Source organism: Typopeltis vanoorti, chromosome 6 (assembly GCF_054136105.1).
Source record: "Typopeltis vanoorti isolate ZY-2024b chromosome 6, IOZ_Tvanoo_1.0, whole genome shotgun sequence".
NCBI lineage: Eukaryota > Metazoa > Arthropoda > Arachnida > Uropygi > Thelyphonidae > Typopeltis > Typopeltis vanoorti.
In genome coordinates, this window is record NC_143554.1 from 20,751,126 (window position 1) to 20,895,304 (window position 144,179).

At 35.4% G+C, this 144,179-nt stretch overlaps 2 protein-coding genes across 2 annotated transcripts in view; both read left to right on the forward strand.

Moving 5' to 3' along the window:
- Positions 1 to 5,891: 5,891 nt before the first annotated feature.
- Positions 5,892 to 71,699, forward strand: LOC150105324 (7SK snRNA methylphosphate capping enzyme-like). The gene is made up of 4 exons (XM_090394703.1): positions 5,892 to 7,705; positions 40,720 to 40,938; positions 69,165 to 69,291; positions 71,108 to 71,699. The coding sequence occupies exons 1-4, from the start codon at positions 6,404 to 6,406 to the stop codon at positions 71,464 to 71,466; spliced, it is 2,007 nt and encodes a 668-aa protein (XP_090250829.1). The 5' UTR covers positions 5,892 to 6,403; the 3' UTR covers positions 71,467 to 71,699.
- Positions 71,700 to 90,338: 18,639 nt separating this feature from the next.
- LOC150105325 (serine/threonine-protein kinase unc-51-like) overlaps positions 90,339 to 144,179 on the forward strand; it is a 55,380-nt gene continuing 1,539 nt past the window's right edge. The window contains exons 1-6 of the mRNA XM_090393929.1: positions 90,339 to 90,557; positions 112,578 to 112,689; positions 115,818 to 115,861; positions 128,679 to 128,749; positions 139,854 to 139,903; positions 143,467 to 144,179. The exon at positions 143,467 to 144,179 is cut by the window's right edge and continues 1,539 nt beyond it. Of these exons, the coding sequence (XP_090250055.1) occupies positions 90,456 to 90,557; positions 112,578 to 112,689; positions 115,818 to 115,861; positions 128,679 to 128,749; positions 139,854 to 139,903; positions 143,467 to 144,179 (1,092 nt within the window). The 5' untranslated portion in view covers positions 90,339 to 90,455. The remainder of the gene's footprint in view (positions 90,558 to 112,577; positions 112,690 to 115,817; positions 115,862 to 128,678; positions 128,750 to 139,853; positions 139,904 to 143,466) is intronic.

Below are 144,179 nucleotides of genomic sequence, written 5' to 3' on the forward strand. Positions count from 1 at the left end.
ATCTGAAAATAAACCCCAACTCATCATCACCAGAGTTAAAGATCGGTACTATCAACGTAAGAAACCTGAATGGCAAAGAAATGGGGCTAGCTGAGAAATTAGATAAGTACCAGATCGACATAATAGGGGTGACAGAAACAAAAAAGACCAAAACTGGTGAGATCTTTCTGAGCAATAAATACAAAATGTTATATTCAGGCAATGACAATCAAGGAAAAGAAGGAGTAGCCATAGTATTCAACACAAAATACGAGGCTAATCTTCTTGAATGGCAGTCAGTCTCAAGTAGAGTAATGTGGGCAAATATGAGAATAAGGAACTGGACAATGAGACTTATTTGTGCCTATGGTCCCACAGAAGGTTCTACTAAGGTAGAAGTGGAGGAATTTTTTGATGCTTTAGAAAAAGCAACTGACACAATGAAAAATGAAAAGTTGGTCCTTGTTGGGGATCTAAATAGCAGAGTAGGAAATGATTGTGAGACATACAAAAATATTTTTGTGAAAATTTGGAGAAAAGAGCAAAGCTAATAATAATGGCAAATATCTGATGGATTTCTGCTCAGGACATGGAATGGTTATTACTAACACCATGTTCCAACATAAAAATGTGCACAAATTCACACGGAGAGAAGAGACTAGGAATAAGAAAAGTCTCATTGACTATGTTATTGTTGATAGTGATGTTTTCTCCCTGGTGCAGGACACCAGAGTGTACAGAGGATTTGAAATTGGAAGTGATCACTATTTAGTCTTGAGCAGGATAAAATTGAATTTCATATTGGAAAGAAGAACATGTAAGAAAGTTTTAAAGCGAATAAAAGTTGAGCAGCTCTCAGATGTAAACTGTAGGCTAAAATACAGAAAGATTATTGAAGAAAAAATGAAAGAGTTTGAGAACAGGAATCAATCCTTGGAGATTCAGTGGCAAACTCTGAAGAAAACATTGATTGATTCTGCCAGAGAGGCATGTGGTGAGGTTATCTGTAAGGATAAAAAAATCAGAACTCCCTGGTGGACACAGGAAGTTAAAGAGGCAGTGAAGGAAAAGAAGAAAGCATACCAAAAGTTCCTGCCAAATAAGTCAGCTTGTGCTCTTAGAGAATATAGAGACAAATGCAAGAATGCTAAACACTGTGTAAAACTAGCTAAACAAAAGTCATGGGAGCACTTTGGCAAGAATATAGAAAATAAATATCAAGAAGGGGGCAAAATATTCTGGAGGTTGTTGAAGAAGCTTAAGAATGGAGGAAAGAGTGCTGTAAAAGGAATTAGAGATGATAAAGGTGACATGAAAACGGGAGAAAAATATATCCTAGAAGTATGGAGTAATTACTTTGAAAAACTGCTAAATGAAACAAGCAGTGATGACAGCACAGTGGTAAAAAACACTGACCAGGCATGCAGTCAGAAATACATATCCATACTAGAAGTAGAAAAAGCCATCAAAGGCTTGAAATGTGGAAAGGCAGCAGGAGTAGATGATATTCGACCAGAAATGCTGAAGTATGGTGGTATAAGAGTCTTACAGTGGCTGCACTGCATAGTTCAGAAAGCCTGGACAGAGGGACGAATTCCCGATGACTGGAGTAGAGCCCTCATAGTTCCCATATATAAAAAGGGAAATAAAACTGCATGTGAGAATTATAGAGGTATTTCCCTACTGAGTGTTCCTGGCAAGATCTATGCAAGTATACTTGAGAAACGGTTGAGAAGAATTGTGGAAGAAAAGCTTGGTGAAGAACAAGCTGGATTCAGGCCAAATAGAGGCTGTCAGGATCAGATCTTCACTTTACGACAAATAGTCGAGAAAGCATGGGAATATAACAAAGATCTGTATTTAAGTTTTGTCGATCTGGAAAAGGCATATGACCAGGTGCCAAGAGAGAAGCTATTCAATACGCTGCAGTTATATGGTGTCAATGGGGCATTATATCAAGCAATACTTAGTCTTTATTTGAGTTGTAAGTCAGCAGTTAGAATTGAAGGAAGTACAGGAAGATCATTTAAAGTTAAATCTGGTGTGAGACAAGGATGTACATTATCCCCTCTGTTATTCATTATCTATATGGATCATATTATGAAGGAAAGTGGTATTAACCATGATATCAAAATTGGAGATGTTAATGTCAGCTCTTTGCTTTATGCGGATGATGTTATACTTCTGAATAAATCCGCTACAAGTCTGCAAGATTCTCTGACTAAATTGAATAGCTGTTGTAATAGATATGGTATGAAGGTCAGCAATAAAAAGACAAAGACTATGAAAATAGGCAGAATCATTGAAAATGTCAATTATGTTGTGAATGGAGAACCTGTGGAACAAGTAAAACATTTCAGCTACTTAGGCACGATTTTTACTGAAGATGGTAAATTAAATATAGAAATAGACAACAGAATCAGCAAAGCTGGTATGGTGGAAAGTCAATTGAATAAATTCATATGGAATAAGAGAGAAATTAGTCAGAACACTAAATTAGCTGTATACAAGACAGTGTTCAAACCAGTTTTAACTTATGGATCTGAGAGCTGGGTCAGAAGTAAAACACTTGACCAAAAACTAGAGACCGCAGATATGAGAGTCCTGAGAAAGATTATAGGCGTGAAGAGATGGTATCAATGGCAATATCATATTAAAATCGAGGATATTAGGAAAGAACTTGACATTGTCAGCATCCAGGAATGCATTAGTAGAGCTCATCTCAGGTGGTATGGTCACTTGAACAGAATGGGCAAGGAAAGATTTGCAAAACCAGTGTTCTCTGTCAGGTTGGCAGCAAAACGACCCAGAGGAAGACCACGATATAGGTGGATTGATGTGGTACAAAGTGCCTTAGACGATAGAAATATAAGATCTGATAATGTTGGAGTCTTGACAAGTAACAGACTGATTTGGAGGAAAATTGTAGATAGGAAATTAATAATGATGTAATTTTTTCATGTAGTACTATCATATCCTGTACACCCCTTGAGGGTACATGGTAGGAATTTGATGATGATGATAGAAATACTTCAGTACCACTGCTTTTACTTTCATGTTGGCAATCTGTAGCAAAAAGTGGAAAAAAATGCATTAGATTTCATGCCTTAGCAAATTACATCTTTGGGATGCGAAAAATCACATATATGGATAAGAAATGTATGCCATTACTTGTCTTGTTATGTTGGGTAGATATATTTTCCAAAGAAATTCTCAAAATCTTCATGGGAGTAATTTATAGTTAGTGTGTTATAAGCAATATTAATATTTATTATTATTATTATTATATGACACCTCCAGGGAGTCCAAAGACTCATCTAGGGAGGGCACCTGTTCTAAAACACTGTCTCAACCACTCAATCCACCAACTGACCGCAACTACACCAACGCCATCTACCGTGACTAGTATTTTCACAGACAACACAAACAACCATGCCCATGGCAGGATTCGAACCCGCAGCCTTTTGGCTGGAGAGCGAATATTATGTCGTATTCTCTCCTTAGAGACTGATCCATGATTTCAAATTGGACTCTGGATAAAGAACTTCGAATTCAAAAGGGTCCATAAAGTGAAAATATTAGCTATGACTTATATTTCTAAAGTAAAAGGCAAATCGGTCATGTGAACACATGCTAGTGGTAAATAGCCTTTCGGCTCATTATCACACTAGTGGTGTTGGTATGCGGTAAATGGCGCTGTGTGTTGATTGTAGTCGTGTACTTAAAGGATTATATAAGGGAGACTGTGAGTTATAGATGAGTAGTGTGCCCTTCCACGATGAGTCCTTGGATGTGTCACGTGATAATAATAATAAATATTTCTGGACTGAGAGTCGGAACTACCAACAGTTATCGTAAAAAAATAAAATATCGAAGAGTAGTCCAACGGGCTTCATTTAGGCGATCATAAATTGATAGAAATAGGGGATATTATAAATCTCTCTCTATTTCATAGCCGAACGATTAGAAATATAGAAAATTTCGAAAATGGACGCCTGGGCTGCACCAGTCAGTTTTAAATAATGCAAGCTAAGCCAACTCTAATGCCGAGTATTGCATTCTTACAAGCCTCTCTGGTCAATCTTCGAGACTTTCTTTTAGGTTTCTATGCATTCAGCTATAAAATAAGAACAAGTTTATAATATCTTCTCTTTCTATTAAAATAAAATCAACCCACTAACGCTTTTTATTTCTCAAAGGAAGTGGTGAGACCATTTAACTATAACTTTTTAAGAACAATAACTGATCGACCACTATTAGCGATTTTAATTGACGCACGGGGAAGAGAGAGCCGTGAACAACTACTGTATCCATCAAACCCCAACTCTAACACATTATCATTCCAGACAATAATATATAAATATTATTGTCTGAATGTTGGATGTTTAATGGATTTTTTACAACACTCAGAAAGGATTAAAAAGAATTTCATACTTCCTATATTTCGTCCTAGTCACTAGGACATCTACGGGATTACAAAAATAACTAATGTAACATAGGAAGTATTAAATTCTTTTTAATCCTTTCTGAGTGTTGTAAAAAATCCATTAAACCTCCAACATTATGTCTTCACAGCATTTAAGCCTCTATACACGAATTATTGTCTGAAATGATATTTCTTACATGGTGGAGTATCTTGAGTTTACGAATGAAAAACCCGCGTTTCGGGTATCAAAAACTTACCTTACCCATGCCAGGGATCATCTAGAGAAATGTTTAGAAAAAGTTATTCTAGTCGGCGACTAGAATCAAACTTAGAACAGTCTTTTTTGGTGGGCTAGCACAATTGGCGCCAATGCCATTTCCACTGTGTCACAGACCTCTTAACAGCTGTCGCTAAAAAGATAAATATCCACTAAAGCTCTTAATTTCTGAAAGGAAGTAGGTGTTTAGCCTTAACTTTTAAACACCGGAGGGGAAGACACTCTCTATCCCTAGATAGCTGGCCCAAGGCTATTGATTTCAACAGGCAACTGCCACCATCTTGTCGTTAATACTTGTCTGTCAAGGCTATGCATTATTATCTGAAACTTAAAGTATGTATTATTTGCTAAAATCGTGTGAGTTCTACAGTCAATTTTCTTAAGGTGCTTGTCGCTTGTGTATCCTTGTGGTAATTTCTGGTTCTATTAGAGACATTCAAAAGACAGTCTTTTATAGGTTCTATTCTACCGCCAATTATCGAAACTTTTTAAACGGTGTTTTTATTATTATTTATTTATTTTTTACAGCCATTACCTAGTCGTTGATACAGACAAGTAGGGTTTCCCTCTGAGAAAATCTGATTTTTATTTCGACGTCTAAGAAGAATTGACTCAAGAATTCTCACTATTTCATTCTGTTTGTGTACTTATTCTCTTCTTGAAGTTTGCAAAAAAATCATCTGTAGCTATGAATGTAATTATTCGTGAAAACCAAGATGTTTTTTTTTTTTGGTGTGGATAAACCAGTCATTACTCATTGTACTGTTTCCAGTATTACTACTATCCATGCTTGTGTTATTGTATTTATGATCATATTATATGACCATACACATAATGAATGTGTATTTATGGTGGTGTAATGAGTGTTACCTTTGTTTATTTTTTGTATATTTATGTTAAAATCTTTAATTATTTCATATTTGAAATGTACACTTTCTTAAATATAGTTCCAATTTTTGCATTATAAATTATAAATAAATTTGATATTGTTCTTTATTTAATGCAGTATATATGTATTTATCTATTTTAAAATGAATCCTAATTATTGTTAGTAATAAAATCCTGAAAATGTTAAAAATTAGTTAATCCGTTTACTGTCATGACTACTTGAATGAATCACATTTTCCTAGATCGCAGTGCTTCCCTATAAAAGGGTACTCCCAGTAACATTCGTTGAGTGGATTTGTGTGACGTTGTTGTATGGATTTTCTGGTTGGTTTTTGCTTCTTTGACTATTTTTCGAGCTATCAAGCTTAAGGTAGGTTGTTGATTCGTATTATAAGCTTTGAAACGGCATTTTCTTGCACAGGCTGCCGTTAGTTTAATTTCGTAATTCAACTTGGAATTGAAAACTATTGCTTCTAGCGCGGGAGGGTTAGAAGCTCAGGGTTAGCCATTGTTGGCACTGCATAACCTGGGACTAAATCACTTTTATAAGATACTCTCGTCAGGTGTACCCGTATGGTAAACAAATACACGTGTGTTACACATGGATGAATTAAATTGCTAGTGACTTGCTGAAAAACATAAAATAAATATTGAAATTGAAACTGAACGGTATAAGAAGTATTCCAAAAATATAATTGTTGTATTGTGAGAGTAAAAACTGTTGAAATGAATTTCTTGCGTCTTTCGGACAGATATAATTTATTTATACTATGCGTATATATGTTTCAGTACGACAAAAATAATCGTGTTTCTGTTTTAATGCTTTAAAAAAAATGTCATCTAGCACATCTCTCGAAACTCCTCCAATCAGAGTTGACACTGATAGTGCTTATCACTGTCGTTCGAAATTGTCGTTGGACATAAGTAATGAAAATAGGGTATGTGATGAAAGTAAAAATAAAAATACAAAAAATAATGGAAATCGTAAGACCTCAGCCTTATCACGTAGGTGTTTTCAGAAACAGGAAAGCATACCATATGGTCACTTTCATAAAGGACATCCCGGAAAGAGAAGACATACGTTTAGCAGTTCACAAGACTATAAAATACCATTTAAAAGACGACGGCGGGAAAATGCAACAGTGTTACCTACAAGATTTCTTCTTGGCGGCAATATAAATGATCCTCTGAATTTGGAAAGTTTAGCTGATGAAGAGATTAATAGGAGACTAAATGAAATAACACCAAAATCATCTCCTGTGCCCACGCCAAAGCACCATACCCAAGTTCAAGTATTAATCCCAACAAACATAAATGATCCTTTAAATTTAAACACTGGGGAAGATATTGAATTTAGTGTGATATCCTTGAGAACTAGAAAACGCAAACGTTCTCGCATTCGAAAAAGGGACAAGCAAGATGGTAGCAAAACTGAGGATGAAGAAGAGTCTGTAATTGCTGGTTTATTTACTACAGAAGAAAGAGGGGAGAAAAGAGTAGACTCTCCACTGAAGATAGACATAGATGAGATTAAATCCCAGCAGACTTCAACACCAGTAGCTGACAAAATAGTATCTCCAGTTGTGCCACAGGGTTCCCCATCAAAATTTCATCGAAGGTTTCATTCTAAGAGTGTATCTAGAGATACGTTAGATGTAGATAAATTAAACACTACAAACAAATGTCATCTAAGAAAACGCTTTAAGAAAAACAAAAGAGGACCTCATAACCTAGAAGATATCAGGTTCAGAACAAAGGATGCACAATTTAGATATGGTAACTGCAATGTTTATTTTGGCAAACACAATCAAATTACTGATGATCAACGGCTTCATTGCTTAAAGAAAGAATGGTTTTATGATAAATATGTCTTGGATATTGGTTGTAATGCTGGGCATGTTACATTATCCATTGGTAAAAATTTTGGTCCTCAAAAAATTATTGGCATGGATATAGATGGGAAATTGATTAAAATGGCTTGCCAAAATGTTGGCAGATATCGAAGTATAGATATGGCCAAAAATAAGGACTTTCCTATGTCTCTTTCAATGTGTTATGGACCTCTTGCAGCATTTTCAATGCCTTTTAAAGAAGATGATGTTACCAACTTTCCAAACAATGTGGAATTCATACAGGTATGTTTTCTTTATATCATCATGGAAAATTTTGTGGTATTTTGAAGCTAAAATATAATTACATTTTTTTTTTAATTCTTTTTTTCTTCTTTTTTTGCACCATTCTTTCACATATGGTGATCATTTTAATTGGCCTTAGATTTTTTTGTTTTGTTGTTGCCTTTTGTTAACTACAAGAATAATCCATGTGCCCTAGTAAGTAGCTGCATCATCTCAGGTTATGAGTTATGGCATATTTTTATGGATATTTTCATATTCTATATTAGATGTGAAAACTGTGGGATGCACCCTAGAAGGGATGGTGAATGTAATACTTCAGTTCAGAGGAGAGGGGAAGAAACATTTGTTTTACTGTTAATTTTTTTTTCTCTTAAAATAAGATACTCCCATGAATGATCCCAGTCATAATCACAATTATCAATTGTTGCCAGCTGGAAATAAGGTTGCCAAATTAGTGTTCTGTTAAGAGTGAAATGATATTTTCACATTATTATTATCATTTGGTCACCTGCTTAGGTCTTTGCAGAAACAACTCAACACTAACCCACATAAACATAGTAATTTTTTCCCTTACCTTCATTACTGATGATACACTTATGTCCTTTGGAACCATTTTCACTTATTCACAACTCACCAACAAAAAATACATTGAACATTCTTGATAACAAAACTAGACATATCCGCAAGGAGATGTGTTTTGCATTATGGGAGATACTGAGTTAGGAGTGTTGGTAGCTTGCTCCACCTTTGCAAGGAGTTGACCTGGTGTTGTACCACCTCACCCCAAAACTCTTGCTTGTTTTCCAGGAATGATGCCTTGTTTTTTAGTGTTAAGAGTTCATTACCTTGTGTTTAAATTTTATTCTGCATTTCTTCAACAAAATCCTCTTAATCTGGTTTCCTAAAAATCCCTTTATAATCTGTTTTCAGCAGGGAACATTCAGGGCTGTTACCACCCTATTAACCTGTCACTGAGTTTTCACACACTTTCTCATTCCCATGAAACAGGTGACCAAATTTAAATGGTCAGTACATCTTTATCAGTAGTTCAGATAATATATTCAAGGCCTTATAAAGAGGAATGGCAACTTCCCATAACTACCTAAGCATTGGTTCTCCCACAGGTGTGCCAGGGCTATAAAAGAAGAGCCTTACCGCAACTGGCTTGTATACAAAACTCTGTCTTCCTACACAGTCTACAAAGCCCAGAATAGCCACAAGGAAATTATCACCATATTGAAAGCTGATTCTGAGAGAACTAAAAGCAGGAAACTTGCATTCTGCCCAAATGACAGCCATGCTTTCTGGGCTCTTGCCAAAGCTATTGGCTGTAACTTCTGCCCAACACTACTTCCATCACTGTTACACCAAGATGGTACTATTGCATTATCACCCACAGAAAAAGCCCATCTCCTGGCTTCTCTAATTCTTGCATAGCTGATCATAGTAAATGTCTCCCAGCCATTCCAAACACTCAATGTCACGTTTGACTTTCTCCAGAAAGAGACGAGAAAAATTTTGCTCAAACTGGATACCAAAAACTTTCCCTACCTGCATCTCTCCAGTTGTTCTAAAGGTCTATGCCCCAGAAATGACTCTCACTTTATACTGCTTATTTGCACTTTTTTATCCCACTGGTATGTATCCTGCAGTCTGGAAACCAGTCCATATACAACCTATTCCTAAATAGAGTGACAAATCTTTTACCTTCAAACTATCATCCAGTTTCTCTCACCTCAGTTTTTTCTAAAATAACAGAAAGAATTATAAACAGCCAGCCTCTATGCTATCATGAAGAATCTCATGAAATAAATGATCGACAGTATGGATTCTGTCTGTCGATTAACAGGCCATCTACTAACTAATGTCACTCACCTCTGGACAAACACCATGGAAAAGTTTGCCAAATCTCAAGTAGTTGCTCTTGATATGTCCAAGGATTTTGATTGAGTTTGGCAAACAAAGGTCTATTAAGAAAACTCCCATCATTCAGTCTGCCCCTGACTTATGCATTTGTGTAACCAACTTTCTGGCTGGATGCTCACATTCATTCATTGTGGATCACTCTGTATCTATAAAAACTAATGTTGGGGTCTCACAAGGCTCTATTCTTTCGCCAACCATCTTCCTTCTATTCCTAACGATCTACACCAGCTGAGTAGATCATTTCAGTACGGTTTTGAAAATGACAGCACATTGCATGCCTCCTTTTTATTATTTTATTATTCATCATCAATCATCAAGTCTCTCTGTGCCTACTGGCACATAAGGCTGCATTTTATTATTATTTATACAGATATTCCATGGAGTCAAAAGCCTCATCGTGGGAGACCCACACTATCGATTAATACAATACCTATCATACGAGGGAGAAGGGTCTGGAAAGTTCTGATAAACACCTAGACAAAAATGATATTAAAACAACTGATATAACTGCAGAAAAGAATATACTAGTAGTAGACTTATGAAGATAACTTATGTTCTTATATCCTCATGTGTTCTTACTTGTGGTTATGTCAGTTGCTTTAATATAATTTTTGTTCTTGGTGTTTATCAGAACTTTCCAGACCCCCCCCCTCATCTCATACAACTTATTCATTGTTTGGTCACTCACAACCAACTCTGGCAATCCATTCACTCATTCATTCATCATTCCCCAAGTAAAGAACCTAGCTGCACACCCTTACTAACCACACTCTTGTGTGATCCCCTTGTTTTCCTCCTACTCCCCATGTATCAAAAAATTTCTTTTGTCAATCTTATAGAATCCCTTTAGTAGCTTATAAGTTTCTATCATATCCTCTCTCTTCTGCCTGTCAGCTAAACTCTGCAACCCACATACACACCTTCAATCTATCCTGGTTGGGAACATTACAGATCTGTCATGAGTTGGTCACTCGTCTCTGAATCCCATCCACCACCTCAATTTCTGCATAGTAGTAGTCAACATGTGATTGAATCATAGCCCCATAAAGAGGAATAATAACCTTCCTATCGTTACTTGTCAATGTGTTCTTCAACATACAAGTAATCCTTTGAGCTATTTTGCCACCTCTTGCGATATGTCCTCTGAATTTTAAATCTTTATCCACCATCACTCCCAGATTCCTAGCCTCATCAATTTCCTGTAAATTAGTTCCATCAATATGATATGAAGTATATAATCTTTACATCTTGAAGTGCATTCACTTACATTTTACAACATTAAATTGACAACCATTGTCCTTTGCCACACTGCCAATTTATTTAAATCATCTTGTAAGATATCTACATCACCTTTATCAAGTATTGCCCTCCCTAGTTTTGCATCACCAGCAAACAACTGAATATCCCCCTCAAATCTTCTGCTATATCATTTATGTATGAATTAAAGAGCAGTGGTTCCAGTACAGAGCTCTGGAGCACCCCATTAATCATCCTTATTTGCCTTGATTCCATTCCACCATACACCAACCTCAGATATCTATCAGCCACTCTGCTATCCATACCTCCAGCCTGATATCCATTCCCATTTACTCCAACTTTTTTAATAGTTTTCCATGTGGTACTCTGTCAGATGCCTTTTTGCAGAGCCCAGCAGTTTTCTGGTGTAGCAATTTCTTTTATCCAATTCTGCCATCACCTTATTATATGAAATGTGAATAAATTACTAAGACAAGACCTCCCTTTTACAAAGCCATGCTGACCCCTATAGAGTATCATATTCCTATCCACCCATTTTACTTTTACCAACATTTTCAATACTTTAACCACCACTCCAGAGATACTAATTGGTCTATAATTTGCTGCTTCTGTCTTGAAGCCACCTTTATGTAATGGAACTATCTTATCCTCTTTCTATTCCCTTGGAACCTTGCCAGAGCTGAAACTTAGATTAAACAACTTTGTCAGAGGTACTGCCAGTTCACTGTCTCCTCTCTCAACAGCTCCTAACCCTATACAACCATTGAATACTGCCCTCATATCTGGGGTAATGTCTCTAAAATCTCCCTGAAATTATTGGATTCCATATAGAAAAGAGCAGTTAGATTGATTGACAACCTCTCTTTCACTAACACATTCCACTCACTTTCGCTTGGGCATTCAGTCTCTGCAGCCTGCATTTTCTGAAAATACTTCTGTGGCCACTGTTTATCAGAAATAGTATCAGTAATTCCTCCCTTTGCAAATCCATCCAAATGTGTGTGTGGCAGCTAAATAACACTATCTTGCACTTCAATTCATAACCATAGAACAAATTTCTCCTCTTCTTCATTTATCCCTTCCACTTCTGCCCTTTGGAACAGCCTTCCACTACATGTGTTTCTGAAAGGATACAACCCACACCACAGCTTTTCAAGTCAAATGTGAACAAGTTCTTTATTGCCCATCCATGGTACTAGCGTAACTATAGGTTGACTAACATCTTGTGGATGTGGTCTTCCATAATGATAATACTTAAAAAAACTTCCTTATTCCATCTATTATTGAGTTTTTTGAAATGTTTGTGAACATATTTAGGAGGGAGATGAATTTCAATGCCCTGTGTAAAAATGTTCCACTTTAAAAGGCCAAATACCACTTTGTGGTATTTGGCCTTTTTTTTTTTCCTCTCCCAGTACATCCTGTTAATTTCTGCTCCCTGCTTGCTATCACTCAGATCACTGACATTATTAATTTCTTGCAGTGCAATGTTATTGGTATAATACACAGTATCTCTTTATTGTATAATGTATACTTTGCACCATTGAACTAGTACCCATTATCCTTTACCCATAATGTCATATTGTTCAAATCTTCCTGTGAGATTTCTTCATCTGTTTTTATTTACTTTTGTCTTTCCCAGCAGCATCATCAGCATTCCCATTATTATTAATATAATAACTAAATTCATCCAACTTCTGGTGGAACTAGTGAATGGAGAGCAGCAGGATTTATTATATATCTCAATATTAAGCATGAAAGCTTGCAAATCCATAGTACAATAGTGTGTGTGTGTGGAGACATGGTTAAGAAGAAACCCATGTTAATTGAACAGCTGAAGGGTTGTAGTCTTTGATGAAAACAGTATGAGGAGTGCTGTTCCAAAAAATAAAGTTGGAATGAAAGAGGTGGATGTGAAAATAGTTCTGTAAGTTTGAAGCTGGATGGTGAATGTATGTTAATTAGCATTTGTTACTTTTTTTTTTTAAACTCACTTAAGAATGTGGAGGAATGATGGTGGATATTTGGTAGAATTGCCATTGGAAATGCCTATAGAAAAGTCATAAGCATAAACAGAAAGTCTATGAAAAAGTAATCAGAGTGAATGTGTGTGAGAGTTGAGTCATTCCACGAAAGGTTATAAACCTGTCATATGTTAGTACCATGGGTGGATTATGGGTTATTATTATTATTACATCACCCCCTCAGGGAGTCCAAAGACTCATCGAGGGAGGGCATCTACTCTACAACTCCTCATATCACTACTCCACCAACCTTCATCATCTAACACCAATGCCATGTACCGCTGACTACCACCACTAGTACTTTCACAGACAATCGCAAACATCCATGCCTACAGTGGGATTCGAACCCGCAGCCTTTTGGCTGAAGAGCAGATACGCTAACCACTCGGCCAACCAGGGTTAGATAATCCAGAAATGTTACTCTAGAGCCCATACATGGAACTTTTCAGCAATTAAAGCCTGCAGACAGCAAGGTCATGGTGATTTTTACACAGGGCACTGAAATTCATCTCCCTCCTAAATATGTTCACAAACATTCCTGCTTATAGTAGGATTTAAACCCACATCCTATTGTTGAAGAGCAGAAGTACTCTGCTTGGCTAACAAGGCCAGTATCTGCTAAGTCGACTGCCCTCTTCTGGATAGTATCAAACATTTTCAGAAAGATTTCTGATGCATCACCTGAAAATGTTAACAGTACTCCAATACTGGCTATATTTGGAATTTATATAATGCTAGTAGTTCTATAGGTGAGGGCTAGTTGTGAACTGAAGTTGACAATTTTTTGGAGTCTGAAGGAACTGTGGATCTGATGTTTGTACCAGAAAAGGCCAGAGATCTAAGTGAGCCAAGAACAGAAATCTGATCTTCATGAGATAATCCAGAAATTTTAAATTTAATCCATACTAAGATATCCAAGATAAGAAGTGATGTGAGCTCTTCCTTATGAGAAATATGATGGACTGTTCCAAATATCACAAGTACCAAAACAGTCACTAGTGATATTTGGCAAATTGTCATTTCTACACTGGAGAATGTCAAAAAAATAAGTTTAAGATATTGGTTATGAAAGATCTTGAAGATTGAATCATTTGAAAATTAAAAGGTTTTCAAACAAACAAGAAGAACAGACTATACCATTATCAGCAAAAACTACATTGCATTTAAAGTTCACAAACATCCCTGCCTATAGTAGGATTTAAACCCACATCCTGTTGGTTGAAGAGCAGAAGTACTCTACTTGGCTAAACCAGGCCAGTATCTGTTTGTCTTCGTTTCCTGATATATCTACTCAGAATCAACTAAGCAAGAGAAGGTCATTAATGTGTAGAAGGAAGAGCATGGTGACTTTTACAAAGTCTCCAAGGTAGATGACCTCAATAGTAGAAAATTTAGCTTTAAAGGTAAGTAGTCAGAAAGTTTCAGAATTTGTTAAACAGTAAAGAAAACAAAGTGGGCAAGAAAGTTTTGAGCCAAATTTCAATTTTGGTTTATCACTTCTGTATTTCTTTAGTTGTGTGTCCAAACATGCCACAGATCAATGTTAGATAGCTTTTGCTCAATAAAGAAAAAAAAAAAAAACTAAAATGATTAACGCAGAATAATAAAATAAAGTGAAAGAATTATTTGCAAAAATACCCGAGTGAAAGTGGTAACTGTTTAACTGTTAAAGCTTTGCATTTACTGGAAAGAATGCACAGTTCAAATGTTATGTTTATAAATCATCATCATCAAATTCCTGCCATGTACCCTCAAGGGGTGTTCAGGATATGATTGTACTACATGAAAAATTTACATCATTACTAGCTTCCTATCTACAATTTTCCTCCAAATCAGTCTATTACTTGTCAAGACTCCAACATTATCAGATCTTATATTTCTGTCATCTAAGGCACTTTGTACAGTATCAATTCACCTATATCTTTGTCTTCCTCTGGGTCGTTTTCCTGGCAGAGAACACGTGTTTTGTTAATCTTTCCTCGCCCATTCTGTTTAAGTGACCATACCACCTGAGATTAGCTCTGCTAACACATTCCTGGATGCCGACAATGTCAAATTTTCCCTAATATCCTCATTTTTAATATGATATTACCATTGATGCCATCTGTTCATGTCTCTAATCTTTCTCAGGACTCTCATATCTGTGGTCGCTAGTCTTTGGTCAAGTGTTTTACTTCTGACCCAGCTCTCAGATCCATAAGTTAAAACTGGTTTGAACACTCTTTTGTATACAGCTAATTTAGTGTTTTGACTAATTTCTCTCTTATTCCATATGAATTTATTCAATTGACTTCTTACCATACCAGCTTTGTTGATTCTGTTGTCTATTTCTATATTTAATTTACCATCTTCACTAAAAATCGTGCTTAAGTAGCTGAAATGTTTTACTTGTTCCATTCTTCGTTCACAACCCAGTTGACATTTTCAATGATTCTGCCTATTTTCATTGTCGTTGTCTTTTTATTGCTGACCTTTATACCATATCTATTATAACTGACATTAACATCTCCAATTTTGATATCATGTTTAATACCACTTTCCTTCATAATGTGATTCATATAGATAATGAATAACAGAGGGGGATAATGTACATCCTTGTCTGACACCAGATTTAACATTAAACTATCTTCCTGTACTTCCTTCAATTTTAACTACTGACTTACAAATCAAATAAAGACTAAGTATTGCTTGATATAATGCCCCATTGACACCGTATAACTGTAGTGTATTGAATAGCTTCTCTCCTGACACCTTGTCATATGCCTTTTCTAGATCGACAAAACTTAAATACAGAATCTTTGTTATATTCCCATGATTTCTCAACTATTTGTTGTAAAGTGAAGATCTGATCCTGACAGCCTCTATTTGGTCTGAATCCAGCTTGTTCTTCACCAAGCATTTCTTCCACAATTCTTCTCAACCGTTTCTCAAGTATACTTACATAAATCTTACCAGGAATACTCAGTAGGAAAATACCTTGTAATTCTCACATTCAGTTTTATTTCCATTTTCATATATGGGTACTATGAGAGCTCTACTCCAATCATCAGGAATTCGTCCCTCTGTTCAGTCCTTCTGAACTATGCAGTGCAGCCACCGTAAGACTTTTATACCACCATACTTAAGCATTTCTGGTCGAATATCATCTACTCTTGCTGCCTTTCCACATTTCAAGAATTTGATGGCTTTTTTCTACCTTCAAGTATGGATATGTATTCCTGATTGTATGACTGCTGAGTGTTTTTTACCACTGTGCTATCAGCGCTTGTTTCATTTAGCAATTTTTCGAAGTAATTAATCCATCCATCAAGGATATCTTTTTCTCCTATTTTCATGTCTCCTTTATCATCTCTAACTCCTTTTACAGCACTCTTTCCTCCATTTCTAAGCTTCTTCAACCAGAATATTTTGTCACCTTTATATTTATTTTCTATGTTCATGCCAAAGTCCTCCCATGAGTTTTGTTTAGCTAGATTTACACAGTATTCAGCTTTCTTACATCTGTCTCTGTATTCTGTAAGAGCACAAGCTGACTTATTTGCTAGGAACTTTTGATATGCTTTCTTCTTTTCCTTCACTGCCTCTTTAACTTCCTGTGTCCACCATGGAGTTCTGATTTTTCTATCCTTACAGACAATATCACCACATGCTTGTCTGACTGAATCAATCAGGGTTTTCTTCAAGCTTGCCACTGAATCTCCTCAGTTTTGTTCCTGTTCTCAAATTGTTTCATTTTTTCTTCAATAATCTTTGTGTATTTTAGTCTACAGTTCACATCTGAGAGCTGCTCAACTTTTATTCGCTTTAAAACTTTATTACATGTTATTCTTTTCAATATGAAACTCAATTTTATCCTACTCAAGACTAAATAGTGATCACTTCCAATTTCAAATCCTCTATACACTCTGGTGTCCTGCACCAGAGAGAAAACATCACTATCGACAATAACATAGTCAATGAGACGTTTCTTATTCCTTGCCTCTTGACGTGAATTTGTGCACAATTTTATGTTGGTACATGGTGTTAGTAATAACCAGTTCATATCCTGAGCAGAAATCCAACAGGTACAAGCCATTATTATTAGCTTTGCTCTTTTCTCCAAATTTTTCCAAAGTATTTTTGTATGTCTGACAATCATTTACTATTTAGATTCCCAACAAGGACCAACTTTTCCTTTCTCATTGTGTCAGTTGCTTTCTCTAAAGCCTCAAAAAATTCCTCTACTTCTATCTTAATAGAACCTTCTGTGGGACTATAATCACAAATAAGTCTAATTGTCCAGTTTCCCATTTTGATATTTACCCACGTCACTCTACTTGAGACTGCCTGCCATTGAAGAAGATTAGCGTCGTATTTAGTGTTGAATACTATGGCTTACTAATAATACTACTTTGACTCTTTCTTTTCCTTGATTGTCATTGCCTGAATATAGCATTTTGTATTTATTGCTCAGAAAGATCTCACCAATTTTTGTCTTTTTTGTTTCAGTCAACGCTATTATGCCGATCTGGTACTTATCTAATTCTTCAGCTAGCTCCATTTCTTTGCCATTCAGAATTCTTATGTTGATAATACTGATCTTTAACTCTGGTGATGTTGAGTTGGGGTGTGTTTTCAGATTTGTTCCAGTAGCTGAATTTTCGCTGTTCACCCTGGTTCCCTAGCAAAAACAATGTGTGCCTTGTTTAACCGGGCGACACCCCAGCCGGCATGAAATTTTGCTGTTGTACCATCATTTTGTATTTTGTTTTAAGCCAATAAGAATATAATTTGGTCGGCTAAATCCCAAATTGCTAGCCCATCCTGGTTTGTTCAGTATACAGGTAGATACCCAACAGGGTGCACCACGAGAAGGTGAAGATTGGACATTAGGTCAAAAGCCCTGGTCGATTCTCAGCATTCCTTTAAAGGCTATGTGGAGGTCTCCTTTCAGTTATACAGCTTTGACCCTTAAGCACCTCTGGATCAAATATATAAATATTTATTCCAAAAAAAAAAAACTTAAAATTTAAAAACATGAACCAAACATTAGAGATGTAGTGACAAACTTCAAAGAAAATGTTGATTAATTCAGCTGGGGAGGTCTGTAGTGAAGTTGTCTAATCGAAAGTTCAGAATTGAAGAAAAGAGTATCATAAAAGAAACCAGTGATGTAAAAGTGACAAACATCAAACATATTCCAGATGTTTGGCATGATTACTTTGAAAGATTGTTAACTAAACAATCAGTGATAAAACAGTGGCACAAAATTTTCAAGAGAAAGACTTTCAGCAGTCTGCATATCAATACTTGGGGTAAAAAAGTCATCAGAAATCCGAAATATGGAAAGTCAGCTGGAGTAGATAATATTCATCAGAAATCATCAAATACAAAACATGAAAGTTTTTCATTGGCTATACTGCATAATTCGGAGGGAATGGTCAATATCCAGATGATTAAAGTAGAGCTCTCATTTCCAGATCAAGCTATAAAAAGGTAAATAAAATTGAATGTGAGAATTAGAAGACTTTTCCTGTTAAGTGGTCTAGATAAGATTCTGCAAGCATATTTAAGAAGAGGCTAAGAAAAATTATGGAAGAGAAACATGAAGAAGAAGAACAAACTATGTTCAGACCAAAATAAGAGCAGTCAAGATCAGATTTTCCCTTTAACACAAATAGTTGAGAAATGGGAATATAACAAGGATCCTAAATTTTTGCAGATCTGGAAAAGCATAAGAAGGTGCAAAAAATTATATAAAGTAAACAGAAGTTTAATTCTTTTTTTTAAATTAATAGTGGAAGATTCCAATGAGAATATCACTACTTATCTTCCACTTCTAAGCCCTTTTTGTATCCATTTTTCGTTTAAGCCTCACCTTATTTACTACTACTTATGATGTTAGAGGCTGGCCTAGTTGGCAGAGTGGTTAACGTATTCGCCCTCCAGCCAAGAAGCTGTGGGTTCAAATCCCACCTAAGGCATGGATGTTTGTGATTGTCTTTCTCCCTCATACATTCTTCCAGAAAAATATGTATGCACTTTTCCAAGATGAAGTGGTTTAACATGGGAGAAGTAGGCCCAACCATCCCACAATGGGAAAAACCTTCCCATCAGATGGGAAGTTACATGCTGTTTTCATTCATTCATTCATGATGTTAGAATAAAATCGATTAATAAATCCACAGGCATAGTAAAGAATACCCTTTGAAAGCTTTATTATATGAATCTCTTCAAATTTTTACTTAACTATAAACAGTGGTGAGCTGTGGAAATTTTAACAAAGGCCTTGCATCGTCGAGCAAAAAAAAGCAGTATTTCACACAAAAACTTTTATTAATACAGCTTGTGTACAAATGCCAATCAAAATGTTTGAGGGTACAATCAACCTGTAAAGGCTATAATTTTTAAACAAATATTTCATGATCTAAACATGAAATATTTGCACACAATCATCTGTGTTAATTTATATTACATAAGAAAAACGTTATTTAACTGTCAAAATATAATAAGAATAAAATCTATTATAATCGCACATAGTCTGCATTTTTTATAAACAAAATAAATGTCTTTTGTTTGCGATAGAAGTTTTTATGACAAACAACCTATAAAGAATAAATAAATATTATCTAAACACAATAATATTGAAGTATGTTATATTTCTCTTTTGTTTTTATACTTCAAGTGATAATCAACATACCAATCAAGGGGCATTATTTTATAGTACTATTTATTTATATGCGATTACCAAAAGCCCAAAGCGAATTCTTATTTGTAAAATGGTGGTAACAGTAACTATAATATTTTATTTAATAAAATCACTTTGTTAGGTCGTATGAGTTTGTCGCTTAATATATTTCAAAAAATTATGTTGTTTTTTTTTTTGAAAAAATAAAAAAGTAAACAAGAAGAACAAGGGGCTTGCAAATTTGAGAAATATTAACAAAGGGCTCAGGCGAGCCCCTTATAGCTCACCACTGACTATAAGTATAATTATAAGAATAAAAATATTAAGAATATAACTTATTTTTAATGCTTAATAATATTAGCATGAGAGTAAAGTCATAAAAAATTTCACTGGTGTTTACCTTGTAATCCAGCATATATTAAATGACCATAACCAGGTATGTGGTAAACACCACCAAGTCTATTATCTTTCTCTTCTGTATCACACCTGAAAAGAAACCAGTTCATATCTGATAATGTTAAATGGGGTACAACAGATTCAAAATCGTGCCTTGATGCTGAAGAAGGCTTCCACTGTAAGATCGCATACGATAACCAAACTGTGCAACACATGAACGAAGCCAAAGGATAGCAGCTCTAGCAGAAGAATTGAGCGTATTGGTAAAAATTAAAGATGACAACTGCCAACAGCTAAGCTGTTCAGTATATCATTTTATGATTCTTGGCATTAAAGTAGGAATTCAAATACAAGCTTGGAAGTTACAGGGGATTAAGCTGCACTTGCACTTTAGATTGCTAATAAAAGAGATTTTCATTAATCAAATTGGTTATTTTTACTATGACAAATATGTGAGAAAAGGACAAGGAGCAAATGCATTCCCAGGGTCTGATATCTTGGATGAATATCCCTAAGTTAAGATAGAGATAATTGTTTGAGATGGATATGACCATTTACTACTATTTCAAAACCGGTTACATGTCATCACCATACACACATTCACTGTACAGATATTGTGAATACAGATAAAGAATACTATCTGTATTCACAAGGAAATCTTTTGAGATAAATAGATAATAACATAATCAGTAGTATTCTTTATGGAAACATTTATAGTAGTATTTATATATATCCCTTGCATTAGTTTTGTGATTACTGTATGCAGTTTTAAATTTATACCAAGTAGAACAATTGGATACATCATATAGGCTGGAAGAAATAATTGGCAGTTATTCGATTATTATTATAACAAATCGACAAATGTGGAATCTACAAACTCATAGGAAGCCTCATTCACTTAGCAACATAGCCTTTATTTTGAACCTTAAACTTATTTGCCTTCCTAGTATTCACAGGTATTCTGGCAACACATTCCATTCTCCATATAAAAATCCTTGTTACTTCTGTTCTCTATATAACTTCTACTAATGTAATTGTCTCTACCCATTTGGTAAACTCAGAAATTTATATTCCTTTACTTTGTTCATCTTTTCTGTTCTCACTACTATTTGTCAGGCATTGCATTCCACTCAATCACTCTGTGTCAATCTTCATGTTATGAAAAATCAGGTAACAACCCCACTCAGTATATTATTATTATTATTATTATTATTATTATTATTAAAACAAGACCTCATGGAGTCAAAGACTCATCTAGGAGGTCCTTTTATCTCACACACATCTCATCATACCGGGTCTTAAACACATTCAAACTCCCTGCAGACACCACACTCTCAGGCAAGGCATTCCAATCATTCACAACTCTGCACGAAAAAAACCTGCCTCTCACTCCCCTACTCACACCCTCTTTATACAGTTTCCAGGTATGACCTCTGGTTCTCCCCTGATCTCCCACTATTCTATGTAGAACTTCTCCACCATTGATCCTATAACAACCCCTCACCAACTTGTAGGTCTCTATCATATCTCCCCTCTTCCTTCTTTCCACTAGACTCTGCAAATTACATCTTTTCAATCTTTCCTCATACTCGACATTCCAGAGGTCAGAAACTACCTTAGTCAGTCGCCTTTGCACCCTTTCCAACATCTCTTCATCCTTCTGAAAACCAGGTGACCAAATCTGGGCACAATAGTCCATGTGTGGCCTAATCAAAGCCTTATACAATGGAACAAGAATCTCCCTACTTCTACACGTCAGTGTCTTCTTCATCATTCCCAGAAGTCTTTGTGTTGTCTTCACAATTTTGGCGATGTGTCCCCTAAATTTTAGATCCTTATCCACTATCACTCCCAGATCTCTTATTTCCTCTACTTCCAACAATATATTCTCACCAAGCATAAATTCTGCATCCCATCTTTGTTTTCCAAATTTTAAAACCTTACGTTTTGCAACATTGAACTCGCATCCCCATTTGCTTGCCCAATCACTCAATTTATTCAAGTCTTCTTGCAAGGCCACAACATCTTCACTACTCTTTATGGTTCGTCCCAACTTTGCATCATCTGCAAACAACTAAATATCTCCATCCAAATCTTCGCCAATATCATTAATATACAAGTTAAATAGTAATGGCCCTAAAACAGATCCCTGAGGCACTCCACTAGTGACTTTCCTTTTCCTGGATATTGCACCCCCATACACAACTTGTTGATACCTATCAGATAGCCAGTCTCCAATCCAATGCACTAATCTAATATCCAACCCCATCTGCTCTAGTTTGACTGTCAACTTATCATGAGGTACTCTATCAAAAGCTTTTGCAAAATCCAAGTATATTACTGTGTATCCTTCTCCTCTGTCCAAGGAAGCAGTCACTTTATTGTAATAAGTAAGTAGATTACTAAAACACGACCTCCCTTTAGCAAATCCATGCTGTCCATCAAAGATTATACCATTGTTGTCAACCCAACTCTGGATCCTAGTTCTCACAAGCTTCTCCAACAACTTAACCACAACACCTGACACACAGATAGGCCTATAGTTTGATGCTTGAGTTCGATCACCTCCTTTATGAAGTGGCACAATCTTGCCCTCCTTCCACTCTTTAGGGACTTGACCAAGTGCAAGACTCATATTAAAAAAATATGTCAAGGCAGGTGTCAACACTCTGGCACATTCCTTCAGAATACACGGTGATATATTATCAAGTCCCACAGCCTTATTTACATCTAGTTTACTCAACTCCCCAAACACCTCTTGCTCACTTACAGTCAGTCTCTCCTCCCCATCATCAACTGCTCTTAATCTCTCCATGAAGTCACATTCACAAGATTGAAAGATCTTTATGAACTGCTCATTAAGTATCTCCACCACACATTCTGCAACAGCTGTCTTTATACCATTTCCTCCAATCAATGTCATCCTTCCATAATCATTCTTTCTTTTGCTGGCTACATATCGAAAGAACTCCCTAGGATTCTTTTTAGCTTCATTAGCTAACTGCTCTTCATACCTCTCTTTAGCTACTCTCACCAACCAAGTCACTCTCCTTGCCTGGTCTTTGTAGAACTCATGAAATTGGTTACTTCCACTTCTCTCTTATGCTGCCTCCACAATGCCCTTTTTCTCTGTATTGCATGCTTAATCTCTTTATTCATCCATCTCACACCTAACTTATTTAACCTTCTCACCCGTGGTATACATTTAGACATTGCATCCACTAAATATTTTTTGAAAATCCCCCAAGCTGCATTGATCTCTTTTCCAGCTAACTCCTCATTCCATGCTACACCTGCAAGCTGTCTCCTGAGCTCTTCATAATCACCCCCCTTGTAGTTCCACATATACCCTTTTTTCACAGGGGTCCTTGCACTGCTGGCAACCACCCAGGTAATCACCTCATGGTCACTTTCACCAACTGCTGGATGATTTGACACCTCATTGATAATTACATCCTCCGATGAGATGACCAAATCCAAGACCCTTAATCCTCGTGTGCCCTCTGTTACATACTGTCTGAGGTAGTTATCCCTCAAAAACTCGAGAAACTCATTTTCTTTACTTCCAGTTGCTATCTCTTCATTCCAGTCTATATTGCCATAATTAAAATCACCCATAATGATCACCCTTTTCTTATTTGCTTGGCTTATTTGACTATACATTTCACTATCACCACCATCCACATTACCAGGTCTATAACAACATCCCACCAAGTATTTGATTCTATTCACCTCTATCTCACACCATACTGCCTCAAAACCACTGGCCCCATTTCCCTCTTGCATCTCTACCTTGTATGGACATAACTCTTTCTCTATCATCAATAGCACTCCCCCTCCCTTTTTACCCCTTCTATCCTCACGAAACACATCATACCTTTCCATCTCTATTCCTGTCAGGATGTCATCCCATTATGTTTGTTATATTCACTCCTATTGTTCCCATGGCTCTGCAGATAATATTCTTTCAAATCTGTCATATTCCAGAGACCTAGCACATGTCAATCTTTGGACTTCCTTCAAGACATTAAGGCCTTATAGAGTGGAACCATAACCTCTTTGCTTTTTCATGTCAAGGCCCTCATCATTATTGCTGTAATGTGTTGTGACGGTCTTCATAATTTTAGCATTATGATTTCTGAACTTCAGGTCCCTATCACTATTACTCTCAGATCTTTCATCTCTTCCATCCTCATTCAGAATTTCTCCACTATACTGTATATCTGATCCTTACCTACCAAATTTCAAAACATTTACAACATTGAACTGGTAGATCCACTCACCTACTCGGTCTATTCATATCTTCTTATAATGCTCTATTGCTCATAGTTCTCAACTTTGCATCATCTGCCAATAGTTGCATATCTTTAGTTAGACCTATCCCAGTATCATTAACATACGAGTTAAACAATAATGGTCACAAAGCACATCCATGTGGCATAACACCAGTGACTTTACTTTTTTGGGACACCACTCTCTTATATACAACCTGATGATACCTGTCTTGCTGTACTTTAATTTAATCCGTTGAAAGAACTCGAGGATTTTTCTTGGCTTGATTGACTAATTTCTTCTCATGCTGCCATTTATCCGTTCTTGCTGAGTTACCTTCCTGGCTAGCTCATGTACTCATTAGATTGCTTAATCTAAGGCCAAAAAATTGAACTGAGCGAAGAGATTAATTTTCACTCAGTTCAATTTTTTGGCCTTTGGGAATACATTCAGATGCTAAAATAGCTTTGATCTGTGCTTAAGCAGAATTTATCTTCTCCTTCTCATTCCATGCTATAGCCTCCAAGCTGTTTCTGTATAGTTCTTCGTCCATCCTTCTCTCTAAGAAGTCTATATTGCTGGCTGCCACTACAGGGGGATCATCTCATGGGTGCACTTCTCTACTTGAGAAGATTCAACATCCCATTCACTTCAATGTCTACTTCACACCTTACTACCTCATACTGTCGCTATTTTCCCCTGATGCATGTGCACAATTCCTCTGCCATCATCACTACCCTCTCTTCTTGCCCTTTCTGTCCTCGTAAAAATCATCCTTCCACTTCTGTTCCCCATATTTAAAACGATGCTTCAGTCATTTCAACAATTTTTGGGTGAATAAACTCGAACAATGCAACCATTTCATTTCTCTTTGTTTCTGATACTCCTAGTATTTGTAAATATAAGCACAACAGTTTTCATTTTTGGGTTCATATCCAGCCCTTCTTGTGTATCCTCTTAGCTGTGACCTTTCCACTCACTTCTGCCTGCTTGTTTTCATTTCCTCATCTTACCTGATATATCTACCCAGAATCAACGACCTCTCTTGCATCCTGGGCCATCCCGTTCATATGCTGACCATCATCTAAACAAGTTTGCTACTTTCACCATCCACTCTTCTTATACTGTGTTTCACCTTTCATTCGGACTCCTCCTGTCTTGCTTTCTATTCATATTTTCTCATTTCTCACATCATAAATACCTCTTACTGTATTGTATTCCACTCTTCTACTTTTTCCTGTGATCTCTTTTTCACATCACTCAATTCCATTCATCCTTTAAATGCATTCTGCACATTAACAAACTGTCATCCTTTCTCCTCTACCAACATATCATTTGTTTTTTTTTTAACTTGTGATACCAGGGCAATATACTGGTAAACTACTCTTCCTATCATGCTCTTTTCACTCTCCCAAATAACTTCTGATGTCCATCATTGCATTATTTTTCTGTTGAACCAAATCTATCACTAAATCTCACATTGATTGTCTTTTCATATTTTAAGGCCTAACATCCTGTTCATTCTTCATCTTGAAGAACAGATTCTCTACACTCTTTCATCCATCACAAGTTTAATAATGGAATCTCTATACAACACTACTACTCTTTCTCTATTGTCTTTCATTCTATTCTTTTGCACTCTTTCATTGATATCTACCTGATGTCTTATCTCATTTTACAGGTGCTCATTTTGATCATTTCATTCTTCAAGTCTTGCATTCCAGCAGACATATTCTTTTGTATCTATAATTGCACTTTTGTGCTCCTGTTGTTCATGCTCACACTTTTCTCCCTCTCACTCATCCTTCTGACTAATACCACTTGCAGTTTTACACTCCTTATTGTGCTCTTCTTTGTTTCTGACATTGCTTTCATTCCTTATTCATGTACTCCCAATTAATGCTTTGCCATCCATCAGATTATCACACTTTCTGCAAATACATATCCTCTCACTTCTCTTTAGTCTGTCCACAGACATGCATCATTCACTTTCTTCAGTGTATGTACAACACTCCTGACAATGAACTGTCTTTTAGAAATCTCTACTGTTCACATTTGATTTTGAATGCAGTTCATCATAACCTTGTTCTCACCGTCACTCTACTTTTTTTCACTGTAAGCTGAGTAAATAAATAAAATCTTAGGTATGAGTAAACAAAGTAAAAAAAGAAGTTTAGCACCTCAGTATGTGGATAAAATATTAATTCAGATAGATGGATAAAAATTGATGTAGTTTGATGATCTAGCATAAATCTTGACAAGTAGCTGCTTGTGTTCTTAGTTACATGAAAGAAGAGGAAAGCAGAGGAATGGTGATGGCTAGTTTGAGTCACCCATGAAGGTACTTTTTTTTTTTTAAAAAGCACAATGTAGAGTGCATCTGTGAGAAAGTGACTGCCTGGAGTCTTTGTGTGTGGGGGGGAGTCACCTGTTAAGCAGATTGCCCTCTTCTGTATATATCAAAAATTCTTAGAGGGTTTTGTTGTGAGATCACTATTTTTGGTCATATTTAGGGATTCTTCTGGTTCCCATCTGCCATACGGCCGCGGGAGGGTAGCTATATGCTACCATTCTAGGGAGAGATGATTATGAGCAAGGTGGTTTCCCGTTGCCTTCCTTGCCGTAAGTATTTATGACTGTAACCTGTGTGTTCACGGGGCCGGTTTGCCTGCTTGCGGGATGAAAAACCCCAGATAAACTGGCGGAAAAAACCCTGCTGCCCACGCCCAAGACCGGCTAACTTGGCTATGACTGAGGAAGATCCTTAGGCTCCTCACGTCGTGGACGGGAATCGAACTTAGGACACTCCTTCCCCAGGCATATGGTTGCGAAGCGCAAAGCCACTAGGCTAACCGCACGGAAAATTTAGGGATTATGAAATGTTAATTGAGCAGGAAGAGTTAGAATTATGATCTATAAAAGATGGTAAAATAACATTGTTTAATTTAAACTGGTCTCCAAGAGAATTATAACTCTTAAATGAATAATCAATTTAAAGTATAATATAAATGTATGCACCTACAACTAGTCATTCAGATGAAGAACGTGACAATTTCTTTGAAGATCTCTCCAACGGAGATAGTACATGTCACTGGGAAATTGCTATAGACGACTTTAATTATAAAGTATACAAGAACAACATGGGAAAAGCATTTTAGGTCTGTGCCAAAGTAATGTGAAAGGACAAAGACTTGTTGAATTTGCAGAGAGTCAGGGATTGTATATAGGAAATACTTTCTTAAACAAATGAAGTAAACAAAAATGGACCTGAAGGTCATAAAATTCAGAGAAGTTTTTAATGAAATTAATTATATTATGTGAAGAAAATGGAAATTTTAGCTGTCTGCTGCCTCTGAATTATCGCTTTTAAGCTTCAGTTCTCTTTTCTCTTGCACCAATTTTAGGGTTTCCTGAGTTATCCATTTCTTGTTGATCTTTCCTCTTTCAGGAATTACTTCATCTACTGCTTTTTTTAGCACTGTAGTAAGTCGTTCTGCTCTTGTATTTATATTTTGTTTTTCACTTGGGGTCTTAAGCTTAGTTTCCAGTATGTTCTGATATGCTGTTCTTAGACTGTCTTCATTTAGTTTTGAGATGTCTCTAGCTTTTTGGAACTTTCCTTTGTACTTCTGTTTCAGTTTTAGTCTTATATTCGCAATCACTAAGCTGTGGCCCGAATCAATATCAGCTCCTTGGAATGATCTGCACTGTTGAATTGAGGTTCTCCATTTCTGGTCTATTAATATCAGGTTGATCATATTCCTGTGTTTGCCATCGAAGGAGCGCCACATCCATTTACGACAAACTTTTTGTTGGAATTTGGTATTGCAAATGATCGTGTTGTTATCCATGGTAAATTCCAGAAGCATCTCTCCACGTTCATTTCTTTCTCCATAACCTTCTCCCATCCTGTGTTATTTTTGCCAATCTTTACATTCCAGTCTCCTCCAATGATGAATATATCCTGCTTCGGTACCTCATCGATTGCTAATTATAGATCCCTATAAAATCTCTCAATGTTTTCATCTGCACTCTCTGCAGTGGGTGCATATATTTGAATGGTTGGGCACTGAATCTCAACCATTATTCTTTCATTAACTGGTTTGTATCCTATCATTGCCTGGCAGGTCTTGTTACTTAGCAGGAAACCTACGCCTGCTTCATGCTTACTTTCATTTCCTGACTAGAGAAAACTCTTCCACCATTTAATTCTCTTGACAATGTCCATCTCATTTCTGAAATACCCAATACATCACATCTGTATTTCTTTTTGAAGCAACTGCAATTTTCCCATTGCCCAGAGTGTACGGACATTCCATGTGCCAATTAATATTCCATCGGCCTGAGTTTGATTTTTTTTGTCTTTGTTTTCAGTAACTGATTTTTCGATCCAACCTTGATTACTTGATTGGGGATGCCGACCTTGTTTGACTGGGCGACGTCCGAGCCGGCATGAGTCTTTTTTTCTTGTACTTTGGCATCAGATTTCAATTGTGTTTTCTTTTTATTGTCAGCACATTGACACTTATCTGACAAATCCTTAGTCTTCCTTGAAGATCTTGGGAGAGAATGGAGGAAATAGCTTCAGTAAAAAAAATTTAAGAAAATCATTACTAGAAAATAGAACTAAACAATAGAAAACCAAAATTCTTTGAAAAACTACTGATAAATTGATATCACATTGAACTAAAATTAGCAAGTAATTCTATTGAAACTGCAGAGGACTATCTTTACCTTGGTCAGTTAATTTTAAGGAAAAAGGAAAAACAAGATAAAAAAAATAGAAGACTCATACATGAAAGCAAAGTATTTTGGTTATATAAAGATTATCTATCTATTAAGAACAGCATAAAAAGAAAGCTATTTAATGTATTTCAGTGTTTATCTATGAAAGTGAAGCATTGGCAATGACAAAAAAAAAAAATGAAGATGGTGTGTGTGTGTGTGTGCTCCAGACAGCTTTAAATAGAAGAATGCGCTGTGTAACCAAAATAGATAGAATTAGAGAGAGAGATGAGTGAAGTAGAGGATATTGTGAAGTACTGTAAAGCATGTAAATGGAGATTGGCTAGTCATATTTAATAGATTGACCAACAAAAGTGGGCAAAGTTAAGCACTGGGTGGATGCCAAAAGAAGGAAGGGCCACTAATGAACAAGATGGAGGAATGATCTATAAAGGTTTGGCAGGAGATAGTGGACATTGCTTAAAGACAGAAAGAATTGGAAAGTTAGGGTGAGGCCTTTATCTAGCACATTGGATGCAAAAAAGGTTAAAGAAGTTGAGCAGGAGAGAAGTAGTGTCTTTAGTCAAAAGAATACTCAGTTTTTTGGAGGATGTACAGACTATGGATGTGATATTTTTATACCAGGATAAGCTATGAAAATCGGGCCAAGAACAGGAGACTGATTTTGGCTGTAAATCAGAACATTATTAGAAGTAGGTAGGCAGGAGAAAAATAGGATCTTTCTTTTTAGTAATAAGACAGGACTGTATTTATTAGGATTGAAATTCAGTGGATTATTTTCAATATAAGCCAATTGGAAAGAGAAGGCAGGGTAGACCTCAAAAAATGATATTGGATGTATAATGAGAGCCGAACAGACCAATATGGTCTATACCTGTAATTAGCGTTATGATAATGGATTATTTTCACCATACTTCAGAATGGTGAGGAGATCATTGCTTAACACTTCAGTTGTGGAAGATGTTAAAGTTTGAATCTGAATACTGCAAGGTTTCTTGAATGAAAAAGAGGAATGGAAAGTACTGTCATCAACAAAACTATGGATGGAATTTAAAGAGAGAGAAGACATGGGCAAGAGTACAGCAGCTTGGAGCATTCCAGCATTGGGTAGTGTCAGATGAGTATGGCATCTTGTATAGGTGATGGAGAATGAGTGTTAATTATCAAAATGTTGTTCTCAAATTTTTAGCACAACTGAAGGGATACCATCCAGACCAAGATAGACTAATGATGATTTTTCTGATGTCCTTCTGATGAAAAATCAGCAGAGTTATGCTATGGGTAGTTTATGGAATAGTGGCAGGAGATTTGTTGTGATCATCTAGACAAAAATTGGAGGAAAGGACTGATGCTAAGAGGTCTGCCTTATTATTATTACCCCAAGACCTCATGGAGTCAAAGACTCATCTGGGAGGTCCTTTTATCACTCACTCACTCACTCTCACACACACACACACACACACACACACACACACACACACACACACACACACACACACACACACACACAGCTCCCATGTCTTAAACACACTCAAACTTTCAGACACCACGCTCTCAGGCAAGGCATTCTAATCCTTTACAACTCTGGACAAAAAAAACCTGCCTTTCACACCCTCTTTATACAGTTTCCAGGGATGACCTCTGGTTCTCCCCTGATCTCCTGCTATTTTCTGTAGAACTTCTCCAGTATTGATCCTATAACAACGCCTTACCAACTTGTAGGTCTCTATCATGTCTCCCCCTCTTCCTCCTGCCCACCAGACTCTGCAAATTATATCTTCTCAATCTTTCCTTATACTTGACATTCCAGAGGTCAGAAACTACCTTAGTCAATTGCCTTTGGACCCTTTCCAACATCTCTTCATCCTTCTGAAAAAAAAAACCAGGTGACCAAATCTGAGCACAATAGTCCATGTGTGGCCTAATTAAAGCCTTATACAACGGAACAAGAATCTCCCTACTTCTACACATCAGTGTCCTCCGCATCATTCCCAGAAACCTTTGTGTTGTCTTCACAATTTTGGCTATGTGTCCCCTAAATTTTAGATCCTTATCCACTATCACTCCCAGATCTCTTATCTCCTCCACTTCCAACAATATATCCTCACCAAGCATAAATTCTGCATCCCATCTTTGTTTTCCAAATTGTAAAACCTTACGTTTTGCAACATTGAACTCGCATTCCCATTTCCATGCCCAATCACTCAATTTATTCAAGTCTTCTTGTAAGGCCACAACATCTTCACTACTCTTCATGGTTCATCCCAACTTTGCGTCATCTGCAAACAACTGAATATCTCCATCCAAATCTTCACGAATATCATTAATATACAAGTTAAACAGTAATGGCCCTAAAACGGACCCCTGAGGCACTCCACTAGTGACTTTCCTTTTCCTGGATATCGCTCCCCCCATACACAACTTGTTGATACCTATCAGATAGCCAGTCTCCAATCCAATGCACTAATCTAATATCCAACCCCCATCTGCTCTAGTTTGACTGTCAACTTATCATGAGATACTCTCAAAAGCCTTTGCAAAATCCAAGTATATCTGTGTATTCTTCTCCTCTGTCCAAGGAAGTAGTCACTTTATTGTAATAAGTAAGTAGATTACTAAAACATGACCTCCCTTTAGCAAATCTATGCTATCCATCAAAGATAATACCATTGTTGTCAATCAACCGAACTCTGGATCCTAGTTCTCACAAGCTTCTCCAACAACTTAACCACAACACCTGACACACAGATAGGCCTATAGTTTGATGCTCGAGTTTGTTCACCTCATTTATGAAGTGGCACAATCTTTCCCACCTTCCATTCCTTAGGAACTTGACCGAGTGCAAGACTCGTATTTAAAAAATATGTCAAGGCAGGTGTCAACTCCCTGGCACATCCCTTCAGAATACGTGGTGATATATTATCAAGTCCCACAGCCTTATTAACATCTAGTTTACTCAACATCCCATACACCTCTTGCTCACTTACAGTCAGTCTCCTCCCTATCATCAACTGCTCTCAATCTCTCCATGAAGTCACATTCACAAGATTGAAAGACCTTCATGAACTGCTCGTTAAGTATCTCCACCAGACATTCTGCAACAGCTGTCATTATACCATTTTCTCCAATCAGTGTCATTCTTCCATAATCATTCTTTCTTTTGCTGGCTACATATCAAAAGAACTCCTTAGGATTCTTTTTGGCTTCGTTAGTTAACTGCTGTTCATACCTCTCTTTAGCTACCCTCATCAACCAAGTGACCCTCCTTGCCTGGTCTTTGTAGACCTCATGGAATTGGTTATTTTCACTTCTCTTATGCTGCCTCCTCAATGCCCTTTTTCTCTGTATCACATGCTTAATCTCTTTATTCATCCATCCATTTCACACCTACCTTATTTAACCTTCTTACTCTTTGAATGCATTTAGACACTGCATCTACCAGACAGTTTTTGAAAATCCTCCAAGCTGCATTGATCTCTTTTCCAGCTAACTCCTCATCCCATGCTACACCCACATGCTGTCTCTTGAGCTCTTCATAATCACCCCCCCCTTGTAGTTCCACATATATTCTTTTCTCACAGAGGTTCTCACAGTGCTGACAATGCTTATCTTCAGCAGATGTTACTTGTTTCATCAGGATGAGAGGGAGTGGTGAAAAACATGTTGGAGTAGAAGGACCAGAAGGCTCTATTACCATTTGAGCAAGAGATAAGCATAGTGCATTTAACCCCCTTACAAAGTCTGCTTTGAATTTTTTTATTTTTATAACTTGAGCCATTGAAGGTAAGCTTTATTTTTGTCTTCGACTGCTTGGCACATTTGGAGAATTAGAGTTTGGATAGGGATCAAGAGTTTTGAGTTGAATGGTGAACAAAGTACTCCTGGCAAGAGTAATTTCAGTTATTTGATTAGAATGCGTGGATCAGAAGAGAAGAAACTAATCAGATGAAATCAAATTATGAAAAAGAGGCATAGAAATTTTGAAAGTTATTTTAGTTGGCATTGTTGTAGTGCCATGAGATACGAAACTGAGATTGGCTGGTAGAAGGGATGATCTGTAGAAAAAGGAATGGATAGGGTTAAGGTCTGAGTTTTTGAGAGAAAAGTAACATCAGCAGTGCATTTGGAGAGAGAGAGAGAAAGGATGAAGTCCAGGTTGTTGGGAGAATGAGGATTATCTTCTAGGTATTCTTCTAGTTTAGGGCATGATTTGTGTTAGATTATTACTGAGAACAAACAGCTGTGCTTCTCTTCCAGCTTGGTCTGTGAATTTAGAAATGCAGCCGTTGTGAATTACAGTAATTGAAATAACCAAGGATGATTATCTCTCTGTTTGGGCAAATACTCTGTGATCAACGTATTCAGAGATAACCAAAAAAAAGGGGGGGAAAAAAGGTCATTAGAATCAGGAGAATGGTGAATGTAGCAGATGAAGGCAACAGAATGAGACAAGAAAATCTTAAGCCAAAGCAGATCATAAAGTGATTCCAGATTAGATAACCTTTAGCATGGGATATCAGATTTGACAAAAGCATATACAGTAGTCTGCCTTTCTCTGAGACTTATGGAATGGTGGTGAAATCTGAAGTCATAGAGAATGATAGCCAATGTAAAGTTCTTTTTACATAGAATTTTGTTGTTTTGCCAGTTTTTTTAATATATTTTTGTTGTTTTTTTTACAGTTTGTCTACATTTTTAATACTTTTTGTGTTGCTTTTGTAGGAGATTTATTTTAACTGCAGTGAGTCTATAATTTTTATGTTAATTTTCATAGTAGTGAAATATTGGGAAAATCTATATTGCGGAGTTGTGCATCAGGGATGAAGGCTTGTGGACATGACTTCCACATAGGGAGTTGCCAATCTCCAAGCATGGCCTCATTTTCACCCACAGGCTGCTGTACTCAGACCTCCAGGCATGTTCTGGCAGAGTAAGCATCAATGGGATGATTTGTCAGCTAATTAGAAGACTGGATTTGGGTGAAGAATGAATTTTTTGTGTACATGGTTTTTTCCTGCTGAATATTTAACCTGCAGCTGTGTTGCCATGATGTTAGACAATCAATTGCTTGTTTGCAATTGCCTTTCAAGGATCCTCATGTTACCTGAATGACAGTTGTAAAGTTATCAGCATAATGAAGAATGTTTACAGCAGGAGAAAGTTGTTTTATTATTAAATTATTATCCTTGACATCTAAAAGTTAAGACTTAACAAACTTAAGACACAGTTTTAGAGTACCCTGTTCTTGGCAGTACATCTTTGCCATACTGCCAAAAACAGCGTAGTATAGCAAAGACAATGTGATTCCCACTTGAATTTGGAAATTTCTTTCAAGCTAGAAAGAAATTTTAATAAAAAGAAGGTGCTCTCTCAAACAGATATCGTCTTTTTTTTTATATATATTTTTTTTAATGTTTCCAAGTTTTTGCATATGCTTTTTCTGTGTCAAAAACATGGAAAGAACTTATGCTGCATTTCAGGAATATCATTGATATCTGAGTTAATTATGTAATCTAATGTTGATTTCCCCCTATGCAGAATCCAATTGAGTTTTTCTTTTTTTTTAAAGAGAAAAAAAAAAAGGATATTGCTCATTAGGTGTCACAGATTATGAGCATTGAACAGTTTTTCCAAGATCATAGAACACTGTGATGATAATTGTTTGCAAATTTTTATTCTTTCCTGGCTTTGGAAAGGCACTAACAATTGCATTTTGTCACATAAAGAAACTGCGTACTTGCAATCGCAAACTCACACTAAAGAAGAAAAAAAAAAGGGAAAACTTTAATAAAGATAATCCATAAAGCAGCCTCTGAAGTACTTGGAAATAGAAATAAAATATTAAAAAGAAAAACATTAAAAATCTGGAACACAGAGAGAGAAAATGCAATAAAAGAAAAACAAATGGCATACAAATCATGCCTTCAAAGGAAACAGAAGAAATATACAAAAACAAAAGAAATATAGCTAAAACCTTGTTACAGAAAGCTCGCCAAGATTCTTGAGACAGATTTATTAATAAAATAGAAGAAGACATACATGGAAGACAAGATAGCCTACAAAATATTAAGGAAAATAAATAAAGGAAGCCTTTTAGTTTAACTGCTGAACACAAATTATAAGACTGGGCATAGCATATCAATGAAATATATAATGAAATATAATGAAAGGAAGGAATAAGTGTGGGTAGAAATACTTTCATTAATGACAAACAAATTATTAATAATTACAATTTGTGATATGTGTATCCCATAAGCTGCTGGGTAGAGCGAATAGCATGTAATCCCATATAGTCTAGACTTGAATAAGTGAATTTATGATAGCATAATTAAAAAAAAAAAAAGGATGAGGAGAGAAAAATAAATTTGTTTTGCAAAGTATAAATAACTAACAAATAATAAACAGCCACTAATACGTTTAGAAGTTCAGTTAAAAACTACAGGGAGAGAGGCTAATCTGATAAATTAATAATGTTGATCCGGTGATTCATTTAGGCATGGCAGGAATACATGTGGTTTTGATGGAGCAGCACATCACCTTGTAAAATTTGTTGTGCATGTTATGTGTATTTCTCTGGTTTCTGTATATTTCCTCAGTTTTCTAAGAATTTTCTTTTGTTTAATGAGACTCAATATACATTTTATGCACTAATAGAATACATAATATCCAATCATTATAATTATCCACGCTTTCAGGAATCCTACATTCATTAGTTTTTTTTTTTTTTTTTTTTTTTGTAGTGTCAGCAGCTCTTCTGTCTTATCAATATCACATATGCTGGTATTTTGTCCTAGATCAACAACTTTTTATAATACACAGAAGTATTCATTTTTATTCAGGAATAGATAAATTTTTACTGCCGGTTGTTTCTGAAGACTAGAATAAAAATGTCCCTGTACCGTTAAAAAAAACTTTACAACTTCAACAGATGCTATACTGCACAAACAAGAAAAACAATTAGCTTTTTTTTGTCACTAAATACAGTAAAGAGATATTTAACATCTGTGTACTATATTTAGGAACAATTATTGTAAGACAACTCAAACAACACACTCAATGGAGAAACACTCTGCTCCTGCAGACTATACTGCATGCATGCAAACAGAACAGATTTATCGTAGCACTAAACATAACACTTAACCACCTTTGTCCTAACATCCGCTTTCAAATTTTCAGTTCCAGAAAATATGTGTAATAGCTGTTTGTAATACAGCCATTGGATACAGAAAGTGCTCAATTTATGAAAAGCAAAATGAATATACCGTATTTTTCTGTGTATAAAAAGAACCCAAAATTAAGAAATCAAATCAATACACTCAATGGGAGGAGGTCCAAACTGTCTTTCTGAAGCTTTATTTCCATGACTTCTAACTTGAATTTTGAAGAATATGACAATCGTTTTTTATTTTTGGATATTTTTATTGGCTAGTGCTCAAAATATTGTTAATGTATTAACAATATTTTGAGCATTCATACTGCAACTCGTTTGCATTTATACTTCTGCAAACGAGTTGCAGAAGTATGAATGCTTTCAGAGTTTTGATTGGTTTATTCAGAATCAGCCATTAATGACATCAATCAACAGAGTTTACAAAGACTGGTGATTGGCAGAAGCCTGTTTGTGGTGACAGGGTACCAGTAGTTTTGCTACAGCAACTGTAGGTCTCCCAACCGGTAACCCCCTATGTATAAGATGACCTCCAATTTTTGTGCTAAAAATTTTAGAAAAAAAATATCGTCTTATACACGGAAAAATACGGTATATAACTTGAAATCAGTTTGAATTGCATTTGAGATATTTGATATCATCCATGATAACATAATAAATGTTAATTTTAGAAATAAAATTCTACCATGGTAGTTAGACTAACATGCCATATAAGCTTTGTAAAAATGCAAGTGCTTGATGCAGACGTGGCATACATACATTAAAAGCTAGTACCTATCAGGAATAAAGGAATGACAGATGCCCAGGTGCGAATGTGACAATATGTTAATATAATTTTAAATATGGAAAGGATAAAGGTCAAATGAACAATTGCTATGCTTCATGTGTCCTGTTTTTCTGAGAAACAAAGGGTTTACGCTTCTTGGTGAGGTTAGATTATCATTGGCAAATACTAGAGTGAGGCACGGATAATTTGAATTTTTAAACGATTTTTAAATACGTTTAAATCGACAATTTATGAAATATATATAATTCACACAAATCAGAAAAAGTAATCACTTTTAAAATAATCATTTTGAATCAAAGAAAGTTCTATCCTGAAATAACTCGTTTTACTTACTTTATTTATACACAAATTCCAATCTTCTGTTTTTCTTTAGGAATTGTGTTAGCACATCTTCATAAAATGAAGGTTTTTTTCCTTCAGTTCCATCATCAATGTCTTTTCAATAGTGAATAAGCTTAGGCCGCACAGCCTTTCCTGTGTTTGTGTTCCTCTATAACACATGTTCCTTCTTAGTTGAAAAAGAATGCTCCACTGTAGCAGTGCAGCTCGGAATCGACATGATAAGTTCTGCTAACTTATAAATTTCCTTGAATGTAACCTGAAGTTTATTTTTTTGCATGAATTTTAATAGTTGATGCACTGGTTTCCGTGCAAATTCTTCAGAAGAAAATAGTACTTTCGTTTCATTTTTCAAGCAAATGTTGACTACATTCGCTTGAAAAATTGGGCCATAGAAATCCTTTAAGTTTTCTAAAATACCATCAGAAAACATCTTCACGTACTGACCATATCTTTCACTACAAAGGAGTTGAAAAAAAATTCAGGTTTCAAAAGTGAAGAGTATCTTTCTTCCATCTCTAGGCACATGCAGTCAACTACTCCCTGGTATAATCTAAGGCACATGCTTTTCTCCATCTCTCCTGGTCCTTTTTGTCTCTTAGGTCTCGACTCATCAACTGCATGCTTCTCCTTTGATACAGAAACTGAAATATCATCAAATCCATATTTCCTGTCATTCCTAAGCTGCTTCATAGTGTCATGTACTTTTTTACAACAGTACAATATATCATAGGACGAAGTTTGCAGTATATTATTCAAGACATCAGTATAGCCAAATAAAAAACAGAAAAAATTTCTAGCAACAAAATTTTTTGAAAATCTTGCAAGAAATTCCAAAAGCCACTAGCTTTGATTACAGCATCCATGTTCGATTCCTCATAATTCTGTAGTGTGTGTTCAAAAAATTCAATGAATTATGACATTTTACTGTGCTGGTTAAACGGGAAGTAAAGAGTCATCTGCTTGGTGTTATGGATGATAATTTTTTAGCAACAAAATCTTGCAAAACATTTATTCTTTTTGATGATTTAGAAAAATATGTTGCCAGTGCACTGATAATTTGTAAAAACAATCTTGGATGTAAATATATATATGTGTAGAAAGTTTTTTGCTTTGGGTTTATTATATGTTAAAGATACCCAGAAATTTTATACTTGGTTTTAATCCTTATCCCAAGGAAGCAAAACAATGTTTTGTGCATGAAATATATTCACATCTGAGCTACTTGTATATAGAGGTTAATGACTTCATATCACTTGCTTAGTACGTATCCCATAATGCAAAGCATACCCCCCCCCCCTTTCAGACGTGTATAATGAAATGCATAATGCGAAGGGCCACTACCCAGACCGGTTTCGACTTTCAACTTTGGTATCTCTCCTGGGTCTGGCTCCCACTGACCTCAATAAAAGTCGAAACTAGTCTGGATAATGGCATTATACGTGCCTGAAAGGGAGTGTGCTTTGCATTATGGGATACATACTAAGGCAAGTGATATGAAGTCATTAGCCTCTGTAGTTCAGATGTGAATATATTTTACACACAAAACATTGCTTTGCTTCCTTGGGATAAGGATTAAAACCAAGTATAAAATTTCTTGGTATCTTTATATATATATGTATAAGGTATTTTACCTTGAGTAGAATAAATGTTAAAAATACCAAGCAATTTTAAACCCGGTTTTACTCCATTTCCCAAGTAAGCAAACAGACAAATAAGTCAAGTTTGCGCCTGCAAGTGATGCAAGTCTAGCTGATCCTACAGGTAGTGCAAGACCAAGGCAACTCGTGGTAAAGGTGGCATTATTTGTCTGTTTGCTTACTTGGGAAATGGAGTAAAACCAGGTTTAAAATTGCTTGGTATTTTTAACACATATATATAAAAGGCTATTACAGGCCAAAACTAGTAGTGTTTTTATATTAAAACCTTTTTACTTAAATCTCGGTTCTAGTCATTCAATTCTTCATAAAAAAATATATATATTTATTATTATTATTACGTGACTCATCCAAGGAGTCCAAAGACTCATCTAGGGAGGTTACCTACTCTACAACTCTGTCTACTCTATAGCTCATTCTAACTGCAACTACACCAATGCCGTCTAACACCCACCACCACTACTAGTATTTTCACAGACAATCACAAACATCCATGCCCACAGCAGGATTCAAACCTGCAGCCTTTTGGCCTGGAGAGCAGATACACTAACCACTCAGCCATGCCAGCATAAACTTAAGCATTACATTACATCTCTTTGAAGCTAGAGCAAGAAAAAAAAGTAGCTAAAATGCTTCTACAGGCAACCAGTATAGCTGTGCAGAAGCATTTACTATAGCAAAATAATACCACTTTACTATAGCAAAGTGATGTGTAAACTTTGATTTTTCGTGTGTGTGTGTGGGGGGGGGGGAAGTAACTTAACACAGACATGATAGTCAAGTCATTAATGTAGTTCGAAAATAAACCATTGAAAGACCACTCTATTAATTTTGTGAGAGTGTCAAAAAGGCTTTCCTTACCTCATCTAGCAATACTAAGAAATCATCAGTAGCACAGTTGAGACCATTTTTAGAAAGTATTTTACATGCATCTGTGAGGTTACAAATAGGATTGTGTTCAGCATTATATATCTAACTGAAGATTTGATTTGTGTGAAAAATGCCGACCTTTCCATTGAGGACAACTATCGGCAGAAAAACTAAGCAGAACTAAAGTACCAGTTATAACACCAAATATTTTATATTAGAAATCATACTCATGTTCAATGTGTGGTTATCCCAATCAATAATACTATGCATAAAACAATATTTGGCATCAAGATTATGTTGATGTTTTGTGTTTCATGCACTCTACTAATAACTGCAACTGCTTGAATTATGTTTTAGTAAAATGTATCACATAAAAAGCATGAAGATCATTCCAGTAAGTCTTATTTAGTCATTGATATTTATATGAAACATTATTGTAATCTCCTTTTAAGTAAAACTTCCCTCACCTTTTAGTATGACATCAGGTTAGTGGAGAAAAAGCAGGTTCTATCTCTCAAGATCATCTTGCTCATGGCACTATAGCTAGATTTTTATTTACATCCAAGTTAACTAATTCTCTCTCCCTTATCGTTAAAAAGCAAAATATCTTCTAAGATGTTATAATCCTTTTAGGTTTTTAATTGGATATATTATATTCAGTCATCTAACATTGAGAAATACTTTATCCAAAGCGCAGTAATGATTTGTGACTATTTTCAGGGTTAACCTAGATTAAATACTTAAGGTTATGCATGCTTATTTACTATGAGTGTATGTGTGCCTACAAAAGTAAACATGTACATGTTTTCATATTTTTCATGGCTGTGGAAAACATGATTGTATGAAAATATTCTATTAAAGAGTATTAATCATAACATTAAAAAGTTACTTCTAATTTTTTTAGGGTAATTATGTGTTAGAGTTTGACGAACTTTTGATAAACCAAAAACCAAAGTTTGACACCATTTTGTGTTTAAGTCTTACTAAGTGGGTGCATCTGAATTATGGAGATGATGGTCTGAAGAGGGTATTTAAACGAATGTATGCACAACTAAAGCCTGGTGGTAGACTTATTTTAGAAACACAACCCTGGCCGTCTTACTCCTGTAAAAAAAAGTTAACTGTAAGTATATTCTTTGTTTTTAATAAATATAGAGGTAAAATCCAGTGCTATAAATATAGGACTATCTGTTAATTAAGAACAAGTTTTTGCATTAGTTTAGTATTTTCTTAATTTGCAAATAATAAATTTAATTTTCACTTATATTTGATATTTAAAGGTATAATTGTAACACCATAAATGCAAAGTTATTAGACTTGCTAGATTTCAAACTGACATGTTAAGCACATTAATAAACATTTCATATAATACTTAACAAAACACATAGTGGAATTTCAGCATTGAAAACAGAACAGCTCAAATGTTAATAGTCACCCTCTGAGTCTTGATTCATGTGTGGTCTAGACCAGCCTTTCTCAAAGTGTGGTCATTATTATTACAGGCAACTCCAAGGAGTCCTTAGACTCATCGAGAGAGGCCATAAACATCATGTCAAGAACTATCCAACATTTGCGTAGTATCTATCAAACTTTGCTTTGAACTCATTCACAGTCCTGGCACCTTCAACAGACTCTGGCAACTTATTCCACTCTTCACTACTCTCCAAACAAAAAAACCTAGTTCTAACACCCTTGCTAACTACAATTTTATGCACTTTCCATTGATGACCCCTAGTTCTCCCACCACTGCACCTGTTCTGGAAAATTTCATCTGAATTAATCTTGTAAAAACTCCTCGGTAATTTGAATGTTTCAATCATATCACTCCTTTTCTGTTTTATCAACCAGTTTCTGTAACCCAACCCACAAATCTTCAACCTGTTCATTCCATAGACTTGCTACCATCTTGGTCACTTGCCTCTGGATCCTCTCCACCTCCTCCTCCTCTTTGCCACGAAACCCTCGCTCCCAGATCTGCACACAGAAGTCAAGATGGGATCTTATCAAGGCTCAATAAAGAGGAACAATAACTGTTTCTGCTTCAAAGTATTCTTCACTAACCAAGTAATCTGATGAGCTGCTTTAGCCACTTATGCTGTGTGTCCCCTAAACTTCAACTCCCTATCCACTAACACTCCCAAGTCTCAGGCTTTATCAATTTCCTGGGGTACAGTTCCACCAATGTGGTATACAGCTGGTAATCTTTTCATCCCAAAATGCATAACCGTACACTTTCCCACATTAAACTGACATCCATTCGCCATTGTCCAGTCTGCCAATCTGTCCAAATCATCCTGCAAAATTTTGACATCATCTGTATTAACTATTGCTTTTCCCAACTTTGCATAATTGGCACACAACTGAATAGTTCCTCTCAGATCTTTTCCTATAGCATTAATATACAAATTAAACAGTAGCAGACTAAGAACCGAGCCCTGTGGCACATCACTAATGGTGTATTCCTGATTGCTTCCTGTTCAGTGTTTTTTACCACTGTGTTGTCACTGATTGTTTCATTTAGCAGTTTTTCGAAGTACTTACTCTATACATCAAGGATATCTTTTTATCCAGTTTTCATGTCACCTTTATCATCTCTAATTCCTTTTACAACACTCTTTCCTCCATTTCTGAGCTTTTTCAACAACCTCTACAATATCTTTGCCACCTTGATGGTAAAACATGACAGTTATGCCTCTTAGACAAGTAATATCAATTATTTTTCCACTGATTAAACACCTGAGATATTTCACCTTTTGAGAAACCAGCCAGTCAGCTCTGCTGTTTTCAAAATCATGGCTCCAGAAAAATAAAGGATCTGAAAGATCCTTTATTTTTCCCATTGTGATTAACACTATTGATGATTACTGATCAGCAACATTCTTAAACAGTTGGCTAGAACACGTGGTGATGCACTAAGTATTTTTGCATATACGCTGCATAAGTGAAATTTACATCCATCTGCATAAAGGTTTCTAATTCAGTGGCTAGCAACATACACACTGGTATGTGTATGTTGCTAGTTAGTGTTTTGACTATTTCTCTCTTATTTCTTCTTCTTTGAGTGCCATCTCCTATCGGAGGTCGGCGACCACCTTGGCAAATTTTGAGCGATTCTCAGCTATTCTGGGCAGTCTCTCAGAGTTCATACCAGTCCACTGTCCGATATCTGCCAGCCAAGATTTTCTTCGTCTTCCTTGTCCTCTTCTTCCATTTATCTTCCCTTTTATAATCAATTGAAGTATCTTATATTTTTCATTACGAAGTAGGTGACCAAGATATGCAGTTTTCCTTCTTTTTATGGTATCTAAAAGTTCACGTGATTTCCCCATTTGTTCCAGGACGTTTGGACGTTTTTGCTGTCCATGGGATTTTTAACATTTGTCTGTATAACCACATCTCAAAGGCTTCAAGTCTTTTTATTGATGTTGTCTTCAAGGTCCAAGTTTCTGCACCATACAGTAGTACAGACCATACATAGCATTTAACCATGCGTACTCTAAGTTTAAACTGCGGTTACACAGTGTTGATTTCATCAAGAGAAAATTTTTTCTTGCCATTTCAATTCTAACTTTTATTTCCATTTCTGGATTGCAATCTTCATTTAACCAGCATCCGAGATATTTAAACTTTGCCAATCTTTCTATTTGTTTCCTATTTAAAGAAAGTGCTAAATTAAGAATTGGTTTCTTACTTATGACCATGAATCTAGTTTTGGTGATATTTTTTTTTAATCCCATTTTTTCACTCTCTGCATTTATTAGTTCCAAAAGATTTTGAAGATCCTGAATATTGTCAGCCAGAAGAGCTGTATCATCGGCATATCGGATGTTACTGATGATTTCACCATTTACACTAATCCCTTCCTTTCTTCCTTCCAAGACTTTTTGAAATATGGCTTCTGAGTAGATCTTAAAAAGAAGAGGTGACAGCACACATCCTTGCCTTACTCCTCGTTTGATGTTAATGGAGTCTGTAATAATGTCATCAACTTGAACAGATGCCTTTTGGTTCCAATATAAATTTTCAATGATCCTGATGTCTTTACCATCTAATCCAATTCATTTTAATAGTACAATCATTTTAGCATGTTGGACGTTGTCAAATGCTTTCTCGAAGTCGATGAAGCAAATGAATATTACCTTGTTTTGGTCAATACATTTTTGAAATAAGATCTGAGAACAGAAAAGGGCCTCTCTTGTTCCCAAGCCGTTTCTAAAGCTGAATTGGGTATCACTGATGGTGTCTTCACATTTTCTGTATATTCTTTTTTGAATTATTTTCAGAAACATTTTGAGAACGTGACTCATTAGGCTGATCATTCTATAGTCATTACAAATTTTTACATTTACTTTTTTAGGTAGCATGATGAAGGTCGACTGTAACCAGTCTTGAGGGATTATGCCTGTATCGTAGATCTTATTAAATAGCTTTACTAATATGTTAATGTTGTCACCTTCTAATAACTTTACTATTTCTGCTGGTATCCTATCTGGTCCTAGGGCTTTACCATTTTTAGCTGAGTTTAATGCACATTCTACCTCTGATTTTAGAATGCATGGACCTTCCATATGTTCATAAGTATTTTCTGGATTCTGTCTGTTATCAGTAAAGAGTTCTTGTATATGTTTCACCCATTCTTATATTTTGTCATCCTTTTTGGATATAATTTCTCCCTTTTTGTTTCGAAGGATACAGAATTGTTTTTTCTTATATATACCTGAGGTATCTTTCATCTTTTTGTGTAGATTAAAATTGTCATGTTTTTCCTGTAGAATTTCTTTACATTTTTCATTCATCCAGATTTCTTTTGCTTTTTTGATCTTGTGTTTAATAATTTTCTGAACCTTTGTATATTTTGTTAGATTATGATTTTTATATGATCTGCATTGATCCATGAGAGAGAGAATTTCATCAGTCATCCAATCTTTCTTTTTTACTGCTCTATTAGGACATAAGGTATTGGTACATTTCTCTATGAAGACAGATTTCAATTTGTCCCACGATTCATCAACCCTCATGATGTCATCATTCTTGATAAGTGCTAGCTCTTGATTCAGATCTTGACTCAATTTGCTTCTTATCTCTGTGTTTTTTAATTTCCCAAATCAAACCTTTTTTGTTGATGTTTCTTAAGCATAGCTTTCAGTCTAAGTTGTAACTCTGCCACCAGTAGGTTATGATCAGAAAAACAATATCTGCACTAGGATAGGTTTTTGTACTCTTTATAGAACTTCGAAATCATTGATTAATTAGTAAGTAATCGATTTGGTTTCTGACTATATTCCCATTATTATCCTGTGGTGATTGCCAAGTATACAATCTTCGAGGTGGTAGCTTAAACCATGTGTTTGTGATTATTAGCTCCACTTCCTGGCAGAATTGAAAAAGACGGTCACCTCTCTCATTTCTTGTGCCCAGTCCATGTTCGCCAACTACATCTCCACTTCTACCTTTCCCAACTTTAGCATTGAAATCACCCATGACTATGTTAATATCATGCTTTCTTGTGTTTTTCATTAGTTCTTTTAATTGATCATAAAATTCTTCAATCTCGGTATCACTCTTGTCAGCAGTAGGGGCATAGACTCTCTTATTTAGTATAAATTTATTTAACTGGCTTTCCACCATACCAGCTTAGCTTATTCTGTTGTCTATTTTCATATTTAATTTGCAATCTTCAAAAAAAACCGTGCCTAAATAATTGAAATATTTTGCACATTGTATAGGTCTCCTCCGTTGGGGATGCAGATTAAGTTTTCTATGTTTCTGTCTGTTTTCGTATTTTTGATCTTTTTGTTGACTTTCATGCGATATTTGTTATGGCTGTTATTGAATTTAGTTAGAGAATGCTGGACTTCCACTGAATTTTCTTAAGAGTACATAGTCTTCGTAAGCAAGGAGCTAAATTTGATATCTCTGATTCTAATATCAGGTTTAATGTCACTTCCTTTCATTGTGCAATTCATGTAGATAGTGTGCACCCTTGTTGTGCATCTGATTTTACATTAAACTATCTTTATTTATATCCTTAAATTCTTACTGTTTACTTACAACTTAACATAGACTATATATTGCTCTGTCAGAAATAGCAGATTGCTTTAACATTCATGCTGATAGTTATAATTTTCCTTCATGGAGTAAGCAGCCTCATTGTGGTAGGTCTTAATCAAACAGCATCGCATTCCACTTAGTACCATTTCCTTGTGAAAAAAAATACTCCTCACCCTCTATCTCTCTTATTATAATCCTTTACAGTACTGTATTTACTGAAATATAACTCTCCCTTGCATATAACTAACACCGCTGATTTTACTTTACGAAAAAAGAAATTAAAAAGTTTCGCATATACCTCTCATGCAAAAAAAAAGTTTACAAAAAGTTCATGTCGGCATGATAGTAACTTGCTCCCTGTGGTAAAGAACTCGTCCTCCCCAACAGCCACTATACTGCAGACTCATGAGAAACAAGTAGTTTCATTGTATCACTGAATAAGGTACAGAGACATTTGCAGTCTGTGTAATATATTTCTCAACAAATACTGCAATTAGAGACAACTGGAATAAAATGGCACTAACTAATGAATCACATGTCCGCTCTCACAGAAACTATGCTGTATAGACTCGAGCAAAACCATATGTTGCACCGGCAAACACAGTATCTAACTAAAAACTATTGTCCAATTTTTCAATTATATGAAATAAGTGTTTGTTTGATTGCATTTGAAATTTTCGATGTTCATTAAGACAGATTACAAAGGCTAACTTCAAATAAAATTCTACTGCATATTGAAACGTCATATAATGTGTGTGTGTGTGTGTCTGCCCGCAAGCTCGATGCAGAAGCGGCACATGCAAACAAGCAGAAATAAAATTTAACTGAAGGGTTGAAACTTTGTGAGTTGAGTCCACCCATGTGGCATGAAAGCAGTACAAAAATGGTAATGAGATGTTCTGTCGGATCGATAAACGGGCAAAACACCACCCTGTTGTGAACATGTTAGAACTAAGAAATATATAGTGAATGTTGTTATGGTAATTTCAGATATTATGGAATTTGGTTAAAGAGAATTAGCATTTCAACTGAACAATTGTTGGCTTGCTTTTGTCATTGGTCAATCTTTTGTTAATACTGCACCAATCGTATGCATGTTTTCATAGCTGCTCTATCTCTACTGGCCTATCATTGCTGTTGGTTTTGCACTCTGCTTTCACTTCTCATTAGTCATTTGTGAAGGATTGTTCAGTATCTCAATTTTGTAAATTATTGGTAATTTTTGCTGGAAATATGTATAAACGTTCAAGTTACAGTGCTGGTTTTAAACTCTTGTAAGTTATTGATTTTGCAGGAAAACATGGCAGTCAAGCAGCAGGCTGTGAGTTTACAGCAACTGAGTTTAATGTTGATATTGGCGTAAACAGAAACTTGCATTAGAAAGCACCAATAAGTCGGAAAAGCATTCTAAAAGTGGAAAGTTTCTCGAATTGGAGGAGGAGTTACTTGAATATGTTTTAGGTTTGTATAAAGATGGTTGCCGTGGTTCACATGAAATGTTATATTTCGAAGCACGTGAGTTAGATACAAAATGAGGCATCAGTTGCACAGACCTGAAAGTGAGCTGAGGTTGGATCACAAGATTCACGAAGGGGAAAAGTCTTTCCCTTTGCCAAAGAATGCTGAAAGATTTCGAGGATAAACTGATGGATTTTCACTGCTATGTGATTCAACTTAGGAAGAGCAATAACTATATATTATCACAAGTAACCAATGACAATCAAACACCCCTCAGTTTCAACATACCGCACCAAACAACAACAGAAAACTGTGAAAAAAAGTGTGATACTGACAATGACCGAGTTTGTGCACAGTAGTCAACATATGGTGTTAAGATAGGAAGGGTCTCTTGTACACTGGCTAAAGTTATATTCTTAATCTCTCCATGTCATTATATCTCCTTCTCATATCAGAAATGCACTATGATGAATGCTATGTAACACTTCCAGTATGACTTTAATGTCAAGCCTCTGTCAACCTCTCCATGAGAATTCCTTCCATTCTCCTGGAGCACTATTCCATCAGCACAGTATACAGACAAAAACTCTTCTATAATCCATGCAATGCCCTGCACCTTTTAATAATAATTAAAATACAACTTTATTCATTTGTCCAAGCATATATATTTATCAAATAAGTTGATGAATAATGGTCCAAGAAAAGAACTCTGCAACATTCTATTGGGGCAAAATCATAGAAAAGAAATGTCTCTCCCCCATGAACAACTTGCAAGTATTGCTAGTCCACTTGTATGTTAATATATTAACCACCATAGTTAATTTTCTGAAATCCAGGTAGGCTGTTAAAGCAAGACCTGCCCATCACAAACATCTTAGTAGATGACAAGAGAAGATAAACTGACTAGTCGTTACTGCTATGTAACCCTGAATAATATATAATAGCATTACATTATTTTTCCATCAATTTGTCATTATTACATAAATTACATTACAGAAAAATAAATTACATTATTTTTCCATTAGCTCTTCCATAAATAATAAAATCAAGCATTCATAGAAAAATTTAAACAGATTTTAGGCTTGGACAAATGAATGAAGTTGTCATTTTAATTAATATTAAAAGTTGCAAAAGCATTATATGGATTGCAGAAGTTTACCAGAATTTAAGACAATACTAGAGGCATGACATTGTTCATTGTCATGCCTCTAGTATTGTCTGATCTTATGTTTTTTTTTGGTATTCTAAGACATTGATAACTGCATTAATCCACCTAGACCTTGTGACTACACAAACATCTTTTTTTTTTTTTATTCTGACATTAAACAGCTGTATTGCTAAGCTCTCTATGTTCACTGGGCAACTACAGTTGCCGTATGGTCACTCCGATGCTCGATGTTCCACACCAGGCCTCTCCATGTAGTCCTGTTGTTTGCTTTTCTGGCAGCCTCAACTCTCTGAAGATCAGTCACTCCACACATGCCATCCATCCATCTCATTGATGGTCTATCCCTGCCTCTTTTTCCAGGAACTTTACCTTCTATTACTGTTTTGAGAAGTCATCCTTTCTATGTGTCCAAAATATTTTAGCTTTCTTCTGTCAATATCCTTAAGGAGCCTTAAAGCTCTACTAATCTTTTCTAACACCCATTCATTTGTACACCTTTCAGTGTACGATATCCTCAACAGCCTTCTGGAACACCACATCTCAAAAGCAGATATCCGTTTGTTATCTGACTTCTTTAGGTTCCAAGTCTCACATCCATAAGTCGCTGTTGAAAAAACAACTGCATCTAAAAATCATCAACTTTGTTCCCATGGAGATAGATCCATCCTTCCAGATTTTAGACAGGTCTCTGACTGTTGCTTTAGCCATTCCTAACCTTTTTCTGACATCTTCTGAACAGCAATTCTTCACATTAATAATGGATCCCAGGTACTCAAACTTGCTGACTTCCTCAATTCTTTCTCCATTAAGATACACTTGTTTCTCAAGAGCTTCTCTGTTTGTTTTTCCATTGAGAATCATGATCTTTGTCTTGCTAGAACTGAGTTGAAGTCCTCTGTTATTACTGATCTTGTTAACTTTGTCAAGAATTAGTCCTAGTTCTTCCATGTCATTACAAAGGAGTACTTTATCATCAGCGTACCTCATATTACTGATCAATCTACCTCCTATCGTAATTCCTGTCCTGAGCTCATCCAGTGCTTCACGCATGATGTCCTCTGCATATATACTAAACAAGTGAGGAGAAAGAAGTAAACATCCTTGTCTAACTCCTTTTCCAATTTGAAGCCAGTCAGTCAATCCAACACCTGTTCTTACTGTGGCTTCTTGCTCCTTTACAAGTTGGCTATCAACCTGACATTGTGTTGAGGAAAACCCATTCTTTTCATTACTTCCCACAGTTTCACATGCTCAACACATTCAAAAGCTTTAGAGTAGTCTAAGAAACACATTACCAGAGGGAGTCTGAATTCTTTATATTTTTCTATGATCTGTCTAAGGCAAAGGATCTGATCTCTGGTGCCCCTACCTTTCCTAAAACCTGCTTGTTCCTCGGGCATCTCTGCCTCAACTTTGGCCTGAATCCTATTTAGCATGATCTTTAATAAAATTTTGCTTGCATGAGATATCAAACTAATAGTTCTATAATTCTTGCATGCCTTCTTATCACCTTTCTTGTGTAGTGGTGAAAACTGACTTCTTCCAGTCTCTTGGCCATGATCCTGTATCCCATATCCTTGTAATCAATCTATGAAACACTCCTATCCCTCCATCCCCTGTGGCCTTAATTAACTCTGCTGGGATTTCATCTGCACCTGGGGCCTTATTGCTGTTGAGCTGCTTAACTGCTCTTTCAACTTCATGCCTAAGTGGAGGAGGTTCCAAATCAAAATTTTCTTGGTGGGAGGACTCCACATTTTCTTTATCCAATCTACTGTACAGTTCCTCACAGTATTCTTTCCATCTGTTTTTGATTTCCAACTCTTCTGTTAGTAATGATCCATTTCTGTCTTTGATGACATTCAATTTAGGCTTAAGCTTGTGCTTTAAGTCACGAACTAAATAAAACATCCTTTTATAATTATGCCTTCTCATCTGGAACTCTATTTCTTCACATTTATTAGTATAGAACTTTTCCTTGTCCTGCTTGATGGCTCTTCTGATTTCTCTATGTAATTTCTTGTATTCTTCGGTCCCTGTTTCTCTTTGTTTTTCCAACCGCCTTCTTTTGATTAGTTCCCAGGTTGAATCTGATATCCATGGGTCTCTTGGTTTTCTTATTGGGCCGAGATACATCTTCACTGTATCCTATATTATCATCTTGACTCCTTCCCAAAGCATTTCTGGTGAGATTTTCTCATTGGTCTCCAAAAATTCATCCAGCCAAGTTGATGGTTCTTTTGTGAATCCATTAGGAATTACTCTAACATCCAATCTAGTGGAATGTGCCTGACCTGGAAGTTTTCGGAGTCTTAGTCTTACTTTGGCTCTTACCAGCTGATGGTCTGTACCACAATCTGCTCCAGGACAAGTATGCACATCAGAGATGCTTGTCTTCCACCGCTGGAGAGCCAGGATGTAATCAGCCTGGTGCCCTGACCTATCAATGTTGGATGTCCAAGTATAGGTCCGTCGTGGACGTTTCTGGAAGCAGGTATTGGTAATAACTAATCTGTTAGCACGGCAAATTCCAACAGTCTTTCACCATGGATGTTATGTTCACCCAGACCAAACATGCCACACTCCGGCCTGACTCTCATACTCTTTCCCACTTTTGCATTTAAGTCTCCTAAGATGTACAGTATGTCTCTCCTTAGTAGGCAGTCCAAAACAGTTTGTAAGTTTTCATAGTATTCTTCACTTTCTTCTTCAGGCCTATCTGTGGGGTGCATAAACTACCACAATTGATACATTGGTAGGCTGAGCCTTAAGTCTAATGTAGAGTATCCTTTCATTAATGGGGTTATAACCAAGAAAGCTTCTTGCCTGAGCTGTCTTCAGTATCACTTCTACCCCATGATGTTTTGATCTTAATCCATTGCTAACCTCTAACAGTTTTAATAATTACATTATTATTATTATTATTATATGACACCTCCAGGGATTCCAAGGACTTGTCTTGGGTGGGCACTATACTTCGCTAAATACATCTCGCCCTCTCCACTTCCACTATAACACTAAAGTCCGACCACAGAAGGGAGAGCTCTCGTTAGCAGACTGCCAAGAAGAGTCGATTCATGTTGAAGGGGAGAAAGAAATAAGGCGATGAACGAATTGGTCAACAACACGCGAAATCACATGCTTTATAGGTAAAATTTTCCAACTGTTATAATACAAGCAAAATAGCTGCCACTTTAAAAACTACAATGATCATAAAAGAGAAGTTAATTTTCCGACGTGTAATAATAAACAACTCATCCCACAATACGGATTGATTTCCCTATTATTGGAATGATTCTGCTTCTGTTGACATGTGCAGAAGTGTCGAAGGGTCTCGTATCTGTGGGCGTACTATATTACAATGAACACCATCTACAGCCCATCATCACCAACAACAGTATTTTTTAGTCTATAAATTGCGTGTATTCTGAAGGCCGATTTTTCTGTATGTGGGAGGAAAAACCCAAGTTTCCAGGTGAAAAAACCCTGCTACCTACATATGAGATCAGCTTTTTCAATGAAAGGCGAACTCGCCTTTCATTGAAAAAGACTATATAAGGACTCCCCTCGTCATGATGAGAATCAAACCCAGATCTTTTCCAGTGTCTTGCATCCATTTGACATCAAACCATCTGTACATCCTTGAATTCTAACTGCTCACATATTACTTATAAATACAGATTCTTAGTATATTCCCATGATTTCTCAGCTCTGTTTTAAAATAAAAATCTGTTCCTAAGAATCCTTATTTGGGCCTAGATTTTGCTTTTTAAAAATGGTAATTCCATTCATGAGAGAGGATGATCGTTAAACTTATGATAATGGGTGCTAAAGGGTCAAAGCTGTATAACTGAGAAGAGACTTCCACATAGCTTGGTCAGTTCTCTGCACTATGTGCAGAGAACTGAACAGGGCTTCTGACCTAATGTGCAATCCTCACCTTCTTGTGGTGCATTCTGTTAGGTATGTACCTGGATACTGAATGAATGAGGATGGGCTGGCAACCGACCAAATTGTATTTTATTGGCTTAAACCACAATGTAAAATGATGGTACAACATGACAAAATATTTCAGAAAGTTTTAAAGCAAATAAAAGTTGAGCAGCTCTCAGATATGAACTGTAAACTAAAATACACAAACATTATTCAAGAAAAAATGAAAGAGTTTGAGAACAGGAACCAAACCTTGAAGATTCAGTGGCAAGCACTGAAGAAAATATTGATTCAGCCAGAGAGGTATGTGGTGAGGTTGTCTTCAAGGATAGAAAAATCAGAACTCTGTGGTGGACACAGGAAGTTAAAGAGGCAGTGAAGGAAAAGAAGAAAGCACCGTGGAATGCATTGCCTGATAGAGTGGTGAGGGCGAGAACGGTCAATAAGTTTAAGGAGTGGTATGATAGACTTCGTGTTTCTTAGGGGGCCCTCCCCTCGATGAGTCTTGACAGACATTATGTTCTTAGGCAGGACCTCCCACGATGAGTCTTTTGACTCCATGGAGGCCTGAATAATAATAATAATAATAAAAGTTCCTGGCAAATAAGTCAGCTTGTGCTCTTAGAGAATACAGAGACAAATGTAAGAAAGCTAAACACTGTAAAACTAGCTAAACAAAAGTCATGGGAAAACTTTGGTAAGAACATAGAAAATAAATATCAGGAAGGTGGCAAGATAATCTGGAGGCTGTTGGAAAAAACTCATAAATGCAGGAAAGAGTGCTGTAAAAGCAATTAGAGATGATAAAGGTGACATGAAAACTGGAGAAAAAGATATCCTTGATGTATGGAGTAATTACTTTGAAAAGAAACACTAAGTAGGGTATTTCCCTACTTAGTGTTCCTGGTAAGATTTATGCAAGTATACTTGAGAAATGGTTGAGGACAGTGGTGAGCTATAAGGGGCTCGCGTGAGCCCTTTGTTACATTTTTCTGAAATTTGAAAGCCCCTGGTTCTTGTTTACTTTTTTATTTTTTCAAACATATTAAGCAACAAACTCGTACGGTAACCTAACAAAAATTAGTCTATTCGGCAGTGTATAGATTATTTGGAATTATTGTTTCAACTCCTCTATAACAAATGCGCCCAAGTTTGAAAATAATATACGCGCATGTGCTATCTTTACCCTTCTCCCATCTGGTAGCCAATCGTATGGTAAAACTTGTAGCCAATCAAATGTTTTATAAAATATTTCATTCTTATTTAATTTTGATAGTTAAAAAATGTTTTTCTTATGTAAGATAAATTAACACAATTGATTGTGTGCAAATATTTCATGATTAGATCATGAAATATTTGTTTTAGAATAATAACCTTTAGAGGGAGGTTGATTGTCCTCATACTTTTTGATTGGAATTTGCACACAAGCTGTATTAATAAAGTTTTTGTTATTTTTTTATATATATTTTTTTGCACGATGATGCCAGCCCTTTGTTAAAATTTCCATAACTCACCACTGGATGAGGAGGATTGTGGAAGGGAAGCTTGGTGAAGGACAAGCTGGTTTCAGGCCAAATAGAGGTTGTCAGGATCAGATTTTCACTTTATAACAAATAGTTGAGAAATCATAGGAATATAACAAAGATCAGTATTTAAATTTTGTAGATCGGGAAAAGGCATATGAAAAATACGCATAAGCATACGCAAATGACTTTATGCGCAGGTTATTCAGATGGTGTGGAGTGAGTTTGATGGGCGAAAGGATTTGTACAAGATGGATGGCTTGCATTTGAATGGATTTGGTGTGCGGAGACTGGAAAAAGTGTTGCCGAATGAAGTGAAAGTGGATGTGCAAAATCAGGGAAACTAGAACTATTAAGGAGGAGTGGAAGTGGATATGCAGACATCAGTGAGGCAGTTGAGTGTAAGAATGTGCCCGAGCTAGTATGAAGGACAAGAAATCAGAATGGGATAGTTAGTATAATGCATCAAGATAGGGTGGGACAAATGGACCTCTGCATTTCATGTATACTAATGCCAGGAGCATTAGGAACAAGAAGGAAGAATTTTTAGCCTTGGTTGGCTTATCCTGGCCACAGGTTATTGGCATTAGTGAAATATGGCTGGCAGAAGATGATATAGTTAGTGGGATAGAATGTGTAGGGTATTGTGTATTCAGGAGGGACAGAGAGAATAAAATAGTGGGAGGAGTGTTATTGATGATAGCTGACCAAGGAGAATAGAAGTTGTATTGCAGGATAGTGAAAAGAGCTCATTTGAGGCTATTAAAAAGAGCTCATTTGAGGCTATTAGATGTGAGATTGAGACTAGCAGAACGAAATATACAGTTGGGTGCTGCTATAGACCAGGTGATGGAATAGATGGTGGAGATAGTATGCATAAACAAATTGATGAAATGAGTGGAAGGAGGGTATTTATTATGGGAGATTTCAACTATGGTAACATTGATTGGAAGGAGGAGAGGACACATGTGAGGACGGAACTGGATTTTATTCAGTTATTAAGCGATAACTATCTGAGACAGCATGTAATGGAAAATACTAGGTGTTCGAGAGTGCTTGACCTAGTAATAGCATCTGAGAATTTGACTGTAATGAATATGACCATGTTACCACTATTGGTGAGAGTGATTATAAGATCTTGACCTGGGAGGTGACTAAATGTGTGAAATTTTCAATTAAGACAGGGTACATGTGGAATTACCATTCTGGCAAGTATGACAAGCTTAGCAGATTGCTTGGTTCAGTGCCATGGCATGTAAAACTGCAACGGCTGGATGTTGATAGTGCATGGGAAGTGGTCAAAGAGTGTTTGCAGGAGGTTATGGCTGACTGTATACCTAGAGTCTGAATAGTAAATTGAGTAGGGGTTAAATGAATGAATAACACCATCAAGATTGAGCTGCAAAAAAAGAAACAACTGTGGAGGGAATTTAAGGAGAAAGGTCACCTGCAGGCACACGAACGGTATAAAGCGCAGGCCAGAAGGATAACGAGTGAGGTAAGAAAAGCAAAAGCGGATTATGAAAGGAAATAAGCCATGCAAGTTAAAGAGAATCCTAAACAGTTCTTTCAATATGCTGCAAGTAAACAAAAAAACTGTACACAGCAGAATAATTTTAAGGAATGCCGATGGTAGAGAGGTCACTTTAGCAGTCGATATAGTGAGTTACTGAGTGAGCACTTTGCAAAAGTATATCATCCAGGTGGTGACATTGAAGGAATGAAGAAACCATTAATTTATATGGGAATTGTGGTGATTAAAGTGGAGGTGAATAGTCTATTACAGACCTTAAGGTGAATGCATCTGTGGGATTGGATGGTATACCAGCATGGGTCTTACGCGAAGTGGCTAAAGAATTGTCAGTGCCATTGACCAGTTTGTTTAATTTGAGTCTCGGGTCTGGATTAGTCCCAAGTGGGTGGAAAGAGGGGAAAATAGTTCCCCTGCATAAAGGAGGGTCCAAGTCTGCTGTTGCAAATTACTGACCGATTAGCATATCAGGAGTTGTCAAGGTTTGGGAGGAAGTAGTCGAGAAAAATACAGGGGTGGATAGATGATAATGGGATACTGTATGGGGGACAGCATGGTTTTGTGAAGGGTAGATCATGCCTCAGCAACTTGCTCAAGTTTTATAACACAGTGACTGCTGAACTGGATAAGGGTAATAGGTTCACAGTGATACTGCTGGACCTGGCTAAGGCCTTTGACAGGATACCACATGGAATTCTAATCCGTAAACTATAACATATGGGAATGAATATAGGGTTGGTGAAATGGATAGGGGGGTGGTTGATAGAGAGATATCAGAGAGTAGTTTACTCAGGAGTAGAGTCCAAAAGACGGCCTGTGACTAGTGGTATGCCGCAGGGTTCTGTTCTTGGACCACTGCTGTTTAATTTGTTCATTAACGATATAGGGAAGAATCTGAGAGGAACGGTTCATTTGTTTGCTGATGATAAGTTGGGTAGGGCAATAGTGAATGCAGAAGATGTCAAAATTTTGCAGAATGATTTCGATAGATTTGAGGTCTGGGCTAAGGAGAATGGATGTCAATTTAATCAGGGAAAATGTAAGGTTATGCATTTCGGGGTGAAAAGATTACCAGCAGTATACCACATCGGTGAAACTGTACTCCGGGGACTTGGGAGTGTTGGTGGATAGGAAGTTGAAGTTTAGAGGTTACATCGCAAAAGTGGCTAAATCAGTTCATCAAATTACTTGGTTACTGCAGAATACTTTGATGAGCAGAGACAAGCAAGTTATTGTTCCTCTGTATCGAGGCTTGATAAGACCCCCATCTCGACTACTGTGCCAAGATTTGGTCACCTAGGTTTCTTCTTGATGGGGAGGAGGTTGAGAGGATCCAGAGGCGAGTGACCAAGATGATAGCAGGTCTATGGAATAAACCTTATGAGAACAGGTTGAAGATTTGTGGGTTGCAGAAATTGGTTGATAGGCCGAAAAGGGAAGATATGATTGAGACATTCAAATTGCTAAAGGGTTTCTATAGGATTAATTCAGAGGATATTTTTGAGAACAGGACTGGTGGTGGGAGGACTAGGAGACATCCATGGAAGCTTGACAAGAGTGTGGTTAATAAGGATGTTAGAGCTAGATTTTTTACTTTTAGAGTGGTGAATGAGTGGAATAAGCTGCCCTAGTCTGTTGTGGGTGCTATGACAGTGAATGAGTTCAAGTCAAAGTATGCTAGATACTGTGTGAATGTCAAACAGTTGTGATGGACATGATCTTTAGGGCCTCCCTGGATGAGTCTAAGGACTCCTTGGAGTCGCCCGTAATAATAAAAGTGCCAAGAGAACAGCTTTCAAAATGCTACAGTTGTATGGTGTCAATGGAGCATTATATCAAGCAATACTTAGTCTTTATTTGGGGTGTAAGTTAGCAGTTAGAATTGAAGGAAGTACAGGAAGATAGTTTAATGTTATATGTGGTGTCAGACAAGGATGTACATTATTCCCTCTGCTATTCATTATCTATATGGGTCACATTATGAAAGAAAGTGGTATTGAACCTGATATCAAAATTGGAGATGTTAATATCAGTTCTTTACTTTATGCAGATGATGTTATACTTCTAAATAAATCCAATACAAGTCTGCAAGATTCCCTGACTAAATTGAATAACTGTTGTAATAGATATTGTATGAAGGTCAGCAATAACAAGGCAAAGACAATGAAAATAGATAGAAGCACTGAAAAAAAGTAAACTACAGTGTGGATGGAGAACCTGTAGAACAAATAAAACATTTAAGCTACTTAGGCACGATTTTTAGTGAAGATGGTAAATTAAATATGGAAATAGACAACAGAATAAACAAAGCTGGTATGGTAGGAAGTCTACTGAATAAATCTTTATGGAATAAGAGAAAAATTAGTAAAAATACTAAATTAGCTGTATACAAGACAGTGTTCAAATGAATTTTAACTTATGTATCTGAGAGCTGGGTTAAAAATAAAACACTTGACAGAAGACTACAGATTGCAGATATGAGAGTCCTGAGAAAGATTAGGGGCATGAACAGATGGATTCAATGGCAATATCATATTAAAAACAAGGACATTAGGACAGAACTTGACATTGTTAGCATCCAGGAATGTGTTAGTAGAGCTGATCTCAGGTGGTATGGTGACAAACAGAATTGGAGAGGAAAGATTAGCAAAACAAGTGTTCTCTACCAGGTTGGTATGAAAAAGACCTAGAGGAAGACCAAGATCTAGTTGGATTGATGCAGTAAAAATTGTCTTAGAAGCAAGAAATATAAGATCTGATAATGTTGGAATCTTGATAAAATTAAAAAAATTGATTTTTTAGGAAAATTGTAGATAGGAAGTTAGTGGTGATGTAAGTTTTTCATGTAGTACTATAATATCCTGTACACCCTTTGAGGGTACATGTTAGGAGTTTGATGAGTTCTGTGGATGGACAGAACAATGAGATGAAAGAAGCAATAGTAGGAATAAATGAAGATAATGAAAAATTTTCTCAAAATTTGAGTTAAACTATGAAGTTATGTTGAATAGCTGCTATATGCATTTTAACAGAGTTAGAAGAGAGTGGGAAATTATTAATGCCAAGTTTGGTGAGCACTGTCCATGGAAATATTTGTAGAAAAAAGAAGCAGAAACTGAATGTCTTTTCTTCGAAAGAGAGGAGGAGGAATGAATTAGTGAGAAATAGGACATTAATCATCATAATTACTATCTTCTGTACTGAGTCTAGTCTTTTTAGGGAGCTCTTAGGAGCACCATCCTATGAGAAGGGTATTGCAAAATTTTTGATTTCTATTGAGTTAACAGCTGTTCAGAAGTAAATATCTTAAGGCATAACCACGGTTTTTGGAATCTTTAGGAGGCCCTATGTTCCTGCCATGAGAGAGTTGAGGGTAGAAAAAGAAAAATTTCATGTTGTCTGGAGATTGGGTGGCCAAAAGTATTCTTGCTTTTGGTCACCCAAGAAGAAAAGAAAGACCCTTTTTTGTAAGAATTAATAAAATGAGATTAAGTTTTACTGTGTGTGTGTGTGTGTGTGTGTGTGTGTGTGTGTGTGAGAGAGAGAGGAAAGGATGCAGTGTGTGTGTGTGTCTCTCTCTCACACACACACACTCTCTCTCTCTCTCTCTCTCTCTCTCTTGGAAAGTTTTAAATGTCTAGTAAACTGAGTGTGCTAAGATAAACTTTAAATATTTAAAAAAATTTTTACATAATCTGGAAGTCTTGTTACAAAGCAGAAAAACTTTCTACAACTATCTCTTATCCAGATTATTTAATAATAAGGTGATTCACCTTTTTCTAGTTCTTCATCATCAAATTCCTGATATGTACCTTCAAGGAGTGTACAGGATACGATAGTAGACATGAAAAACTTGCATCATTACTAACTTCCTATCTCCAATTTTCCTCCAAATCAATCTGTTACCTGTCAAGACTCCAACATTATCAGATCTTATATTTCTATCTTTTAAGGCACTTTTTACTGTATCAATCCTCCTATATCTTAGTCTTCCTCTGGGTCTTTTTCCTGCCAACCTGGCAGAGAACACTTGTTTTGCTAATCTTTCCTCTCCCATTCTGTTTAGGTGTCCGTACCACCTGAGATTAGCTCTGCTAACACATTTCTGGATGCTAACAATGTTCTTTTTCCTAGTTGTATATGGAAAATGATTTCTACATTGATTTAGTCATATCTTCTGGGTATGGCTCCCATTGTTGAGACCTCGTTAAAGGTCAAAACCAGTATGGGTATTCCATAATGTTTTTGTTTTTTGGGATACTAGGACAGTTGATGTGAAGTTAACAGCCACTACATATGAGTAACTAGTTCTGAAATTAATTCACACTTATGTTTGGATATAGAAGATTAAGCTGAGAATATAATTTCTTGTCAAGTATAAAGTTCTCTTGTCATTGTTTTGGACAAGAGAACTTTATCTTGGTCTTGTCCAACCACACAACGACACTACTACCATCAACACACAGTGCCATCTACCACCCACCTCCACCACCATTTTTTTTTTGTTTGTAAATTGTGTGTTTTCACAGCTGATTTGCCTGTATATGCAGAATGAAAACCCTAAATTTCCAAGAGGGGAAAAAACTCTGCTCCCTCTGTATGAGACGGGCTAACTTGCCTTCAATTAAAAAAGCCCATATAAAGATTCTTCTCTTCATGGTGAGAATTGAACTCAATTCTTTTCCACTCAAATTTGACTCATATCAATACTCGATCATGAATAAAGTATGTGGAACTACACTGACTTGGCATTGGCTGAGCCAATATCCTGAAGAAATCTAGTTTTCTGTTTCATGAATGCTCCTCTTAACATTGGTAAACCCTGTAATAGTTGTCTCATATCATAGGTCATTTTTTCACAACCATCTGAATTACATGTAGTCTGCTGATTTGAAGGGACTAATAAGAAAGCATAAAGGACACCAAGTGTCCTCTGATGAACCAACATGGTTTTATTCTCTGCCCTTCTGATTTCAGGCAGAGCTGCAGAGAATAAAACCATAAAAGGGCTGGTTGCTGAGTACTTATGTGCCCCACTGTTGGTCTTGGTATGCACAATTCCATACCATATGTGTTAGTTGTTTTTCCACTTCAACTAATATTCCATTAACTCTTCACATTGTCCTAATTTTGCATTGCGCATATTGTTGGCATACATCAGTTAATCACCATCTATTGATTTACCTTCACAGTTTTATAAGTATTTCTTTTAAACAGTGCACTCCTAAACCATATAAACCTCTTATCTGCACCTCCCTAGATTAGTAACCTTGTGCTGAGCATTATAGCATCATACCAAAACAAATCACCTTAAGATGATTTGTTTTGATAAGATATGGGCACACTGCTTCCAATCAGAATAACACTTAAGGCTTTTATAAAAAAAAATGTTTAATTAAAATGTGCCTGGAACTATTAAAATACTTTGATACTTTAAGCCAGGGATTTCTCATAATTTTCATATTCTAAAAATAAAAAAAAAGGAAGGAGTTTGAAAACAAGAACGAAACACTCAGTGCATAAATTTCAAAATGTGGATAAAAAATTGACTCAGCTAGGGAAGTATGTGATGCAATTGTTAGCAAAAAATATTAAAAAAATGAGAATTTAGCTGGCACAGGAACTTTGTGCTTCAGGAAAATAATAAATCATCTAAAAAGTTCCATGGTAAGTTGATATGTGCTCTTAAGGAATATGTAGAGAAAAATCTAAGCACCCTGATTTGTATAAAAGGACTACCAAAAGTCATGGAAGATTTGGAAGTGTATAGAAGATAAATTACCATGAAAGTAGCAAAATGTTCTTATAAGGCCTTATAGTAGCTGCATAAAGGTTTATGCACGGCTACTTATTAGAAAGTTTAGAAATGGGGGGAAAAAAATATTGCAAAAGGAATTTGAGATCATAAAGAAGAATTAAAAAAAACTAAACATCTAGATATGTTTTATCTGGAGTAAATATTATTATTATTACATGCCACCTCCAGGGAGTCCCAAAGACTCATCGAGGGAGGGTACCTACTCTACAACTCAATCGGCTAACTGCAACTACACCAACACCATCTACTTCCCACCACTATCACTTCCACAGACAATTATAAACATCCATGCCCACGGCAGGATTCGAACCTGCAGCCTTTTGGCTGGAAAGTGGATACACTTGGTGAATTTGGTGTGAAAGTCAGTGATTTAAACTATGAAAATAAGCAGGGAATAAGCAGAAAGCATCAACTGCATTTGAGGGAGGGTACCTACTCTACAACTCAATTGGCCAACTGCAACTACACCAACGGCATCTACTTCCCACCACTATCACTTCCACAGACAATTATAAACATCCATGCCCACGGCAGGATTCGAACCTGCAGCCGTTTGGCTGGAAAGCAGATACACTAACCACTCAGCCAATCAGGCCGGGGCAAAAATTACAAAGAAGAAAACAGCAAAGTTGTTTAGAGGGTGCATTCAGGTGTGTGTGTGTGTGTGTGTGTGTGTGGAAAGTCATCTGCATTAGAAGCTGTTTGACTCAAAATAGTAGAGCTCTCATTAAGCCAATTTATAAGAAGAGAAATAAAATCAAATGTGTGAATTGTAGAGGAATTTCTCTACTGAGTGATCATGAAAAGGTTTATGCAAATAGTCTTGAGAAAAGACTTAAAAATTGAAAGAAGAAAGTGTAGAACAAAGTTATATTTAGGCCAGACATGTTGCCAAGGCAATTTTTTTTTTTTTTAAATCTCCAACTAGTAGCTAGGAAATCAGGAAAATATAATATAGATCTCTATACTGTCTGCTGTGAAAAGTACATGCATATGATACTAAGAGGAAAAAACTGTTCAAAACACTCCATCTGTTGATATAAATAGGAATTTATACAGATTGATATATAGTATATATACAAGTTGCAAATCTATAGGAGATATTTTTGATGCTAATGCAATAAGACAGAATTGTTTGCTGTCTGAACTGATGTTTATAAATCTATATAGATCACATCATTAATAAAAGCAATATTAAACCTAATATTCAAATATGAGATGTTAATCTTAACTCTGAAGTCTGGAAGAATCTTTTTTCCCAATTTACTCATTGTAAGGAATTTGGTGTGAAAGTCGGTGATTTAAACTATGAAAATAAGCAGAAAACCTCAACTGCATTCTCTGTAATGAATCTGTAGAACAAGTTACGTTATTTTAGCTATTTCTGCATTATTGTTAGTAAGGATAGCAAATTAAATATGGAAATATTTAATAAAATAAATATACCTAATGTGGTGGGAAGTTTGTTGAATAAATTTATATGAAAGAAAAGCGAAATCAGCAAATGACCAAGTTAGCAGTTTATAAGAAAATCTTTAAACTAATTGTAACTTATGGATCAGAATTTGTTCAGAAAGAAGTTTCAAATTATATTAAAAACAATTTTCCAGAAATGGATCATCTGCATGAACATATTTCTGGATAGTAAGAATGTAAAATTAGTCTAAACAGAATGGAATTTTGTGTTTAAAGCAGATTTTTGAAATAGTTTTGAACCAAAATAAAATGTTCATCTCCGAACACTTAAATTCCTAATTGCACAAAATCCTGGATATAAATGTTTGTTATTGTGAATTTTTTTGTCTGGATTGGAACAATTTACTTATTCCTCTGAAGATATATTTCTGGCTCAGAAAAATTTTTATTTGACTATTCAGGATTAATTTAAGAGTTATGAGAGTGAAATAAATATGGCACAAAAACAGTATTTCTTTATTTATTTTTACTTTTAATAATTTATTTTTACTGTTAATAAGGAAAAAGAATGTTGATAATTTAAATTGAAATACAAAATAGAAGGGTCTCTCTCTGTGCGTGCATGCTTTGTCATGGATTTTTTTTTTTTTTTTTTTAATAATAAGTATGCAATGTTTTTTTCAGATGGAATATTATTTTCTGAATGAAATTTTTTGCTCCAAATTGGAATGATTTACTGAAGGGGAAAAAAAATTGCTCTTCTGGATTAAATCCTCAGAGAGATATCCTAGAACCTAAACATCAGTTGTTTCAGTAGGACAGAAATATATTTACAAAAAAATTTCATTTTACTCCAGAATAATTGTCTGATGATCAAAAAGGATTCATTCTTTGGATATTTATTTCAACCCTTGTTTTAAAACAATTATGGAAGGTGAGGAAAGAACCAAGGGAAGACCAAACCAGGGTTAGTAACACTTTAGAAAATAGAAATGTAATCATCAAAAATTTGAGCTGACAAATCATTTTGGAAGAAAGTTGATTGTGAAAAGAAACTGTTCTCAAAGCAGTTAATCTGTATAGTATAAATGGTATTAATCATGAAGTTTAACTAGTCATGAAATTTTGCTACCCTATTATATCTGGCATACACCAAAAACAAAATCTGGAATGAAACATAAATTTAATATAAAAGCCAGGATAAAATTTAATATTTCTCAGAAATATGGCTTATGTGAATAACATCTTTCAGAGTGATGAACTGCTTGTTCATACTGACCAAACACAATAGATAAGTGACTTTTATTCCATAAAATGGATTGGCAGAATTCTTCACATGTGTGTTAGTTATGGTATGTATTGGTTATGATGCCTTGAAGTCTGAAATACATGTAACACTTGTAGTTATTTTTGTATTACTATGAAGAAATTTATTTCTTGGGATGTTAGAGATATAGGAAATTGCTTCTTTAAAAGGTCTAATTAGGTTGCCAAGGAACACAAGTAGTGATATTTGAATACCCAGCTCTTAATTAAATAAATAATTTATATTTTTTACAGCAGAAATAAACATGGTTAGCAGATGAATTTACAAAACTGAATCTGGTCTATATCAAACAAATGTACATAAAGTATTCTGAAAACAGTGTTGCTATCTTGGATATTCTATGAAAAATAAATTAAAAATAGATTTATGACAAAGTAACTCTTCAAGCAAATCATCAAATTCCAACTGCGCGGCTAGCCTAGTGGCTATGTGCTTCGCAACCATATGCCTGGGGAAGGAGTATCCTGGGTTCAATTCCCATTGCCGACATGAGGAGCTTAAGGAACCTTCTCAGCTAAGCCAAATTAGCCGGTCTTGGGCATGGACAGCAGGGTTTTTCCCCCAGTTTATCTGGAGGTTTTTCATCCTGCAAGCAGTCAAACCGGCCCTGTTAACACACAGGTTACAGTCAAAAATACCTACTTTATCCCTCATTAGGATGGCTTGGCCAGTCCTAAGGGGAGTAGTCGAGGAACGGAGGGAAACCCAATACGAATAAATAAATCTAATTCCAGATACCTACTGTCAAGGGATGTACAGGAATCAGTGACTAAATAAAAAAAAATATACATTATCATTAATTTCTTGTCAACAATTTCCCTTAAAATTAATCTGTCAGATCTTATATCTTGATTTTCTATTGTATTTCTAACTGTATCACCTAGATCAGTGCTTCCCAAACTTCTGAATGTCAGGGCCCCCTTTGCAAAAATTAAAATATTTCACGGCCCCCCTCGAAAAAAAATCGTAATAGAGAGATATATTATTATAATATATATTGTATTTATATTCAGTACAAAACATATGCAGCGAATATTGCAAAAATCAAATACTTATATTACATTTTTTGCCTCTTACCGTTTGGTTCTGAAGACGATGCGGGCTGTTCTGGTAAAATATGAAATACTGTCCTTTTTTTTTTTGAGTCTGCTTCTGATTGTTCGCGGGAATTTTTTTTTATTTTTTATCAGCCACTTATCCATCTCGGGGTTAAATTTTTTAACGTAGAATAGATCAAATAATATCACCACTTACCGATACTGACACACCACAGACTGATAACATGAAATTAGTGAATATTACCTGAATAAGGGAACCAGGAACATTTTTCTCTTTTGTGACTTTTCTCCCTTTAAGGTAATTAAGCCTAACGTGAAACAGACAGCAAAGGCAGGTTATTAAAACGTGCATATGATTGGTGCGGTATTAACAAAAGATCGCACAATCGAAAGATAAAAGATAAAAGCATAGCTGACGATTGAGTTGAAATGCTAACTCTCTTCAACCGAATTCCATATGTGAAACTGCCATAACATTCATTATATATATATATATATTACTTAGTTTTAACACTTTTACGAATTTTAACACGTTCGGTTGAATTTTATTGCTGCCTTGGGAAATCGAACTCATGCACATCTAATTAATAACAATAGTTTTTAGTTAGACTGTGTTTGTCCATGCAACATATGGTTTTGTTTCAGTCTATACAGCACAGTTTCTGTATGAGGGGACATGTGATTCATTAATTAGTGTGTTTTTATCCCAGTTGTCTCTAATTGCACTATTTGTTGAGAAATATATTATGCAGACTCCCCATACCTTATTCACTGGCATAATAAAAGTACTTGTTTTTATTGCCTCTGCAGTGGCTTTTAGGGAGTGCGTGTTGTTTACCACTGCAAGGGAGTTACTATATCCCCACATGAACTTGTTTAAGCTTTTTTTCATGTGTGAAGTATATGCAAAACTTTTATTGGTAACAGAAAACTAGCTCGGATGACAGTGATAATATAAAACGAGTTTTGATATGTATATAAAGTCAATATCAACAGTCCCTGATTACGAATGATGAAAGGAACAGGAAGATTTGGAGCTTCCCAGGAGAGCATTCGAAGTAAATACAATTAACCACTGCTTTGAAATGAAACATATGAATAAGCAATATTTACTAATATTCATGAAGCGCCAAAATACGCAGGAAGCAAAGTTTGTGAACCAACACCAATGTGTGAATTTTTCCATTAAAATATAAAAAATAACAAAAAAGAAATAATAAATAATAAAAGTTAAATATGTCTCTTTTAAAATAAAAAAAATCTACTTAGTCTTAAAACATTTTAAATTTGTTTTCATTATTTCACGGCCCCCCTCAACAAAACCTATGGCCCCCCAAGGGGACCGCGGCCCACAGTTTGGGAAGCGGTGACCTAGATGGTCTGTCATTTATTTATTTTTTTCCCCTTGGCATTAAACACTGTTTGGCTAGGTTCCCATTTTGTTTTACTGCATTGGCTGAGATAAGCTCTGCTCGCACATCCTGGAAAAAAAAAAAATCAAGATCTTTATTAATATCTTCATTTTTAATATGATTCTGTCATTGATACCATATGTGGTATCCTGTCATTCAAAGTTTTTTTTTTCCCACTTGGTTATAAGTTAAAATAAAGATGCTAAGAAATTGTATTCTTGTTTAATCCTTTATCAAGGTGTTAGCAAACAAAGTTTGTGTGTGAAGTAAGAGGGTGGTCTGAAAAGTTCTTGGCTTCGACCATAGATGGCAACACTATCGGCAAGATTTTTTTAAGTTGGTACATCTGTCATAAGCATCCATGTGAAATTGCAAGTCATTCCATCAAGTAGTTTGTTTTATACAGGTGTCTGAAGCAAAAGTGTTGTCTGTATCCCTTGAAATGGATAAAATTGAGTATCGTGCAGTTATAAAATTCTTTTATAAGAAAAAGGTTTAATGCCAAAAGAAATTAATCCACGTGAAGGACGTCCAAAAAGTGTAATAACACCAGAAATCATAGATCATGCATGATATGTTGAATGATCGGCGAGTCGAAGTGTGTGAAACCGCTACAGGGACGGGATAATGGTGCTGGAGCATCGCTGGAATCAATGTATTAGTCTTAAGGGAGATTATGTTGAAAAATAAAAATAATTTTGAAATTATAAATTTGTTTTTTCATTGTTAGATCGCGATTTTTTCAGATCTCGTATCTTCATGACTAAGCTACGTGTATGTAAGTAGAGGCTAATGACTTCGCATTAATTGCCTTAATATTCCATAATGCAAAGAATACATTCTTTTGGGTGTGTATAATGCTATGAATTATGGGAAGACCACTACCCACACAGGTTTTCAACTTTTATTGAGGTGAAAAAGTAAAGGGGGGGGGTGTTCATCACAGGCCTAGAGTAGGAGTATAGACAAATATATAGTATAGGGGTGCAAGAGAGCCTGATAGTATTAGGAGAAAGAAAAGACATAGGATGAGAGATAGAGAAAAGGCCTCAGCTCTTTCATATAATCATATAGCTGAAGGCTATTATTTTACATTTTTTACCAGTCTCATGCAGATAGCCTTCTCTACCTGGAATTGCTCTCTAGTCATCCCTGTAATTCATCATTAAACTAAGAGGATGGAACCATTTAAAGAACCTCTCATTCCAGATTACATGACTTAAAACAAAAAAAAAAGTTATTTATTGCTCATTTGGAGAAAATTTACTGCCATTGTAAAGAGCAATGACTTTTTATTATGAAACCTCTGTGTTTGCACCTGTCTTTACCCTGAATTTACATTAACATACTCAAGATTGCATGTATTCATGTTGTGGGATCCACACAAAAAAGTGTGTTGCCTAACTCTAATTTTAAAATATGATATGTTGGCTTGAGTGATCATTTTATTAAACAATAATTTGAAATTGATGTATTCATATGATCATAGTGCTATTCATTTTTAAATGATGTTGTTTATTCTAACATTAATAAAGCTTACAAACATTTTTTAATGCATATAAATATTCTGCCATGATTTTAAATTGGCAAATCACAATTCTCAAAACCAGATTTTAGACCAATATCCTGAACGACTAATCGACTTCACTGTTTTTTGGCACACTTATTGACACTATCCAAGAAAATAAATTCAATTCTTCTCTGAGCATTTAAGCTCCCATATATTTAAAATATTCATAAAGTCTTAAAACATATAACACTGGACAACAAAATTTCACAAAAGTCATGCTCCAAAGATTAATTTAGTCATTTCTTATGGATTTTGAGGTACTGAACATGAATATCATGATGAAAATGTAAAATTGGCTGTGATTATTAGAAATCTGCAATAGTTTCTTATATAATAGAGTAACATACTTGTCGCATATACTAGTAAATTCCACTTCTTTGTCTAATGTCACTTTTGTCTTGCCATTATGGACTTTCAAAACACTAAATTCAGGTAGCATTGCTCTGTTCTTGGTAAATCTGAGTAGATAATAAGTCTATAAATTCTCATCGATTTGCATTCTTTTGTCATTCTACCACATACCAGCTTTTTTATTCCAGCATTCAAGACTGAATTAAAAAAGATAAAAAGTACCCATACGTGAGTACAATTTGCCAAAACTATGCTTTCTTATTACAGTAATTATCATCAAAATAGTCATTACACCATAATGGAAGTTTCCAGTTTTAGGTTTATGCATTTTATCTACCTTTTGTTACTCAGATCCTCTCTTGGAAAATTTTATTCTATTTATATTTTTGAGGTTCCATGACAAATGTCAAAAAGCTTTTCATACTTATCTCAAAATTTTGGAAGTATATTGCATTCATAATTAATAATGATTGCAATGAATTTTGAGGTCCAAAAATATTAATTTTGGTGTCATGCCTGTTTAAAACAACAACAAACAAACAAACAAAAAAAAAAAACTGTGGCTTGAAATAAAGGATTATACTTTCATTATTGATACATTAGAAGGCTGGGCTATAATTTTAATGTTAGCGTGAATTTCAAAAAAAAATGAGCATCATGAACTCTAACATAATATGCACTAATTTTAAAATGTACTGGTTTATTATTATTTTAATTGAAATTTTGGTTGCAGGAAACTACATACAAGAACTACTATTCCATTAAGCTGAGACCAGAACAATTTAATGAATATTTGTTATCCAAGGAAGTGGGATTTAGTACCTGTGAACTTATTGGCAAGCCACCTCATCCTGTAAAAGGTAGTTATCTAGTTGTACTTTAAGATCTTACGTACTTCAGGTTATACTTCATTATTTTATGTGTGATAAGGCTTCAAAGTGTGATTAAATATCTTCCTATTTTGCTTACCATGGTTTGATTAAAATAATAAAAGTTGCCCTAAGCTCATTTTAAGTTACATTGCTGTTCTAGTTCTTGTTGGCCACTGGTTATAATTCTCAGTTTTATAGAAGTATAATTTCCCAGAAAAAAACTTGTCAGCATCTCTGCTGCAGAGATGTTGTTTTTTGAAAGAACTTTTATATACATTTTTAAATGCAGTATCTTAAAATGGCATTAAATATTTTATAGCATCCTGATATCAAAATGTGACCAGTCTTAATATTCTATAGGCTCTCCTCATCACCTGTACCTCATTACTAATTACTAACATACAACTTCAATATAGACCATGTATTGCTCTGTATAATGTGCCATTTATCTGATATGTGTAGTGTTCTGAAGAACTTTTCTATTGCACCTTGTCATATGCTTCTTCCATATCTACAAATTTAAATGCAAATCCATGCTAGTTTTTTTTTTTTTGAGACTCCCACCAGTAAATGGTTGTAAACCTATAATACAAGAGGATTTGGTATGCTAGAGGTTTTGTTTTCTATTTCTATTAATTTTATATATTTTTGGTATTTAAACATTTTTTTTGCATAATCCCTACGAGCAACTTCAGATCTTTAATGAATGGAGTTGTCTCATGCTGGGAGATGAAGTTCATCTCCCAGATAAAGACAATCATAAACATCCATACCCATTATGAGATTTGAACCTACACCTGTTAAAGAGTGAATGTGCTAGCTTCTTGGCCAACCATGCTGTCATATTCCCATAATATTCCATCTATTTGCCGTAAAGCAAAAATCTGATACTGATAATCCATTATATTGCCTGACTGTAGCTCATTCTTTCCCAAATTTCTCTTGCATAATTTTTATTACTCTTTTTTTTTTCAGATATGCTTATATAAATCTTACCTGAAACACTCAAAAATATAAATCCCTCTGTTATTCTTGCATTGTTTTTATTTCCCTTTTTATAGACAAGCAGAACCTCTGTGCTTCCATATTTGAACATTTCTGGTTAAGCATCATCTTATGCTGCTGTTCTTTCACACATGAGGTTTCTGATATCTTTCTACATTAAGTACTGATATGCACTCTTGATTGCATGCTCCTTGAAAAATTTTTTGTTGCTGTTCTATTATACACTTATGGAAAATATTCCAGATTTGCAAAATATCCTTAAGTTTCTTTTATCATCTCCTTCATTGCTTTTATTGTCTGACTCATTTTATGGTTCTCTTTATAGCTCACAGAACGTTTTTCTTTTTGTTTGAATAATCTGGTAAATGCAGCTGTTTATCTGAATTGGTCTTTCTCAATCCTTTAAGGTTCGTGACTACCGAAGTACGCTTATCTTTTGAAACTAATTTCACAGGATGAATTGGTTAATCTTATGTCTGTTGGTATATTTCTTATCTTTAAATTGCAAGTATGTTATTTCTATATATAACTTTATTATTCTAATATTTCAAATCACAAAATCATCCTTAAAGGAACACTCTGCAGAAAGGCAACTTTGCATGTTGGCACATCAAATAGATGTAGAGAGTATGACATAAGTGTTTGATTTTTATCCTTGATATAGTATAAATGGAACTATTTTTTCTTTGAAGTAAGTTGTTCAGTTATAAATAATGTCATTGTGTCAATAATCATATTATCTGAATTCATATTTAGTAATTATTCAAAATGCAGTTCAATGTGTTATTTTTTTCCCTAGGCTTTCGAAGACCGATTTATGTTTTCACTAAAGGAATAAATGCATCACCCATACAGGTGATGGAAGGTCATGGAGAAACTGAGACTAATAGTCCTTTTACAATCAGCATGAATGCTGAAACCAATTTTGAAGATCATACAGGAAATAAGTTACCAGCAGTTGAAACAGTTATTACTAACAGTTCTAAAGATGTGCTCTGTGATAGCATGGAATTTATAAATGAAGAAACAGATACAGATCAATTTGTACAATATCAAAAAAGTCTTGCTGAGGAAGAGTTATTAGAATCATCAGATGATTCAGTGTTTGGAAATGGTGATAGGAGTGACAAAAAAGATGTGGAGAATTATGGAGAATAGTGTATATTTACTTTCTAAAATGAACTGATATTTGTTGGAAATAATTGTAAAGATTTTAAGAAGTTGTTTAAATGTATAAAAGAAACTATCATGCACTATCATCTGTAGTCAGACAGCACTGTTTTCGGCTTCATTACTTCATCTCTTCAAAGAAGTCCTCATTTGTAGTTAAGAAATGGAAGGATGGCCTTCGTTTAGTATGTTGCAAAAAATAAATTTTTCAAAAAATGGAATTTTAATTTCTTTATTGAACATGATTTTAAACAAAAGTTTTTTCAAAGAAATTGAGTATATAGTATATTTACTAGAAAATAATATAATGTTATATATATAACTATAATCTTGAAACTCAGTTTCAACTTCCTTAGCATAACATTAATCTCTGTATATTCTAAAGTTTAAATACTGCTCTCAGAAACCTCAATAGATGATTTCAGTACTCCATATAAAAGGAAATTTCATGCTGCAAGAAAACTCATTGCCAATATTTCATTAGTACTTCAGTAGACGATGGACTGTTGTTAGATTTAAATGTTTTGTAATTAAGTTCATATGATCATTTTTCTGTCCATGCATTTTTAAAAAAAGTGTTTCCTTTCTAAGTAGAGTCAGTAATATTTTATCCATTTTAATTATGTACTCAGCTGGTATGATGTATGAGACTAAAAGGGCAATGCTTTAAAAAATACTGATCTTTCTGAAGATCTTTTACTTTCAACTCTTATTATAGCAGACACTGCTGCATTGGCAGATGGTCTTACTATAACAGACCACTGTTTGCTTTAGTAAGTAGCTATACTAAAAGAAATTCTCTATAACAATTTCTCTCTTGTCTCATCAAGCTTGTTATATTATGAGTTGACTGTACTAGACATTTAATAATTATGCATTTTCTCATTATTTATATTTCTCTCTTAGACCTTAAACCTGTTAAATAAAAATTTTAACAACAACAAAAAATAATAATCATATATATAAAATATTGATGGTTAAAACAATTTTCTCATTTGTAAATCGAAGTATTTGCAAAAAATAAAAATAACTTAAAAATAAGTAATAAATTATGATAAAATAATAATTTATTATTTTAATTTCTGTCAGTAATTTTGTTCTCCTGCTATATTGTTCTGTTCAAGAGGTCATACATGTTGTAGCATCTAGGGAAAAGGCTGTATTGAGGTTATGTTATCAGTTTTGGTATGACATTGCTTTGTAGCTTGCCTTAAGTGTGTGCGTGTGTTGTGTAGTAAAGCAAGATGCAATTATTTGTTTAACTTCTGTACATATTAAAACTCTAAAACAGAGGTGATGTATCCTTTTTCAGCAGAAAGCCAAAAGTTGCTCCATTAAGTTCCTAACCTAAACTCTTTGGGAACAGTGGAAGTTAAGTTATTGCAATTTTTTCATATGTGTATAATTCAATTTCTCCATATGTATACAATAGAACAAAAGAAGTTTCATTCCATCACATTTACTTAATTGATAAAAACTACTCATTTAGATAGTCAGCATCCTGTAATAAGCTCAAAGGATTGAAGGACCAACTTCATTATATGAGGATCATTTCAAAAGTTCTTCATGCTGTATTCTTATGGTTAAACCAAACGTATATTTAACAGAACATATTTACAGATCTCAACATAATCTGCATTCTGCATTATCACTGCTGATGCATTTGATAAATCAGGTTACTTCATCACAGAAACTACAAGGTTTCTGTGCTGAAGTGTAATGAAGTGTTTTCCTCAGGGTAGTTCTTTAAACTTAGAGAACATTTATAAATTAAAGATGCCAAGGAATTATATTCTTGATTTCATAATGGGATACTTAGGTAATTGTTGTGAAGTCATTAGCTGCTATATATAAATAGGCCCAGTCATGAATATACTTCATGCAAAACTTTGTGTGCTTACACTTGGATTAAGGATGCAACTAAAAATATAATTTCTTGTCATCTTTAATTTATAGTATATCCAAGGGAAAAAACTTGCAACACTTAGAGAACATTTATTAAGTGGTAGATAAATTTTATTGCCCAGCAGGAGACCACTATCCTACTTATTGGAGGCCAAACATGCCATAAAAATTTTTTATTTGGTGTTTGGAGCAAGGTTTCTGGATTATCAAACCCTTGGACCACTCACAGTACCGATGTATAATACACTTACAATCTTTTTTTGTGGATGGGATTCACCTTGAAGTAATTTTGGAGAGATCATTAAAGGATTGTATACAAGGGCAAGCAAGTAATTGGCATCCATAGATTTCTGTATAATGAGATACTTCATATGAAATGTAGCAAATGGATACTCAGGCTGCACACATGAATTTTTAGGCACAAAATCCTTCAGAAACTTACTGTAGTATCACTATCATTTTATTCTTGAAAGCCATTATCATCATTAGCATAACCTTTGATTCTTAAAGCTAGAATTATTATTATAATTTTTTATTTATTTTTGAATGAGAAGTTGGGTGGTTTTGATGGCAGAGTTTGACTATTCTAGTTCACAATCTTATCTTCATATTTCAAATATGGAGATAAGATTGTGAACTATTTGAAAATATTTGAAATATGGCAGCAGTTTCATTCATTCTCATGATGAGCAGTTTTTCTTTGTAGGTCCTCTTGTAAGCTGCTTTGCTGGTATTCTCTTGGTTTGTGTTGAGACCACTTGTCAGCAACTTTTCTCTTCAAAGTTTCAGTCATAAATCTGAAAACAAATATAGTTGACATGTTTTTCTTTCATTTGCAATTTCATCCCATGTTTATTGCTGATCTTGCAGTGTGCAGTTGATAATGACCAGTGTTTCATCCAATAGCTTACAGTGGCATGTCACTTTTCTTTCCCATCAGGAACATTGAGAGTCTGTAAATGCTTTCCATCAGTTCCTTATCTGCTATTGGCTTAGCTCAGTAAAACTTTTCTTGCATTCCATTAAACTTGTTCTCTTCTTGATGTATTTTTATGATGGCCAGGCTTTCTCTTTCCTTGCAGATTTCATTCTAAGGCTGCATGATTTCTTAATGAGCTTTCCTAAGTGTATGTCCAATCCATCTAAATTTTTTTCTGATTTCAAGGTTGACTTTTTGCTGATTTGTTCTTTTCCAGAAGTCTTCATTAGTAATAATTTGTGGCCACCAAATTTGAAGTGTGCTCCACAGATGTTGGTTTATGAATTATGTTTGTATTTAATACATGCATTAAATATTTTTTATTTTGTATCTGTGCGAATATTTTTCATTTTCAATACTAAGTTTACTGAGTTTAGCATATGCACCTCATGCCTTTTGAATCCTTATGTCAACATCTCTAGTTGCTCCTCCATCTGCAATAAAACATTGTCGAGATATGTAAAATTGAAACAGTTTCAATTTTTCCACTTTCAGTTGTACTTGGTGCTTTGTTCATGTTGATTCTCATTTTTTCCTTTTATTTGTATTTATTTTCAAACAGACTTTCAGTGATTCTTCTTGTAACGATGTCACTTTTTCGATGGCTTTTAGTCCATTCTTCTTGAAATTGAGATGTTGCATCTAATAATTTTATTCAGAATAGGATTGATACCATGGTGAGTTATAGTTGGTCAATAGTTTATTATTATTACTACGTGACACCTCCAGGGAGTCCAAAGACTCATCGAGGGAGGATACCTAATTTACATCTCTGTCTCCACCACTCAATCCACCAATAACAACTAGCTGCAACTACACCAACGCCATCTACCTCTCACCACTAGTATTTCCACAGACAATTGCAAACATCCATGCACACAGATGGAATCGAACCTGCAGCCTTTTGGCTGGAGAGTGGATGTGCTAACCGCTCGGCCAACCAGGCTGCTTATTATAGTGATTTTACTAAAACAGTGTTTGCTGGTGAAAGTGACCATACAATTTGAAATGTAATTTATTTAGCAATGGTTAGAAAAATTCAGTTGTTACTTTTTCAGTTGAGTTCTTTTCTAAGGACTGTTAGTTTATTATTATTATTACACAGGCACCTCCATGGAGTCCGAAGACTCGTCATGGGAAATCAAATTGATCCCCACAATCTAAAAATCTAGTCCTCCCACCATTATTGACTACACTTTTATTCCACTTCCAGGGATGATCCATTGTTCTGGTCCCTTCTAGCCAAATGCTGAAACATTTCTCTGCATCTATCCTATAAAATCCTTTAAGCAACTTTAACGTTTCTATCATATCCCCTCTTTTTCTTTTATCAACCAACTAATGCAATCCACACACCTTCAATCTATTCTCATAGGGCACATTCCACAGGCTACTCACCTTCTTGGTCTCTCGCCTCTGAATCCACTCCACTGCTTCCACATCCCCAAGAAACCCAGGTGACTAGGCTTGAGCACAGTAATCCAGATGTGGGCACATCAAGGCCTTATAAAGAGGAATTACAACACTTGCTTATCTCTACTTGTTAATGTGTTCTTCACTAACTAAGTAATCTTATGTTCTACCTTAGCAATATGTCCCTTAAACTTTAACTCTGTCTACCACCACCCCTAAATCTCTAGCTTCATCTATTTCCTGGAGTACAGTGCCATCAGTGTGATGAACTGCTTGTCATCTTCTTATCCCAAAGTGCATAACCTTACATTTCTCGACATTAAACTGACACCTATTATATTGCAGGATAGTGAAAGGAGCTCATTTGAGGCTATTAGATGTGAGATTGAGACTAGCATAACAAAATATACAGTTGGGTGCTGCTATAGACCAGGTGATGGAATAGATGGTGGAGATAGTATGCATAAACAAATTGATGAAATGAGTGAAAGGAGGGTAATTATTATGGGAGATTTCAACTATAGTAATATTGATTGGAAGGAGGGGAGGACACGTGAGGAAGGAACTGGATTTTATTCATTATTAAGGAATAACTATCTGAGACAGCATGTAATTGAAAATACTAGGTGTCCGAGAGTGCTTGACCTAGTAATAGCATCTGAGAATTTGACTGTAATGAATATGACCATGTTGCCACCTATTGGTGAGAGTGATCATAGGGTCTTGACCTGGGAGGTGGCAAAATGTGTGAAATTTCTGATTAAGACAGGGTACATGTGGAATTACCATGCTGGCAAGTATGACAAGCTTAGCAGATTGCTTGGTTCAGTGCCATGGCATGTAAAACTGCAAGGGCATGGGAAGTGGTCAAAGAGTGTTTGCAGGAGGTTATGGCTGACTGTATACCTAGAGTCCGAATAGTAAATCGAGTAGGGGTTAAATGAATGAATAACACCAAGATTGAGCTGCAAAAAAAGAAACAATTGTGGAGGGAATTTAAGGAGAAAGGTCACCTGCAGGCGCACGAACGGTATAAAGTGCAGGCCAGAAGGATAACGAGTATGGTGAGAAAAGCAAAAACAGATTATGAAAGGAAATTAGCAATGCAAGCTAAAGAGAATCCCAAACAGTTCTTTCAACAATATGCTTCAAGTAAAAGAAATACTGTACACGGCAGAATGATTTTAAGCAACGCCGATGGCAGGGAGGTCACCGAATCATTCAATATAGTGAAATTACTAAGTGAGCAAGAGCATGTCATCCAGCTGGTGATGTTGAAGTAATGAAGGAAACATTAGGAATTGTGGTAATTGAAGTGGAGGTGAATAGTCTATTACAGAACCTTAATGTGAATGCATCTGTGGGATTGGATGGTATATCGGCACAGGTCTTAGGTGAAACGGCTAAAGAATTGTTAGTGCCCCTGACCATATTGTTCAATCTGAGTCTCGGTTCTGGTTTAGTCCCAAAGGGGGTGGAAAGAGAGGAAAATAGTTCCACTGCATGAAGGAGAGTCCTAGATTACTGTTGCAAATTACTGACCAATCAGCATATCAGTAGTTGTCAAGGTCTTGGAGAAAGTAGTCAAGGGAAAAATATAGGAATGGATTGTTGAAAATTAGTTACTTTATGGGGGACAGCATGGTTTTGTGAAGGGTAGATCATGCCTCAGTAACTTGCTCAGATTTTTTAACACTGACAGCTGAACTGGATAAGGGTAATGGGTTTACAGTTATACTACTGGACCTGGCCAAGGCCTTTGACAGGATACCACATGGAAGTCTAATCTGTAAATTGCAATATATGGGAATGGATATAGGGTTGGTGAGATGGATAGGAAGGTTGTTAATGGAGAGATACCAGAATATAGTTTACTCAGGAGTAGAGTCTAAAAGATGGCGTGTGACTAGTGGTGTCTCGCAGGGTTCTGTTTTTGGACCACTGCTGTTTAATTTGTTCATTAACGATATAGGGAATGATCTGAGATGAACGGTTCATATGTTCGCTGATGATGGTAAGTTGGGTAGGGCAATAGTGAATGCAAAAGATGCCAAAATTTTGCAGGATGATTTGGATAGATTGCAGGTCTGGGCTAAGGAGAATGGATGTCAATTTAATCTGGCAAAGTAAGGTTATGCATTTTGGGGTGAAAAGATATACAGCAGTATATCACATCGATGGAACTACACTCCAGTTGATGAATGAGGCCAGGGACTTGGGAGTGTTGATGGTTAGGGAGTTGAAGTTTAGGGGCAAATTGCAAAAGTGGCTAAATCAGCTCATCAAATCACTTGGATGCTGAAGGATACTTTGACGAGCAGAGATAAGCAAGTTATTGTTCCTCTGTATCAAGTCTTGATAAGACCACATCTTGATTACTGTGCCCAGATTTCATCACCTAGGTTTCTTCTTGATGAGGAGGGCAATAGGTTGAGAGGATCCAGAAGCGAGTGATCAAGATGATAGCAGGTCTATGGAATAAATCTTATGAAAACAGGCTGAAGATTTGTGGTTGCCGAAATTGGTTGATAGGCAGAAAAGGGAAGATATTATTGAGACATTCAAATTGCTGAAGTGTTTCTATTTCTATAGGATTAATTCAGATGATATTTTTGATAACAGGCTGGTGGTGGAGGACTAGGGGACATCCATGAAAGCTGAGCAAGAGTGTGGTTAGTAAGGGGGTTAGAGCTGGGTTTTTTATATTTAGAGTGGTGAATTAGTGGAATAAGCTGCCTGAGTCTGTTGTGGGTGCTATGACAGTGAATGAGTTCAAGGCAAAGTATTATAGATACTGTGTGAATGTGTGAACAGTTGTGATGGACATGATGTTAAGGGCCTCCCTCGATGAGTCTAAGGACTCCTTGGAGTCTCCCATAATAATAATTCTTTTCTCGAAAAGACCAATATCTCATTCAGGAGATGTATTACCATTCAATACTAAAATTCCCTGGCAACCAGAAACAAAATACCTGGGTGTAATTCTCGACAAAAAGCTAATTTTCAACCAACACATCAAGTCTGTATGCGCAACGGCATCTAAAGCTATCGCTCAGATCTATCCCCTAATTAATAGAAATAGCAAGCTATGTAACAGATTCATCCTATCATCACCTACGCCTCTCCACACTGGAGCCACACCTCTAATACTAACATTATCAAAATAAAACGAGTACAGAACAGGTGCTTGAGAATGATTCTTAATGCCCCATGTTATGTTAGGGGCATCACAATCGACTTCATAGAGATACAAATATTCCCTATATTTTCTCTTTCCTACAATCTTTAGCATCTAAGTTCTTCCTAAAGACGTCTGTACACCAGAACGATTTTATTCAGCAAGCTGCAGCATACGAGGCAACGTACATATTCAAACATAGAAGACCAAAAGTTATATAGCGATGCTCTCCATGCCCAACCAGGGCGAGAAAACTGCTCATAAATTTTATCCTCACTGTAACCGCAGCAGGTAGCGAGGAATATGAAAAGCATCTTGCTTCACCCCTAAAGACATAATTTTCAATTGTCAAAGATACACTGCCGTTTGGGCAGTGTCGAAATGACGTAACGTGCAATGACAAGCGTAAACGGATATCGGTAGTGCATTTGTTTCCTGTAACGATCATTGAAAAAATATAATTCTTTTCATATTTCGAACAGCGACACTCATCATAATTCAGCATTGTATCTATATTAAATAAATGATTATATGTTATTTGAATAAAATAAAATAAGATTGACAAAAAATAGTTCACCATGCATATGCACCAATAAAAAACCAATAATAACAAATATTTCATATTTCACAGAAATATAACGCGCATAAGCATACTAAAAATACACTGCCGTATAGGCAGTATGGGAATGATGTAACGTGCAATGACAAGCGCAAACGAATATCGGTGTTAGATCGCTGTGCATTTGACTTGAAATTTAAAGGTTTAATCGAACAATTAAACCTTTAGATTACAAATCAAATGCACAAATCAATCAGTGTCAAAACATAAGCCATGACCTTTTACATGGTGTATTGCATTTATATAGTGTTGTAAGCATTGCTATTATTTACAAAAACAAACAAAATTTAAAATTTTCATTTTTTTCCCTTCCGGGTGCTGCAGTGTCGCAGTGCTTGTGGTCTTAGTTTAGCAAAACTCTTCTTCTCACCTTCTATGAAAGTCGATCTCCATGTATTTTTAGGACGGCAACGTTTTCTCATTCCTTGTAAAGTATATTCCAGGGCTGCGCGACAGATCTTTCCTAAGTGTATGTATGTCCAATAAAAATCTAAATTTTCGTTTTCTGATATTTCAAGGTTGAATTTTTGTTAATTTGTTATTTTCAGTCTTCATTAGTAATAATTTGTGGCTACCAAATTCGAAGTATGCTCCACGACATTAGTTTATGAATGTTTGTAGTTTTCTTTGAAACCTGCCATGTTTTGCATCCATATAAAAACTGATTTAATATATGCATAAAATATTTTTCATTTTGTGTCTGTGTGAATATTTCATTTTCCATACTCTACTAAGTTTAGCATATACACTTAATGCCTTTTGAATCCTTATGTCAACATCTGAGAGCCTGTGTAGCTCAGTGGATTTGCATGCCACAGCGCTTGACTGCACGAAGGAAGACTTTGTTTCGAATCTAGTCGGCGACTAGAGGAAATTTCTCAAGTAGTTCTACATTTCCACGGTCATATCTAAAATTTCTTCAATGGACTCGATAACAACAACCTGTGGTGCACAGAAGGGTATAATGAAAAAGAAGCGAATTGAGTTATTAGAGATGGCAGCTGACATTAAGAAATGGAAAATCCATGTCTTATTGTAAACCTAAATAGCAGATTAGGAAATGAATACCGACATACAGGAATACATAAAATGTACAATGTGAAATAAACAAATGTCATTTTATAAGGTTAAATTATCATCATCATGCTTTTCAAGGATTTATGCCTAGAGAGAAGACATCGTTGAATCTCTTTAGAGGACTTTCTGGTTTTCTCTTTCTTAATGGTTTGTAATTTAAGGCTTGTTTTGTAAATCTTTCTGTTTTCATTCTTTCAACGTGTTCCATCCATTTATACTTATTTTTTAAATTTTTTTATTATTGATTCCTGGTTTAATTCTTTCATATTTTTTTCATTTCTATTGTGATTGAATAGAGTATATTTTGCTGTTATTTTCTGATAAACTTCATTTATGAGAAAAACGAGTGCTATTAATTTTCGTTTGTGTGTAGCTCAGTGGATGTGGCGTTTGCACTACACGGCGCTTGACCGCACGAAGAAAGACTTGGTTTCGAGTCTAGTCGGCGACTAGAGGAAATTTTTCTAAGCCTTTTTTCGACCGGTTCCCGAGTTAGTCGATCTCTGGCACGGCAAGCTGGTTTTTCCTCCTGGAAACTCTGGTTTTTCGTCCTGTAAACTCAAGAAAATCGACCGTAGAACCCACATTATTTCAGACATTAAATATATTGTGTTAGGGTTAGGGACCACGAGATGGCGGCACATTTGAGCCATCTCTCTTCACTGTGTACCGCTTAATTACTGATAGCCTTGGGCCATCTATCTCTGATTGGTACCAGTGGAGATTGAACTGTCCACTCAGTCTCCAAAAGTTAGATAGGGCTAAATGGCCTCGCCTACTCCCCGTATATGGGAATAAAAAGGCGTTAGCTGTTTTTTTTTTTTTTTTTGCTGTCAATATTTCACTTTCATACAATATGACCGGTAGTGTCAATGTATCGTATACTTTTATTCAGGTTTTTATTTTGAACTAGGTTAGGTTTAAATAGAGTGTTAATTAAACCTGTTATTTTTAAATATTTCGCAATTTTTAGGTTTATATCTTTTTAATTTTAATATGTCATCATACATCATAGATAGTTAAATTCACCTGTTCTAAAATCTTGTTATCTATTATTATTTTAGTTCTTATTGGATCTTGTCCTTAATCGTTTTTTTTATTTCTCTGTTCATATTAAATAAAAAAAATTAAAAAAATAAGCTAATGCCTTTTATTCTCTTATAGGGAGAAGGCAATGCCTTTAAACCCTATCTTGCTTTTGGAGACTGAGTACCAGGTCAATCTCCACTGGTAGCCAACTAGAGATAGCTGGTCCATAACTATAACTAATTATAGGTGCACCGATGAAGAGATGAACAAAAGTGCTGACATCTCTTGGTATCTAAACCTAACAGGATATGTTGCTGTCTGAAATAATATAGGCTCTATGGCCGACTTTCTTGAGTTTATAGGATAAAAAAAAACCCGCTTGCCAGTACCAGAGATCGACTAACTCGTTCCTCCATTTGGCGACTAGACTCGAACTAATAAGTACAAGAACTTATAAGTTTATATTCGTGCCGCCAAGCGCAGAGGATGCAAGTGCCACTTCCACTGAGCTACATAGGCCTTCTGTTGATATTATCATTTCATAATCTGTGGCAATTTCATTTAAATTTAAAATATCTTTCTGTAAGTTATCCTCATACAACACAGACTGTGTTGCTGAGTGGATCCCATTGGGGGGGGGGGGGAAGACGGATATGTGTGTTAAGGCTTCAGATGAAAAACCATGATTTGGCTCTGGTGCAAGCCTATGCAGCTAATCTAGAGTCAGAATACTCTGCCTTCCTAGAGAAAGTGGATGCTGCTTTTGACAGGGTGGCAGACATGGAATCAGTCCTGCGAATGGGTGATATCAATGCAGTCACCCATTCGTTGTCACCCAGTGGTTGGGAGAAACGGTGCCCCTGACCTTAATGCGAATGGGTTGAAATAATTGGACTTCTGCTGTACTAACAGCTTGTCCATAATGAATACCTTCTTCCAGCACCGAGAAGTCCATAAGTATACCTGGTACAGGGATACACTAGAACAAAGGTCTCTTATTGACTTCTTTATAGTCTCAGCAAACCTATTTTCCTCAGTGTTTGACGTTTGTGTGAGAAGAAGGGCAGAATTGTCAACTGACCACCACCTTGTGTGCACTCTATGGCTTCAGAAACCAGATGCTGCCATCAACGCTGGTAGGCCTAAGCAGCTATGCTGCGTGAAATGGGAGACATTGGAAAATGAGGCTGTGAGGAAGAATTTTGCAGATGACATTTCCTCCAGGTTTAAAGAGATTCCCAAGCATACTGCAGATGTTGAGGAGGAATGGAAGCTGTTCGGAACGGCTGTCACTGCCTCTGCACTCTCATGGTGTGGCAGAAAGCAGCTCGGCGTGACAACGGGCAGTGAGAAAAGGACACCTTGGTGGAACCAAGAAGTACGAAAAACTGTCCGGGCAAAAAAGGAGTCCTACCTAACATGGCTTAGAGTCAGGTCACCTGAGATGCGTTTGCGTTATGCTGAGGCACGAAAAGCTGCTGCTAAGGCACTAAAGACAGCAAAGCAGAAGGCTTGGGAATCCTTTGGAGAAAGATTAAACTCATCCTATGCAAATGCTGCAAACAAATTATTCTGGCAGACCATCCGCCGCCTTCGAGGGAGGAAATCGTGCACAGCAAGGGCAATTAAGGCCTCTGATGGTGCACTTTTAACAACCGAGAAGGATATCCTCCACAGATGGAGGGAACACTTTGAGAGCCTTCTTAACCCGGGTGGTCCCGTAGTTCTGGACATCCAAGAGGTGCAGATCGGGGCAATGACTAGCCTCACAGCAGAAGAGGTCCATTTAGCAATAAAATCGCTAAAATCGGGCAAGGCTGCTGGCGATGATGAAATTCGGCCCGAAATGCTAAAAGCCTTAAATCGAGACTGTGTTCCCTGGCTGACTCGAGTGTGTCAGGCTCCTTGGATATCTGGGCAAGCACCAAAGCAATGTCAGACAGGCATAATAATACCAGTCTTTAAGAAGGGAGACCAGAAGGATTGCAGTAACAATCGTGGCATCTCTCTGTTCAGCCTGCCTGGGAAAGTGTATGCTAAGTGCTTGGAAAGACGGTGCAGGAGCATAGTTGAGTCAAATTTCCAGGAAGAAAAATGTGGCTTTCGTCCTGGTAGAAGAACAACTGACCAAATCTTCACTTTAAGGCAAGTCTTTGAGAAATCTTGGGAATGTGCCAAGAATGTCTACACATGTTTCGTGGACTTGGAGAAGGCATATGACCGGGTTCCTCGGGATAAGCTTTGGCAAGATTCCTGGAGTATGGAGTGGATGGTCAACTATTAGCTGCCATCAAGTCCCTGTATGAATGCCCAGACTTTTGTGTCAGGGTAAACAGCACAAAGTCTGAACCTTTCACAGTCTCCGTTGGCCTCCGCCAAGGGTGTGTTCTGTCACCCCTCCTTTTCATAATATTTATGGACTGGATTGATAGGCACAGCCGAGGCAGTGAGTGTGTCAGAATTGGAAAATGTAGCATTGATGTCTGCTTTTTGCAGATGACCTAGTTCTGCTTAGCTCTTCCACAGATGACCTCCAGCGGACCCTGGATAGGTTTGTAGCTGTTTGTGCAGATGCCGGAATGAAGATCGGTGTGGCCAAAACTGAAACATTTGTGGTCTCAAGAACCCCAGTTCACTCTAAATATAAGTGGAGTCCCAATGAGACAGGTGGAGAAGTTTAAATACCTTGGGTCCATATTCACGAATGATGGAAAATGGGACGTAGAGCTAGATACTCGAATTGGCTTAGCAAGCTCAATATTGCAGGAGCTTGGCCGTTCGGTAGTATTGAAGCGGGAGTTAAGCCAGAAGGCAAAGCTGGCTGTCTTCAATACAGTCTATGTCCCCATCCTCACCTATGGTCATGAGAGTTGGATAATGACTGAAAGAATGCGGACACGAATCCAAGGCCTTACGATATGATAGTTCATAAATTAATCTTATTCGTATTTCATTATTTTCAAATATCTTTTGATAGCTTTTAGGATATTATTTTGTATTTGTCTTTCTTTTAATATGTTAAATAAGATACTTCTTTTAACTTTATCGAACGCTTTTCAAAGCGAATAAATAAATATTATTATTATTCCTGATACCTCCAAGGAGTCCGAAAACTCATCGCGGGAGGACACCTATAACTGTCTCTACACCTAACCTCTACTACGAATCATCTCCATCAACGCCATCTACCGCCCACCTCCAACACAACTAGTAAAATAAATCAGCTAACACCTTTTATATCTTTATAGGGAGTAGGCAAGGACTTTAAACCCTATCTAGCTTTTGGAGACTGAGTGGGAAGTTAAATTTCTACTGTTAGCCAATGAAAGAATAAATGAATATATGTTTCTAAATTGTATTCTCTTCTTTTAGGCAAAAGGCTGGGTCTATACATGATCGCCCTTTTCTAAATCCATTTTGTACTTTTAAAATAAAGCTTTCAGAATATTTTATTAGTTTGTTTTTCAAAATTCTGCTATATATTTATTAACAGGAATTTAAAATACTCATGCCTCTATTATTTTATGGGTCATCTCTTGTTTTGTAAGAGGTCATCTCCTTCTAGAAGATTGAGTACCATGAGCTTTCACCATGTGCGGTTTTGTGCTTCTTTTTTATTATTCATAAGACCAAAAGGTACAGTCCTTAATATTTCCAATTCAACCTGTTCTTTGTCATTCAACCTCTTCTTCTTTTTCCTTGTATCATTACTTCTAGAAGTATTTTTGTAGAGATTAATGTCTTAGTATGTGTCCAAGGTAATGGTTTTCCTTTTCTTATCAACAGAATTCTATTTTCTGAAATCATCTCTAATATCTCTATATTAGGTTTTTTGATAGTCCATGGGACTATATTCTATTGTCTATTATATTCTATAGTCAGAATCCCTATAGTCAATGAGATTATAGGTAATATGAAATATGGATTCTCAGAAGAATCTGGGGATCCATATTTCAAAGGCTTTAAGTTTATTTTCGCAATGTTTTGATAGTGTCCAGGTTTCTGCTCCATATGGAAGTATGACCATACGTAGCATTTGGACAGACTAATCATTGTTTTTTGTGTGAATTTCCCTTGAGTTCAGAATGTTTTTCATGCTAATGAAGTTGATCTAGCAATTTCTGTCCTTCTTAATATTTCATAATCACAATTTCCATTCTCTGTAATTAGTTGATCCAAATATATATAACTCTCTTCTTGATCTAAGTTTATTTCCTCTGATCTTAATATTTATATCTGTTATTTTCCCTTCTTCTCTTGTTACCAGTATGGTTTTGGTATATTTGAAGTTGAAATTAAGTCCACATTTTTCACTTAGTTTCAGCGTCTTTTCCAGTAGATTTTTACAAAGGTTTAAAGACAGAGATCGCTATTTTTTTTTCTTCTATTCTATTGGTGAATTACTTGTTGAATAGATTTTATTAAAGAATAATAAGCTTCTTTCTTTGAACCTTATCCTAGCATATTTAAGTGATTTTGATCCTAACTTTTCTTCTTCAGGTGATTTTCTATTTCTTGTTTCTTTCAGGTTGATTTCTAATAATTCTTTAGTTATTTCTTTTCGTTTTCATTAAACGTTTGTCAGTTATCTTTTTTAAAATTATTTATTTGTCCAAAATTCCTTATAGAAATTTAGAAATTTTTCTAATTTCAATCCGGCATTTAATTTTACGCTTTCTTTAGTATCTGTACTTAAACATTTTTAAAATCTTATAAACGTTGGGTCTTATTTTATATAAATCATGTTCTGAATTAGAAACAAATATCTTCCATGATTCGATATGTCTTTTTCTAACTTCTCTTTTAGACATGGCTGTTATACTCAGAGCCGTTTCTACATTTTGCGGGGCCCTGTGCGAAATGGAAAAGCGGGGCCCATGAAAGTTAGTAACATTTATGGAAATTTTAAATGGAAGAATATCTTGTTAATTAATTAATTAAAGCAAATATGAAAAATATTTATGTACATAAATAAACAAGTATGCCCTTCAGCATCAATTTAAGTAAAGGGAAAAAATCAGTTTAAAAATCAATGTGTTTGCAGATACTAGTTATGGTTGTGGTAGAGGTGGGCGGTGGATGGCGTAGATGGAGATGATTCGTAGTAGTTGAGACAGTTGTAGGTGTCCTCCCGCGATGAGACTTCGGACTCCTTGGGGGTGTCACGAATAATAATAATAATAATATTATTATTATTACTATTATTATGTAAGTACATCTTATCATATAAATACACCAGAACAATGATTTATTTAATAATATATATAAGAATATAAAAATAAGAAAAAAATATTAATTTTTACTATAAAGAATGAAATATATCTATAACAACTTATAAGATTTAAAAGAAATCTTAATATATTAAATTTTATTTAACCTAATGCGCTTATCAACAAAATCATTTATAACGCTATCAAAATTCAATTTTTTTTTGCAATTTCATGCTCTATAGATATTATTGCCAGGGACGACAAACGTCCTTGAGTCATAGAAGATTGCAAATAGGTGTTTATTAATTTTAATTTGGAAAATGACCTTTCTGCTGATGCGACCGTAACTGGACTGGTCAATAATATTTTAAATGTCGTAGTAATATTTGGATAAATATCCCACAAATTATTTGCAATTATGCATTTTAAAATATTCATGGGTGCATCTTCTGGAACAATATTTCTAAAAATAATTATTTCATTTTAAAATTCAGATTCATCAATATCTGTAGTTATTTTTTGATACAGCTGTTCGCAGCAAAAGTTTAATTCATTTTCTGTCATTTTCTTATTAATTTCATATCGTAAAGAAATCCAAATGATTTTTGTTGAATTCCATACAATTGAAATCTTTTATTGACAGATTGTAGTATCTAAAATTATTACAAAAAAAGAAATTTATCCTAAAATTATCTTTGTTATCAGCTATGTGTGATTCATCAGGCGTTTCATAATCAAAAAATACTTTTCTTCGACGTACTTTCTTTCAATTTATTTTCTATTTCTAATAGATTTGAGAGTACTTTAGCAATCTCGAAACAGCTATCAAATCCTGATATTCTCTGCTCTTCGAAGTACTGCACTAAATCCTTAATATGCTTAGTTGCTACTTATATGGGAATTTTTGCATTTTGTAATACTTTACTAAATTAACTCTTGACAAAATCTCATACCAAACTACATGGCTTAGTATACAAGGCTTAGTATAAACTCAAATGAATCTATTTGTTCATATATTGAAACCACTTCTACTTTCATAGTATTATCTGATGCAGTTTTAAATAATTCTTTTAGTGAATTTAAAAATTCTGGAATTTGAAAACATACTGCTCTATCTGATTCTATTCTACATTCCCATCTTATATCACGTAACGGTTTTGGAGTTAATTGTTTAACAATTTTCTTTAATATGTCCCAACTGAAGTTGAGGCAGCAAATAATGTATATATTTTTTGTATAACATTAAAAAAATTTATTGCTATAATTGATGATTTTGCGACATCCTTCCTCTAAAATCAAATTTAAATTATGACAGGAATATAAAATGCCCTTTCGTTTTCATTTAAAATGTAAGCACGGATTCCATTATATGCTCCTTTCATATTCGCTCCGTTATCATACCTTGCCCTGTACAATCTGACAATTTAAGGTTTAATTTATTCAAACGCGCTTTTATATTTTCATATATACTAGTAGTCATTAGTTATTAAATACGTCAAGAAGTGTTCACAAATTTCAATATCTGCTTCAAATATATGTAAAAATCTAAAAATTACTGAAATTTGCTCCTGATGACTATCATCAGGAGTACAATCGAGAATTATCGAATAGTGTAATTTTTTGCCTGTCGTATCATATTTACAATATTTTGTTAAATTTTGGTTCCCATATCAACGATTAATTCATTTTGCACAATGGGTGATAGATACGAATTTTGTTTCTTACCTATAATTTTTTCCAAATGTCGCATTAAATGATTTTTTAAAAGTGGATCAAATTCTGCAATTAATTCTATGATTCCAAAAAAAAAAAAAATACCATTATGGGCTGTGTACAAAGTATCAAAATTACCTCTAAAATCTAAATTATGTCAAAAAAAAAAAAATCAGCTAACGCCTTTTTATTCCCGTATACGGGAGTAGGCGAGGCCATTTAGCCCTATCTAACTTTTGGAGACTGAGTGGGCAGTTCAATCTCCACTGGTACCCAATCAGAGACAAATGGCCCAAAGCTATCACTAATTAAGCGGTACGCAGTGAAGAGAGACGGCTCAAATGTGCCGCCATCTCGTGGTCCCTAACCTTAACACAATATATTTAATGTCAGAAATAATGTGGGTTCTACGGTCGATTTTCTTGAGTTTACGGGACGAAAAACCCGAGTTTCCGGGAGGAAAAACCCGCTTGCCCGTGCCAGAGATCGACTAACTCGGGAACCGGTCGAAAAAAGGCTTAGAAAAATTTCCTCTAGTCGGCGACTAGATTTGAACCACCAAACCCTTTCTTCGTGCGGTCAAGCGCTGTAGAGTGCAAACGCCACTTCTACTAAGCTACACAGGCTCAGATAAATTCTTAAAACAATTGAAGTATTCGGAAACGTATCCAGTGGCGGCTCGTCCATAAGGGGCTGCATTGAATGCAGATCCAGCGTTGGGTATAGTAGCGAGTAGTACTGAGTAGTATAGTCAACTCTTGAGGTGCATTCAATGCAGCCCTTATGGACAAGCCGCCACTGAACGTATATGTAAATTGTTCTTATATGAAGTTCAACAAATCGTGAGGGATATATCTTTTTTTATGAAACATATGAAACTTTTGAGTTCCTGGAAAAGGACGTTGCCATCAATTTCACGATCATTTGGATTGAAAGCAGAGCTTGACAATTCAGTTTTGTTTCAAGAAGAATCTGAATTTCCTTCACCTTTATCATCTAATGCTTTAACAGCTCTCAGCTTCTACTTCTTTTGAATTCACAGCACTGCTACCAGCTTCAACATCAGTAGATGAAATCTTTCGTTTCTTTTATAAATGTGATTTTTCTGCAGTCAAGAATTTACTTAAGGACCAGCCAATTCTTGTTCTATTCGCAATTTCTGTTGCCTTCTTTTCCTGTATTGGGCTCAGGTCAAAGTTGTTAGTTTTTTTCTTATATTATTATATCTCTGACATTTAGAATTGAATCATTAAATATAATTATTAATTATATTTAAGATTTATCATGATGGGTTGGACTGTACATAAATAAATTAATTAATGAATTGATAAACAATATTTAAAATCAGTAGATATCACTTATTCTTAGGATTATATTCGCAGACCTCTTTCGAGAAATAGCCAGCTTTCAAATATACTCGTACGTAAGATCATGCAAGATATAATATCACAATGGAAATACCAGAAGCGTGCAATCACGGCTATTCTATGTCTAAACGAATCTCCCTGCACACTTACACGCAGCTGCCCTGAGTACTCTAATAGCATAAGGGTCATAAAATAAGAAGAGATTGTTGAATAGATTTTATATAAGAATAATAAGAGAATAATGAAATGAAATTAATTTTATTTAGTCAATTTTTATTTATTCATTCATTTATTTTCGATTTATTAAATAACCCAGTATACCGGCCTCTGAATCGAGGTGTCGCTTAAACAATCCGTAGTGCGTGTACTGTTTAAAATTGCATTTTTAAGGAGGTCTGTGGTGGTTGCACGTGTTTGTGGAAATATTTATTGTTATTAATACAACGTCTTGTTATTATTATTTTATCATTTTATTTTAATTGTTGATATGGGAAAAAAGAGAAAGCAAGTAAATCAGTTGGAATGCGTAGAAAAAGTTGATGAAGTTCCATCCGTCCGAATGTCTGATGAATTACCGCCGAAGAAAAAGGTGATTATATATGGCTTTTCTATTTACACTTGCTTGAGAATTGTTTAACTGTCTGATGAACGATTTTTTGTTCTTTTTCTATGAATATTTAGAACTACCAAGAATTACCTTGCTTTGCATTTACTGTATAGTCATATCCCCCATTGGTCGACCAACCCTTGCCAGCAAAGGTTGGTCGATTGATAGTCTGCTACTAATGGCTCACGCAGAAAGTTAAGCAAGTTTGAACGCGGTTAGTAGTGGGAAAGTGATCAATCGTTTGATGCTGTGGCACATTCTCCCTCGATGAGTCTTTGAACTCCCTGGAGATGTCACATAATTGGTCGTAGATCAAATCTGAAAGCTTCCACCCTGGAAACTTATCTGGCTCTTTCTATAAAACAAACCACCCGTGATCACTGGCATACTCATGCATTTAACTGATTCAATGCAGAAAACAAATGGTTTATCAACCAGAGTAATAGCAATAGAGAGATTGCAGTTAGCATCAGAAATGAAGCTGTCACCATATCTTTTTAGCAGTGATTTATGAAACATCAAATCAGCCAAATGGTTTAATATCCATTTGACTGGTTTGTGTTTTATGTTGGTGCATGATGGTAGAATATTTTGTGTGGCTGCCGTAATTGTCTTTTGTTTAATGTGCAGTTATTAGATAACTGTATTATACAAAATAAAATTTATATTTTAATATAAAATATTTTGTCTCATAGCTAATATATTTTATATTTTTGATCAAAAACTAGTGTGAGGCTTTCTGTGGTTTTCATCATTATTAATTAACAATACCTGTGACTAATTCAGTAGTGATTTTATGCCAAAATTTTTTTGGAGTGAAAGACTCATCAGAAGAGAAGTTTCATATCAAGTATATTAATGTGTGAACTCTTACAACAGAAGTCTCATTATGAAGGACCCACTCCACTTGCAAATTATCTATCAATGATTTTAAAATTGATCCATACTCTTAGTTTTCACAAGATTTCCAGACAATGAATTCTTGCTCTCTTATTCACCACTCATTTGGACAACTTCCAGGAATGGCCTCCTACTCTTTTCTTCCCCTTGTTCTCCCATTTGAAATAGTATCCATATCTATTTGGTAATAACCTCTCAACAGCTTAAACATCTCAATTATGTCACTTTTCTATTTTCAATCTATTGAACTTTTGCAGATTGCATCTCTTCAATCTCTTCACATAGCTAATACAGTGGTATCTCGCTAATCCGAACTGCGGTTTCAAAAAAAAAAAAGTTTTATTTATTACGCATTATTATTTTGTGTACTATTATTTTTATTTAATAATTATTAATTTAACTATTATTATTATTTTTACAGTACAGTATTTTTTTCATACTGTCAATTGTGCGGCATCACGACAAACCTGTAGGCCTTTTTTGATTTATTGTGCATTCACGTTTACTTTTTTATACTGTACACAAACGTAAATTTCACAAACAGATGTTAGGGAATGGATTACAGGGAAAACCGAAAGTGAAAATCAAATCGAATGCTGAAATTATAAATATGACGCTACAGAATGAATTAGAAGACGTTAATGATGATAAAGAACTTGAAGAAAAAAAAGTAAAACAAGAAGAGGCAGTTGACAATTTTAATATGAATAATATGAGCATGTAAACAAATTCCCTGCAACTGTGATCTCTCCTATTTTGGACAAACTGGATGTTCTCGTGAAAAAAGAATCCAAGAACATCAATCCTCCATTCATCACGACAAACCTGAAAAATCTGGATTGGCTCAGCGGGATTGAAACTAACCACAACATCCTTTGGTCAAAAACTCGCCTCTTACATAGATCCTGTTATAAATTTGAACATTTATTCAAAGAAAGCGTAGAGGCCTTACTCCATCGTCCTAACCTGAATCGCAATGACTATATCTATATCAAAAATCTGGGAAAGTCTAATTAGAATAAGTCATTAATTCATATTAATTTTATGTTATTTAATATTATTAATTAATATCTTTATTTCAATCATGTCTCTGCTTAAAAATATTCCCTTTAATACTTAGTGATATAACATCACACAGCTTGTTCTATTTTTAAATGATCTATTGTTAGTATTCCACCGTGTATTTTTTTTTTTAAACTGTTCTTATAGTGCCACTGAAGATGGTCTGCTATTTCCAGACCGAAATATTTGTTAATTAAATATCTTTCTTGTGTTTACGTGCTTATATTATTCAGTCTTTATGTCACAAGTATCCTTAAAACATCAGTTTTAATATGTGTATAGAATGGGCTAAGCAGAATGATACGCTATTCCACAAAATTTTATTGCTAATTCAGCTCCGAGAAGAAGCATTCGAAAAAAGTTTAGCTTCCAAGAAGCAAAAGAAAATCGGTGACTTTTTTTACAAAGAAATAAAAAAAACTTTTTTGTGTTGTGTACAAGAAAGTGATTTTTTTTAAAGCATAAGTTATGTACTGAACTATACAATTTTATTAAATCAGAATCCTCAAAAATACAGATATATACAAACTAAATTTTTTACTAAAATAAACTTGTGTATTGTATTATTTTTTAAGTTTTACATTACAGTACAGTAGCTTTTTTTCCATCAGTTACTTCATTTATTTACAGAATTAAATTGATGTACCATTAGAATCTGATTATTTTTGTATTAAATGGTAGTTATTGTTGTCTCTTGGGGGAAAATTCACTAATCCGAACGAGCATGGCTTTTATTAGTTCACATTAGCGAGATACCACTGTGTTTCAATCCTGAGAGAATTTTTGTCACCTGCCTTTGCACCCCCCTTTCCAGTCGCTTCATCCTCTCCTTAAACCAGATCTGAGTGCAGTGCCCAAATGTGGCCTGAAAGAGCCTTATACAATGGAACTACTACTATTTTATCTGTGCTGATCAAAGATTGCCTCAGCAGTGGAGCTGCTGAGACAGTCTTTTGCAATTCAGTTCACTGAATTATATTTGCAGTATGTCCCTTGTATTTCAGATTTCTATCCATCATCACCCCAAGACCCCACAGTACTTCCATTTCGTCTGGTATAGTTCCACAAATAGAGATCTGAATTCCAAAGTTCAAACCTTATATTTAGCATCGTTAAACCTTCATTGCGCAGTCATTTGCCCACCTTAGTCAAACAGTAATGAGCTTAGCATAGAACCCTGTGATATCTCACTTGTAAATTTCCTTAATTAACCAAAAAATTTCCTTTCTGCATCAATTACTTTACTATTAAAACAACCAGATTACTAAGACAAGAGTGTCACCTTTCCATGCCCAGTACTGTATATTATCAGTTTTCCTGAAATATACACAGAACAAGTTTAATAGTCAAGTCAATAAATAATAAAATGAAATTAGCAATCACAAATTACATTAATATTACCAATCAGAAAATTTATATTTTTGACATCCAGTTATTATACCCCAATAATTAGTCCTGCTACTTTATATTAATATATTCATTCACAACTAAGAGTCCTGTTAATTTTTTGCTTGATCTATAGTTATACAGGGTGGCCATAAAATAACTTTACCTCTTTGGAGGCATCTGTAGCTAAAAACCAATAAACGGAATAAAACCAAATTTTATATTGAGACTTTTGAAAGCATGCAGAGATGATTTCTGCAAAAAAAAGATTTAGTACCAAAAGTCACCGAAAGGGTTAATTTTGGTGCTGATGGAGCCAAAAACAAGCAGATAATTACATTAAAGGCAGATAAAATGGAATAATAACATTTTGACGGTTTAAGCGACAGCCGCATCACTCCTTCCAGCTGGATATGTGGCATGTTACAATGATAATAGGAATAATAATAATTAAATTAAAACACAACTTGCGAGAGACAGAAATTAATATAGCAATTAAACTCGCAGGAAATAATGTTTTATTCATCAGAATCAGGGTCCCCTGGACCACATACACGATTTTAAATGTGCCAACCTTTCTTGTGTACCACAAATTGCATCTGGTGTGTGACATGCTCTACAGCTGAGCATAAGGAGTCGGATTGGATGTTCATAACAGCATGTTTTATGTTCAAGACATGTAAGTTGGGAATGACACCAACATACACAAAACGGATTTCAAATACCCCCACAGCCAAAAGTCACATGGAGTGATGTCCAGGGATCGAGGCAGCCATGCCGTCAGAAAGAACTGACTGATAAACCCTCTCATTACTGAAATGCTGGCGTAAAAAGCACTGTTCTGAACATTCAATGTGTGGCCGTGCTCCATCCTGCATAAAAATTATGGAGTCCAAACATTGTCTTTGCTGCAATCAATGCAGTGTCAATAAATCTTGCCAGTAATGGAGCAGGTTACAGGACCTGTAGGGGTAATACGTTCAAAAAAGTATGGTCCTATTATGAAATTGGCTGTGAAGGCCACACCACACAGTTACTTTTGGAGAATGCAGTAGTGCCTGCTGGATCGCTTGGGGATGTTCAGGTGCTTAAATTCTGCAGTTGTGAGTGTTGACTGATCCATTCAGATAAAAATGAGTCTCATCACCCCACAATATTCTCCAAGGCCAGTCATTGTCGACCTCCATTTAGGCAAGAAACGTTAGCACGAAGGTCAAGTCATGCGCTTATCATAATCTGTGGTAGTTAGTGCTTGCATACAACTGAACTTATACGGATAGAAGTGAAGCATTTTCCGTGAGATTTTCTAGACTGTACCATAAGCCATATCAAGTTTGCGAGCTATGGCACGAGCGCTTGGACCAGTGCTGGTCCCTGTGTCATCGAACACCTCAGTAGCAACGTATGTTACTAATTCTTGTAGAAAGGCTTATATGCTGGTTAATCATGATAACTAAATATTTAAGGAATTGACAGCATACACTAGAAATATAAATTAAATCAATTTTATTCGATATTTTGGCAACGTCACATTGCCATCTTCATGGGAACTCAAGATAAAGACACACATGCACGCAAGTACTACATAACAGCAAATGAGAAAAAGCGAGGAAGCTACCGTTTTCCTAAAGTCCTGATGGTGCCTCCTGACGACTATATTAGGTGTTCTTGGCCTTTGGGCTGAAGTTATGATATATGTTTCCCAAATTTGGAGCAGTCTCATGCATCCTAATTTGTTGAGGTTTGGCATGTTCCTAAGGGCTGAGGCTGATTCCACGAATAGTCTTACATATTTGAACTTGCTGCCTGGTGTATTATTGGGGCTTTCTTCCACCTTATTCTGTGGCGAGTATCCAGAGCATGGTCTGCAAGCCCAGAGTGGCTGTACTGGTGAAATCAGATGTAGTCCTTGTGTTCTGAGATTCTGATATTTGCTGTCCTGCTTGTTTGGCCAAAGTAAGACAATTTACAGCTGCAAGGGACCTGGTATACTCCAGGTAGGTCTAGGGGAAGTGGTTGGTCTTTAGTGGAGCAGATAAAGGATGCCAATTTTCTATATAGTCTGTAACAAGAGGTCAAGTCATGTTTTTTAGAATTTTGTTGATTTTTTCCGAGGTGCCTCGGATGTAGGGAATGGTGACGGATTTAGAGTAATCTTTTTTGTGATTTATTTTTTTGTGGGAGGGGGGAGGTGGGTTGTGGATAACTGGTTTTAGTATTTTAGGTGTTCTTGCGAGGAAGATGGAATAGGAAAATGGTAGCTTCCTTGCTTTGTTTCTCATTTGCTGTTATGTAGTACTTGCATGCACGTGTCTTTAACTTAAGTTCCCATGAAGATGGCAATGTGACGTTGCCGAAATATTGGAAAGTATATATTAAAGTTGATTTAATTTATATTTCTAGTGTACACTGTCAATTCCTTAAGTATTTAGTTAATATGTTACTGTCTCTTCTTGCACTGCTTTCTATCCTCTGCCAGGTATAACTCCTAGTGATCCAGTTTCTTCAAACTTCTTAATCGTAACTCTCAGTGCTACAGCTGACATAGGACCTGTATGCAAGTTATGAAGCCTTCTAAATTCTCGAAGGGGCGCTGCGGCATTGCACTGTCTAAGGTAAAACAACTTAGCAAGTAAAGCACGCTGAGACAAGGTAGGACACATATTGAGCACAATTCGTCAGTCATTCGAAAAACTGCCTGAACGTTCCCAATTCCTTTTTAAGTGGAGTTGGTGGCACTGCTGTCATGTACGCACAGTAAAATTTGCATAATCCTTTTTACCTGCGTTTACTGCAAACATTTGACTGCTTTGGTTCCACCAGTGCCAAAATTTCCTCTATCAGCATCTTTTGGTACTAAATCTTTTTTTTGCGGAATTCATCGAAAGTCTCAATATAAGATGTGGTCTCATTCCGTGTATTAGTTTTAGCTACAGATACCTCCAAAGAGGGAAAATTAATTTATGGCCACTCTGTATTTATTCTAGTCTTTAGATATAGGTTAGACAAAGAATCAACAAGCCTCTAAGTTGTGAATGAATACATTAATATAAAGTGGCAGGACTGATTATGGGGGGGGGGGTCTGACTTGTGTCCAAAATAGGAAAAAATTTTTTGATTGATAATCTTATTTGATTAATTTTTAAAATTATTTATAAAAGCAAAGTAGGATTAGACAGTTTAATTAGTTTAGAACATTATGTAGCTTACAGTAGCACAGTGCTAGTTGCTTTAGTATAATATAATGTATGAAGGACGTCTAGAAAGTAAGTTCCGATGGGCTGTCAGAGAAACAAAAATATATTTACAAAAAAAAACTTTATTGGAAATTAAAGTAGACATCTCTCACTACTTTTCTACATAATTTCTGCCATTGTTCAGGCATTTATCATAACGGGGGCACACAAGTTATATACCTTTATCGTAAAAGGTTGCTGCCTGTGACACAAATCACGTATTGATTGCTTCTTTGACCTTGTTTATCATCTTTAAACCCCAGCCTCCAAGGAAAGATTTCAGATGTTTGAACAGGTGAAAGTTGCTTGGTGCAAGGTCAGGACTATGTGTGGGATGATGGAATTGTTCCCAGCCGAAGATGGCGAGAGGTTGTTGTGTTGAATCACTCATTGCGTGTTCTCCATAAACCTAAATAATTTGGCGATGAATTTCAGCTGCTTTAATGTTCCTCAAGAAACAGATAACTGACCTAATTTCACATGCGGCAGGTGATTCGATTTTCTTTGACATTATAAACACACACCAAGAAGCGTACACACTGTGAGAATGTCTGAAAATGGCGGCAATGCCTTGCCTTGCTAAGAATCAACAAACTCATCACGCATGCGTACCATTGCAATCGCAGTTCTGCAGTGAAAATATTTAAAAACAGAACTTACTTTCTGGACGTCCCTCATATAATATATACATGTATATATTCTGAAGATGACCTTAATGTAAAGGTTGAAATGTAAAATGTGAATGTTATTATAGTTTCTTTTATATGGTGGTGATTCCATAAATTTAATATGGATACTGTTCAGTTACACTGAAATCCAATCGAATGGTTTGTCTAATCTTCAGATTCTTCTTCTTTGTCTATGATCTCTTATGCTTTTAAGCGTCGAGATTTTGCCAAAGAGATTTCCATGCTGTCCTGTCCAAGGTTTGTTGTTTTGCTTCTTTCCAGTTAATTCCCTTCTTTTCCAGTTTTTCTTTAATTTCCTTTTGCCAACCTTTCCTGGTTCTGCCTATGTTTCTTTTTCCTATTTTCTGGCTTTCGTATACGGTTTTTGCTATTCTTCCTTCTTCCATTCGATTGAGATGTCCAAACCATCTCATTTGAGCTTGTGTTATGAATTGATTCAGAGGTGCAACTCGAAGGCTGTCTCTTATGGTTTGATTTCTTATTTGGTCTAGTCTTGTTTTTTGTGCCACTTTCCTGAGATATTTCATTTCAGTTGTTTGTACTTTATTTGTGTTTCCTCTTGTTAAACACCAAGACTCACAACTGTATGTTAATGTTAATGTTGGTAGAAAGACCGAATGATATACTGCCATTTTGGTATTCTGGGTGACTTCTTTCTTATCTAGGAGTGGGCCTTTCATTGCATAGAATAGCTTTGTTTCCCCTCTTATCCTTTTGTTAATTTCTGTGTCTAGTCTACCATCTTCTTGATATATGATCCCAAGTATTTAAAGGAGTGGACTTGTTTCAGTTGATGACTCTCTATTTTTATTATGTGTTTTTGTTGATTTTTAGATATGATCATTGTTTTAGTTTTATTTATATTTATGATCATATTCCTTTTCTTGGTTTCTTCATAACAAATGTTGATATTGTACTGCAGATCTTCAGCTGTATTTGCTAGAATCACTATATCATCTGCAAAAGCCATGTGTGAAATCCTGGCTTCTTTCGGTTTCCTGTATTATCCTAGGTGGAATTTTTTTGTTTTCGTTTGGCATGCCATTAAAATTTCATCCATTACTATGATGAAGAGAAGAGCGTTGAGGATACAGCCTTGCCTCACTCCTACATTTGTTTCAAATTCTTTTGATCTATTATTACAGGTTCTTACATAATTTCTATTACTTTTATAGAGGTTTTGTATGGCTGCTATTAAGTTATCTTGCATCTTGTTTTTCTGTCATGTTTACCATATTAAGTGTCTGGGAACTCGGTCAAAGGCCTTTTCAAAATCTATAAAACATGAATGTAGTTCTTTTCTATATTCCAATGTAGAAAGTATTTTTAACTTGAGTATAATTATGTTAAAGATACCAAGCAATTTTAAACCTGGTTTTACTCCATTTTTCCCAAGTAAGCAAACAGACAAAAATGTCAAGTTTGCACCTGCAAGTGATGCAAGACTGGCTGATCCTACAGGTAGTGCTAGACCAAGGCAACTCGTGGTAGAGGTGGAACAAGCTCCGATCACTAATCTTAATATTTACCCTTAATGCCAAAACACATCTCCAAGAAGGGGATGTATGATGTTTTGTATTAAAGGCAAGGGGCCACTACCCAGACCGGTTTCGACCTTTTTTTGAGGTCTCATCAGTGGGAGCTAGGCTAGGAATACCAAGATTTAGTAATACAGAGCTTGTAAGTATTTTACCAAAACAAGTTACCATAAGGTGTTTTAACCTTATTAAATAAAAATCTCAGGAGGAGATATAGATGTAGAAAGTATTTTTACCTTGGGTATAATTATGTTAAAGATACCAAGCAATTTTAAACCTTAACATCTATATTCCAATGTTTTCTCTGATATTTGTCTAAGACTGAAGATAAGATCCTGCGTGCTTCTATTTTTTCGAAAGCTATATTGCATTTCATCCAGTGTATCCTCTATTTGATTCCTAAGCCTCGCTTCTAAAATATGGGCATATAATTTTCCTGGAACGCTTAAAAATGAAATTCCTCTATGGTTTTCACATTTGCGGTTGTCTCCTTTCTTAAATATAGGGATTATTATAGCTACTTCCCAGTCTTTAGGAATAATTTTCTTTTTCCATTGAATAGGTGTAAAAAAAATTTCATGGCTTTCGTTCCTAAATTTTTTACCATTTCTGGTGTTATTTGGTCATGGTGTGCTGATTTGCCCAGTTTTATTTTATTTATTGCTGTTAACAGTTCATTTGCATGAATTTCTTCATTCTGATCTTCTATTTTGCTTGTATGTCTTGCTCTTAGGGTTCTATTTTTTCCATGTCCTGCATCTTCCAATAATTCTTGATAGTACTGTTCCCAACTTTCCATGATGTCTTCAGAATTTGTGAGTAACTTTCCATCCTTATTTTTGATAAACTTTATGGGGCATTCTTTCTCTGACCTCATTCTTCTTAAAACATTATAGAAGAGTTTTTGGTTTCCTTTAAAATTTTGTTTTAAAGTATGTCCGAAGTCTTCCCAGCATTTTCTTTTCACTTCTTTCACTAAGGTTTTAACTTTACTTCTTTGGTTGTTGTCGTATAGTTCACTATCAACCTGCAACTTTGATGTTATATATCTCATCCATAATTGCTTTTTCTTTTTAATTTCTTCTTTTAGTTCTTCAGTCTACCAGGGTGTTTTATGTTTCTTCTGTTTATTATTTAATGATACACCAAAAATTTCTTTGCTTGTTTCTAGAAGAAGTGTTTTGAACCTGTACGTAAATTTTCTACATCTTTGTCTTCATATATCTCTTTTCCTACTTCTTTCATCTTCTCTTCTATTTTACTTTTATACTCAATGGCTGTTTCTTCTTTCTTTAGTTTGTAGTTCTTTATCTTAACATTTATTTCCTTGCTAGTGTTGGATTCTGATTATGTAGATATTAGAGTAATTATTATTTGCTTCAGAATCCAAGATGATCTTCCATCACGAAGGCTACATTTGTAAATATTATTTAATGTAAATAACTTAAATTATAATTTGATATCATGTAATTACCTTAATTATATCTAATATTTAATTGTTTAATCAAAGATATGTGTTAATAGTAATAAGATTCTGTATTAAATATTATTAAGCTATTTTATTTATTGTTATGTCAATATTATAACAACTTGTATTTGTAATTTAACTACGCATTTATTGAAATGCAAATATTCTATTTATTCTTGTTTGTGAAAGTTTAACGTTATGTAATAACTGAATGTAGTGGTATAACCTTATGTAACATTAGCAAAAATGTTTACGTTTATTTGTTGTCATGGAAACGCGTGAAATAAACGAGCGCGAGTGGAACAGAGCGAGGGCTGGAAAAAGAATAATAAAAAAATATAAGAGGTAACGAGAGAGTTGGGACGGAAACTTGGAAGTGAAAGGAAGCAAGGGCATAAACTAGAGAAGTAGAAGTAAATGAAAGGTTCTTAAGGGCAGGAGTTAAGAGGATAATTTTTATAAGTGAGCAAGGACGAAGTGAATTTTATAGTTAGCTGAAAGTGAAGCCAGCAGTAATAATAAAAGGGAAATTGATGCTGTAATCGGATAATATAAAAAGCTGGACGTTCAAGGAAGAATTCTGAATAAACCCAGTTGGTCTAGAATTGCAGCTTATTTCCGATTTGCCCTAAGGAGAACCGCACAGTGTTTTAATTAGTTTATGAGTGGTAATAAGGATAGTTGAAGTACCCTGCAGTCGATGTCTGGATTTCTGAAGCGTGATTGATAGTGTTTTAATTATAACTGTGGATAAGTCTTGTAGATGTGTTCTTAAGTGAAATAAAAATAATTTAAAAGTTTGCTCACAACGTATTTGATGTACTAGGAACTATTTCCGGTAAGGACTATCTTAGTGTATTATTTCAATGCTTGAAGAATTGAGTGTTAATTACGCTACGCTTAACCTAACCTCAACTGTGGAAACTCTTCATGATTGAGAGTTGAAGTTAAGAATTGTTAGAGAGATATTTTCAACTATTAGTGCCTGTGATATTTTGAACTTATAGCATGACTGAGAAGTGTGTGAAAACTGATTAGATAGGAAGTTCTATTATATTTATATGTGTGTAGGAACTTTGTAACTCAGAAGCTGAGTTACAAAGTTCCTAAGTTACAGGTACATATAAAGTGTATGTGAAGGCTTGGAACTAATGTGATTGACTTGGCTTAATGTTTGACTTGTTTTTATTGTTTAAATTAGAAGTAGAATTTATGTATGTGTTATATAGCTTATATTAAATGTTTGTTTTTGTTAATCAAAAGTTGTATTTTGCCTGAATCTCTTTTACTACACCATTCATAAAATATTCGAACCAAAGCGGGTAAATTTAGTAAGTCAAATATACTCGGCCAGTATATATATTAAGGAGAAATAGTTGAGGGTTGATTTTTCTTCAAGTTTACAGAGTGGCACAGTCTTTAAATATAAATTTTCTCTATATTTGAATTAGAAACCAACTAGCAACTATTTTTAGGTTAAGAACATCGTAGTAAATAACATGTCGGATCCAAGGTACAGATTAAGACGAAGTAGGATCCAACACTAGCTACTTTTTCTACATTTTTCAACTTTTATTTTATGGATTGTTTCCAATACTAATAAGTAGTGGTCACTGCCTATTTCAGGACCTCTATAGACTCATGCATTTTTTGTATACTCCCAGTATGATCTGCTTATGATGGTGTAGTCGATTATAGATTTTTCATTTCTGCTGGGCTCTTCCCCGGTAAACTTATGGATTTGTTTATGCTTGAACATAGTATTCGCTATTACTAAATTATTTGTAAGGCAAAGATTTATTATTCTTTCTCCGTTATTATTCCGGGTTATTTCTCCTCGTGATCCCAACACTTGTTTTGTTTCCTCATCTACTTTATTCTCTACCCGGCCATTAAGGTCTCCTAGTAGTATGATATGCCCTTGAGCTTCTTCAATTGTTTTTTGTAAGAGTTTGAAGAATTCATCTTTAATTTCTTTATTAGCATTATCGTCTGGGCCATATGCTACAATTACAGTGAATACTTGGTTGTCTGATTTAAAATCTATAATGATTGTCAATACCCTTTCGTTTATTAGTTGTCATTTAGTAATATATTCTTTGAGATCTGGTTTAATTATGCAAGCTACCCCTTGTTTTCTCCATTCTCTTGGGTTTACCACTGAATAGAAAAGTATATACCCATCTTTCATTTTCTGGCAACCTTGACCTTTCTTTTTTGTTTCTGTGACTGCTAGCAGATCCAATCTTGATTTTTTTAAATTCATTTATTAATTTGTTCTCTTTTCCATGTAGACTTTTAACGTTCCATGTTCCTTATCTCGTGTACCTTTTTCCTCACTTTGTCGTTAACCATTTAGGCAGTTCGGCTATCTCTTTGTTATTTCTTTTAATGGGTGAAATTTTAAGGTGTGCAGGGGATTATCCTTCAGCACCTGAGTCTGGTGGTGGGGCTGCCACCTTCAAGGCCCCCAGACTGGCCTATGAGGGAAGTGCTATCCTGTTGGTCTGCAGGAGGTATTTTTTTCCCCTCCTACCCTTCATAGTAAACTACGACGAGCATTCCCTGATCTGCCACCAGGGGATGAGCCCGATGCGGGTTACAGGTGTCCCCACACGGGCTTCAGATTCTTATTAGCATCAAATGTAACCACACAAGGTGAAAAGTCCTTATAAATACAGCTTCAGAAATATCACTTAATCTAATGGTTACAAAAAAAATTTTTTTTTTACTCGTGCATGTGAATTGTAAAATGTATGCGTGTATTCATATATGTAATAATATGTTATAGAACAAATTTAAAGCCAAATTTAAATTATATGCAATAATTCGTAAGGTCTGGAATGTCTCTTTGTTCCCGTAATATTCCAGCTAACTCGCTGCACCTAACATATTAAACAAACATCCAGTACGATCAGGTAGTAATAAAAACAAAAAATGTCATTTTACCACTAACCTTTTTTTTTTTTTTTTTTCCCACTGCTTGCTAACTAATTACCATTCTTCCATGACAAGAATTTGTTTATTTCACTCTGTCATCTATCAAAGTACACTGCAGCTGAGTTTTGTAAAGAAATTATGTAAACAAATGCTTCTTTCGATTTTTATCTGTGCATCTCATATAATGGACCGTTTTTTTCCTTCTGATATGAAATATCTGCAGAAACATCTAGAAGAAGACTCACTACTGGAGTCTTTGATTTCCTCTATTAATTTTTGTGTAACTATCAGAAGAACCACTATTAGGTGTTTAGTCAGTAAATGGTGTATTGAATTTTGATTTATAATAGGCTGTATTAAAAATGCACTTTAGCTTTGTCAAATATTTTAGAATACATCTGTCTTTGGAAAGCAGTTAGATGTTAAACTTTGATTGAACAGAATTCCTAAAAATTCTGAATGTATCACAGTTTAACAAGAAAAAAAAAAAAGAGGGATGGGGAGGAAATTTCCTTAGCAAAACGCTTGCTTCTGAGTGCGTACTTCTACTTTACAAATAAAGGAAGGAAAGGGAAGTTATTTATGCAATGGTCAGTAATATGGAATAGCTCAAAGTTTGTCTATTTATATATATATAAAAAAAAAAAAAAACTTTCTGTGTAAGTGATAAAAGAGTAGCTTATGCAAAGCCAGTAGGGTAGAAAAAGGAAAGGAAAGAAAAAAATCTATAAAATGTGTTATGTAGTATCCTGATCAGTATTGAAATTTACATGTTAGCACCATGACTTACAATTTTCATCGCAAACGAAGGGTTGAAGGTCACATAAATGCCAAATGAAGGAGGGTTTAAATCCCCAATCGTGCATGGGCCATATGGAATAGCAGTGAAGAAAATTTAGCGTACACTATTCAGCGAGGGTCACGTGAGTGATGTACTCTAATTCGTTTGACGAGTTATGGAGGTAGCAGTTATTTGCCGATAGGGGGAAGGATATAAAAGGGTTAGCAACACCCCCTTTAGCTCTTGAATTTTTTCATCGGTGTTCGTGCAGTTCCTAGAGCGGCGGTAGGAGGTCTCGTCTTCACTGGGCAGAAGCAGCAGCCTCGGCCAGCAAAAGTCCTAAGAGGAATCACCAGAGATGAGCGTATGCCTATATCTGGTGGATGAAGACTGGCAATTGTCAGATGAAAGGCTGAAACAAAGATTCATTCTCCTGATTATATGAAGGAAGAATCAACTTCCTACCTGGTCCGCATACAGCAGAAAGGGGTTAGTCATACCAGAGTGGTGCAAGCAGTTTGCATGGATCGAAGGAATACTTGCAGTATGAGCACCGACTAGTCTGAGCAGTGGGACACTCGTTTCAGCCGAAAATCGTCAGGGAACTACAACAATATACTGTGTGAAAGCCTTGGTGAACGGTATCGTTACAATTTCTTTATTCTTTTATGTGTATGGGTTTCTAACTTGTTATAGGAAGTGTCCAGAGACATTGGGGGACATGTGTTTCTGATGACGGGAAAGTTTCATGTTAGGACAATAGCACGCTAAGAAAAGGAATGCTTTGTATATCCTACAGAGAACTTTGTAAATGAATTACTGAACTGGCTAAGGCATTGTATAAAGTGAGAGAGAGAGAGAGAGAGAGAGTGAGTGTGTTAGTTGATATATCTTGATATATCCTGAAATAGTGGAAGAAAGTGTGCTATTGAATTTTGGGGAGTTTCTACAGTCTACACATAAGCAATTTTCCCAAAGGAGGAAAATTGCCTATGTGTAGACTGTAGAGACTTGCCACATGAGTAGGCCTATGTGCTAAAATTTAACTAATGATGATGTCTTGTATAATGAATGATTAGTGCGTAGTATCAATTTTATGAGTTGTAAATTATATTTGTGTTTTCTGCATGATAGAATCCGATGCACCATCTGCAAAAAGATTAGCATATGAACCTAAGCGGGAAACAAAGGGGTTAGAAGGTTTTAGGCCACAATTACCGTCCATAGAGTCGTTATTGTAGATCTCTGGAATCATCTCCAGATTAAGACTTCCCAACTTAATATAATTACCTTAGGTGGCACAGTAAAAAAATAAATATTCCTAAAGTTATAGGAGGTGTAATTCCACAGAAGTCTCCATGCAGAGGTACCACATGACTCTTTTGGAAAATTTTCTGAGTTCTAAATGTAAATGTTAGTGTAAAGAGAAAACAGGGACGCAACATAGAGGTGTGTTTTTCCTCTGGGCAATTTTTGCTGAGTCTATTACAGTATTTTTTGAGAAAATTGAATATCTCATGAAACCTAAATGTTTCCACTTCAAAAAGGTCTCGAAAACATTGTAGTAGTCCAGCATTTCTATAACCAGTTTCACGATAATTTTATATGTTACAGAATGCAGCTTTATCTTTGTAGCATGGCTACCTGAATTCTTTGAGCTATTTGTCTTGAAAGCCCATCTTGATAGTTTTTAGTTGATGATACAAAGGAACTCTTTTCTCCAGTGTCCCTTACCTTTGCCTTCAGTTTTGACTTCACAAACTAAAATGTGTAGTTTGCATTTCCTTTAATTTATTGTCCATAAAGAATGGCAAATTTTTATAAGTGATCCACAAAAATAATTGGAGAGACCAATAATAAAACTTATGAAATCAACAGAAAATGGTCAGCACCATCGATATGAATCCAGAATAACGGTTCAGAATAAAATATCATTAATGTGATCCGGTCCCTGATTCATCTTTGCAAGATAATTAAAAGCCTTTTCATTATGCATGTTCAAGAATATAATTATACTAAGCTAATTCATGTTGCAAATTTTAAAAATAAACTTATATTTATTTTAAAAATAAATGCTACTATATACAGTCGGGTCTCTTTTTATGCTGTAGATAAGTTCCACAGAAAACTGCATATAAAAAATCGCACAAAAAAGGCCTAAACTTACATTGAAAAATCAGGGATACGTTCCATAATTTTCTAAAACCGCATAAAACCGAAGCAAAATAAACCTAAAATCGCATAAAAAAAGTTTATGAAAATTCAGGAAAATAAGAATGCCTAAGTTTATTTTAAAGCTTTATTCATTTAATTTTATTGAAAAGTAACTTTTTTTTTAACATTTTGTCATCAGAATTATCATCACTATTAGACAATATTTGGCAACGTTTGCGAACTGGTGCAAAATCATTTCATCACCAGACAAGATAGTCAGCACATCAGATCTGTATGGTAAAGGCAATGGATCTTCATAAACAGAATTAGCTTCACTTTCGTTCTGTGCTGATTTTTTTCTTGTGACAATGTAATTGGTGATTAAACTTTGCGATGATGATTTCACTAATTTTTTATACAGCTCGCAATATCCAAACATACAGATCTTCAGCTCACGTTGGAATTTAAAGGCTCGTTCAGAATTTGTGTCATTAACAAGAAAATGATTTTGCAATTTATTGCACCTTCTTGAATTATATTTGCAGTGAGGGGGGACATGTTTTTCTTCTGCTTCATCGTTTTCTGGATCTTCGATGATATCTAAAGTTAATTGATATCCAATAATATCATCATCATCATTTAAGGCATTATTCACAGGCAATTTGTCTATATCGTTCTGGCTAAATGTATCAAAATCTTCTCCACCAATTTCATGTGCCAATGTAATGATTTCATCTTATAATGATAATGTTTGCATGGTTGCACTGTTTGCAATACATCCAGGCGAAGCTGCTTTCCAGCAAGCATTTAAAATTTGTGGTCTTATTTCAGTGATAGCAGATGCAATATGATTTAAGCAATCCAAAATAGAAATTTTTTTCAAAACGTCAGTTACTGTTAATGATTCATTTTTTAGTTTATATAATATAAATTTAAAAGGGTGCTTAAGGGTCAGAGCTGTATAACTAAGAGGAGACCTCCACATAGCCTTTAAAGGAATGCAGAGAACCGACCAGGGCTTCTGACCTAATGTCCAATCTTCACCTTCTCGTGGTGAACCCTGTTGGGTATCTACTTGAATACTGAACAAACGAGGATGGGCTGGCAATTTGGAATTTAGCCAACCAAATTTTATTCTTATTGGTTAAACCAAAATAAAAAATGATGGTACGACATGACAAAATTTCATGCCGGCTGGGGCGTCGCCCGGTTAAACAAGGCCCCCGTTGTTTTCGCCATGGAACCAGGGCGAACAGCGAAAAGTCAGCTACTGGAACAAATCTGAAAACAAACCCCAACTCAACATCACCAGAGTTAAAGATCGGTACTATCAACATAAGAAGCCTGAATGGCAAAGAAATGGAGCTAGCTGATGAATTAGATAAGTACCAGATCGACATAATAGGGGTGACTGAAACAAAAAAGACAAAAACTGGCGAGATCTTTCCGAGCAATAAATACAAAATGTTATATTCAGGCAATGACAATCAAGGAAAAGAAGGAGTAACCATAATATTCAACACAAAATACGAGGCTAATCTTCTTGAATGCCAGTCAGTCTCAAGTAGAGTGATGTGGGCAAATATGAGAATGGGGAACTGGACAATGAGACTTCTTTGTGCCTATGGTCCCACAGAAGGTTCTACTAAGGTAGAAGTGGAGGAATTTTTTGAGGCTTTAGAAAAAGCAACTGACACAATGAAAAAGGAGACGTTGGTCCTTGTTGGGGATCTAAATAGCAGAGTAGAAAATGATTGTCAGACATACAAAAATATTTTGGGAAAATTTGGAGAAAAGAGCAAAGCTAATAATAATGGCAAATATCTGTTGAATTTCTGCTCAGGACATGGACTGGTTATTACTAACACCATGTTCCAACATAAAAATGTGCACAAATTCATATGGAGAGAAGAGGCAAGGAATTAGAATAGTCTCATTGACTATGTTATTGTTGATAGTGATGTTTTCTCCCTGGTGCAGGACACCAGTGTACAGAGGATTTGAAATTGGAAGTGATCACTATTTAGTCTTGAGCAGGATAAAATCGAATTTCATATTGAAAAGAATAAGATGTAAGAAAGTTTTAAAGCGAATAAAAGTTGAACAGCTCTCAGATGTGAACTATAGCCTAAAATACACAAAGTTTATTGAAGAAAAAATGAAAGAGTTTGAGAACAGGAATCAAACCTTGGAGATTCAGTGGAAAACATTGATTGATTCTGCCAAAGAGGCATGTGGTGAGATTGTCTGCAAGGATAAAAAAATCAGAACTCCCTGGTGGACACAGGAAGTTAAAGAGGCAGTGAAGGAAAAGAAGAAAGCATATCAAAAGTTCCTGTCAAATAAGTCAGCTTGTGCTCTTAGAGAATTTGGACACAAATGCAAGAATGCTAAACACTGTGTAAAACTAGCTAAACTTTGCTAAGAATATAGAAAATAAATATCAAGAAGGTGGCAAAATATTCTGGAGGTTGTTGAAGAGCTTAGGAATGGAGGGAAGAGTGCTGTAAAAGGAGTTAGAGATGATAAAGGTGACATGAAAATGGGAGAAAATAATATCCTTGAAGTATGGAGTAATTACTTTGAAAAACTGCTAAATAAACCAAGCAGTGATGACAGCACAGTGGTAAAACACACTGACCATCTATGCAGTCAAGAATACATATCCATACTTCAAGTAGAAAAAGCCATCAAAGGCTTGAAATGTGGAAAGGCAGCAGGAGTAGATAATATTTGACCAGAAATGCTGAAGTATGGTGGTATAAGAATCTTAGTGGCTGCACTGCATAATTTAGAAAGATTGGACAGAGGGACGAATTCCCGATGATTGGAGTAGAGCTCTCATAGTACCCATATATAAAAAGGGAATTAAAACTGAATGTGAGAATTACAAAGGTATTTCCCTACTGAGTGTTCCTGGCAAGATGTATGCAAGTATACTTGAGAAACGGTTGAGAAGAAATGTGGAAGAAAAGCTTGGTGAAAAACAAGCTGGATTCAGGCCAAATAGAGGCTGTCAGGATCAGATCTTTACTTTACGACAAATAGTTGAGAAAGCATCGGAATATAACAAAGAGATGTATTTAAGTTTTGTCAATTTGGAAAAAAGCATATGACAAGGTGCCAAGAGAGAAGCTATTTAATACGCTACAGTTAAATGATGTCAATGGGGCATTATATCAAGCAATACTTAGTCTTTATTTGAGTTGTAAGTCAGCAGTTAGAATTGAAGGAAGTACAGGAAGATGGTTTAGTGTTAAATCTGGTGTGAGACAAGGATGTACATTATCCCTTCTGTTATTCATTATCTATATGAATCGCATTATGAATGAAAGTGGTATTAAACATGATATCAAAATTGGAGATGTTAATGTCAGCTCTTTGCTTTATGCGGATGATGTTATACTTCTAAATAAATCCGCTACAAGTCTGCAAGATTCTCTGACTAAATTGAATAGCTATTGTAATAGATATGGTATGAAGGTCAGCAATAAAAAGACAATGAAAAAAACTAGAATCGTTGAAAATGTCAATTGCATTGTGAACGGAGAACCTGTGGAACAAGTAAAACATTTCACCTACTTAATAACTAATATTTAAGGAATTGACAGCGTATACTGGAAATATAGATTAAATAAACTTTAATATACACTTTCCGATATTTCGGCGAACGTTACGTTGCCATCTTCTTGGGAACTTACTAAAAAGACACGTGCACACAAGTACTAATACAACAAATGAGACTGAGGCTAGGACGCTAGCGTTTTCCTAAAGTCCTGATGGTGCCCCCTGGCGGGCTATATTGGTAGTTCTTGGCCTTTGGGCTGAAGTTCTTTTGATAAAAGTTTCCCAAATTTGGGGCAGTTTGATGCATCCAAATTTGTTGAGGTTTGGCATGTTCCTAAGTTCAACAAATTTGGATGCATGAAACTGCCCCAAATTTGGGAAACTTTTATCAAAAGAACTTCAGCCCAAAGGCCAAGAACTACCAATATAGCCCACCAGGGGGCACAATCAGGACTTTAGGAAAACGCTAGCGTCCTAGCCTCAGTCTCATTTGTTGTATTAGTACTTGTGTGCACGTGTCTTTTTAGTAAGTTCCCAAGAAGATGGCAACGTAACGTTCGCCGAAATATCGGAAAGTGTATATTAAAGTTTATTTAATCTATATTTCCAGTATACGCTGTCAATTCCTTAAATATTAGTTATTATGTCTAACCAGCGTATAAGCCTCTCAACAAGAATAATTCACCTACTTAGGCATGATTTTTATTGAGGATGGTAAATTAAATATGGAAATAGACAACAGAATTAATAAAGCTGGTATTGTAGGAAGTCAATTGAATAAATTCATATGGAATAAGAGAGAAATTAGTCAGAACACCAAATTAGCTGTATATAAGACAGTGTTCAAACCAGTTTTAACTTATGAATCTGAGAGCTGGGTCAGAAGTAAAACACTTGACCAAAGACTAGAGACCGCAGATATGAGAGTCCTGAGAAAGATTAGAGGCGTGAACAGATGGCATCAATTATGCGTGCACCGCATAATTTCAAATCCGCATGAAAATATACCAGAGTGTACCTATTTAAGGGTTAAAGATGATGTTGGGTGAATTCATGGAAAATTAGTAGTTACAGTTGGCAATTAAAAAAAAATAAATTGTCTTATTACGTTAATTATTTTTTTAAGGGTATCTGATTTTTAAAAGAATGGTTATTACTTGCAAGTTATGCAAAATGAAATGTTGTTTGAAAATACTTGATCAACTCGATCAAAATTTAAGCAAGTACAAAGTAACATTCACTTTACTTTTATAACAGAGTGAGAGATAGTCTGGCCAACTTGATCAAAATTTAAGCAAGTACAAAGTAACATTCACTTTACTTTTATAACAGAGTGAGAGATAGTCTGGCCAACTTGATCAAAATTTAAGCAAGTACAAAGTAACATTCACTTTACTTTTATAACAGAGTGAGAGATAGTCTGGCCTGTTGTCAGATTGAAATTACTTCGCATTTGTGAAACATTAGCCAGGTATCTGAGTAAACTAATGAACTTCATGTAAACTAACTTTTAGCAGAAACAGTCTACAAATAAATTAACTTATTAAATTAATTACATAAGATACTGTTTCCTAGTTGAAAATGAACTTCGTTATATTCATTCGAGGCTGCCTGTGATCAGATAACTCTGGTGAGATGTTGTTTTAAAATGGAAAAATGTATAAATTATGTGAAGAAAATAAGGCAATATATTTTACATGCATTGAGAACAAAGGCTGAAAATGCACTCACTACTTATCTCTGATAATTTGCTCATGGCAAGTAGTTGAGTGAATTTCTGGAGTCCTCCTTCTAAGTGCTCTCATACTATGACAGAATCAAATATGTGTCTCTTCAGCCAGTTTCCCTTCCAGTGCATTATACTATGAAACCGCAAAGTGCAGCGAGTTAAATGAGATTTGACACTTGGTTTTGGAGGAGAAGGGAGGGATTGGTTGTTTGGTATAAATGAATGCTAGGATGGGAGAAGATAATAGATGTTCAGATTGATAATATTGTATATCAGAATGATTTTCAGACTGCTAATGTTTTTGTAGGTGTTCGATGATCTAATAATTGGTGAAATAGAAAATAATGGATGTTGGAACAAGATAATTCTATAATATGAATTTTTTTTCATAATGGTAGGTCAGACCTCATGTAACTCATAGTTTATACAATCTGCATAGACTTATTTCATTTGAGCATTAATGTATTAGTGATTTTTGTTTCATATTTTGTTATTTATTGAGAACTTTTTTTGATATTTCATTTAAAGGAATATTTCTGTTTAATGTTACAGAGTAAATGGACTAACAAGCAAAGAGTGCTAGTATTTTCTTCTCGTGGTATCACTTTCCGTGAAAGACATTTAATGTTGAACCTGAGGATGCTACTTCCTCATTCCAAACCAGGTATCTTGACTTTTTATATTCATTTTAAGAATTCTTTTCTGATTATTTTAAAGTTTAAATAATACACTTGTTTCTTTGCTTGTTTCTTTAAGTCTTATCCTGATTTCATTCACCTGATCTTGGAAGGAGTTTTTTTTGTTTTTTTTTTTACTTCCCTCACGATATTCTTGTCTATAATCATTAACAACATAGCAAAGTATACAATCGAGTATGGTAATGATGCCACTTGTTTATTTAATGGAAACATGACTTTCATTTGTGAATTCCACAGAAGCAACTGCGTATTTACACACACACCCACGCACGCACGCATGGCACTTTCTTATCATGTTTTGTGTGATATGTAAAATTAAATAGCTTGCTTTTTTTCTCCATGGATGGAAAATGCTTCTGTTCTACAGTTGGTTTTTTTGGTAATAAAAATCAGAGGAAAGAGAATTAATATCACTGGAAATTGTACACTGATTACAGAACACAAAGGATTGGCAGGAACCAAACATAACGAACACAAAAGGACACATGAAAAGTACAGACGCAATAGTAATAGGAGACATGAAAATAAAATAGAAGAGTCAATTATAAAAATAAAAGTGCAGAATTAATGTTTAAATTTTGAAATGTTACATTAGCTTAATATCACTTAAAATCTTTATAACTAAATGTATGCAGGCTACACCGACATTTAAATTCTAAAAATTAAAGCATGGTTGTTTATAGTGACTATGCTTTTGGGTAGTCACTATAAACACTGGGAATAAAAAAAAATGTGTTTTTTTGTTGAGGTTTTGTGTTTCATGAGGGTTGCTGTTCAGCTAGAAAGCATATGTTCATGTGACTGAGTCTTCATAAAGACCTGATTGTAATACAAGTTAGTGAAATCATTCTCTCTCTCTCTCTCTCTCTCTGTGTGTGTGTGTGTGTGTGTGTGTGTGTGTGTGTGTGTGTGTGTGTGTGTGTGTGTGTGTGTGTGTGTGTGTGTGTGTGTGTGATCATAAAAATCATATGGACACAGAAGAAATAAAAGGATTGCAATATGTTTGTCTTTCATCCTCCCCAAAGCCGTCATTTTCAATCAGTGCACCTTACATGTGTAAGACCTGGAATTTAATGATGTGTTTACAATTTGTAAACATAACATATGGTTTGCAAATTGTAATGGCCTAGAGATAAGATTATTTCCAATTTGACATAACCAAGAACAGGTGTGCAGGACATGAGCTACATCATTCATTCAAAATTGAAATGGACTAGACACTTGATTTAACACAATATTGCCTAAATTATAAATAGAATGATCATAACTTATTTTAATGATATTACAACACCAAACAAAAACTAAATTATAAAAGTGTTTATTAACTGGCTAATATTTTGCTGGATTTCAAACCAGCATTTTCAGGGAAAAAACGTGCTACAATGAATAAGTGAAACAATTCAAATTGTAATGGACAAAAGATCTCCTACGTCCTATTTCGGCATCCTCTAATGTTGTATAAAAGAAGTATTGAGTAGGAGCAGCCTACTCAACTGTAATTCTGGGAGAATGCTTCATAGCCATTGCTGACTCTGACTGCTGTTTACGTCTGCCTGGGAGAACAAAAAGTACATCCACTACTGTTATTATGGCAGCAAGTCAGGATTGGAAGACCATACTTTGCAAACCCCATCACACAGGATTAGATGGAAGAAACCCATGTGCTATATAGAAGTTGTTAGAGGGTACCAAATTATTATTATACAGGTATCTCCATTGAGTCAGAAGACTCATCATGAGAGATCCACTTATTCACACACTAGCCATCATTCACATAATACTTATCATACTTCTCCTTAAACTCATCCGCAACCCATTCCACCCATTCACTACCCTCCAAGCAATAAACTTAGTCCTAACTCGCACTAACCACTCTTATACAACTTTCACTGATGACTCCTTGTTTTTATAATTCTTGCCATGTGCAGGAAAAGTCTGAAGTGTTAATTCTTATAAAACTTATTTTAATAACTTAAATGCTGCTGTCATGTCACTTCTTTTTCATCTATCAGCTAATACTGTTATAGGGAGCATTCTGCAGACCTGCCACAACTTGTCACTTGCCTCTGGCCTTATAATGCTTTAATAAGGCCACATCTGGACTACTGTGAACAGATCTGGACTCCCAGATTCCATTCACAGTAGTCCAGATGTGGCCTTATTAAAGCATTATATAGGAGAACAATAACCTCTCTATCCCTGCTTGTTAGTGTGTTTTTCAACAACCACATAATCTGATGTGATGTTTTGGTTACCTTTGTGATATACCCTATTAAACTCTTCATCTCCTTGTTCACAATCACACCCAAGTTCCTAGCCTCATCAATTTCCTGCTGTTCAGTTCCATCAATATAGTACACAGCTTCTGATCTCTTCCCAAAGTGCATCACCTTACACTTGGCCACATTCAACACTCAGCCACTTATACTGTCCATACTGCTAGTCTGTTTAAGTCTTCCTGCAGGATATTCTGCATCATCTTCGTTTACTATTCCTCTTCTCAGTTGAGCATCATGAGCAAACAACTGAATATTTCTTGTCAAATCATTTCCTATATCATTGATATACAAAATGTAACTTGTTTTGCTCTGAAGATGCAGGTTTGAAATCCAATGAAATATTAGCCAATTAATAAACATAATTTAATTTTGTTTGTTGCTGTGATATTGTTCAAATTAAAGTTATGAATAACATTCTATAACTAATCCTGTTAATTAGATATAAATAGAATGGAGTGGAGACCTACAGATTATAGTAAACAAATGGGAAGATCAAAGAATGGATAGCAGGAGGAAATTATTAGGATTGATGGAATGCAATGGTGGCTGAAAAAAAGTTGAAAGCATAATGAAATGGAGGAAATTAGGGAAGACATTATTCCAATAATGAATTGATCTAATTTGAACAAGTAGTAGTAGCAGCTGTTGTCAGTTTTATGCAAGTTAAAATGTTATCTTTCAAAAACTAGGTAGCATTCAGAAAGGTTTTTAATTAAGCCTCAAAAGGGCCCTTTTTTTTTTTTTTTCAAATTTATTATTCTCTAACAGTTGATTTATTACTCAAATATTTATGTAAGTTATATTTTGATTTTTAGAATGCAAAATGGAAAAGAAGGATTCACTATTTGCAATAAATGAAGTAAGTATAAAAATTGTTAATTTACAGGCAGATTGATTGTTTTATATATAAACTGCAGTGACATGAAATTATTCTAATTATTTTTGTTGTAATTAAGTAAAAGTTTCAATTTGTTATGTTTAGTATTTTCTTGATTCGCTTATTTATTCTTAGAGTGAATGTACTCTTTAGATTCCTTAATCTAAAGTAAAGTAGAGGTAGGGGGAGGGCACTCTACTCTACAAAACCTCACATGGGATCCCACTACCACCATCATGAGCATATAATGCCATGTACTACCCACTACCATCACTAGTATTTTTTGTCTGTAAATTGCATGTCTTCAAGGCTATTTTTCTGTATACAGGATGAAAAACTCGAGTTTCTGGAAGAAGAAACCTTGCCACCTCTGTATGAGATTGTCTAACTCAACTTCAATTGAAAAAACCCATATAAAGATAACTCTAATCAAAATGAGAATCGAACTTAGGCCTTTTCCAATCAGAGGGCACAATGTGCCATCATTCTTCCAGTTGTGCTGTGGAGTCACTTAATAATGATGTGATTGATGATGGTTGGAGTATCACAGCTAATACTTTATTTAAATACTTGAAGTAGCAAAGCTTCAGTCTCCTGGTCCAGGAGACTGAATGTCTTTGTCTTCTCCTTTTCTTATCCTTAAGCAGGATTTGAGGAACTTTAATTATTGCCTTCAGCTGCAGGTTATTTAGCTAGCTTCATATATAAGTGACAGGGATATATGGCTGGATTTCTAGTGTTGTGTGACTGATGTCTTTTGATGATATGGTGAACATGCTATGGAGATCAACTGTTCTTTCCATTTGAGAGCATAGGTGAAGGTGAATAATGAAAAACAAATAATGCTTTAACACATCTTATTACCTCTATTATTTTATCGTTTGTTACAAGGGCATCATCAGAGTATAATAAAGAATAGTAAAAATCAACTTATAAAAATAACAAACACCACAGAGCATGCATTTACTGCTTCAGTCAATTAAAGCTGTATGAAAGAGATTAATGCAGTTCGAAAGAACAGTGTGTAGTCATAATTATCTAATACAAGGATTATGTTATAAAAAAATTGTAGAAATAAAATGATGTAACTGCTATGGGCAATTTATCTCCTGCATTAACAGACGCAGCACCATATTCCCACAATTTTGCCTTTAGCTTCACTTTGTAAATGATATATTTGCATGATGGTCACATCACACTCAGAGATGAAATTATTCCCTTGTACTGCCATATCAAGTTCATGATCAAACAAGAATTAAACCAATTGCTTTTCCTTCATGGATACTTGAATAACTTCTACTTGCACTCCCACTAGTTCCATTAAATTTTCTGTCTAATGGAAGCCTAATATGGCTGGTACATCCAGCCAAATGAATGGTGAACTGACAGATAATTCCTCTTCCGTTTTCTCAGAAATGCAACACAAAAAATTAAATTTCTTCTCTCTCTCTTTTTTTTTTTTTCTTGAAATTCCTTTGTTATCCTTGAGCACATACATACACAAAACAATTAATTTCTTCCATGTTTAAAGAATTTAATCATCATCTTGCTGGCTTTATTGTCTGAGCAGCTACTGTATCTGCTCTCCAACTCACCATGCTGCAAGTTCGAATCCTGCCATGTGAATGAATGTTTGCAGTCATCCTGCAGTGGCTTGAAAAAGTTTCACATTTGGTAATCTAGAGCAGAATTTCTATACAGGGTAAAAAAAATTAATAAAAAATAGAAAAAAAATTTCCGTAGTCCACACAGAATCCAATGTATACCTGATAGATTTACAACCTATTGTGATTGGAATCACATTAATGAAAAAGTTTGTTGCCCAATGTATTTTAAAGGAACTGCCCATTGCTGTGGGAAAAAAGAACAGATTATAGTTCATTCTGCTATCTGTATTTTAACATGACTTCCTTTGAAAGTAAACGCATCTGTTAACTTAGAAAAACTGTTTGCTTCTCTGTTAATGGCCTATTTTTTATCAAAAATTGGTCTTTTCCACCTTTCTGAGTTAAAAAATGTACTTTCTTTCCTTTACATAATATATATATATATATATTATTTTTATTATTTTTCCCCAAAACTTCTAACTCCTAGAACATGCTCTATTCTAATCAGCCTGTTTTTTTTTTTTTTATCCTGTCATACCTTATTACCTGTTCAGAAGTACATCATTTTTGCATAAGTGCAGTGCTGCTTGGTGCTGTGAAACATATGGTGGTGAAAATTAAAGCAAAAATTGTTTGTTGTAAATAAGTGTACAGCTCTTTAATTGCAAGAACTTGTTAGAGTTAATATTTTCTTTTCTCATGACATCTAGAATTAAAATTAAATATATAGGGTGTTTCAATAAGAATATCCCGATTTGAAAATTGTATATCTCTGCAACCATGAACAACAAATAAATGTGACTTGTACCATTTGAACGGCCTTGGCCCAGAGTTTGATATGATGACCGCTAGATGCCACTATTAGCACCCAAATAGCCGCTATACTGAGCTAATATAATTATATAATTATTTGAAATTGGGTCATTCTTTTTGAAACAGCCTGTAGTATCAGCCCTCATTTCATTCTTGATGCCAGTAAATATTATAATGAACCCATTTGCAACACACCATAAGCTATATACATTTCTTTTATACGAAACATTATTAAAGAAATACTAATTAAAAGTGATAAAGCATTGTATATGTAATGTAATTATTTACATCTTTAATAAAACTATAACTTTTCCTTTCTTTTTCTTTGTAAAATAAATCGGCTGTCACTAAATTTAACAAATGTAAATCCAGTATTGCTGAATATCAGAATCTATATATCCATTATAGCAGATGAACATTGTCGAACTGAAGCACCAAGTTCATTCCGCTTGTTCTATTAAATCTTTTGAAGGAACTAAACAACATAAAAATTACTGATTACTAATGGACATGGAAGCCTAATACCTATAGAGTCTTTGATAAACATCAGTCCTGAAATAGTTCTTAACTTCACAACTGGCCATGACATATTTTCACATCTACCAGAAAATAGATGCGAAACGCAATAGAATTGAAGTAACACGGATAAGATTTTTTTTTTTTTTTCCAAATTTAGAACACAACCAGGTTAACTTGCATGCATAGTTATTACATTATTCAGGATAGCTCCAATTTTATGATAGATATGAGTCTAAACATTGATTTATATTACTAGTTATTTTATCATATTATTATAGTTTCTTCGTATGACAGGACATAATAAGAGGAACTTTCATACATACATATTTTATGTAATATAATTATTTTTTTAAAAAAAAGTTATTGATGGTGTGGTAAATTGCAATCATTTGCTTCACAGAAATAATGTATCTGCCTGGAAAAGCAATATTAAAATTAATTTCTTTAATTTAGCTAATTATGTTTCTGCAGTGCTTTTTGTTCTTGAAGAATTACATATCACAGTTCCCATCATTATCATCAAGGATACAGGATATTATGATAGTACTAAATAAAAAATCTTGCATCATTACTAACTTCCTATCAACAATTTTCCTCCAAATCAATCTGTCAAGATTCAACATTGTCAGATCTTATATTTCTGCCTTCTAAGGCACTTTTTACTGTATCAACCCACCTATATCTTGGTCTCCCTCGGGTATTTTTCCTGCCAACCTGGCAGAGAACATTTGTTTTGCTAATCTTTTCTCTTCCATTCTGTTTAAGTAATCAGGTGTTTAAGGTGGTAACCTCAGGTTAGCCCTGCTGATAAATTCTTGAATGCTAACAATGTCAAGTTCTTCCTTAATATTCTCATTTTTAATATATTACCATTGATTCCATCTGTTTACACTCCTAATCTTTCTCAAGACACTCATATCTGTGGTCTCTAGTCTTTGGTCAAGTGTTTTATTTCTAACCCAGCTCTCAGATCCATCATCATCATCATGAAATTCCTGACATGTACCATCAAGGGTGTTTACAGGATATGATAGTACTACATGAAAATTACATAATTACTAACTTCCTATCTACAGTTTTTCCTCCAAATCAGTCTTTTATCTACCAAGACAACAATATTATCAGATCTTATATTTCTATCTTCTAAGGTATTTTTTTATTTCTATCTTCTAAGGCATTTTTTACCGTATCAATCCACCTATATCTTGTTCCTCTGGGTCTTTTTCCTGCCAACCTGGCAGAGAACACTTGTTTTGCTAATCTTTCCTTTCCACTTCTGTTTAAGTGACCATACCACCTGAGATTAGCTCTTCTAATGCATTCCTGGATGCTGACAATGTCAAGTTCGTTCCTAATATCCTTGTTTATAATATGATTGTTGTTTATAATATGCCATTGTTGCCATCTGTTCATGCCCCTAATCTTTCTCAGGACTCTCATATCTGCAATCTCTAGTCTTTGGACAAGTGTTTTACTTCAAACATAGCTCTCATATCCATAAGTTAAAATTGGTTTGAACACAGTCTTGTATGCAGTTAATTTAGTGTTTTGACTAATTTTTGTCTTATTCCATATAAATTTATTCAGTTGACTTCCTACCATACCAGCTTTGTTGATTCTGTTGTCTATTTCCATATTTAATTTACCATCTTCACTAAAAAGCATGTTTAAGTAGCTGAAATGTTTTACTTGTTCTATAAGTTCTCCATTCACAAAGCAATTGATATTTTCAATGCTTCTGCCTTCCTCACCACATGATTCTCTGACTGAATCTATCAGTGTTTTCTTCAGGGCTTGCCACTGAATCTCCAGGGTTTGGTTCCTGTTCTCTAACTTATTTTTTCTTGAATAAGGGTTGTGTATTATAGTGCACAGTTCACATCTGAGAGCTTCTCAACTTTTATTCTTTTTAAAACTTTTTTACGTGTTCTTCTTTTCAATAGGAAATTCAATTTTATCCTGCTTGGTTGTCTAAAGACTAAATGGTGATCACTTCCAATTTGAAATCCTCTGTACACACTAGTGTCCTGCACCAGGGAGAAAAATACTCAACAATAACATAGTCAATGACACTTTTCTTATTCCTTGCCTCTTCTCTCCATGTGAATTTGTGCACGTTTTTATGTTGGAACATTGTGTTAGCAATAACCAGTCCATGTCCTGAGCAGAAATCCAACAGGTATTTGCCACTTTAATTAGCTTGCTCTTTTCTCCAAATTTTCCCAAAATATTTTTGTATGTCTCGCAATCATTTCCTACTCTGCTATTTAGATCCACAACAAGGACCCACTTTTCCTTTTTCATTATCAGTTTCTTTCTTAAAAGCCTCAAAAAAAATTCCTGCGCTTCTACCTCAGTATAACCTTCTGTGGGACCATAGGCACAAATAAATCTCATTGTCCAGTTCCCCATTCTGATATTTGCCCAAATCACTCTACATGAGACTGCCTACCATTCAAGAAAGATTAGCCTCGTATTTAGTGTTGAATACTATGGCTACCTCTTCTTTTCCTTGATTGTGATTGCCTGAATGTAACATTTTGTTACTTAAGTATAAAGAGCTAATAAGCTTCATTTCGGCAATGAAAACATTACATAAATTCAGGGGATATTAAATCCCACATAGTTTTAAAATCGAATAAGAAACTCAAAGATTGGAATCGGAGAGTTTCTTGCCGAATATAGTAAACTATAAAGTATCGGCGACACTAGCGTTAGCCAATGCAAGTGATCCTAGTACGTAGTACAATATCGGACGACTCGTTGCAAAGGTGGGGGAAGTTCAGATCGCTATTCTTAGGTATTTTCCATAATGTAAAAACACATTTCCTAGGAAATGTATGCTGTTATTACATTATGGAGGGAGGTCACTACCCAGACCGGTTTCAGCCTTTTTTGAGGCTTCATCAGTGAGTAGCTAGACCTAATACCAAAGTGTATAGCGAAAAGAACCTATATACTCTGCGAACGAGTTTACCAAAGAGGTGCAACTATTAAGTTAGTTCTTTATTATTATTATTAAGTTATTTCTTCTTATTAGCTCTTTATACTTAAGTAACTTAATAATGAATAACAGAGGGGATAATGTACATCCTTGTCTCACACCAGATTTAACATTAAACCATCTTCCTGTACTTCCTTCAATTCTAACTGCTGACTAACAACTCAAATACAGACTAAGTATTGCTTGATATAATGCCCCATTGACACCATATAGTATTGAATAGCTTCTCTCTTGGCACCTTGTCATATGCTTTTTTCCAAATTGACAAAACTTAAATACAGATCTTTGTTATATTCCCATGCTTTCTCAACTATTTGTCGTAAAGTAAAGATCTGATTCTGACAGCCTCTATTTGGCCTGAATCTAGATTGTTCTTCACCAAGCTTTCCTTCCACAATTCTTCTCAACCGTTTCTCAAGTATACTTACATAGATCTTGCCAGGAACACTCAGTAGGGAAATACCTCTGTAATTCTCACATTCAGTTTTATTTCCCTTTTTATATATGGGTACTATGAGAGCTCTACTCCAATCATCGGGAATTCGTCCCTCTGTCCAGGCTTTCTGAACTATGCAGTGCAGCCACTGTAAAACTTTTATACCACCATACTTTAGCATTTCTGGTCGAATATCATCTACTCCTGCTGCATTTCCACATTTCAAGCCTTTGATTGCTTTTTCTACTTCAAGTATGGGTATGTATTCCTGACTGCATGCCTGGTCAGTGTTTTTTATCACTGTGCTGTCATCACTGCTTGTTTCATTTAGCAATTTCTCGAAGTAATTACTCCATACTTCAAGGATATCTTTTTCTCCCGTTTTCATGTCACCTTTATCATCTCTGCTTCCCTTTAGTACTCTTTGCTCCATTTTTAAGCTTCTTCAACAACCTCCAAAATATTTTCCCACCTTCTTGATATTTATTTTCTATATTCTTGCCAAAGTCCTCCCATCACTTTTGTTTAGCTAGTTTTACATAGAGTTTAGCTTTCTCACATTTGTCTCTGTATTCTCTAAGAGTACAAGCTGACTTATTTGCCAGGAAGCCACATGCCTCTCTGGCTGAATCAATCAAAGTTTTCTTCAAGGCTTGCCACTGAGTCTGTAAAGTTTGGTTCCTGTTCTCAAACTCTTTCATTTTTTTCTTCAATAATCTTTGTGTGTTTTAGTCTACAGTTCATATCTGAGAGCTGCTCAACTTTTATTCGCTTTAAAACTTTCTTACATATTATTCTTTTCAATATGAATTCAATTTTATCCTGCTCAAGACTAAATAGCGATCGCTTCCAATTTCAAATCCTCTGTACACTCTGGTGTACTGCACCAGGGAGAAAACATCACTATCAACAATAACATAGTCAATGAGACTTTTCTTATTCATTGCCTCTTCTCTCCATGTGAATTTATACACATTTTTATGTTGGAACATGGTGTTAGTAATAACCAGTCCATGTCCTGAGCAGAAATCCAACAGATATTTGCCATTATTATTTGCTTTGCGCTTTTCTCCAAATTTTCCCGAAATATTTTTGTATGTCTGACAATCATTTCCTACTTTACTATTTAGATTCCCAACAATGATCAACTGTTCCTTTTTCATTATGTCAGTTGCTTTTTCTAAAGCATCAAAAAATTCCTCCACTTCTACCTTAGTAATATGACTATAGGCACAAATAAGTCTCATTGTCCAGTTCCCAATTCTCATATTTGCCCACATCACTCTACTTGAGACTGCCTGCCATTCAAGAAGATTAGCCTCGTATTTTGTGTTGAATACTATGGCTACTCCTTCTTTTCCTTGATTGTCATTGCCTGAATATAATATTTTGTATTTATTACTCAGAAAGATCTCACCAGTTTTTGTCTTTTTTGTTTCAGTCACCCCTATTATGTCGATCTGGTACTTATCTAATTCCTCAGCTAGCTCCATTTCTTTGCCATTCAGGCTTCTTATGCCTGAATTGTATACCGGTAGTACCAATCTTTAACTCTGGTGATGTTGAGTTGGGGTGTGTTTTCATATTTGTTCCAGTAGCTGACTTTTCGCTGTTCGCCCTGGTTCCCTGGCGAAAACAATGGGGACCCTGTTTAACTGGGCGGCGTCCCAGCCGGCATGAAATTTTGTCATGTTGTACCATCATTTTTTTATTTTGGTTTAACCAATAGGAATACAATTTGGTCAGCTGAATCCCAAATTGCCAGCCCATTTTTGTGTCCTGAATAAGCTAAGAAATGTTTTAACTTAAAATATTCAGGTCACAACTTTAATTCAACTTAGGCAGAGAATGTGGAAAGTTGGCAATAGAAAAAAGATAACTTTGTGAATGCAACTCAATTTAAGAACAAGGAGTTATATAGAACTGTATAAAATGCTTATAAAATATAATATGTAATACGTGTGGACCAGATGTAGAAATTAATGTAAGCTGTTAAATCTACTTAAGAACCCTATTTCTTTACTATAGTAGCTAAGCCTGTGAGCCAGAGTTCAAGGGTCACCTTTAACCGTTCTGTGTTATGCATGCAAAAGGAGGGAAGGAAGTTACTGGAAAGAGAAACTGAAGCGCTTTCCAGGAAGAGAAAAACAAGTGCACGTGCGACAAAATAGAGGGAGCTGAATAAAATGATGTAAATACATATGACCGCGTTGGCAGGCATCGCGACGGCCGAGAAATACTGAGAGGAGAAAAGATAACAAAAAGGCCATGCAAACCCCATTCGAGGCTGGTTCCTGACCTCTCTCGGACATAGGTTGAGTTGGTCGTCAGAGAAGTCCCTGGCTGGCCGTGGAAGGCATTGGTTTCTCTGTCGCAGTGTTTGGAATGGGCCAAGCTATATCCTTGGACTAGGATAGCTGTGTTTTGTCATGCGACAGAGGAACCAAGCAGATGCCGTCCGTTTCAGGCGATGTTCCAATGCCACCTCCCATCTTTTCCGCTGAGAATCCATTCGTGTAGTCCAATCGAAGACAACCAAATAGGAAGCTAAGCTAGAAGGCCTTGATGACCAGACAAAGCATCAAATCAGAGACGGTAAGGTAGAGTTTTGTATTGTGATTTCCAGTCATAGAAGAGTGTGATCCCCTAAGAGAATATACAAGATGAACTAATTTTATGGAACTATAAGAATTGTCTATGACTTGGCCCATTTATTTAAGATTTGTTTGCCCTATAAGGCCGAGTGTATCTCTATATGAGCTAATAGTAGTGTATAAAGTAAGTTAACTAATGACCACATGTGTGAAGAAGGAATAACGAGTGCCTAAAAATTAATGTTGAAAATGTTTATATTAGTGGTCTATGCAAGTTTGTTTGTGTGTTTAGTGTAATTAGTTTGAGCCTATGTCTTTACTTGAGAATACTTCAGATTATGTTTATATTGTATACTTGTATAATACCTTGAGCTTATTAAATTATTTCTTTCAAGTACCTGCCTGACCTGTTTTGTTGTATGAATGTGTGTATGTGTGTTCACATGTATGTGTGTATGTGTGAAACATGTATGTGAAACATGTATGTGTGTTCACATTTATTAATGCAGTTGTATACATTAGTATTATCGGAATTGCTATGTGGCAAAGTGGTAGCATAATAAAGGAGACTTTAAATGTAGTCAAATAGAACATATAAGCTTTACCACCAGACTGTTAATTGCAGTTGCCAGTTTACTGAAAGTCATGTAAACCAGTCATCTTCATTTTCTTCCTGTTGTCTCCATCAGAGTTCACAACTTTTTCTTTCTGTATGAAAGTCTACCAGGGAAACACGAGTGACCATTAAAACTCATATGTATACACTCTTGAACAGCTGTATAATCATTACTGTTAATAACTTTTACATTTCTCTTTCTATATGAAAGCCTTCATAAAATATCAGGTTCCAAAGTTCCCCTAATTTCTCTAACATCTGTTATCTTAGTCACTGTTTTTAGCATAACACTTAACAACTTTTTCCTGTTTTTCTTTCTATGTGAAAGGATTCGAATAGAGTTTTCTATTATCATTTCCAAACTTTCCTTTCCTTTATTTCTTTTATTTGGAAGAAAATTGTCAATAGGAAATTATTGCTGATGTGAACTTTCTTGTAATACTATCTATAACTAAATACTATAGTATTCTGTATGCCACTTGAGAGTACATAGTAGGAATTTGAAGATGATTCCTTACAATTCAGGTAAAACCTTTCAAGAATTATGTTATATATATATATATATATATATATACACCCTCTGTCCAAAAAGAAACCGAACTTAACGAAAATTGAAGAAACTAGTGGCGCCACCTGTTGTATCTTTTTGTTGTCGAAAGCGGCAACTTTCATTAGTGGTGTGTCTACTGTTTATGATATTTGTTTCATTAGAAGCCAAGTTATAGTGCCAAGAGTGACAGTGTGTTTTGACGAACGGTCGGAAAATGAGTTTCAACCAGAGCGCTGCAATTGACTTTTCTGTTAAACTTGGTAAAAGTTTTACCGAAATGCATCAAATGCTTCAAAAAGCATACAGTGATGAATGCTTATCCCGTGCTCGAGTTTACGAGTGGTTTAAGTGATTTCAAAGTGGTCTTGAGTTGCTTGAGGATGAAGAAAAGCCAGTCCATCCAGAAACTGGACTGAATGAAGTTAACATCCAAGAAGTGCGTGATTTCATTAAAGAAAACCTGAAATCGTCTGTGAGATTGATTGAAGATGAATTGGGGATTCCAAAATCAACTGTGCACAACATTTTGACTGAGAGTTTGGGCCTTCATAAATTGAATTTGCGATTTGTTCCCTACAAGTTGATCGACGACAAAAATGTATGATATTGAACACTGCAAGGTTTTCATTAAAACCGCTTATAAGGACTCAAATTTCCTTGAAACGATTGTTACTGGTGATGAAACGTGGTATTTTGAGTATGAGCCCGAAACAAAGTGGTGAGTGGAGACTACCAGAAGAGGGGCATCCGAAAAAAAAGTCGCTTGGAGAAATCAAAAGTAAAGACAATGCTGATTTGTTTCTACAATTCCAAGCGCATTATCCACAAATAATTCGTTCCGCCTGGCCAAATGGTCAATGGCGAGTTTTATCTCGAAGTTTTGAAGCGATTGATAGTGAGAATTCGTCGCGTATGGCATGAATATCGTGATGCAAGCAGCTGGTCATTTTTGCATGATAATGCACCATCTCATTGTTCGAACATTGCGAGACAGTTTTTGAACAAAAACCAAGTTTGTGTGTTGGATCATTCGCCATATTCACCTGATTTAGCACCTTGTGACTCCCCCCCCCCCGACTTCACTTGCTGATGAAAGGAAAGAGATGCGACACCATTGAAAACGTTCAAGCAGCAGTAACCACTACCCTCAACAGTATCCCAATAACTGATTAAAAGAAACTCATTTAACAAATTAATTGACCGTGCCGAAAATGCTGTATTGAAGAGTATATTGATTTTAATAAATGATTTGAAATAATTATAATTGGCCTGTTTTATTTTCTATCAAAAGTTCGGTTTCTTTTTGGACAGAGGGTGTATATATAGGTACTTCCACTGAGTTCATAGACTGATCTTGAGAGGTCCATTTTAAAAACGTTAATCGACAATTGTCAATATCTGTCATATTTTGCCTTGAAATCATCCCCTGATAAAGCATACGTGCAACTGACTCTGTCCATCTATTCCACTCGTTCACTACTGTTGGGCTTAACTTAAGCTGTACATTTCTTTGTTATAAGTGGTAGTTCCAAGCTTAGTTTCACAGTCTTAGCTTTAGGTAAAATATGCAAAGGTTGGGTTGGCAATCCTAATTTTGGGGATCCAACCAAATGCTCACACTGCTTTAACAGTAAAATGCTTTTAATACATAAAAGAAAATACACAAGAGAAATTTAAGACCAGTACAAAAACTAGATTAAAATTACAGCATAAAATTAGAACATGGAATGTTAATACACAATAATCTCATAAAAAATCTAATATTGAAGTTAAAAACATTCTGAAAGCATAGTTTTTCTAAACTCTTTAAAAAAAATCACATTTGTTGTGAGTGATGAGTTATGGACAGGAAAGATTTGTTAACCTTTTGTAGTTCCTTCCATTATAAAAACTCATTTAAGTTCAGGGATCTATATAGCATTCATTTCTGAAAAGATTGTGAGAATCCTTTCCTTTTGTGTTACATGGTGATCACATCCATTTCATCAAAATTATGGAGACTACAACTTGTTAGAATAATTACATTTGTTTCCTGACATTTCAACCTTCGTATTAAGGTCATTATCTGGAGTATACACGTATGTGTATATTCCTAACGCAGTTGTAGTCTCCTGAATTTGACTGAAAGGAGAATATTGTAGGTTAACAAGAATAAAGGTTAATCAGAATCTGAGTAGCTTCTCATTAACTTCCCGATGATGTTAGTTTGGGTAAGATAAGAGCATTCATTTTGTTGTTATATTGTGCTGAAGGAGTAAGAATAAGAATGAGCAACAGACTTTTTAGAAAATCAAATTTTTGCTGAATCTCACTTTGGTGTTACAAGTTATTTAGTCTCCTTTGATCTGAGATGTGGAAAATGTAGCTGACTGTGTCTCAATGTCTATTGCTGCACCAGCAAAATTAATAAGGAATCTCTGACAAAGTTTTGAGCTAAGCTTAATGTAGGGTCCATGATTCTTGATTATATAAGCTAAAATGAGTTTTAGTATGTTAAATTGAGGACATTGTACTTGTTGAAAATATACATATTTAAATGTGTAAGAAAAGTTAAGAGATTTAGTTTAGTGCTTTAGGATTTTCCTCAAAATGATTGCAATTTCATTAGTAATTGTTAGAAATATGCTTGATTCATGTATGTAAACTTTATTTCTTTAAAGATATGTGAAATGAAGAATTGCAATAAGTGTATCTATTTTGAAAATAGGAAAAAGCAAGATCTCTATTTGTGGTAAGATCATTATTTTAGAATGATACTTAAACAATTTAATTTTAATAAATTTAACCTAAAGTGTACATGAATTTTTCAAATGTTTTGAAAATGCATGAAAATGACTACTTTTAAATATACCTAAACACAGCATTAATTTTAATATAACATAATTTAATGTCAGCTGCCAAATCAGTTTGAAAGCACCACATCTTATCATTGAAGTTAAGCAAACCTGAGCCCAGTTAGTACTTGGGAGGGTAAACTTGGGAACTCTAGGTGCTGCTGGCATGACAATTTTTGTTAATTTGAAGGATTTATATAAGGATGGCTTGCATCTAAATGGATTAGGTGTCTTGAGAATGAGTTCATTGATTCTTCAGAAGTACAAAGTCAGAGAAACAAGAATGCTGGGGGGGGGGTTGTGGGTAAACGTTGGTCCTGGCAACCTAGAGGTTAGTAAGTGGAAGAGTGTGATCATATGATGCAAAATGTAGCACTGCAGGTTAACTTCAGTGGGCTATAAGTAACACAAGATGTAAAGGATGTTGTGGGATGAAGGGTGGGGGGTATTGCAGTTTGTGTATGTGGGTGGTATGAAAAGTTCTCAGCCTAACAATGAAAAAACGAATTTATAATTTCAAAATTATTTTTATTTTTCAACATAACTCCTTTAAGACTAATACATTTATTCCAGCGATGCTCCAACGCCATTATCCCGTCCCTTTAGTGGTTCTCAGTAAGATCTGCAAAATACCCCTCTACAGCTGCATCTTAATTCGAAGAAAAATGCTGACCAGTGAGGAATAGTTTTAGTTTTGGGAAGAGATAGAAGTCAGAGGGAGTCAAATCTGGGGAATAGGGTGGATGTTCCAACAATTCATAGTGCAGATCCCTTAATTTTCTCATTACCAAAACACCTTTGTGGGCAGGTGCATTGTCCTGATGAAAGATGATTTTTTTTTTCTCCTGCAAACCGGGCCTTTTCTCACGAAGTTTTTCATCTAGTCTATTTAAAAGATTGGAATAATATTCCCCAGTTACTGTTTTACCCTCTTCAAGATAATTAATAAACAAGATGCCTTTAGCATCCCAAAACACTGATGTCATGACCTTGTCTTCTTTGGTGCTGAACAACCAGCTTCTGTCCACTGTTTGGATTCTGGTGTGTAATGATGTGCTTTATTGAATCCAAGTCTCATCCATAGTAATAAATTGATGCACAAAATCAGTTTTATTCTTGTTACAACACTCCAAGCACTGTTCAGAGATTTTCATTCGAGTGCATTTTTGATCTGCACAGCACCCATCTTGTGTAAAGCTTTTTCATTTGCAATTCTTCATGCAAAATATATCCTACACATTCTTTTGAAATGCCTAATAGGCTCAGCAATTTCATGCACTTTGACTTGCCAGTTATCCAATACCATATCGTACACTTGATCAATGATTTCTGGTGTTGTTACACTTTTTGGATGTCCTTCACGTGAATCATCTTCAAGTCTGGCACGGCTACATTTAAACTCGACAGCCCATTTCTTAATTGTCGAAAACAAAGGAGAAGAGTGCCCATAAACTTGTATGAACTTCAAATGAATTTCTTTTTGGCATTAAACCTTCTTTTACAAAGAATTTTATAATCACATGATACTCAATTTTATCCATTTCAAGGGATACAGACAACACTTTGGTTTCTGACAGCTGTATAAAAAAAAAACTTCTTGATAGAATGACTTGCAATTTCTCTTGGTTGCTTATGACAGATGTACCAACTTAAAAAAAAAAAAAAAAATTGCCGATAGTGTTGCCATTTATGGTTGAGGCCGAGAACTTTTCAGACCACCCACGTATATTAATGCCAGAAGAATTGAGCAATTGGATTTGAAATAAGGTTGAGAAGTTTTTGGCATTGATTAGCACAACTTGACCAAGAGTTATAGGCATTATTGAGACATGGTTGACTAAGGATGATACTGTCAGAGGAACAGAAAATGCAAGGATATAGTGTTTGCAGAGAAAGAGAGAGACGTAGAACAGAAGGAACAGGACAATGGGGAAGGGTTTTGCTAATGATAGCAGAGGAATTAAAGCCAAAAAGAAAAGAATTACATCATGGGGACAAGGATTTGGAGGGCAGTTCATTTGAAACAACAAGATTAATTATGTAATTGGTTGCTGCTATAATCCAGGGGATATAAGGGAAATTGTAGATGACATGCACTCACAAATTAGCATGATGAGTACAAGTTGAGTAATTATTATGAGAGATTTCTACTATGGGGACATAGATTGGGAGGAGTAATGGTCACAGCCAGGGAAGGAAATGGAATTTATACAGCTGTGAAGAGATGATTACCTGAACCAGCATGTAATGGAGGGGGACATGAGATTCAAGAGTACTGGATCTGATCATTGCATCAGAGAACTTAAACACTAACCACTCTGGCTATGCTTCCTCCACTTGAAGAAAGTGACCATATAGTCTTTACCTGAGAAATTGCCAAACATGCAGAATTTTCTATTAACAAGGGATTTATGTGGAATTACAAAGCAGGTGATTATGACAAGCTGAGGAATTAGCTTTCAACAAAGCCCTGGCATAACAATTTTGAGGGAAGAGATGTTGATGGTGCATGATAGGTGGTCAAGGGGTATTTGGAGAAAGCAGTATTTGAATGTATACTTAGAATCAGAAGGATAAATCAGGTAGGAGTTAGATTGAATAGCTTCATTAAGCAGGAGTTGCACACACAGAAAAGGTTGTGGACGGATTATAAAGAGAAAGATAATCTGCAAGAAGAATAACCAGTATGGTAAGGAAAGGAAACTTAAAGAGTTCTTTTGCTATGTGGCAAGTAAAAGAAAGAATAACTATGGAATGATGACCTCAAAAAGTGCTAATGGTGGGGAGATACAACCAAACCAAATAGTTCAATTACTAGTGAGCATTTTGTAGAAGTATACTGTCTAGGTGACATTGAACAAACACAGCCATAGGAATTGATGACATATTGACCTGTGTATTACAAGAATGTGCAAGGGATTATCAGCCTCCTCTGCCTAAGTTGCTTAATTTAAGCCTCAGTACTGGGAAGGCACTAATGGAGTCGAAAGAGCACAAAATAGTCCCATTGCATAAAGGAGGCTCCAAGACAGACGTAGCAAATCATAGGCCAATCTGCATCAAAGGAGTGGTGGTTAAGGTATTGGATAAATTGGTGAAAGACAGAATTCAGGATTGGGTGGATAGGAATGTGATACTGTATAAGGGACAGCATAGGTTCTTGCCTTAGTAATTTGCTTCCTTTTTTATAATCTAGTAACGATGGAGTTGGATAAAGGAATATTGCTAGACTTTGCTAAAGCATCTGACGATTCCACATAGAATTTTATTGCAATTGCATAAATTTGAGAAAATTGGGATGGATATGAATTATGGTGATTTGGATTAGAGGGTTGCTAATGGACAGATATCAAAGAGTAGTTTATGGAGGAGTTGAGTCCAGGAGAAGGCAAGTGACCAGTGGTGTATCACAGGGCTCAGTACATAGTCCTCTCTTGTTTAATTTGAATATCAGTGATATAGGGATATGATTTGACAGGAAATATTCAGTTGTTTGCTGTTGATGCTAAACTGGGAAGAGCAATGATAAATGAAGGTGATGCAGAGATCCTGCAGAAAGATTTAAACAAACTAGCAGTATGGGCAAAGTTAATGGCTGCCAGTTTAATGTGGCCAAGTGTAAGGTGATGCATTTTGGGATTAGATCAGCAGCCATTTACTATATTAATGTAACTGAACTGCAGGAAACTGATGAGGCCAGGGACTTGTGTGTGTAGACGTTGAGTTGGAGTTTAGTGGGCATATTACAAAGGTAGCCAAAACAGCGCATCAGATTATATGGTGGTTGCTGAAGAACACACTAACAAGCAGGGATAGAGATTAATGTTCCCATATGTATATATGGGACATAAACATAACATAAACAAAACATAACATAACATAAACAAAAGACAATATATATATTGTCTTTTGTTTATGTTTTGGATTTTTTGATATTGATTTTGAAATGTTTGTTAATTTGAATCTTTGTAAATAGAGGAAATATAAAATGAGGCCTTCCTGTACCATGTTTCTCATATGAAAATGTGCTTTTTTTTTTAAAAATTTCCCAACTAAAAAATAAAATAAAGATTATAAACTTGTATCATGTTACACCTTTTTTAATATGAACTTAAAACTCTGTGTAAGCAAAGTAAAATTGTTTACTAAGCTAATTTATTATACAGTTTATTTATTAGGCTGATATTTCACTGAATTCAAAACAGCATTATTGGAGCACAGGTCATAGAACACAAGTCACTACAGTTAAGTTTACTATAAAATTGTAAGGGTAGGCTCATCTTCATCAGCAGCGATGTGCTCTCATTATCTCAAGAATGGCTTCATTAATTTTCCCGAAGTTCAGGAGACTTATCATAAGCTCACTTGTAGCCCCATTGCTCATAGACTGCCTAGATAACCCTATGCCAGCAAACAAAATCACAATGAAGTGTTAATTACTGCATTTTTGAACTTTTTTTTTTTATGATTGTGTTTAATGAACCCTGGGCAATTGGCAGATATCAACTAAATATCTGGATGCAGGAATCCTTTTTTGTTGGTCAGAATCAGTAGAAACTTGTCTGACATCTATTTTTTACATCTTCTTTGGAATGTAAAACAAATTTCAGGAGTAGGAACTAATTCTACAAAATGAATTACATACTGTATCCAGTTATTAAAAAGTAAAAATTAACTCATGCTACTACTAAGTTGGTAAATATTTTTGATATTTATGATGCATAAGTTTTTACTGGTTTTTGTTGAAAGAGTAACATTCAACATAATCTTATTTCATCAGAAATAGATAACTATATGTTATTTCTGAGGAGTGAAAAATGCTGAAAATTCATAAGAAACATTTTGAAAGAATGTTACAGACTTTGTTGATGAAAAATTTCATTATACTGAGGGTGGTGAATCATAAGAGGGCAGTTGTGAAAGTTGAGAATGAATGCTGCCAGAGGATTGTGAGCTAGATTTTTTTCTAATAGAGTAGTATGTGATTGGAATGGCTTGCCATTAGAGTGGTAAGTTCAAGTAATGCGAATGAATTCAAGAAAAGGTATGGCAGCTGGTGTGAATGATATGTGGCCTCTCTCAATGACTCCCTAAACTCCCTTGGAGGTCTTTAGTAATAATAATAAAGCATTTTTTTACATCTTCTTTGGAATGTAAAACAAAGTTTTATATTCCTCTTGGGGGGGGGACCCTGTAACCCCTAGAGAGCACGTCTCCTGTGTCGGATAGGAGAGCCTACCATGTGTGTGTGTACGTGCATGCATGTGTGTATGGTGGGGTGGTCCGAATATACTGAATAAGGACTCGTGGACCAACAGGGCCATAAGGGGCAATCATCTTGATTGTAAGGGAAGTGGCATTCCCATGGACCCCTAGCTGGATCTATCCCCTTCTTCTTCTACTTTGAGGAAGATCTACTTACTTAAATCTTTCCTATAAGGCCTTATCAGCCAACTCTTCTTATTTTATGACCCTTATGTTATTAGAGTACTTGAGGACCATGGGAATCTTTTCATTTCTGACTGTACAACTATGCCCCTCTATAAACTTTACTATAATTCTTCTATAATCTACTCTTTCCCCCTTCAATATACCCTATTCCTCCTATGGGTTTAAATTTGGAGGAAGGCTAGTTCAGAAGCCTTAAGGTGCCCTACCACTGAACTATTCCATCGTCAGGTTAGTCTCCTGACATGGAGAACATAATTCTACTTGTAAGCTGACAGAAAAAGATAATTGGATTGAATCTATGGAAAACGACCCTGGAATGGAAAAGGTAAAACAATAATGGAAACAACATAATATAATACACATAGCAAACTGGAATGTAAGAGGAATAGCATATAAAGAAATAGAATTAGACCAACTATTAAATGAAAGAAATGTTAAAATAGCAGTAATCACTGAAACAAAAAAGAAATTAAAAGGAACTACGAGAACCAAAAATTTAATGTGATATACAGTGGAGTGGACAGAGACCAAAGAGCACAAGCAGGAGTCATGATTTGGATTCATAACTCCATTTCAAAACAGTTAAAACATTATAAATTATGGAATGAAAGAATAATAGAAGCTAGAATAAAAATAGAGGCTATTTAACAATACAGTAAAATCCCGAAGTTACTCTGTAGATGGGACCAACGAAAAGCGCATAAGTCGAATTCGCGTAACTCAGGGTATAATTTTGCGTGTAGTTTATATATACAAACATACAACTGGTACCAAAGGTTTACAAAAACTACAATTATGATGTAGAAATATAATCATAATTGTAGTTTTTTGTACATAAAAAAAAAAGAAAGTTATTTCGACGTCGATGGTTTCATAAAATCTAATAGATTTGTGTGACGGCATAATGTCTTTTTCTTGTCACGCAAAATTTCTTCATAGCAAGCTAATGATTTTTTTATTCCTTGCCTTGTGGCTACAATTCGTTCCTCGTTAGAATTTATGTCCTCCAAAATCTGCAAACCTTACTTTTATGATTGTTCTTACTGTGGATTCCTGTAGATCGACTTCTTTTCTGGCTCACAAATTTTCATTCCACCTTCAAAATCCTTAATAATGTTGAGTTTTGTTTCCAAAGTCAATGTTTTTCTTTTCTTGCTAGCTGTAGAAGAATCGAACTTGCTTCTTTTAGATGACATTATTATTTTTTATGTGATAAAATTTTTATCAAGAACATGCGATTAAACAATCACAAGGTTTGTAGACTGTAAAAATCATGTATGAATGGAGACTGCACGAAACAACATCAGTGCTTGTTCACAGCATGTGCGACACTGGCGAATGCAGCCGCCGCCAGAAAGATGCGACTAGTGGTGAAGCGGGACGGGAATACGTACATATATGAAACCTCATAACTCCGGATTCGTTTAAGTCGGGGTATAACTGTAATTGGTTTATATGCCCCAGAAGAAGGAAGAGAACAGGATAATATTGATTTTTATAATCAGCTAAACATATATAATAAAATAAATAAAAATGATTACATAATTTTAGCAGGAGACTTAGATGCAAGAATTTGAAACACGAAAATAATAATAATATAGGAATACATGGAGAACATACTCTAAACAGGAATGGTAAAAAATTGATTGACTTTGTAGTTTATAATAACCTAAAAATAATGAATTCCCTCTATAAACATAAAGGCATACATAAATATACTTGGGCAGCAAGAGGATTGAAATCAATATTAGATTATTTTATATTAAATGAAAAGACATAAAAATTTTCACTAGATGTTAGAGTTAACAGAGGATATGAAATAAGCAGTGACCACTTCCTTGTTAAAATAAAATTAAGATTACCACTTAAATGGCTACAAGTAACAAGAACAGAAAGAAAATTTGAAACATTTGTTTATAAAACTAGACTATTGAATGACACAAATGTACAATGGCTATATGAACAGAGAATTAACCAATATCGAGATACAATAAAACAAAATGAAGAAATAGAAATAGAATGGCTTAATATAAAAGCGATACTAAATGCAGCAGTGAATGAAAGCTTAAGAAAGACCAAAAAATTCAATAAAAGGAAAAAACTGAAGATCTGGGATGATACAATGAAAGAAATAATCAAAAAGAAAAAAGAAGCCTACCACAAATGGTTAAGCAGTAAAAGATTAGAAGATGAAATAGAATATAAAAGAATAAGAGCCATAGCTAAAAGAGAAGTCAGAAAAAGACATTGAGAATCATGGAACAAATTTTTACGCATGGATAGGCTTATGTGTTCGTCAGACATGTTATAACAGATTTCACGGTATGATATGAACACAGGTGGATAAGAAAATAACTATTTATTAACCTAAAAGCTAATATTTCGCTGGTATTATATCCAGCATCTTCAGAGCACACAACACAAAGTGTTTGTTACAATGCAAGACAACCACAATCTGGTGTAACAGTGGGGCTAGTATAAGTAATTGCAGCGTGCAACACAAGACTAAAGTCCTAATATGGTGCCATCTAGGTTTAAAAAAAAAAAAAAAAAAAGTTCAAAGTTTTGAAATAGTAGTCCAAATGATAGTCTTAGAAAGTTTGAAAAAAATATAAAATAAAATAAAAAAAAGTAATAAATATTAATTTGGTCTTAGGATGACTGTCTCCCAAATCTTTGGTAGATTTATACAGCCATACTTGTTAAGGTTTGGAGTATGTTTTAAGGCTTCTGTTGATTCCAGGAACAACCTCTCTGACTTGTAGAAGCTTCTGTGCATTACTTTTGTTTCTTTCCAATTGATCCTGTGTGCAGGGGTATCCGAAGAATGGTCTGCCAAACCCGACTTGCCATAGCGAAAGTGTCGGATATATTTTTTGTGTTTACTGAGGCGGATGTCCACAGTTCTTCCTGTCTTATAAAACTTATAAACTTATTAAATTCACAATTTCCCCCAGATATATTTCAGCTATTTAAATTCACAGTACAGGCAGGTTATTTTGCATGGAAAGGGAAAATATACAAATAATTAGATGGGACAGCTATGGGTTCACCCCCCCCCCCTTAGCTAACTTCTACATAGAACATCTGGAAAAATTAGCTATCAATACAGCCACTCTCAAACCTAGTCTCTGGCTATGCTATGTTGACGATGTGTTTGCTATTTGGCCACATGGGCCAGACACATTGAATACATTTTTAGTGCATCTAAATAGCCAGCACCCTAAAATCCACTTTACAATGGAACTAGAAGCCAATGACTGCCTGCCCTTCCTTGACACACTGATCACACGTCTTCCAAAAGGTTCCTTATCATTTTCGGTTTATAGAAAACCCACAAATATAGGGAGACACTTACAGAAACAATCGCACCATTACCCTTCTCAACAATATGGTATCTTAAAAACACTAACCCATAGAGCTAGAGCAATCTGTTCCAATGACATTGCTCTCACTGCTGAACTTTCTCACCTACGTCACACTTTCTTAACCAATGATTATAATCCCCATAAGATAGATAACATAGTAAATGCTACCCATAAATCTCCTCAATCTACCACAGAAGACTACAACAAAACTATCACCATCCCTAGATATCTTTTCAGATATCTAGGGTGCTTAACAAACACTAACTACGCACAGTATTTAAACCTTATGTAAAATTAGCAACTCTCTCATCTGTTCTCCTAAGGACAAATGCACTCCTTTATCACATCCAGGAGTCTATGAAGTGCCTTGTTCTTGCCATCAAGCCTACTACGGACAGACAAGAAGAACTGTGGACATCCGCCTCAGTGAACACAAAAAATATATCCAACACTTTCGCTATGGCAAGTCAGGTCTGGAAGACCATGCTTTGGATACCCTTGCACACAGGATCAATTGGAAAGAAACAAAAGTAATGCACAGAAGCTTCTACAAGTCAGAGAGGTTGTTCCTGGAATCAACAGAAGCCTTAAAACATACTCCAAACCTTAACAAGTATGGCTGTATAAATCTACCAAAGATTTGGGAGACAGTCATCCTAAGACCAAATTAATATTTATTACTTTTTTTTATTTTATTTCATATTTTTTTCAAACTTTCTAAGATTATCATTTGGACTACTATTTCAAAACCTTGAACTTTTTTTTTTTTTTTTAACCTGGATGGTGCCATATTAGGACTTTAGTCTTGTGTTGCACACTGCAATTACTTATACTAGCCCCACTGTTACACCGGATTGTGGTTGTCTTGCATTTGTAACAAACTTTGTGTTGTGTGCTCTGAAGACGCTGGATATAATACCAGTGAAATATTAGCTTTTAAGTTAATAAAAAGTTATTTTCTTATCCATCTGTGTTCATATCATACCGTGAAATCTATTACAACATGGACCAAATTTGTTTCTAATTTAGAACATGATTTATATAAAATTAAACACCGAATTGAAATTAGAAGAATTTCTAAATTACTACACAGAATTATGAACAGACAAATATTTTAAAAAAGACAACTGGCAAACAATCAGCGAAAATGAAAAGGAAATAACTAAAGAAGAATTAGAAATCAGCCTAAAAGAAACAAGAAATGGAAAATCACCTGGAGAAGATAAGCTAGGTTCAGAACTATATAAATATGCAGGAACAAGATTCAAAGAAAGACTCTTATTATTTTTAAATAAAATTTATTCAACTGGTAACTCCCCAATAGAATGGAAAAAAGCAATTGTGATTCCTATCTTTAAAAAAGGTAGTAGAGATGACCCTAAAAACTATAGTGGTATAAGTATACTAAATTCCTGTTACAAAATATATAGCAGAATTTTAAATAGGAAACTAATGAAATATTCCAAAAACTTTATTTTAGAAGTACAGAATGGATTTAGGAAAGGACGATCATGTATAGACCCGGCCTTTTGCCTAAAATTAATAATAGAGAAAAAGAAGAGAATACAATTTAGAAACACATATTGCATTTATTGACTTTGAAAAAGCATTTGACAAAGTTAAAAGAAACATATTAAAAGAAAGACAAATACCAAATAATATCCTAAAAGCTATCACAAGTATATATGAAAATAATCAAATACAAATAAGATTAAATCACGAGCTATCATATACGAGAGAGATAAACCAAGGGATCCTACAGGGATGTCCCCCTCTCAGCAGCTCTTTTTAATATTTACTTAAACGAAATAATAATAAAATGGAATAAAAATTTACATCAAGGAATTAAACTTTTTCCTACAGTGAACTTAAACACACTCCTTTTTGCCGACAACCAAATAATAATTACAAATTCTGAAGATAATTTATTGAAAACTACTTTAGATCTAAATGAGATAGCCAAAGATTATGGTATAATAACATCAACAGAAAAATCGAAAGCTATGGCCTTTAAAGGACAAGATCCACCAAGAACTAAAAAAATAAAGCATGTTCTTGAAATATTTTTCTAATAATGTTATGTCATGTACATATGTGAAGCAAGTGAGAAACTTAAATGCTAACTTTTCACGATAATGATAAATAGAATTATTGTTCGTATTTTTATTATTTTATTTTGCAGGATTTCTAATGTACCCAAGGGACCATCAGTGAAATTTCTTGTACAGAATGGTGAGTGCATATCTTTATAGCATAACTGAATACATATATATACTACTACAGTATAAATGCTGAATGGTCCAGTTTTGATTAAAACCTTTATTTTATTTGTTTATTTTTGTGACTTCCAGCTACAAAAAAAAGTTGTAAACTGATATCACATTAGTACTCTAAAAATCAAACATTGAAACTTTTTTGAGCCACCTTAGGCTCCCAGCAATCAGAGAAGTGATATCTCACACCAGATGGTGAAATCCATCTCCCATCTAAAGACATTCACAGAAATCCATGTGAATTAGAAACCACACCCTTTTTTTTTTGTTGTAGAGCATATATGTTACCCGCTCAGCCAACCAGGTCAGTATCTTTATGGAATTTTGATTAATATATTTATTTATAATGATGAAGAATTAAGTTTTTATAGCTAGGTCTGTCTTAATGCAAGTCTTAGGTGTGAAAATGCTCTTCTTCTTATGCATTTGGGGGCTGATTTTTGTCATAACTGCATAGCCTGAGAACAACTTATATTAAATTCACTATGAAAAATCTTGTGATTGCTATTATTATATCCACCTTTGACTAGGAGACTTAAGTATGGACATCAAGAGTCCAGACTTAAGTCTCTACAGACTGTATTTGTGTTTGAAAGGAAAACCTGAGTACCAAAGAACCAACGAAAACCTGAGTACCAAAGAAACAACGAGGTGGTTGATACTTTGGTATCAACCACCTCGAACACGGTGGTTGAGTCATATATTGAAACATCACTGTGGCAGTAACATAAACACAATCATCATGGCTTGTACTTTCTCATATTCACACCTCTCCTGCACATTCACTTTTCATCCTTTTAGCTTCTCTTTTATATATATATACATATACAACAAAAAATGTTAACATGCTCAACAGTGTTAATTACATTGGATCACTATTTGAGCAATTTTAAGCTAAAATTAAATAATTCAATGTTTTTGGCTTTTTTATTTATTTATCATTGCCATCATCTGTAGTACAGGAACTCAAATTATATGTTACATCATATTAATACTTGAAAAGACAGTTTAACACGTGTAAAGGAAAGCAGAATTTATTAAAAATTCATATTTTGCTCACTCTAACACATCATTGGGAGGCAAAAGAATTGGTTGCAGTAATCAAAATTTGAATACAAGAATAAGTCAAACGGTATGAATACTTTGACAGGTCTCATTCGCAGCTGAGTGAACAGTAGTAAGCACTATTAAAATTCCAGGGAACCAAGTAATTCAAAATTTATTTTTTTAAAAAATTATGAACAGTTCAGGGTGTTGATGCAGTATTTTGCACATTTCAAGGAATAGGTGATGGAATTTAAATCTGTAGGAGAAAATCTTTGTTTGATGAGGAAAAGGCCTTAACCTTCTGATTCTAGAAATCTTATGCCGTCTTTGTTGGTGTTCTTGGATTCTGAACTTATCACAGTGTCTGTCCAAAGTAGCAAAGTTGATAAGATACTTGACAAACACCAAGTAACAATATTGGTGGCACTACATTCTTAGTAAATGGTAGAAAAGAAGATAACTTTTGTGCTGGTTTGAAAGTAGTATGGATGAAGGATGATGATTATTATCATCCTTCAGCTTCAGTTTTCTATAAAGCAGAAGGATGTTTCTATAAAATGTCTAATAGCAAATCTTATATTACTACAGAATTATTTATTTAGCTAAATCTGATTTTTTTGCTAGGGTGGTGGTGGGGGGGTTTCTGTAGTTATGTTAATTGACTGGAGATATTCAGTTATTACATTTTGATGATATACAGTTATCAGCTAGTTATAGTTTTGGGAAGTACTGCTGTTTGGAGTACAGCATTTTATCTTTAAATTAGGAAATGATAAAGTTCCTTAACTTTTCATGTCTTTGGATCTAAAAGAAAAGTTGTAGATTAGTCTTCAGATAATAGCTTGGAAGCTTAAAATATTTATGGCACTGATGTTTGGACTATGATAATTTGGGTGTATGTTAAAATTCATTGAAGTCCAGTTGTCTGTAGCAACCAAATTCTTTGCTTATATTTTCACATTGATGGGCTGATCAGTAGTTCTGGATATATACTCCTCAGCCACTGGCATTAAATTATTGGACTAGTTCATCATCATCAAATTCCTGACATGTACCCTCAAGGGGTGTACAGGATATGATAGTACTACATGAAAAATTTACATTATTACTAACTTCCTATCTACAATTTTCCTCAATAAGTCTTTTACTTGTCAAGACTCCACCCCCCCCCCCCCCCACCCCCCCCCCCCCCCACCCCCCCCCCCCCCCACCCCCCCCCCCCCCCACCCCCCCCCCCCCCCACCCCCCCCCCCCCCCACCCCCCCCCCCCCCCACCCCCCCCCCCCCCCACCCCCCCCCCCCCCCACCCCCCCCCCCCCCCACCCCCCCCCCCCCCCACCCCCCCCCCCCCCCACCCCCCCCCCCCCCCACCCCCCCCCCCCCCCACCCCCCCCCCCCCCCACCCCCCCCCCCCCCCACCCCCCCCCCCCCCCACCCCCCCCCCCCCCCACCCCCCCCCCCCCCCACCCCCCCCCCCCCCCACCCCCCCCCCCCCCCACCCCCCCCCCCCCCCACCCCCCCCCCCCCCCACCCCCCCCCCCCCCCACCCCCCCCCCCCCCCACCCCCCCCCCCCCCCACCCCCCCCCCCCCCCACCCCCCCCCCCCCCCACCCCCCCCCCCCCCCACCCCCCCCCCCCCCCACCCCCCCCCCCCCCCACATAACCACCACTCCTTTGATGCAGATTGGCCTATGATTTGCTACGTCTGTCTTGGAGCCTCCTTTATGCAATGGGACTATTTTGTGCTCTTTCCACTCCATTAGTGCCTTCCCAGTACTGAGGCTTAAATTAAGCAACTTAGGCAGAGGAGGCTGATAATCCCTTGCACATTCTTGTAATACACAGGTCAATATGTCATCAATTCCTATGGCTGTGTTTGTTCAATGTCACCTAGACAGTATACCTCTACAAAATGCTCACTAGTAATTGAACTATTTGGTTTGGTTGTATCTCCCCACCATTAGCACTTTTTGAGGTCATCATTCCATAGTTATTCTTTCTTTTACTTGCCACATAGCAAAAGAACTCTTTAAGGTTCCTTTCCTTACCATACTGGTTATTCTTCTTGCTGATTATCTTTCTCTTTATAATCCGTCCACAACCTTTTCTTTGTGTGCAACTCCTGCTTAATGAAGCTATTCAATCTAACTCCTATCTGATTTATCCTTCTGATTCTAAGTATACATTCAAATACTGCTTTTTCCAAATACCCCTTGACCACCTATCATGCACCATCAACATCTCTTCCCTCAAAATTGTTATGCCAGGGCTTTGTTGAAAGCTAATTCCTCAGCTTGTCATAATCACCTGCTTTGTAATTCCACATAAATCCCTTGTTAATAGAAAATTCTGCATGTTTGGCAATTTCCCAGGTAAAGACTATATGGTCACTTTCTTCAAGTGGAGGAAGCATAGCCAGAGTGGTTAGTGTTTAAGTTCTCTGATGCAATGATCAGATCCAGTACTCTTGAATCTCATGTGGTTTTGCACGATTTTTGGAAAATGGTGTTATGGCTGCTACGCTCTGTGGTTCTCCTATGTACATGGCACCTGAAGTGATCATGTCATTACAGTATGATGCTAAAGCTGATCTTTGGAGTATTGGAACAATTGTGTTTCAGTGTCTTACAGGAAAAGCACCCTTTCAGGCACAAACTCCTCAAGCTCTGAAGCATTTTTATGAGACTAATGCCAATTTAGTTCCTCGAATTCCAAATGGTACATCACCAGAACTTACAGATCTTTTACTTTCATTGTTGAAAAGAAATGCAAAGGATAGAATGGACTTTGATGACTTTTTCAAACATGCGTTCTTGAAACCAGTAACCAAATTAAGTTCTCCAGTTCCTGTACCAAGTCGTTTAACTTTATCTCCTGACTACATATGTATCAGTCCTACTTCTCCTGATGATGCAGAATCAGTAAGCAATCTTCCATCCTCTCCAGAAAGATGGTGTAAAAAATTAGAAAGAGATGCTGATCTACCTCAAGATATTCAAATTTCAAAGGATAGAAGTATTCCCTCTTCTCCTGATGAGCAGGACTTTGTCATGGTTCCAGCAGGTATTCCAGAAGATATTTTAGGTGAAACTTCAAGACATGTTTGTTCAAAATGGCCTAGTGATGTTAACAGGTTACATCTTAGTGGTGGTGCCCATCACAGTTCTTGTATTTCTAGTGCAGTGAAA

What these genes read in the sequence shown, in the direction of transcription:
- LOC150105324 (XM_090394703.1), top strand. Translation starts at nt 6,404, where the DNA reads ATGTCATCTAGCACATCTCTCGAAACTCCTCCAATCAGAGTTGACACT. An exon ending in CCTGTAAAAAAAAGTTAACT is followed by an intron (nt 40,939 to 69,164) that starts GTAAGTATATTC and finishes TTTTGGTTGCAG; the next exon opens with GAAACTACATACAAGAACTA. An exon ending in GCCACCTCATCCTGTAAAAG is followed by an intron (nt 69,292 to 71,107) that starts GTAGTTATCTAG and finishes TTTTTTCCCTAG; the next exon opens with GCTTTCGAAGACCGATTTAT.